Raw genomic sequence first — 104,526 nt, forward strand, 5'->3', positions numbered from 1 at the left:
GTTTTTCCGTGGGTGAAGTGAGAAGGTTTTACGCGCGTACAGGAATGCGCCTGTGCGGGTTTTGTTGTTTCGAAGAACGAAAGAAGAGAGGGAGCACGTTTTTCTCTGAAACTCTGTCAAGGAAGGCCTCCCTCTAAGGCTTTGCTTTGTCTACTATTATCAAAGGACGTCCTTACGCCCTGTCAATCACACACGATCCAGAAAGCTGAAAAAAAAAGTCAGTCAGCTCAGACCTTGAGAGCGCAGCTGGAGATGTCAGCATAGTGACCGGAGCTTCTCGGAGCATCGCTGGTCAGGCGGACCTTTCTTCACAGGCTTAACCCCTGTGTTCAAGTCTAGTGAGTGACTGACATTGAGGCTGAGACAAAATCAGTTTCATCTCATCACCAACTCCTGACTGCGTGTCAGTAAAAGCTGGAATACTGAGAACAAGAACAATGTTTAATGTAAACGTCTTTAGCTCCGCAGCTGTCTGGCTGTGGATATTACTCACAGCTGCTCAAGTGCTGAAACGTGCTGAAGTAGACCACAGTGTCACACTAAACTATTAGAAATGTTGCTACGACACCTACCGGTGACGCCTTTAAATACTAAATACTAGAGCCTCTTTGGCGATTTAGTGAATGTATGACTTGGCCGCAGACTGCTAATGTAGAGTATTTAACCTCGGTTTTGTGCCATATGTGCACAACTAGATTGTGTTTGGGATTAAGTTAAAACGTGTCATTAAAAGTTGTTCAGTTATGGAAATATGTAGGAATGCTGTGCAGTGTGGGAGACAAGCTTCCCTACAAGCCTGCCCTAAAAACTATGTCAGATCATTACTACTGAGCTGCACTAAAGACATGATTAACTGTGAGCAAGAGACTGCAACAGAAATACAAAGAATATTTTTAGTTTAATGAGGTGTAGGCAATACAAGCGATTTTTACTTTTATATGGAAATGAGCTGTCACGTGAAATGTACAATCTTTGTTGTGATAATGACCTTCAAAACAAACAAAGAAACAGAGAGGGAGAGAGTGCTATCTTTTTAAAGGTGATGGTACTTAAAGGTGTTAATAAATCTTTTTTATATCCCTCCTCACCCGGCGACTTGATTGCACATTTTGTTTTCAGTGCATCAGAGAGCAGCTGCACAGAGGTGTGGTTACACACAAACGCACATGTTCTGTGTTGTGGGTCTGTGAACTGGCTTTCTGGCGATAATTAAGAGGGGGAAGCAGTCAGATGAAGACTTACTGGACGCACATGTGTCCCGATCTTGTTTTGAGCTTTGTTTTTTTATTATTATTACTATTATTTCACTTTTTATTGAATCATTTATTCATTCAGGGCCACCAATGGCCCCAAGGGGGAAAAAAACCACACTCATTCGTAAAGCTCACTTTGGTATATCTTTTTCCCCATCTCTCTTCAGCTTTTCTTCATCATCCATCTCTAGTTTTACTAGGCTAATCCTCCCTACTAGGCCTATTTGACCCTAAAAGCATGGATGCTGTGTTTAAAAAAACTTGTCAGCTGCAACATGTTTCAGCTGACAAGTTGAAAAATAGGAAGCTAAAGACCAGGAAAGATGCATAATGCTATAATTAAATAAAGCATTTTTCAACAAAACAAGTGAAAAGAATTTGGAGATTAAAAATTATCTAAATTCTACTGAATGGCTGTTGTGTCTGGCCTATTAATACATGTAATTCTGTAGAGGAAACCATTTCAAGGGCACAGAGACATTTCTGAAAGCCACAGCTACGCAAGGGAGATAACTGGGTTTTGTTTTTTTTTGGTAAAACATCCCCAGTTATCGACTGGGAATGAAGAAATTATTTATATATTCGAGAATGCATATAGAGATGCACCCTATCAAAAACTTATTTCCAAATTATATTGTTCACTGACCAATCTAAGGGGTCATGATACGAGATATGTTAAAGCAAGATGGGAAACAGAGGGTAATCTATCCCTAACAGGAGAGGAATGGGATGGGATCTGTAGGCAGCAGTGGTCGGTAACAAGCTCCGCCTCGTGGAGGGAATTCAGTTGGAAGAATGTAATTCGTTATTTTAATACCCCGGCTCAAAAATCCAATTATTCTCATAACACAACATGCTGGAGGCAGTGTGGACATGCAGCAGCAAATCATTTCCACATTTTATGGGAATGTCCTCGTGTGGTTCCATTTTTGAAGGAAATACATAAAGTCCTGGAAACAATCTTTCAAAAGAAAATACAATTTCATTTTGCAGTATTGTACCCGGGTAACTTAGAGAGTCTTAATCTATGCAAACCGGATAAATATTTGTTCAGTGTGCTGTTGGTAGCTTCCAAAAGGCCATAACCCGCCGTTGGCTTAAGGAGGATACTCCTACTATAAATGAGTGGATTGATGTGATATATACTATTTTGTTATGGAAAGAATAACTTTTAGACTAAAGTTGCAGGCAGACACATTTGAGGATTACTGGTTGAAATGGTTGAAATATGTACAAAATGGGAGGCCCGATTTTGTATAATCTCATTGTATGTTCTGGTTTGTTAGTTTGGTTTTGTTTTGTTTCCCCCCACTGTGATTAATAAAACATAAATTTAAAAAAAAGGGGGGGAGATAACTGTTTGGTGATATGATGAATAAAATGTGAAAATATCTTTTAGGAAATCACAAGAGACGACCATCCAGCTTGCTATCAGTACATAAGTTTAAAAAGCAGCCCACAGTCTAAAAAGCAGCATCTATGGGCATTAATGCACATGGCATGAATAACATGAATAACCATTAATGCCGAATGATATATACAAGTTTTGGAGGGACAAATGCTTTTTTCCAGGGGAAGACCTTGCTTAATTCAGTAAGACAATGCCAAACCGCATTCTGCATGTATAATCAGATCCCTGCAGTCTGGGTGCCAAGCAGGAAAAACTAATATATTTGGTGCATTATGAAATGAAACATACAACAAATGAGGCACTTAACTGTTGAGAAAAACCTTTCACTGTCAATTTTCAAAAAGCTTATAGAGCTGATGCGACTCAGTGAGAGACATGGCCTTACCTCAGCTTTACAGAAACATGTATAGTCATCATATTGCTTCACCAATACATTTTTTATCTATTAGTTTTAGCTGGAATGAGAATCGAGTACACTGAGAAAACCTTTTTAAGTTTGCTGCTTTAAGACTGACATGTCAGTTTTCCTATATAAAGCTTATACAGGGAAAAACATGGTGGGAATGACCATTGCCTTTGTCCATGCTTGGTGGCACATACATCTTTATGCTTGTCCAAAACAAAATGAGGACACGCTCCTCATAGACAAAGAAAAAAAGATCAGGATTTTGTAAAATACACTTCTCAAATCAATTAAATGAACGCTTGAGATCTGAATGGGAAAGAAAATCATGCTGGATAAATGTACTGATATGGACTGAGTAATGTGTTAGGGATGAAATGATGCCACATTGTTTGACGGAAATGAAAATTATCAACCAAATCAAAGGGGGAAAATGATGCAGCAGGCTAGTCCATTACCAGTAGTCCAGTAACTCAAAATGTTAGTTTGTATGGCCCCCACATGCATGTGTGCATACCTGATGGTGCTCCTAATGATACACAGTTGGTGTCTTGGGGGATCTTCTCGCAGATCTTGGGCAGGGGCGGATCTAGAATGGTGGCAAAATGATTTCTTGCCATCCCTATTTCCACCCAAGTGTTACATATGACAGAGTTGTTTATCAAAATAAGATAGCATTAACACTTTGAGCCTAGCTATTATTAACACTGAATATAAATTATAAAACTGAATATATTACATAGTGTTAACCCCTATCCACAATTAACAAATGGTTCAGCCCGTAGTGCCGACCGGATTTATTTCTTGTTTTCTGACTGTGATTGTGCCAGATCACATTTTGAATCAACACCGTGGGCATTTCAGATTTCACACAGGTGGTTGTTTGTCACATGGAATGAAGGTGAGTTTTATAAACCCTCTGAGGTCCACGAACACCTGACTGATTTTAGCTGATATAGCAACAAGCTGCAGCCACGCTGAGTCTCCATTTGAGCTTGTGTTGAAAGTTCGGACTTCAAAGTATACACCAATTGTTTAAGAAGAGAGCAAGGAGAGAGCGAGAGAGCGATGTCAACAGCGAGTTTTGAGATGTGGGAGATTTGTGACGTTAAGCGTGGAGTGTATGGTTAGTGTGTTTTGTATTCGTTGTTTTGTTTTGTGTGTCAGTGAGGGCACTAATGAATGTTACAAATGCAGATTGTCATGTAAACACTGTCTCCAGGTGGAGTGATACACCTGTTGTCAGGCCCGCAGGGTTTATCCCTGTGGTGTCTCCACTGTCTTGAGGCGGACGCACTATTTATTTATTTTATTTTATTTTTACTGTCACAAATAATTTGTGGGTCATCTTATTGTGACACCTGATTGTTCTCTCATTTTAGTTATAGCAGTATTTCTTTTTTTTTTTTATATGGTTGTATAAAAAAACAAACAACAAACCGCCAGATGCATTAGCTGCATTTTTAGATAAATAGTTGCATATAACTTTATTGTTTACAAAATTTGTGCATAAGTTTTCAAAATTTACAATTTATATTTGCATTTCAAGTTATGAAAATAATTTATTAAACATGTCTGTGGTTTTTACAGTAAAAAATATAACTACTACTAGGATTTTATGTTTTTTGTGTGATTCCATATCAGTTATGTTAAAATAGTATGTCAATGAAAAAATAACTAAATTCAGATTTCTAACACTTTGTGTAAATTTAAACATGTAACAATTTGATTATTTCTAACAAAAAATAGTGTAAAACTTAAGTTAGACTTGTTTGTAAATAAACCACCCCATGTTGTGTAGCTTTCTGGATTATATACTTATTGGGCTACATACTTATTTATTATACAGGCTATACAGTACATAAAATCAAAATTCACACGTTTTATGTAACTGAAATGTTTATGTTTATGTGGGCTACAGAAAATAATTACGTTATAGACCATATTTATATGAAATGTGTATAATTACTGCATTTGAATCGTTTTAACCATATGTAACACCTGCATATGTGTGTTTTTGTTTTTGTTTGGTTTGTTTTGGGGTTTTTTAAAGGCTTTGATTTTGCCACCCCATTTGTTTTCCATGTCACCCTAAAAAAAATTCCTCTAGATCCGCCCCTGATCTGGGGGCCATTCAGTAGTATCAGTTCAGTGGTGTTTATGTGTTGATACACAATAACTTGATGTAAAGCCTTATTAGTCCGACAGAAACACAAAATAAGCAGCAATTTAGCAGCATTAAAAAAAAAAAAAAAAAAAGGTTTAAGCAAAATAAATGATTTGTTATTTAGGGTTAATTTTAATTTTACCTGCACATGGTTTGGCAAACAAAACAAGCACTCCTGATAGTTTAGGACACTCTTGGTAAATATATCTTGTTCTCAGCAGTTATATTAGAAACCACAGGTACATAGTTTCAATAAAAGTTTCATTGCCACTCCATGCCCTCATGGCTTACATGACTGAGCCCGTCTATCCTTTCACCTGTTCTTTCGTGTTTCCTGCCTTCTCATCCTCTCATATTTCTACTAACTTACAAAAAATGTTCCCGTCAAAAATATTTTTTCTTTTACTTTGATTACAGGAAAAGCACAGCTAAACAAATTAGATATGTGTTCCAGTAAGCCATATAAGTGAGTCAGCGTGCACACCACAAGGATGCTGGATCTACTCCACCCAAATGGAAAGTAGTTCTTGTCTACATGTAGCAGATGCTGGATGGACATTAGAAAGACCAGACATATTTACTGGTTAGCTTGCAATTGAGATTTGTGCATATGGATAAAGGGGTGGCATGATGCTGAATGGTGAAAAGGGGGCTGGGAGATTAAGTTAATGGCAGCTGGACAACTGACTGGCACAAAGCTATACAAATATATGAGAAGCCAGCTGTCAGTGTGACATGCTGGTGCCAAATGGAATCTGATACTGAAATGAAAAAAATAAAACAAAACGGATTATAGTCATGCTGGTAGCACTTAAAGTGTGTAAAGTGCTTACCTTTGGTTTTATAGAAGAAAATAAAACATTATCATATAACTTGTTGACCAAGTACAACTTTGCACTATCTGTTTCTGGGTGGTTTTAAAACTCAGGCAACCACAATTAGAAACAAGAACTTCAGTCAAATGTGCAGGCAAAGGAAGGAATATTGCACAATAGTTCATTCCTGTGAGCGAAACACACAAACATAGCTGTGGAAGTTAACCCTTTAAGAACAGAGGCTGTACAAGTAACCACTTGCTTGCTACAAGAAGAGTTTTTCAAGATTAAGACACTCAAAGTCGCTTCTCGTGGCTTTTGTAAATAAGTTAATTTAGTGATTGCAGTAAGAGATAATTAAAGACAGTAGTGCTTATATAACTCATGCTCTCAGTCATTTAATGTCATTATTTGCTTTTCAGGGCTGTTAAGAGGTGAGGGTCATAAATAAACAAGTCAAAGGGAGTGTTACTCAGCAGAGCATGGAGCTACTTTCGCATCATTTACAAGGAAATGAAAGCAAACAGAGCAGTTTGTGTACAAAGACAGGAAACAGGTCTGCATACAAGGCGGGGCTCAGCTCCCCTGGTTTATGTAGAAAACTAGGATGAGTATTTTAATACTTTGAATTCTGCTTATAGTTTGTTGTTTTTATAGTACATTTTTACATGCATACTTTTCATGCCATGTGGATGCCAACAATACTTCACCAGTTAAACCTGGAGTTGTTCCCTGTGAGTGTGAGTCAGGGGAGGAGGAGCACATTTCAATCGTTTATAAGGAAATGAAAGTGAGCATTGCAGCGCAGTCGAAAGTCAAACTTTTAAAGGCAGCATAGTTTGTTTTAAAGAGGCAGCAGAACAAATAAGAATTTGTGTCCAGGAAGGTAAGGATCAAGTCCTTTAATAACATCCATTTAATTATGTTTATTCAAAGTAAAGTGAATGATTAAAACTTGTTGATTAGACTTTTACGTGGAAGTTTAGTTGACAGCAGCATCGGGGTCACTCTATGATCATGTTTTTAGCCTTGTTTTGTTATTTTTCTGGTGTGTAATGGCTCATATTAGTAATTCTATGAATTAATAATAGGTATTATTATTGATACTCAATAGATTTCAAACTCATGCTCCAGGAATGGCCGCAGCCAGCAGTTTTCTGACAGAAGATCAGCTCCAGTGCTCCATCTGCCTGGATGTCTTCACTGAGCCTGTTTCTATTCCATGTGGACACAACTTCTGCAAAGCCTGTCTCACCAAACACTGGAAAGACAAAGAGCAACGTCAGTGTCCACTGTGCAATGAGAAGTTCAACAAAGGGCTCAAACTTCGTGTCAACACCGGATTCAGGGAGGTTGTGGAGAATTTTAAGACGCTCCCTGTAACAGCTGAGAATAATTCTCCACTTCCACCTGGACAGGTGCCATGTGATTATTGCTCTGGCAATAAGTTCAGAGCCTCTAAAACCTGTTTAGTCTGTTTGGCTTCTTTCTGCGAGACACATTTAGAGCCTCATAAGAGAGTCGCTGCCTTAAAAAGACACAGACTGACTAATCCTGTGCATGACCTGGAGGACAAAATATGCACAAAACACAACAAAATTTTAGAGCTCTTCTGTAGGACAGAGCAGACTCGTGTTTGTACCCTGTGTACGGAACACAGCGCTCACGATACTGTCCCTTTGGAGGAAGAATATGTAGATAAAAGAGCTCAGATGGGGAAGAAAAAATTAGAAGAGCCAGAAATTAAGCAAGAACAAGCACAGAATTATCAGAGGATAAAACTGAAAACACAGAGAAAGAAGAAAAGCAAAGGTAAAGCAAAAGAAAAAGTGCCTAATCAGATAGTAGGTCCTCCTCCTTTTTCTTTTCTCACTGAGGAGCCACGGCATATCGGTGGCTATTCCTACATCTCTGAAAATAAGGGCTTGTCTGAAGGGAGATTTTACTATGAGGTTCATGTTGGAGGGCAGACCGGCTGGGTTTTAGGAGTTGTCCCGGAGTCGATGCAAAGACAAAAGAAATTCAGACCAAACCCCAGGAATGGAAATTGGATTGTAAGGTCAGGAAGTAACTACTGCAGATGTCAACAATGCCTGCAAATGCCTGTTTTAAGAAGAAGGCCTGAAAGAGTCATGGTGTTTGTAGATTATGAGCAGGGATGCTTGTTCTTCTATGATCCAGACAATGCAATGATAGTGTACTCTGTTACTGGCTGCAACTTCAGCGAGAGGATTTTCCTGTTCTTTCGTCCTTTTGAGGAACTCAGCTGTGTACAGAGGCTGCAACGGAAGTTCCGAGAAATTTTTCAAGATCCAGAATCAAATCGCTTATACTGGATGTTTGTTTTGATATTCGTGTTTCTGATTTCATATTGGACGTCATTGAATGAACGAGAGGACTAATCTAATCCTACCACTGATGTGATTTCCTTTCAGTGCTGGATGCTTGGCAACAATGATGTTGACCTTTGAAAAGTAGTAAATTAAAAAGCAAACTTCCTACTAAAAATGTTTTTCAAGAGTATTTCTTAAAGCATTATATATATATTTTTTCATCGTTACTCTTCACAGAGAGACAGAGATGGATATCTTTTCCTGTATGAGCTGGAAGACTAACAAGCTGTGGTCAGTGTGCTTCCAGCTGCGTAGTGATGAAGGAATCTGCCACTTAACCATGTGCAACAATATGATGGAACTTTATATAGAAAATGTCAGAAAATCACAATAAATGCTTTTACAGCTGTAATATTATCATTTTTGAGTACATTATTATTGCACGACATGAAAAATGATTCACATTAGGTTTTCAAGAGCATGGTAACACCACTTGGGGGAGCAATATGCTCACGCTTTCTAATACCCCCTCATACGTTCACAAATCACTAAAGTCAGATGAAATACTGTATACAGTACAACTAAACAGTACTTAATGTAGCTAAACCACCACATTGGGTTTTATTTTCAATTTTTAAGAAAAATTAAAGCTCCTTGGAGACTTAAGGTAAAAGCAATTTGTTCGCTGCTCAGAAATTAATGTTCAAGATTTTATATTTAGCAGCTCTGCCATATAATTAACTGGAGAGAAATTTCTAAGATAATCATAATGAAAGATAACTTTTCATTTTGCATTATCAGCTCAAAATTTCTATTTGCAAGGCAGCCTCATGGTCAGTCCTGCTGACATTCCCAATAGCCCCAGTTATAGTGTTAATGTCAGTATCATGCCAGCATGCTGAACTAAGAACATTATACAAGCTGAAATAATAATAACTGATACAGTGTTGATACATAAAAGGTTTCTTTATGTCAGTGATACTGTATTGACCTAAGATTTTAAATTGTATTCTGCATGTTTTTCAAGTTGTTACTGTATTGTTCTTTACATGTTACTGGTTTTCTGGTCTATTTCGCTTAAGATGGAATCCATTCACTTTTTCTATGCAAATCCCTCAAAAAATTCGTATTCATATCAATAAAAATTTTTTTTAGAGTAAATACAACTGACTACAACATAACAAGCTTAAAATCCTATAGCCACATGTTAAAACCACACATCTCCACACACCTCTGGACAGCAAAAATAATGCAATCAGAAGCACCGACCACACTGTCAGCCCCCGCTGATTTGAGCTATGAACTAAAGTTTCCACTGAGGTATTTTAGGAAACTGTGGGAGTCCCACAGGGAATATTAGGCTTTTCCATTATGACCGCCCAGGTTGGGTTCATGGAGAGAGGTCAAAGAGCCACCTCCCACTGCCAGCAGAGTTCACAGGGTTTGGTCATTCCCAGGTCCCAACACAGACATCTTAACGTTTCAAAAGGGAATCCTTTGGAAGAGGTATTTCCCAAAACATGTGCCTGAAAAATAAAATATGTCAATTTATTTCTGGGAAAAAGCCTATTTTTGTCATTTGAATTTGTGGGTTCTCAAACTATATTACCAAATTCTAAATTCTTCTTCTTAATGTAGAGCAGCCATTGTCAGTCAAGTAATAGTTTGCAAATCCAGAGTCTGACATAGTCACGTAACAATTTCCCGTAGACATCAAGTACAGCAGATGTGGATCTACCACGCATTCAGCAGCATCAGAGAGCAGCCAGTGAACACAGCCCACAGATCACTGGCTGCTCTCTGCCCAGCCTGGAGGTCACTGCAAACTCTCGGTACCTCAGCAGAGCTGGCAATATCATCAAGGACCACTCTCACCCCAGCAATCAACTGTTTGAACTATTACCGTCAGGCTGACTGTACAGGTCACATAAAACCAGGACAAACAGATTCAGGGATAGCTTCTTTCCCAGAGCTATCAGCGTAGTAAATAAGCACAAAAACAATTGAACCTGCTTAGCTATACCGTACCGTCACTGCCATTATATTATGCTGCTATTCATACTGTCATTATATTAATGCTGCTATCCTGTATATATCGTTTGAGTACTTGCGATTATTTTATTGTACTTTTTATATTTTACATTTATATTTATTATTTATCTTGCACCAAGGGAGTGGCTCTCCAATTTCGTTGTACTCTGTACAATGACAATAAAGGCTATTCTATTCTATCAGTGGCACGCTGTGTCCTGCAAGCTTTATTCGCAAGCTGCAAGTTTTATATTAAAAACTTGCATGTGTTTCACATTTTGCTCAAACCAATTGAAAATGATATTTTATCCTACCTTCATCCCAAGAGTAAGAATGATTCCAAATGCAGATTTTATCATTGCATGGCAATAAAAAGAACAAAGCTTTCATACAAAAAAATACACCTTTATTTCAAATGCTGGGATTTGCAATTTTTGTTCAGAAACGTACAAAAAGAAGCTGAAAAGGATCAAGCAGAAAAAATATATACAATTTGTGTTTAATATTACCAGTTAACTGTGTATTCAATACACACTCGGTCAAACAGGCTACACAGCAAGTATTTACAAAACTTTTGTCATGATCAAAATAGCTGTTACGTGCACTACTTTAAATAAAACTACAGAAACAAGTCCACTAGAAATAAAAAGCGTGCATTTAAAACAGAGGCAAGATTTTAAGACAATGTTAGAAATGGCACTTAGACACCACAGTGAACTCTCTTTCACCGGTTGAGCTTTTGTTTGCAACCATGTCCAAAGTAAACAGTTCAGCTATTTCAAAAACGTGTCTCACGGTGGGAGAAAAGGTTACTGATCGCCTCTGGTTGTAACCTTTGCTCTCACTCTCCTCTTTTCTGTCTGTTTATCAATATGAATTTTAATCCAAGTGTCAAGCTGTACAGTAACATTTATTCTGATACAGGGTATTCTTGCGTTTATTAGCAATAAACACTATGTTGGAGAAAGGCTTCGTACAGTCATGACACAACCCTGTGCTTGTATATCATCATACTACTCTACCTCTTTAATAGAGGGTGTTTAAAAGACTCTTTACAGCCTACACTCATCTGTCCAAATCTATTATGGAAGGATTGCAGTATGCTGTATCTGATCTCCAAAAGTGAAGAGGCATCAGATGGAATCCATTCCAGTCATAAGGTTTAAGTGCTTTCATCGTACTTAATAAAAGTAAAGATTTTTTATCTTCCACAGGATGTGAAACAATTCCTCACCAGGGGAATCAAAAAATGAATACATGTACCACAATGGACAGATGTCAGATGTGTACATGTCCCAAATTATGGCTCTATTGAATATAGTGTGTATAGTTCTTCATTTATACTAAAGATATAGATGGTTTTAAAACAGAGTCATTAGCCACACTCTGGTGATAATTGTGATCTCACTAATAAACTTTTGGGTACTCCCTGATCTATATTCGCATGCCAGTGTAACCCAGCTCTGAGGGCGGCCACGCAGCATTGTCTCGAGGGCAGTGGCGGTGGCAGGCGCACGTCGTGATCACCATGACGGGCCTCCGTGTAGTTTTCCCATTAGCACACTGGAACTCCACCAGCGCGGTTTTGGTTCTGTGAGGGGTGCAGCAGCGTCCGTCTGTGCAGGAGCCACAGAACCGAGGTTTGTAGGCTTGGACGCTGGTGCAGTTCTTATAGAAGAGGTGAATGGCTTTGCTGCTCCTCACCATCTTCTGGCACCTACTGCCTCTCTGCAGGGAGCGGTAGAAACGACAACTCAGTTAATGTGCGCTACATCGCTCTGGAAAATAACTCCATTCTTGTGCTTTGTCGTTGTGAAATTAGCTCATGCAGTCAAGTTACGCAAGCTAAAGAAAAGGAAGAAACCTCTACTCAGATTGTACCTGTTGTGCAAGCTGTGTCAGCTGGACCTGCTGCTCATCGCAGGGTCTAATCATACACAGCCGACTCTGCTTCACCATCTCACACCGGCTGTTCTTATTTGTGACCCTGGTGGACACCCCCATGCCGCACGTTTGAGAGCACGCTCCCCACTCTGTAGTCTGCTCAATGCAGTTCAGGCTCCGGTCCCAAGCGTCAAAACTCACAGTTTCTTCCTGACGGTAGGCTGAATGAAACACAGAAAGGCAGTTTAGACAGAAATCTAAAAGTAAAAGCTTCAAAGCATATTCTGGAAAAGCCAGTGATCACCATGTGCCTTGGCATGTTTAAGAGACCATGCTCAGGTTGCACATTCCAGACTCATGTTGCAACACTGTCTCTTTGTTCTGTGCTTCCTCGTCCTCAAATCTTACTCTAATTTCTTCTTTTACTCCTTCTCCTGGTTCTTACTACCTTAACTCTAAAAATGTCAAAGAAATATGCAAAACCTTTTAGCACTGTGTCTCACAGAGGAGTGACTCCAATTTCAAAAAACAATGTGCAGCTTATGTACACCTCAGTATAAACAGCCCATCTCATTTCATCCTACTTGCAATCTTCTCACCTGCCATGGCAAAGCCGCCCAGTGCACTGGCCCCAGCCTGGGGCTCACACACCCACTTCTCGCAGCACTCTCCAGGCACCTGGATCCTGCGAGGCATGGGGCAGTCTGGTCCAGGCAGCATAACATCCACGTTGCAGCGTGACACACATGCTACCTGCCCGTCGCGGCATATGCACTGGTACTTACAGCTGGGGAAAAAGGTCTGACCGTTCTGGTAGACAGAGCCGTCTATAACACACACAGCTACCTTGGGAGCTGGAGGAAGAAGGCAAAACAACAAGAGAGGACAAAACTATGAAGGGTTAAGCTATGATTTTGAAAAATCTATGTAGTAGCCCTAAGATCATCCCATTCACCTGCACAAATACCAGTCCTCTTGTGGATGTCAGCTGAGTAGTCACATTGGAGCCCTTTACGTGTGTCACAGGGGTTCATGTCAGAGCACGCCTGCCCTTTTTGACGGGCGCACACCAGGCAGCAGATGCAATCATCCAGAACCAGAGGCACCCCAGGGGGACACATGGGAGGCTCTTTAGGGCACTGGCATCGACGTGGACACACCTGGCACCAGACTAGTGTAAAAACCTATGGAAAAAACAAAAAATGTATTTCACAAGTTAGTAAATCTCCATTTTTAAACTGATTGCGAGTAAAACAAAAATATAAAAATATACATCAAATATATATAAAACTATTTAAAATGATTTAACTACCTGGTATTAAATAATAAAACACTTCCATGTTAAAACCTAAAGTCCTACAGGGATATTTCATTACCACTGTGATTCCTACCTGTGCTGTGACGAAGAAAACAAATACCACTCTATCCACCACACTGACCATCTTCCTGCATGGAATCAAAACTATTTGCAGCCTAAAAAACGTGCAGTTGTCTTCAGGGTCCGATTTGAGTCCTTTGGTTCAGGGTTTATTCTTCCCTCCTCTCTGGCTGTGTGATGTAGCAGAAGGTGTCTTTGTCGTTCTGGTCAGAGTTCAGAAGAGGAGGACCTTAAATACAGCCCAGCTGTCCTGCTGGCACCATGACGACAAACAGGAAGGAATGCTGGAAAGATCTCCCAGACTGCTGGACGAAGGCGAGGGCTGCATTTTATGGAGCGACCGGATCAAAGACGTGCCGTGCCACGAACCCAACAGAGGGTCCAGCTGACACAAGATTGGATTCTCCAAGGAAACGTTTTTATTTTATTCAGCTGAATTAATCATCATAAATTATATTTGTGCATTCAGTTGATTGCACAAGAAACAGCTGTTTTTGTTATATACACTTTTATCATAACTATTTATATTATAGGTTCCTTTTGTTGCAGTCCAAGATGTTAATATCATATACAGCAGGCTGGCTCTTACTTTTAACCCTTTGACCTCTTTCCTTGAACCGTGCCTTGGAGGTCACAGTGAAAAACCATGCTATTCCCTGTAGACTCATTTCTATTTCTTTAAATAGCTGCACAGTGGAAACATTTGGTTCATCAGCAGCTTGGAAAAGCAGGGAGATGACAAAAACACATCTATCCTGAGGTGTATTATGGTGTCTTCTCACCAGACATACAGTGGCTTGCAAAAGTATTCGGCCCCCTTGAACTTTTCCACATTTTGTCACATTACAGCCACAAACATGAATCAATTTTATTGGAATTTCACGTGAAAGACCAACACAAAGTGGTGTACACGTGAGAAGTGGAACGGAAATCATACATGACTCCAAACATTTTATACAAATAAATAACTGCAAAGTGGGGTGTGCATAATTATTCAGCCCCCTGAGTCTTTGTAGAACCACCTTTTGCTGCAATTACAGCTGCCAGTCTCTACCAGCTTTGCACATCTACAGACTGAAATCTTTGCCCATTCTTCTTTGCAAAACAGCTCCAGCTCAGTCAGATTAGATGGACAGCATTTGTGAACAGCAGTTTTCAGATCTTGCCACAGATTCTCGATTGGATTTAGATCTGGACTTTGACTGGGCCGTTCTAACACATGGATATGTTTTGTTTTAAACCATTCCATTGTTGCCCTGGCTTTATGTTTAGGATCGTTGTCCTGCTGGAAGGTGAACCTCCGCCCCAGTCTCAAGTCTTTTGCAGACTCCAAGAGGTTTTCTTCCAAGACTACCCTGTATTTGGCTCCATCCATCTTCCCATCAACTCTGACCAGCTTCCCTGTCCCTGCTGAAGAGGAGCACCCACAGAGCATGATGCTGCCGCCACCATATCTGACAGTGGGGATGGTGTGTTCAGAGTGATGTGCAGTGTTAGTTTTCTGCCACACATAGTGTTTTGCATTTTGGCCAAAAAGTTCCATTTTGGTCTCATCTGACCAGAGCAGCTTCTTCCACATGTTTGCTGTGTCCCCCACATGGCTTGTGGCAAACTGCAAATGGGACTTCTTATGGTTTTCTGTTAACGATGGCTTTCTTCTTGCCACTCTTCCATAAAGGCCAACTTTGTGCAGTGCACGACTAATAGTTGTCCTATGGACAGATTCCCCCACCTGAGCTGTAGATCTCTGCAGCTCGTCCAGAGTCCCCATGGGCCTCTTGGCTGCATTTCTGATCAGCGCTCTCCTTGTTCGGCCTGTGAGTTTAGGTGGACGTCCTTGTCTTGGTAGGTTTACAGTTGTGCCATACTCCTTCCATTTCTGAATGATCGCTTGAACAGTGCTCCGTGGGATGTTCAAGGCTTGGGAAATCTTTTTGTAGCCTAAGCCTGCTTTAAGTTTCTCAATAACTTTATCCCTGACCTGTCTGGTGTGTTCTTTGGACTTCATGGTGTTGTTGGTCCCAAGATTCTCTTAGACAACCTCTGAGGCCGTCACAGAGCAGCTGTATCTGTACTGACATTAGATTACACACAGGTGCACTCTATTTAGTCATTAGCACTCATCAGGCAATGTCTATGGGCAGCTGACTGCACTCAGGGGCTGAATAATTACGCACACCCCACTTTTCAGTTAATTATTTGTAAAAAATGTTTGGGATCATGTATGATTTTCGTTCCACTTCTCACGTGTGCACCACTTTGTGTTGGTCTTTCACGTGGAATTCCAGTAAAATGGATTCATGTTTGTGGCTGTAATGTGACAAAATGTGGGAAAGTTCAAGGGGGCCGAATACTTTTGCAATAGAGATGAAGCTAACTGGAATCCAAAATGAAAATCATTTAATGGGGGCGTCTGATTCCAGTCCAATACAGTTTTCATGATCATCATAAAAAAACATGAAATAGGTTCAATCTTTGTAGTTGTTCTTGTAATCCCACATGCATGTTAGGAGACATTTAAACAGATTAAAGCAGATGACATTGAAACTGGGTTCACACAAAGGTATAAGTGGATCCAGTGCCACTCACGTACAAAGTGGGGTTTAATAAAGTGTGTGGCAGATGTTCGTGAAGGATGCTTTTCTTGGCACAACCCCAAAGGGAGTGTGTCTAAAAATCCAGAGCAGTAACAATATAGTGCAGGAGGTTGTTTCTGTTTTGGAAAGTTGGCATACAACACCTGATTTCACTCAGTAATACCAAATTTATCCATGCTGATATCTGTTTTGTTGCCACAACAATATATATTTTTTCACATTTCTAAAATAAGTGAAATAGTTCAAAACTATGATTACATCAGGAAGTGTGTCCAGGTTCCAGCTGTTTTTAAAAGCTTCTCGGTCCTTCGCAGTATACTGCCCCTTTGATAGTGAGTAACATAAAGCAAGCCAAACCCACCCCCAACCAAAACTCAAACTCTCTAAATAACTTGGCCCTGCCAAAAGCTTCAAATTCAGTGCTGTTCAAACAGTTTTACCAGAGGAAGCCAAAGAATGTCAAACTTCACAACTTTGTTTGCTCAGTCTGCGCAGAGATCTACTTTTTAACTTCGTCCATTATCTCCTCTTCAGCTTCTTTGGACTAATAGGAGGAGAGGCTGTGCCAGACATCTCATCATGAGCAGTAGAGCTGTAGGATGTGATACAATGTCACTAAAAAAGAAAAGTTTTTTTTAACATCCATCATCTGCTTTTGTTCTTGTTTCTTTATACTATCAACCATCCAAGATGCCTTTCTTTTGATATTCACTGGCAGAAAAATACATTATTTGAATGCTCTCCTAATATTTTTCTTTTTACCTGATTACAAACTTTACAACTTTTAGATCACTGTAGAGTTTTCACTGGCCGTGACCGTTGGGGAAAATATTTAAATTCTTGGAAATCTTTGAGCAATGTGGTTACAAATCTGTAGATTTAAAGGAATGGGTCAAAAAATGTAGATGGCACCGTAATAGAAGGAATAATGTAGAGGCTGAGATGACATTTATCCACATGTGCCAGTCTTTCTGTGTCTATATTTATTTCTCCAGAGGGGGTCTGTGGCTACAATAGTAGATGAGGTCTCATCCCCCTTTTTGTTATTGTCACTCGTCTTTTGTTTACCTGTTAAATGCATTTTATAATCCAGCGGTAGGACACGTTTTAGTGCCACTTTAAAATGAGATTTGACACACTGAGAGGTTATTACCATAATTTGGCCTGTCATCCTGTTGGTGTTGGTGTTGGACTCTGCTGTAGGGCTGTAAGCTTTTTGCCAAGTGGTCAGGCCACACAGTCACAGCCTCCTCTGAGAGCTTCACGCCCTGATTCTCTGAGCGTTTACAGTCAACAATAGTTTGCAACAAATAATAAGGAAAGCTTTGTGGTGAACACACCGTGTGGTGCAGTGGGTGGAGTATTCAGCATCTTTGACCTGTTATTTATATTGTATACAAATTTGTATGATGGCAATAGCCACTGTGACAACGTACCATCTAATGGTTTGTGGATTACTGTTTTAAAATTCGAAGTTTGGCACTCTGTTTCCCTTTGAAACCGGGGGTGGGGGGCATATTTGGACAAAGTTATTGGCTTATGCTATCTGGCAGGCTAGCCTGGTTAGCAAGATGGAAGCATGGATCCCTGGACAGTTATACTGGATGCTGACTTAAAAACATTCAAAAAAACAAAGGTAACTATTTTTTACATTGTAATAAAATGTAAAACAGGTGAGTTTTGCCAATCCATATATTTTTCCATCCATCCAGTCAGTCAGCCAGCCTGTGTGGAAGCTGTGTGCATAGATTTGGCTTTGCAACCAACCTTCATTAGGACATTTGAACTGTAGTTTTGACTCTTTCACAGCTGTCTTTTGTTTTCCAGTCCTTCTGCTCAGTTTAATTATATGCTCCTGACATGTTATGACACCTTATGAGCCAATATTAAAATGTTCTATTAGGTTTAGCTTTTGGTGAGTGTCACACTTTCTTACTTTGTAGTTTGGAATCCCAAATCAAATGTACATTAAACCTTTTTTCAGCTTTATATTGCATTTAATTACACCGTTATTACAGGGTATTCATATTTCTTTATATGCTTGTCATAACATCCTTTTTCAAAAGTGACTTCATTGTTTGCAGAAAGTTTTCTCCACCTGAAAACCACCTGGGATAAGTCATATGGATCCAAACATTCACAATGCAAATTTGGCTGGTTTCTCTGTTGAAGACAAATATAATTATTTGCACAGACTTCTGTTTGTAATAACTGTAACACACTTAGAACAGAGCTTTTTCCAGTTTTGTGAAAATGATAAAAGTGAACACAAAGTCCAGTCTGGGTTATTGGTCTCTCCTGATATGTTTTTTATGAAGCCCATAAAATATTTAATGTTCTTAGTGTGCATTCTGATGGTGGTATGAAGTAAATGAAAGTAACTGCAGTGTTTGATCAATTCTTTTCCAAAGGAATTACAAAATAAGACCTTGAATAATTCAACATGGTTAAAACTGCCATGCCTTAAGTCCAAATATGGTTCTTTTCAGTAAACAGGCTTTAAATCCTCAAACATATAACTCTCCAGCACATTGTTATTTTCTTACAAACTGAAAGGAATACTAATCATAGTAGTATATGCTAGATACAAAACACTGAAAAAAGTGGCAGCCTAATAAGCTGTTCAACCAATGAGTCAAAGCATAGTAGACATGGCTTCAGGCTCTCTCACCCCGACTAGGGCTTCATCTCTTGCTCTGGCCGGGTTCAGGAAGAGTTGAAACATCCTGATCAAAGCGACTCGTCGCCGTCGCCTAAATTTTAATCATCTGCTCAGGGCAACATATTGAAAGTCTTTTATCATGTCCATATGAATCATACACAAAGTTTAATGCTCATTGCAATTTAAATTCGCTTGCCTAGTGGCAGTCAGTCAGTGGGTTTAGCAGCTTGGGAGGCCACCACAAATCTCTCAGTCAGGGTTTATTTGCAGTATGCCACTGCATATGAGCTGAATCACTGGGACAGAGGCATGTGTCTCTAATGGTGGGTGGTAGTGGATGGACACAATGTGGAGCTTCAACTAATAAAACATGTTGTATGGAAAAACCACAGGCTGCACTTCAACAGGATGTCAAATGGCTTTATACTCTGCTGAAGGAAACAGAGGGACCCGATGGCTTCCTGTGTGCAAGGAGAGGGAAGCTTTAGACTCAACTTTTCAGCTGTTTCGGGTGCAGTAATTGAATCTGGTCATAAAGTACGAGGGACTTTCTTTTGCTCAGTAGCAGATCATAGTTTTCAAGCAGTCAGCCCTTGGAGTCACTTATTGTCTTAAAAGTACTTAAACTGGGAGGTGCCTGCCTGCACACATCAGCGTCATGTATCTAACTTGAAGATGTGCAGTGTTCTCTGAGGGAAAAACCAAAATGTTCATTCTGACAGTCATTTTGAAGCAGCAGAGACCGATAGCAGCAGTGCAACAAAAGCGTGTTTAATGCTATTCACAGTCAGTCTTTGCATTTCCAACAGGACACCCTGTTGAGCTTTCTGTTTGTCACAGTTTGCAGCCGAGGGCAGAGTTCATCTGTTCCATGGTGATGTTTGTTTTAACGTCTTTGTGGCTGAAGAACTGAACACATGGCTGCCACTTGGGGGAGAGCTTATAAAAAATCAGACCACAATAAAAAATTGAATTCACAGCCAAGTTTAACGGCGCACAAAAAACGAACTAACTGAGGGAGGTCTGACTGGAAAAGCTGACAGAAGGGCTTGGACTTAGACTTTGAAGCCTAAAGTATATTTGGTTTATATTAAGATCAACGATCACTGGATTTTTGGGGATTATTTTACAAATTTCCTAGATTTATGAGGGCATTTACAGGAGAAGTATCCCTAAAAACATAATGTTTAAGTACGAGTGCCTGTAATTGCATGTTCTAAATAAGTTCTGTATCTTATAATAAAATATTCGCAGCTGAAAATTTCAAAATGTCAGCATATAAACACGTTTTGGGTGGTTTGAGTCATTGGCTTTATCACTGCTGCCACACACACTTAGTATTATTCTTCCAATACCCTTTAAAAGCATAAAGTGTATACGCAGTCTCAGTGCTGTGTAATGCACTGGAACTTTATGATTGTTACAGAAATAGTCATGTTTACTGCCTGATTACTAAGGACTTTATTTCTTAGTCCTCACTTCATTTCATTCCTTAATTTGTGTTGCAGAATAAACAGTTTGAAATGACTGGCAAGATTTGTTTTATTAAAACATTTTGACTTATGAACATTAACATGGTTAAACGTGAATGTCTGTTTTGTGCTGAGATGTCCTAATAAATAAGTGATCAGCTACAATAAATGAATTCAGTAATAAACAATAGGGAGTGTGAATTCAGATTACAGATTACATATTTTACTTGCTGTCAAATTCTGTGGTTTTATTTTAATTTGTTGTTTGTGGTTGTATTTTGCTGGTTTCTGTATTTTAATTTATTAGAATCTATTTTAATCTACTGTTTTATTGATGTCATTATTATTATTATTATTATTATTAATTCAAACCAGTAGCAAAATAATAAATTTAAAAACGATACATTTAAACAGCTCTGAAATAACAAGTAAACATAAGAGTTGGGTTGTTAGAAGAAATGTTGTGATGGCCCACTTTATTAACGAGCAAGTTGTGTCGATTTCTTTGCGTTTTTGCATCTGAACCTCAAAGAAGTTTGTGACATAATGATAACATTTAATCTGTTTGATTCACTGTTCTGAGTTTGGCTAAACTGCAGCAAAAATTTACGAGATAAATTCAAAGGCCCTTGTTTCACAACATATCTTGTCTTTGAATGACCTTCTATTGCAAAGGTCATGGAGCTGCTCAGTTAAATCCTTGGCAACCAGTGACCTGGCAGATTGTGAAGTATGTTGAGAGTTCAGCTTATAGGTCCTCTGGCTATTTAGCACTGGCAACGTGGGAATGTTATGCTTCACCTAGGAGAGGGATTGAAACGCAACTGCTCAGAGGCAGGCTTTTAAGGGTTACAATTTACAGCACCTTTCTTATTTGGTGTTTACTTACTTAGAATATTCTGGAGAAGTGACATGGAAGAAGGACTGGGGTCAGCCGTCTGCCCAGCACCACTGCCTTCATAAATTTAACTACCTATTGTTCCCAGTTTAGCATCGTCAGACACGCAGCTTCATGCAGCAGGGCATTCCTGCAGATATTTACCCAAGAGCTAGGCTTAGCCATCAAATTGCATGTGGTCTCTGTTTTTAGGGAGTAAAAATGTATCTAAAGAAAGAAAAATTTTTTTTGAGATGTGCAACATGTTCTTGGCTCTTTATTAGCTGGCCTTACCTCCAGTCAGGACACGTGGTCAGCTAAAAGTTTTTTTGTTTTGTCTCTTTAAACTGCCATGAGCTCATCTGCATCTGTGAGTACATTGGGCTTTTGAGAACAATAAAAAAACAGTCATACTGTTAAAAAAGTGGAGTGTTCATGCGTAGCTCTATAGTGGCCTCTTCTGGATATAAAGAGAACATTCGTGCACAAAAGTGATCAACCAGGAAATCAAACATATATGTAACATATACATAACATATATGAGTGTGACACTTTAACACTCTAATGACCTCAGTTTTAATTTGATAGTCCCACTTTGGGTTTCTTTTGTTTTTATATGTCAATGTTTATAGGAGAACAGGAAGCTTTAGGAGTGCGACAAGTGAGAATAAACCTTAAACTGTTTTGCAGACTCAATTTATTATCACTGAAAATCACAAAAATTGTTGGTGGGTTTTTTGTTTGTTTTGTTTTTTTCACTCCCTTGCCTGTCTGCTAGAGGGCAGCATTATCCAATATTAAAATGATGTTCTGTGCAGAAGGGAGTGTCTCCTTCTCTTTCCAGCTCTCCCTCTCACATGCAGGCACACACACATACACACACACAATCCAATATGCGTGCACTTATTGGTTCAGCAGCTGTGTCTTAATTACTCAAAGGGCTTCCAGCTAGCACACCAATATTGTAACAACAGGTGTAGCTTCACATGTCGAGCAAAAATCTCCCAGCGGTTGAAATGTTCCTTTAGTATGCTACATTCAAGACTATTTTGTATTCATCATCAACATGAGATATAACTTCACATACAACTTATTTGCTTTTTTCAGGAAAATTGTCCCACTGATGGAAAACAATGCTCCTATTAGCCATCTTAGTTCTTGGAACTGAACACAAAGACAGAATAATGACTTCAAAGTGAAAACACATTAGACGCCACGTGCCATGTGCCACTCAAAGGAAAAACGCAGTCGTGATTAAATTAGGAATGATTCTTGGCTGTAAAATCTACCTCGTTAAAGCAGTAACCCAGCAGGTGCCCTTCTCGCGTTTAATAAGACAATAGTGCAAATACATTCAAAACAAATCATAAAACAAGTTAGATTTTTTTTGGTGGCCTTCAGAAACAAGCCAAATCTAAACAGTCTCTAAGGCTGTTATAACACCTTCCCTGTTTGGTTTGGTTAAAACAAACTGCCTGTTTGCACTTTAAGTGCAATATGGGCTGGTGTGAATTTTGACAGGTGCAGCCTGGTGCAGACCAGAGGAAGGTTCCTGGTGCAGGATGTTGATTGTGAAAGTGTGACATGAACGCAAGCAGACAAGCCAGAGTATTTTTGGATGATAAATTTGCATTGAATTGGCAAAAAACCAAAATCTGCTTTTATAAATGAAATGTATCAGCACTGTTAAGGTCAAAAACAGAGCAACACCTTCACTTAAGTGACTTGTAATGCATTTTCAGCCTGCAATAATGTACCGACACTATAGATTAAAATCTATTATTAATAATTTGATTTTCCTATTGAGGATGAACTAGAACATTTAAAGAATTGAATGTCATGCAGACTTGTTTTTGAGTTTTAATGTATTCAACTTAATCCAAGCACACAGAAACATCCTGTGCACCTCTACATTGTCTCAGGAGCTTGAAAATAAAGCGCCTGAAGTTTCGTGAAGATGTTTCCCCTCCACAAGTCCCAGGTATTTAAAACCCTGAGGGGATTGTCCCTTAAAAGGGTTGTTGACCAACTGTTAATCATGTGTTTCACCACATGAGCCAAGGTGTGGAAAAAGGTCTGCCTTGTTGCCACCAGAGGTTTTGGGGTGAAACCACTGTAAGATCTTGCTTCGCCCTATTGGGGATGACCCATCGGGGTCACCTGACACATGTGAGTGGATGTTGATCGCAAAACTGCATTGTAGGTGGCAGACAGTTGGTATCACAACGCTCCCTTTATTCAGTGACAGTTGTTCACCGCGGACATAGACGGCCTCCTTTAGGCGCAGTGTACAAAAGGATAAAAGTCACTCGCTTTTCTTCCAAGATTCTTAGAGTGCCACGGCCTGGATGACTGAGAAACTACACAGATAAACCTCTACACCAAGTGATGTGGTATGCTTTCCTGTTTGCTCAGATTAGTTTAACAGATGTTTGCAGAAACAGTTGCATAGATGTGAACATGATCTGCATATCTTAGACTTAACTATAGCTACCCTTTAACCATATATTGTGTCTGGCTTCAATAGACATACTCCAAGAGCTTTAAAGTATCAGGCACAGCTCTTGCAGTGGAACACTACAAAATAAATGCATCCATGGGTCATTACTTAAGAATTAAGCTCTACCTAATAGGTTTATAACCTGTTTAGGGGCTTGGAGCAATGGTGGTTCAGGGATATTTTGCTCCGAGGCCACATATCAAGAGGCATCACGTCTCCACTAAATAAATACAACCAATATTATAAAGTGGAAATTATTTACACAAAAATATGGATCTTTCTCCGTGCAGTCATTTTTATTCATAAATGAAGGAGGTAGCCATCTATATCTAAGCTTATTCCTGGGGAAAGAAAATATTACATTTTCCCGGTAAAGCGGATCTAAAAATCCAAGAGCCTTCTGTTTTGACTCAAGATATATTTGTGATATCGTCAGCCTTTGGCAGGCTGATAGTGGTTCAGATATAGTCCAGGTCAATCTGAAAGCACTGTCATCTAAAATTAAGTTTTATTCAGCTGATAATACAAGAATGATTAAACTAAAAAATGGCCTGAATAATTCTGAATACACCGTGCTCCAGCCTTGATGATAGAAATTGTATTTTATTGAAATTCCCTCCTACTCGCCTACAATAGCTGTTAAACATCCACTGCAAATGATTCATGTGATACGGTGGTTGGCCATAATGGGAAAGTGTTTTGCAGCAATTGGGTAGCAGCTGCTCTACCCACACAAAAACACACAATCAGCCCTTAACTGTACCAGACATGCACGAAAACACTCGCAACTGAACCTATTACCTGTATAAAGCAAACAGTGTAAAGGTAGCAAGGCTTCTTTGGTGAGTGATCTCTCACACACACACATGCGCGCACAGGAGCTTTGTGGAGACTCAAAGGTTAATGAGGCTCCGTAATCCAGAGTAAAGCTTTTAGGTCTTCACCATTAGTCCCTTTCAGTGGCTTGAGGGCTGTTTTTATTTTAACAGCTTTAGTTTACATTGTCCATCTCTGTGAGCTGTTAGCAGAGAAGGATCAGAATGACATGTGTTACAGTGTATGTGGTGGAGTATTTAGACCTGACCTTCTCTAAGCAGATCATTGAGCTTAGCCTGATCAGAAACAGTGTTTTTAGAATACAAATGATCAGCCAGCAAACGGCTATTGGATTAATCTTTATCCCAGGGATGTGAAACTCATTTTACATGTTGGTCACATACAGCAAACTTTACCCAGAAGTGGGCTGGATGAGTGAAACTCTCTTTTCTGTCAGTGTAATAACTAATCTCTGAGATGTCTCAATATAAGGTTAAAAAAAAGAAGAAGAAGAAGAAGAAACTGAATTTCCACAGCATGTCTTGGTCTTCCTTTTTGACAGATGTGTAATATTACAGAAAAGGTGCTGGTAGTTCATTGCCCAGACCGCTCCGTATTTATAAAACAAGGTTTTTGTTCATTTAAAAAAAAATCTATAGACAGCAAAAACAGGAACATTTAATTGTTTTTTGCTTGTTTACTTTGAGATCTTCATCAGCAGGAAAAGTAGTTAAACGTATGAAAACACATTTAAAAGTCACAAAATTGACGCCCTCCTTCACTTTTACCGAAGCATTTCAGCTGGTCAGGTTTGAGTCTTTGCCAGGCCAATTCTGGCCCTGGGCCTTATGTTTGACACACCTTCTGTAGCCCCTTATTTGCTTCTGCACACTCCAAACATTATAATTCTTTCCTTGTGTTTTTGCAGCCATCATCATCAATGTGATAAAACTGATAAAAGAAACTGAAAAGGCGTCTCATCTACAAAGACTGTGCAGCTTTCATGTTATTATTTTCTACAGGAAACACCAGCACCGGCTTTAACATTTTAACCCTCTCAAGGCAGGCGTTGCAGATTTGCGACATTTAAAAGCTAACAACCTGATTACCCCACATACATATTTTATGAGTTTTTTTTACTCAGAAGTACCACTGCAGGTATTCTTTTGTGCATTAGCAACAAAAACTTAATTTGAGCCTGAGAGGGTTAAAGATTTTACATGACACGAGAAATCAATATGCCATTGTTTATTTCCTCTGCAGACCATTACAGTAAAAATATTCTCAACATCCTGTGAGTAAGCCTTCTCTGTAAGCAGAGAAACATGCAAGTGCATAAGGTACTCCAAGAAAACATCAGAATGAAAAAAGGATTTATTTTCACATGAAACAGCACACTGATATACCACAAATCATATGGCACTGAAGTTCATTTCAACGTAACATTCAAACCTCATTGTTTTCATGCACAAATAACCTGTAATTTCAGATCAGAGGTCATTTTATTTCGCCACAGAGCATCTTATTATGCCTAGCATATCAGGATCCAATACACCATGAATGCTGACCTTTAATAACTTAGCAACTTGACTTAGAGCATAACACAGCATTCCACTAGCTATCATTTATTATCGATTAAGCAGCACACGTAGCGTCATTGTTTCATAATCCACTAGTACAGTACAGATCTCTAATTTTTCAGCTTGACTCCCAGACACAGAGCTAACTCGTTCCTTTGGATCTTTCCATCCTTGTTGACATCGCAGTGACGCAGCAGAACGGCTCGCAGCTTGTCCAGCTCAGGACCCGTGATATTAGGCTGGAGAGGAGAAAAGTACAAATTCATCTCTAACTAATGTGGTGACTTTCCCTTCTTTGTATTCAGTATTTATTTATATTATAGATTAATATCTGTGTAACTAAAGAAAACGGGTAGAAAACAGGAGTTTTGTTTTTGTTTACAGCAACGTGTGTGTGTGTGCATGAGCATGATCAGTTTTTGTATTCAGGAAGTAGGGAGTCTGATAAATCTGTTTCATATAGATAACACAACATTACACACTCGCCATAACACGTAATGTAGGTCACACACAAAACAGTGAAGCTGTATAGGAACAACTCTCATTTCTGCTGTTGAAGGGAGAGAGATGGTACAACAGGGAGAGCAATGACTGATGATTAATCTTGTTTACATATGATGATGAATGATTTCGCCACCAGCAATTACTGAGCAGATACATTCTCTGGCCACTTTGTTAGGCACACCTGTTTCATTTGCTTTAATGTGCACAAACTGGCCAAAATGAAACAGGTTGTAAAACACTGCCCTGTCTGGTGACTTGAAAACATGAAGCCATCAGGCAGATGGTTCACACTGTTGGTGGTGGTGTAATAGTGTAATTTTCTTGGCACATTTTGGGCCCCTTAGTACCAATTGAGCATCACTGCTGACCATGCCCATCCTTTTATATCATCTCAAACTGCTTTCTTGAACGTGAAAATGAGTCCACTGCACTCAAATGCCTTCCACAGTCACCAGATCTTGATCCAATAGACCACCGCTGAGATGTGGAAGAACAGAGGGGGGTATAGTCTTCAGTAGGACGATGTTTTGTAAGCTAATGTCAGCATTTTCAGCTAAGTACTACTCTGACTGGCACAACCATTACATTAAGTGGACCAAAGAACAGACTCTTACCCTGACAAGGCCCATCATATCCTTGACAAAGCCATCGACCTCAGGACCCTCAAGTGCTCCTGTCTCACTCTGAACAAGAAAAAGAAAAGAAGTTGTAGGAAAGTAGAGAGGCAAAAACAAAGGCGCTTATTATCCTTTGTAACTTACTTCCCACTCACATTAGTCAGGCAGTCAGCTTTTTCCTTTTTTCTTTCTTTCTTTTGTTTGCTAGTTAGGGGTGAGGGTTGTCCCACAATTGTTATGTACAAAGGAAAAGGAAACTCATCGGAGGATGAATGAAATTAATTGCAGGCGTCGGTGAAACGACTCATAGAAAAAAGTTTAAAAATCAGATCTTAGGGAATCACGTCACTGTCTTTTATTCTGTGCTAAAAACTACTCATATAAATACTTAAATGTTTATAGAATAGAACTGGGTTTTACCAAGAGACCAGCTCTTAGCTCTTTAACCTTCTGCCTATGTTAAAATATTAGCTAACTAACTTGTTCCCATCTTTCTACTCTATTATATGTTAAGTACTTAAACTACTTTATTCTTTAATATCCTGAAAACTGCAGAACAATTGTCAGTAAGCTGATTTGATCATGTATCCAAGTACAGAAAAAAAGGGTTCATTCAGATCATTTCCTCAGGTATAACTTGACAACTGCATGCAGATTACTTTCGGGAATATGTGGGCTTATTGGAGGGTTCTCAGGCTGCAGTAGGTGTTTGATTAATCAGAATGACAGCGTTAACTCATCATCCCAGAGTGTGATTTGACTACATAATGGATTATTTACATCATCATCTAGATTACAGATGTACCGAGCCCACCGCAGCACAGTATGCAAATCTGTGAGTGCTATTAATTGGCACAGGAAGACAATAGTGCTGATGATATCTGTCCTAGGGTCAGTCCTACTGATAAGAGATTCAATAACAAGTTGAAAAGAGACTGCTGAACCCATGTTTTATGTTACAATCTGATCGACACACTACATGGAAATTGGCAACTGCAGGCGCAGAAAATAATATATTATACAGCCGTCCACTGCCGGCAGCTTTATCACCACAGGGTGCTTTGATCATGATTTCTGCTGAAATTATTATTATTTTTTGTATTTGCTACAGCAAAAAATATCTGCTTTGTTTTAACAAAGAAAACCTGAATCCAAACATCCAATATTATTTGACCCCTAGGTTTGCATTTGGCAAGCCAAATAGTGTTTGTCTACATAGATGCAGATTTTATTTTAATATTCAGTCAGTTTAACACTGAGCCAGACAGCAGCCTTTCTCCCTTTAGTCTCTAGCTTGTTGAACAAGCAACCAAAGAAATATTTGTTAGAGATGGACAGTTAATAAACCTGCACATAGCTGCACATTGTGTGGCATGTAAAAATACCTGCAGAGTAATACCTAATTTGGTTTACTCCTACTAAATATCCCCTGTATTTTGTGCCTCCTTGCTTATGTCTTCAGTTACGTGTTGTCTTCCACTGAGATCGATCATGTGATTCATCACAACTATCTGCTACGACTTGCCGTAACAATTAACAGTACACTGAGAAGTTGGAATACAGTGCAGATGCAACATTTTAGAGGCGCAACAAATGTAGTGATGATGTGTCACTTGTTCCACACGATGTCTTACCACAATATTCCCATATTTTCTTTCAGAATGTGCTGATGAATAACGTGGAAAACATGTCTGGAAATGATTGTCTTTCATCCACTCACTGTATTATTGTACTTACAACATCATAGTGGTTAAAAATCTTCTCAAAGTCTCTCTTTCTCTCGTCTTTACTGCAGGCCTTGGATGAACAAGGGACGAGACGGGAGGAGGGAAAAAAGTTAAACAAGAATTTGATTTAATCATAGATTTTAATCTGTTGTTGATCCAGTTACAAAACTTATGAAAGAGCAACATAAAGAAGAAACTTACATCCATTCGGAACTGGAGAAGGAAATTTTCTTCTAAAGCTAAGATCCTTATGGGAAAAACATGGAAAAAACAGGGAAATAGTTTGTATCACCAGCTTTGAAATAATCTTATGAATAGTTTCATTCATTCTTACAGAATAACTAAACAAACGGACATTCTGTGTATCCGGTAAGAGACAGTGGAATTCATTCTGAGACATGTAGCGTCTTGAGCTGTTATCACTGAGCAAGAATCTTTGAGCCGTACCTCGCCAGATCGTTCAGATCCAAACGTCCGTCCTTGTTTTTGTCAAAGATTTTCATCTGCAAGATAACAGGATGTGTTAAGAAGCATGAAAAACATAACCCTCAGTGAACGTCTGTCTTATTTCTTTGTTTTTCTGCCTTTTTTCTTAAAACCACCTGCGACTCTAGAGCCACTCATCAATCTGTATGCCTCTATGGGAGAATCAATCTCTTGTAAAATGAAAACTATAAAGGAGAAGGAATAGGCTGTCTGACACTTGAGGCTGGTAGAAAAGTAACTGGGGAAAAAGAATTTGTATTTGATATTGCTCGATTTTGATCCTTTTGTCATTTGATAGCCGCAAAAGCAAAGAAAATACCAACAAAATGACATCACAAGAATCGCAAAAATCTCTAATAAAAACTAAATAAAAACAAGTAATGTTTTGGGGACAACCAATACAAGTCAACATTACAGGAAACCCACAACTCCTTTACCAGCTTTACACAGCCACACAGGAAATGCAACAGGCGATCCGGCTAACAGTTAAGTCAATGAAGGGGCCGATGAGTCCAGCTTCACACTGAATCAACAGCATAAACTGTCAGCAAGGACTAATCGCACTTAATTCAAGAGTTGGATTTACTACCATTGCATCAGTGTAGTCCTCCAGCTTGTCCGGTGTCACTTCCTTGTGCTGCAGCTCGAACAAGTCTTTCAGGAAAGCCTGTCGGTTTATCAAATAATCAAACAGCAAAACAGTCAGTTCTAGGAGTTCTAGTTTACAAATTCTGCAAAAAAACAAAACAAAACCAAAACAAAAATAGCGCTTTATTTATGCACGGTATGAAAAAAAAGTAAAGACATTCACAGCATTGATATGCATTTAAAGCACCGTATATCTCTAAATCAAACAGCCATTACTAGATCACACCAAAAACAACGAATCTCTATTCTGAAGAAAAAGATTGCATCTTGGTATGTGGAAGAACAGGAAACAGTCAGTGAGGAAAAGACACATTAAATGCTTCTGCTTCACAAGGAGTTTATTTTTGTTACCTTCAGCTCCTGAGCCGATATGTAGCCACTGCAGTCAACATCATACTTCCTCCATATCTAAACAGGCAAATCAGCAAAGTATTACATGTGATGTCCCGCGGTTATTGAGACTATCTGAATACTGTAAAATCACGGTAACTCATATCATCATGTTTTTACAGGATATTAACTAAAGAGAATTGCAGTTTGCTGGTGAAATTCCCTGGAAGTGCAGTGCAGATTTACTTTAGATCGATTATTATGGATTTATTGCCAACAGTACTCACTTGTCTGCCTTCACATGCAAACACATTTGTGTGACATCTCATTCTTTATCCATAGGATTTAATATGATGTCAGACCACCCTTTTCAGCTATAACGGCTTCAAATCTTCTAGGACGGCTTTCCCACAAGGTTTAGGAGTGTGTTTATGGGAATTAGTGAAGATTCTTCCAGAAACACACATGTGAGTTCAGACGCTGATGTTGGACCAGACCGCTCTAAGTAATCCCAAATCGGTTGAGGTCAGGACTCTGTGCAGGCCAGTGAAGTTCTCCCACACCAAACGTGCTCATTCCGTGTCTTTCTGGACCTTACTTTGTGTGCTGGTGCGCAGTCATGTTGGAACAGGAAGGGGCCATCCCCAAACTGTTCCCACAAAGTTGGGAGCATGACATTTTCCAAAATGTCTTGGTATGCTGAAGCACAGAGCGTTCTGGAACTAAGAGACCGAGTCCAACTCCCCAAAAAACAACCCCACACCAACATACTTGGCACAGTCCAGCAGACAAGTACTGTTCTCTGGGCAACCATCAAACCTAGCCATCGGATTGCCAGAGGGAGAAGAGGATGAGAGAACACGTCTCCACTGCAGCTGACACTTTACATGCACTTGGTGATGTAAGGTGTGGATGCAGGTGCTCGGCTATGGAAACCCATGCCATGAAGCTCTTTCTGCTCTTTGTTCTTGTACTAATCTGAAGGTCATATGAAGTCTGGAGGTCAGTAGCAACTGACTCTGCAGAAAGTTGGCAACCTCTGCAGAACATGCACCTCATGCTTTAATTTTACATGGCCTACTACTCCGTGGATGAAATGCTGACACTCCCAATTGCTTCCACCTTTTTTTTTAATACCACTAACAGCTGACAGTGGAAAATTTAAGTGTGAGGAAATTTTACTTGTAGCACAGGTGGCATCCTATCACGGTACCACCCTGGAATTCCCTTTGTGGAAGAGCGACCCATTCTTTGTTTGTTAATTTTACCCCTGTGAGCACAGAAGTGAAGTGGAACACCTGAACTCAGTGATTTCGATGGGTGAGTAATTTGGGTAATATATTCAGGAAAACCTGTTGAAGGTTTGAAGAACCACAATGGGCTATCACCACACTGTAAAGCATTTCAAACAACAATCAGTAGCTGCAAGCGTTCATGCAGAAATCTCACATGCGACTTGTTGAATCTGACCTGCCATGAAGATTTTTTAGTCAACTTAATCAAATGAAAGAACACCTGAGCCCATTCATACTCTTCCAACGTGCAAAAAAAGGACGATGATGTCCAGTGAAATAATGTATCATTTGAGGATATAAAAAACAGTCCACTAATCAGATCTTTAACGGTGTGTTCTCCATATGCAAGCCTCAAAGCCTGGGTCATCAAGATACCACTGGGGTTTGAGAGGTTTTAATACTACTGGCATTACTTTTAATTGTTAAAATTGTTGATGGGCGATGCTTAGGTCATGCCATGCTCTGCTCTCGTGTGTTATTTTTGACCTTACCGTCATGAATTCAACAGTGTTGTCCAGAGGATTTTCTCTGCGGAAAACTAAAAGGAAGTTTTCATCCTCAGGCAGGATCATGTGGGCCAGCTGGAAAATAAAAACAGACACAAAAATCTGAGTAAAGACAATGATGATGCTCCGTGAAGCTTTTCATCTTAATTCTCGACTAAAGTTTCCATATTGGGAGACAACACATGGGGATGATTTAATTTAGGTGTGGTCCTGCACTAGCCCATCCTGGCTCCTCTCCAGTTCATGATGCTTTACTCTTGTCTGTCCTTCTAACCAACATCAGGCCTCCATTAGCAGATTAAACCATCTTCGATCATCATTCCTACTAAAACACGAGATAATACTGGCGCATTCAGGTCACAAATCCTGATGAGACCTATAGTAAAACAAAATTGTTTACTGCACAAAATATGTGGCTTTTAAAGAGCTGATTGCCTAAACAAGTGTTGCTTAATGGTTTTTTCTTAGCTCGCTTTAATGCCGTGAAACAAAAGTCACAGATGCAAAACAGACCTCTGTAAGTTTTCTTTTTGCCAGTGAGGCATGTGGTTGCAACATAACAGTTGCACACACCAAAGAATTCATGCCATGATGTATATCTGGCACACAACAGTTTGTTTGCTAAGTGCACTTAAACAGATCACTCATGTATAGAAACAGCAACTGCAGCAGAGACAGGATATTGTGGCTTTCTGGGTTTTTGACTTCCTACTAATAATGTATGTGAGGATGTCTCAAGCGTGCAGGGTGGGGAGATGGCATCATGACCCAAAAAGTGGTTGATTCAGACACATTTATCTTCAAGTGTGTAGCAATTCCTGGTACAAACCCAGATGAGATGCTACATCTATAAATGATATGACTTAAATAAGTATTTCAACTTATACCACTATGATGCAAATAAAATGCTCAATATATGTCCTAGCACACATTTACATGTAGTGAATTTTTATGTGTTGAGACTGAACATTAGCTACACTTTGTTAAAAATGATAACTGCAGTCTTTATGAATGTGTGTGTGGAGCATCGCAGCTAAAGCTCTGTCACCTTGAATCTTGCACACACATCTGGAGGACTCTCTATGACAAGTATGACAAGAGAAGTGTTTGAACAGAGGTGTTAGTTTACTACATACTCTGTTTAGAGACTGAACTTGTCTCAGAGACTGAACTTGTCTCTGAACTAGTTCAGTTTCTGAGCTAGTACCACAGAGCATTGTACACATTATCCTACTGGAAGCAGCCATTAGAAGGTGGGCACACACTGGTGGAAGTAAAGTCTTCAGGTAGCCTGTAGTGTTCAGTTAGTGCGAACTTGTGCCAACAATGGTGTAATACCGTATATGAATCAGAATAGTTCCATGCTTTCTTTCCATTCACCTCAAATCCTGGCCTACCATGTATATATTGCAGCAGAAATTGAGACTCATCATATCAGGCAGCATCCAGTCTTCTGCTGCTGTAGCCTATCTACTTAAAGATTCACCATCTGTTCGTAATGAGTGGATATTTAATTTACTGTTGCCTTCTTATCAGCTCCAAGAGTTCTGGCCATTCTCTGACCTCTCACATCAGCAAAGCACCATAGCGCACGCAGGCTTTCAATTAAAATCAGTCACACAGCGATAAAAAGAAACACAAAAACGCCAAGAAGCTGTTGTATTATTAACTGCAATAGCCGGTCGCATGACAGCCACGGGAAGCCGACGGGTAAAGAGATCGGTTGTTATCGGATTACGTCATTGAAGAGAAATTGTTCGAGCCATGTTTCCGAAGTAACAAAGAGGCGACTGGATTGCAGCCATTCAAAGACAAAATATAACGTCCCAGAACACCAGCTCACAGGTTAGTCTGCTCCAAGCATTTACACAAAGGTCAGTCTGCTGTTGTAGTTAATGCGTCATTTTTCTTAACATAATTGGTGATATAGGTTACAAGCAAGTCTGGCGCTGAACAGAAATTGTCGCGCTATGCTCCTTTATTTATTGTGCATAAATAGTAAATTATCCTGACACAATATTGCGTTTCGCTTCTGTTATTATGGTACATTGACAAAAACACATACTTTTATTCACAGGATAAAACAGGGTTTTTGTATCACTAATTGTCCAGTGCGATTACAGCATACAATATTATTGTCACTGCTACATTTCTGTGATGAACCAGAAATTATTTCCACTACTAATTAATTACCGTTGAGCTCAAAGGTTATATTTATAAACGGTTAACGAATGTGTATTTATGACGACGATTTGTGAGACTGGTAAACTTATGATACGTACGATGGTCTTTACTTTCTACACAGTGCATTTCAAGGTCCTGCACCCATCCGTCGGTAAACTGTACCTGGGCTTGTTGCAGTGACCGGAAGTTACTAAACTTCATGAGTGTATGCGCTCACTCCAAGAACCGTATGATTATAAATATGCATATAAATATGCTACGATGAGATAGCTGACTTCATCTAACTAGCAAATGTTGTCCAGGCTACGTTGGTGATACAGTTTTTTTTAATGTGTATGATATTTTTGTCATGCGATTTTAAAGCTGGTCCTACAACCGCATCCAAGAATAACATGCAGCTTATAACTGGCACTCTCTGAATATTTTCTCTTATTCAGAACATTCTTTGAAAACTCTAGAGATGGCTGTGTGTGAAAATCCCAGTAGATCAGCCGTTTCTGAAATACTCGGAGCTGCCATTCTGGCACCAAAAAACACACCATGTTCATTTAAATCACCGTTCTTCTCCAGCTCTGAAGGTCAGTTTGACCTTCAGCAGGTCATCTTGACCTTGTTGAATTTGATTGCTACCACAGGTTTGGCTTATTAGATATTTGCTTGATTTAACAGGTGTACTTGTAAGCAGCCAGGGACTGCATGTGACAACTGAAACTACGATTGCCTTTCCATTTGTTTGGACAAGAGCTTGAATCACCTGCTAAATTAGCACAACAATTATAATAGCTTACATAAAAATGATTATAGTGACATCCACACAAACAGAGTTGGCACAAAAGGATGATTGTTACCAGACTGGAAATTTTTATAAGCAATTACTGACATAAAACCTGAGTTATGGTTTTGAAACTGTGTCGGGAAATTCAGATGGGCAGAACATGAAGCTACAAAGAATACTCTGTCCCTGCCTCGGTCACAGTAAATCTTCAACGGGGCACTTAGGGAAGATATGTATTGATTTTTATTTTCAGCTTTCTGAGTAAATGCCTAAGCTTTTGTGTCTGTGGTTGCTGCACACATGGGAATGGTCTAATGAATGGCTGAAAGTTTCTGTGTTAGAAGGAAACATAATTCATTTCATTGCTCTGATGAAGCACTGTGGCTACTGCTTAGCTGGGAGGTGCATCAATTACCCAGAGTGGAGCTGGGGAGAGCAGCGACATATAAATATGTCTGTAAAATTCAGGGGAACAGCTGCTGCATGTTAACTCGTCAGTCACATTTGATTTAAGGAAATAAATGGAATAAATCAGAAAGTCCTGTAAGAATTAACCCTGGTTAAACCCAAAAAAAAATGATGTCGATGTTTGAAGAATTAAAATAAATCAGTGGGCCTTTCACAATGCCAGTATATTGTTTACACTGCATAATGTAAGCATCAAAAGAACAAAAGAGTACAGTTTATACATTGTATATAGAGCAAACTGATATTTATTATATGGACTGTTACTCTTTAAATTAGGATTTTCGTGCTATTCTCCTCTGGCTGTCTTTTCGCTGCAAGGATAACTTTGGATAAGCCCCATTAGTCCGAATAATTTCAGTTCTTCTTAGATAACATACAGACTGAGCTACTGTCATACATAGATGAGGTAAATAAAAGAAGAAAAGGACATGCAGCTAAAGAAGTGATAGGAGGACTTGAATAGACAAAGTGTATAGAAAACAGGAAGTTAGCCCAAGAAACTAAACAAGTTATCAGAGAGTGACTTTGTAGTGTCATGCTGGATGTTTGTGCACACCAAAGTCTAGAATTGTACAGCTTAAATTTTCACATTTTGCTGAAAGCTTTGGTATTAAAGAAAAAAGGAGAATTCATGTGTGTTATGAGACATAACTGGCTGTACCTCCTGAATCTGTAGTTTCCCGTCGGCAGTGACATCATAGGCAGACATAAACCTTTTCTTCAAATTCTGGACATCTTCTTCAGTGACTTTGTCCTGTACAAATTAAAACAAAACATTGATTCTCTATCCAAACTCAACCATTACAAAACCAGTACACGGTTTAACTGAAAGGCAGCTACAGTGTGGAATAAACAACGGTTCTAAATGTACACAGTAATAAAATATAATATATAAGATAAATCCAGTTATGCTATTACATACAGGTTGCTTACTATATATTTGAGAATCTTAAGAATCAAAGATATTGAACATAATACTTCAATGGGTGAGTCACACTTATTTTAAGCAGTGTCACCATGGATACTTATTTAATCTAAGACTTTTTTTTCTCTCAAGGTCTGCTTTCTCTACCCCAGGCTAACTGATCCACAGCTTAACCCACAGTTCACTTACTTGGCCTTCCTTTTCACATTCCCATTCTCACTACTCACTACATTATCACTGCAGGAGATCACCTGCCTACATCTACCCTCTACCATTCTCCTGTCACTCTGCATGTCCCCCTTCACAACATCTATGAACCTCCTCTGTGGTCTTCCTCTTCCCCACCTGCCTAGCAGCTCCACCTCAAACCCCCTCTGTCCAATATATCAGCTATCCCTCCTCTGCACATGTTAAATACAGCTCAAACTTGCTTCTCTAACTTTGTCTCCAAAATGTAGAACCCGAGCTGTCTATCTGATGTTTTCATTTCTAATCCCGTCCTGGTCTTTCCTAGTGAAAATCTCAGCTTCCTCAGCTCTGCCACCTCCAGCTCAGCCTCCTCTCTCTTTGTTAGTGCTAGCATCTCCCAACCATACATCACAGCAGGTTTCACTACTATCTTGTAAACATTCCCTTGATCTCTTGCTGCTCCTTCTGTTGCAAATCATCCCCCACACTCCTCTCCGCTCACTCCACCCTACCTGCACTCGTTTCTTTACTTCTCTCAAGTGTATTTAAACTACTCTACCTTGAATACCTCAACTCCTTGCAGCTTCACTTTTCCACACTTCTCTCTCATTCACATATTCTGTCTTACTTCAAATTTCATTCCTCTATTATCCAGGGCATACCCCCACCTCTGCAGGGCCTTTCTACATGCTCCGTATTCGAACTACAGGTCACAATGTTGTCTGGGAACATCATCGCTTTCTAAGACTACTGCTTTGATCTCCACTGCCAGCCTGTCTATCACCATGCCAACAAAAAGGGGCTCGGAGCCGACTGATCCATCCACTGGAAACCATCCTTGGGACCTGTGCGAGCTCGTTGTAATTACTGCCAGACCAACCTGTTGACTCAAGTCAAAGAGCAGTCCTGAGAGAGCTGACAACTTTTCGGACAAAATGAGATCTTTTTCAGTTCATTTATCAGTCATTCGGTTTATATAGTACCCTAACAACAATCCAGAGGCTTGTGACTGGAGTGACTGGAGCTCATTAGGTGAGTAGGTCTTCTACTCAGTGGAAGGTTGGTGGTTCGATCCCTGGCTGGTCGCCAAAGTATCCTTGGCCAAGATACTCAACCCACAAATTACTCTTCGATGTATTCATTGGAATATCTAATTGTTATCTAATTGAAAGCACTTAGATAGAAAAAAGTACTAGTATGACTAGTCACACAGTACTAGTATGAATGGATGTGAATGAGGCATATTGTGTAAAGTGCTTTGAGTCTTCACCTAGAATAGAACAACACTGATCCATTGAGATTCCCAGTGGACAGACTGTGCTGGGTCTTTTTATTTTCCATTACCATCTCAATTATGTGCTTTTATCTGATGGATTCTTAACTTGCTATTTGATGCACAACACTGTACTAGAGTTGCATTCAAGAATAAAGAAAACACTTTCTAATAGACTGTAAACAAAATTAAATAGACCATAAAAAGAAAGAAAAAGCAGTGCAGAGTTAGTTTGTTGCATGCTTATCTCAGCTTCTTTCATTTCCTCTGCAGACCAGTTTCTTTCTCTGCCAGATGTCAGATAAGTGTGAATCAACTGAAGGCGATAATTTTGAGCCACTGAAGTTCTTTTAAAGTATATTTAGCAGCTCATCTTTCAGTTCTTTTTTAACCATGAACCACTCTGTAACAGTAACTATAGAAACCTGTGGATCTAAGGGGCTGAAGTCTGACTCTCTGCTTCATCCAATGCAGTGTACACAGTCTGCAGACTACAAGGTGACAGCCCTTCTCATTGCAGAAAGAGTATTGCTCTTGAGCATTAGCCTTGTATCACTCACTCTGTTGCTAAGTAAAGATTTTAAAGCAAACAACTTAATTTGAAAAACATGTTTTTCTAGACTAGCACAATACTAACTTGAGCATTGTTTAGATTATACTGCCACATTAGACTTGCAATGTATCACATAAAACCTGAGTATGCAACTTGTGAGCAATTCTTGTACAATATTTTGCACCACATGCATAATTATGTGGCATGATGCACTCCAGGAAACAAAAGAACAAACCAAAGAGCACTGTGTGGCTGATGCTGCCCAATAGTTCAAAAGCAATGAATAGAAAAAAACAGAATGACTGTCAAGTGCTTTTGTAGCACAAAAACAAACACACCAAACACTATATCACCTTGGGGGGGCATTATGGATGGAAAGCAAACATCAGAAAGACAAAAAGGACATGTGGTTGGTGGTCTGTTTGTACTAGTACTACATAATTAGTATCCAAGGGAGTTCCACTGATAAACACACATGCAAACATGAACGTGTGCTAATAGATGTGTGCTCGTCTCAGTGTCCATTAGGAAAGAGCTGGCTCTGTCTTTTTTTCAAGACAATGGTACTATAACGTTCCTCAGTAAACACGATGTGTCATTAGTGCACAAAACACACAGAAATGGCCAGTTTCTAATCACGTCAAGTGCTTTTCCTGACAGTGCCCAGAGCTCTTTAATTGAGTTGTGCCTAACATCCTTAAGTCACCCCACCCATTTTAGATAGCTCCATAATGTTCAGCTGCCCACACGGCAGAAAATGCTGTGAATTCTGTGTCTGAATTAAAATTGGGATTACCCAATTCACGCTTTTCTTTTCATAAACTGCCTCCAGTGAATTCATGAGACCAAAAAGAAGAAAATACCTCCTACTGTGCAGCAATTTGTAAATTTTGTGGCAACAGAAATAGAAAAGCATTAGACTAAACAATCTATAAAATGCAGGCCTTCATGCAAATTTCTACACCACTACTTCTACTGATACTATATAGAGATAAAATCATACTACATGCACACAGAGTGTCAGGATCAGATGTTACGATGCTATAATTTTCAGCATTGTGCTTGATCAGCTGCCCTTGACTGTATTTAACAGCTGTCATCGCAATAATTCATCCAGAGGCGACTTACCTGTGGACGCAGTCTTTTCATCATGTGACGGAAAAAGTCATCAAGCTCTTTGCCCTCAATGTAGCCATTATCTGTCCAATTATAAAAAAGAAAATCCCGATGTCATTAACAATTAAACAAAGTTGGATTTTCTTTTAAATAAATAAATAAATACCTAGTGGAGAAGTAGTTCTACCATAAACAAGCCGAGTTCATATTTTTAGGTGTCTTGTGCAACTTTGCACTACTGCTTAGTATTCAACACCCTCTTTGTTTTATCTAATCTTTTCAGATGTGATTAATACAAAGTTCCTACAGGAAATGAACAACTCACTCATTCTCTTCTTTTTTTATTTTTTTTTAATGTGATTATAATATTTCAACTTCATGAGAGGTCACCTTTCTTAAATGTCTAACAATGACAAAAAAATAATTCTAGGTACTCCACTGTTTTATGTATCTTTATTATAAGAACAATAAGAAGACATGAGTGAATGTCCTTACCATCTGCATCAAAGTGTTGCCATATCTCCAGGAAACCAGCTGCGTCCAGGTCCTCAAAGGCAGAGTCCATGTTTATTAAGGAAAAGCAGGCTGTGAACTTTACACATACAGAAAGAACGACGTCTGAGGTGACAAACTGTTTTTACACTGTAGCCTGCTTGGTTGACATATGCTTTTTGTGACTAAGCGAAAAACCACTCCTCCTTCCTCTGTGTATGTGTGTGTAGGGAGAGAGAGAAACACACAGTTCACATCCAGAAGGAACAGCACTACTGTATTTGCCATCTGGTGGTTGTTTAGCTACACTGCAAAGCAGATCTTCAACTGGAACAGCAGATACACACAACGTGACAAATGTTATAGCCTGTAAAATTATTTTAATCAGTATTAATTGCATGAAGAAATGCCCATCATCAGACTTAGTGGAACATATTTAACCGTGTCCAAACAGAACAAGTGATGTATTAATGACAGAAGGAAACAACCAAACAACAAAAACACATTGAAGTGCATTAACAATCTAAGTAAACCTAAAGAGATTACGTTTAATAAATAATTACGTACAAAGAATTCATTTCTACATTTATAAACAAGTGAGAGGAAAACCAACAAATGATCAAGACATCACCGGCCACTGTTTGCTTTTTTTGAATTTTTTTTTTTTTATTATTCCAAATAAGTTACAAACAAATCCGTAGTATAGAAGTGTACTTAGTACCAAAACAATATAGGATTCGCTGCGGTCACATAGGTGTGTGGCTATATCATATGTAAGTATATTACACGTGCATATGTTACACATACATATATACACACACCTACATGTATGACAGCACATATATACATACAGTACAACTCACAGTCACATCATGCAGTCACACACGTAGACACCGAGGTCTAAACTTAATGCTACGAGTTATTTTCATGTTTCTCCCACCAACAGAAATGATGTGGACACTCAAGTTTGGAAGGAAACTGGAAACTATCTTTCACGCGACACCACAGATGTCCGGATCCTTTCCTTGCAGCATATTGCAAAGTAGTGCTTTTTTTGTTTTTGTTTGTTTTAGATAGGCGTGAACACCTTTGAGACAAAAAGTGAAGTCTGAGTGTTGAAAATCAAAGCAGCTCTTAGGGACAAGACTATATACAGCAGAGACGTTATTTCAAGTCCATGATTAGTGACAAAGAAGCAAAACCTAACCCTAGAAAAAAGACATCAGAAGACACCATAATATATGGAAAAGGTGCACCAGTAAGACCTTTGGCCCTGACTTGAATTAGGCTCTTGCACAGTAACATAAATACAAGCCATGGCCCTTTCACACTGTTCATGAAGACCCAATCTTGAGCGCACATATCAAAATGACAATAGAGCACAGCTCGACCTGCAGAATAAGTAGTTAATGCGATATAAAAGGTTGGAGTTTACATACCGGTGTTTATAGAGTGTGATGCTGACATTATGTCAGACCGAGTGACTGCAGAGCTCGAAATAAAAACAGAGGCATCTGTTTAAGACTGAACTGGCAACACAGTGCAGCATCACACTCAGGAAGAGTGGGCTGACTGAAGCATATCGGCCACTAAAAACCGACGTGGCATGAGTGGGATATCAAACCATTTATGCAACGTCTGTGAAACTGCACGGTCCAGTATCAAAAAAAACAGCATCACGTGCAGATGGAGAGATGAGCTGTCCACAAATCCTTTGCCACTTTCACTGTTTTCTTTACTTTTTTTCAATTCTGAAGATTATTGAGTCCAAAAGCACCATGTATTTGAGAAAGTTTCCAAACTGTATCAGTGTGAAAAGGTCACTGCTTGTTCTTAGAAGAGAGAAATCAGAAGAATTTGGCCTGAGACCCGAGCTAATGTGACTCAGTCAGATCCTGAAAATGGTATGTACAAAATAGCCCGAAGGTCCACGTGGTCAAAATACTGCTACCTTCAGTTCACTTTCACTTTAGGCACTGCTTGCTTTTTGAATTTAAGCATTATGATTGCCACCTAATGGCTTGAGATTTTTCCCCCGTCCTGTGTGGAAAGTAAAAGTGAACTAAATTTGGAAGATGCTGAGGAAGAAGAGTGTCTGAAGGCTGGATTTCCTTCCTGTATCCTGCTTTTACACAGAGGACAAACTGATGAGGTTATTTTCAAAGCCTGGGCTTTTCTTTTGGAGGAATGTCAATATTACTCAATGAATAACATTAGTCTGTTTTTGGAAGGAAGGAGCCCTCTTTATCTTTAAGAGCAATACAGAGTCTCAACATTTCGACTAAAGGCTGCAATTTGTTTTCAGGAACACTTAGTAAGAATTTAATTTTGTTATAAACACAGAAATTTGGCCAAAATGTATACAATCAAACTCTGTATTGCACTTTAGTGGTATCCTCTCCCCTTAAAACAGCAAATAAGATATTTTTCCACAGTGTTTACGTACAGAGAACAGTATTATTTAACAGTGCTGAAGCCATACTGATTATCAATAAAGTTCAGGTTAAACACATCGCACTGTCACTCCAGCTCTTGCAGTGAGTCTAACTTGAGTCCAGGTGGTGTGTTTGCTTTACACTGATTTAGAGTTATCCCTCAGTCCTGCAGTGTAGTCTGGCTAGTCCCCTGTGAGTAAGTCAAAGTACATCAAATATATCTGAGTTCTGTCTTTGCTTAGAGTCTCAGCTGAAACCTGTATATTCCTGTAAAAAAAACACGAATTGCATAATGGATTCAGGCACCGTTGAAGTCCCCAAAAAGTCCTTTGCACATGCTGAAGATTGTATATACCAAAATCTGTAAAAATATATTGAAAAAAACAAACGCCATTGATTCCTGGTCTGGTTGTATGGGTAAAGTACAGTAATCGTGACGTGAGCGGTATTGCGTGTTTGGTCCTTCGGAGACGAGCTATGGCAACAGACAACAGAAAGACTCAAGTTAAAGATTTTACACGTACACACACTTTCACAGTCTCTCTGCTTTTTTGTATAAATGTCATGCATCATTTTTAGTGGTTTGAAAACTTAAGATTTCTATTTAAGTTCCAGACATGAGATTTTTACCTGAAAGCAGAGATCAATAGTGTGATCTAGAGAGGAGAGAGAAGGCTGTCTGTGAGAAGGAAGCTCTTTTGCGACATAGTAAAGTATTTGGGTTAGGTTAGATAACCAAGGAGTTAAAACCCATCATTAAACATGATTAAATTAAGAGGTTTTCTTTTTATAAACTACTACAAACCAAATATGATTGTTGTACTTTGCAGTCAGACAGGACCTACAGGTACAAGCTCTAACACAAAAGAAACAACAGTTAGGTTTGCTGCCCTGTGGGGGCCTTCCTTCGTTCAATGTCAACAGGCGTTTTACGTCAATTTGTTTTACTTATATCAAAATAAAGTCTTTGTCTGCCTCCTCCCCAGAGTCTGAGGACTTCTTGCCTGCTGCTTTGTCCTTGTCTGAGTTTGCACTTTGGTCCTTGTTCTTGGAGGAGCTGTGATCTTCAGAGTTGGTGCTGAGAGGGCTGGATCGCTGAACAGAGTCCAACATAGATCTCACTGGTGGAGATAAAAGGAGAAGAAATAATGAAGCAAGAAAGAGAAGAAAACTTTAACAGTTTTAGCTGTTTATTGTTTAGTGACTAACCCACAAGGACTGATGGCTGCTTATTTTCACCTCGGTTCTCTTTCTATATTATGGTTATTTTTGAACAGTAGGATAATGGAAAAAATAACCATGTTTGCTGCTGTAATAATGATATTATTAAGTTATAAGACTATGAAAGGAAAGCGAAAATAAAATTAAATCAAGAGAACTTGTAACATTTTAGCTATCTATGTTTGGACCTTTTAGCTCAGAGCCTCGAGCAGAAGCATAGTTAGCTTTTTTAACCATATTTCTAAACTGGCAACAGACCATTGTGACTGTGCAATTTGAAGAGTAAGATTCAGTACCATGGCATATGATTGGTTGAGTTGACATGAATGAATTTAAGCTCTGTGGTCCCACGGGAATGAAAGAAGTGGCGTTCCATATGTTCCATTAAGAAATGGAGAGAAAATTGCAATATTTTAAATATTCTCAACGGCAGCCCTACACTCAGTTAATAATACATAAACTCACTTTAGGGATTAAGATTTATGCTGTCCACAGTTTGAATATTGGCTTTGATCCCGTCTTTGTAGTTTCAGCATATTTCAGGAGCTGTACTTTGTATCTACTTTCAAAAAGAATCTCACTCCAAACTCACAACACTTTTTCTGAGTGGTAGCCTGCATGAAGTTGATTTTTCTTGCTTATTGTGATCATTATGTTGAGTCAAAATGGCAACTTTTTGCTTTTGAAATCTTGCAAAATTACATTTTTTTTAAAGTTTACTAGTGGTTTTACTTTGCACTACATTGACCAGCAGATCACGCTGACAACTGCAGTGCCTGGAGCGAGGCCTGGGATCCCAGATGAGATCTGGAGGAAAGTGCAAAGTGCAGAGTTTCAGAGGCGGAGCTGTTGAGTGATCATCATGGGGAACATGAGGTGTTTGGACAGTAATATGGGCAAGTTCAGTGAGATGACTGAGACCAGGGGGAAGACGGTCTGTAGTCTTCGCTTACTGGACCACAGTGGCTTCAGGCTTCTGGTGAACTGGGACTTTAATCTGAACAGAAGTTAACATTGCTGTTTAAATGTAGTTTGAATAAACACACTGTGTGGATTCCTCCATCAGGAACAGATAACAACCAGATAACAACCAGATAACAACAGGGACTACATTTCAGCTCCTTCTTGTGTCATATTTAGATTCAAATCAATGACTTCTTTATGTGGCTACTAAACGGAGCTCCTCCTTTAGGCAACTCTGGAACCTTTCCGAGTTATTTCTTTCTGTGATGTTGCATTTCATTTACTTTTTTCATATAAAGTTGAATTTACAATCATCATAAGGAATATAAAGGCAGTGCTTTACGTTTTAAATGTTGGGATCTACCCAGTATTCATGTTTGAAATGAAAACTTTTGTCAAAGGTCACTTGAAGATTGGCCACTGGACCAGGGTTTCAAATACAAACTCTCACATTAATAATTATGTGTAAGTGTTACATAATAGATAGTAGATCAAAGGCAGTGAGAGCCTTGTGAGAGCTGTGACCCGAATCTGTCAGTGTCACATCTGTCATTTTGTAGAAAATACAGCAGCGGCCTCCACGGCACGATAACAAATACGAGACCGCAGGGGAAGCAAACACTGTGTCAGATCCTGACAGCGAGATCAAACATCCACCAGTCTGTCCAACTTCACGAGGAGACAAAAAAGTAACAGCTGATGTATTTATACGGGGATGACTGACAGTTCACTGCATTTTCAGTGAGGCTCTAAATCTATTTTCTTTAATGTGTTAACATGAACAAAATAGGAGAAACGTACCTTCCTGAGTGGTTTTGTTGGTGGAGACTCCGTCCTTGCCTTTTTCCGATAGCACCCTCTTCAGTGTTGGAGGAAGACCTGTGGCTTTATGAGACACACTGCCACTGCTGGTGGAATCTGAGCTCTCATCTATGTGAAGAAAAAACAAAGCAAGAGAAAACAATCTTTAAGCATTAAGTATGGATACATACCTAACAAAATAAAACATCGCACAGAGTTTGACAGTACCTATGCTCCTGCTGCTATTCGTGGTCCTCGGCTTCTGCGGGATTGTAGGTCGAGCAGCCAGAGCAGGCTTTGCTCCCTGTGGCACCGGTGGTTTGGGACTTACTGGTCCTCCTGGGGAACTCGAGGAAGATGTAGCTCTGAGACGAGGAGCTGGCTCTGGCTTAGTCTCACCGCGTGGTGAGGTCTTCTCTGGAGAAGCAGGGTCGGGCTTACTAACAGAACCACCTGGAGACCTGCTTTCTGGAGTGGTGGGTTGAGGCTTGGCTGTTTTACACGTGTAACAATGAAAAAGAAAAATCTGTTTTTTTATTGTTTTATTGTACTGGAAACATCAAAAAGATTCTTAAACTTTCTCCTCTAAAATTTCAGGTATATGAAGAAGAAAAAAGCTCACCTGTTGTATTGCTGTCAGGTCTGTCAGGGCTGGAAGACTAGAGCAGACGAAAAAAACAAATAAACACTGGATCACTACACAAAACAGCTGAATAGTTTTAGATCAGGCTCAAGTGCACAGATGCAATTGCAGTTTTTCAGTTTCAACCATACACACACCAGGAAGCCAACCAGAAGCGGCGTACAGTACGCAGGAGAAGCTTTAGTGCTACTGATACAAGGTACAAGACCCAGAAACCCCCGAATGATGCAAATACCACAAACCTCTCGGTGCGCAAACTTTTAGTTTAATCCCTGGTGTTGCCACACTAATTCTTCCCCCTTTGAATCAAAATACATTTTTTTCCGTTTTCTCTTTTTTCCTTTTCTATTTTTAATACACACCAGGGGAAATAAATATGTCAGAGTGGAGAAAGCAGACGGACGTGCGGGACGAGTAGTTGTATGGCTGGGAAATCTATGTAGGTAGAATATTCACAGCACTTATGTCATGCTGTGAGTCATGACAGAAAAAAATAAAATCGGCCTTCTTTTTCGTCTTAATTTTGTCATTTTGCTTGATTTCATGTTTCCATCAATTCAACTTTGCACTTGTTTCCATTCCTGCTACTCTCACCTTGCCCTCTGGCAGAGAGGCTTGTTTGTGTTTTTATGTCAACATGTTGTCAGGTGCTGTGAGCAGCCTGAGGTCATCAGGGTCCTTGCATGCCTTTGATTTTCGATGCTTCTTATTTTACACATCCTCCCAGCGGGGACGTCACACTTAGTGACTGTTGAATAAAGGAGCTTTGACAAGTGGAAGCTCATAACCTAGAGTGCTTTGAATCCAAATATGCTCTTTTTAAAAAAGCACCACCAGCAAGGGTGTACTGGGATATCGTTGATTGACTGATCAGGATCCTCTGAACTTATTAAAACTACAGTTTACAGTTTATTTTTCCATTTATCTGCTAAATAAGACTTGTTTTAAATAAACTTAAATAACACAATATTGATTAAAAATTAACTGCAGTATTATTTTCACAAGCTAAGAACAACCCTAATACCAAAACTGATGCCATGTAAGGGCCCCACCCAACTACAGAGCAATAATTAGCCACAAGGACGAATTGCTTTACATTCAAAAACAAAAACAAGTAAAAAGATTATCACTGCTCGAATATGAAAGAAGAAAAAAAAATAGGCTGTGTTTTGACAAGAAATGAGGGTATACCAAGAGGAAGGAGGAAAAAAAAGCTGTGAAAATGGCCCAGGCGAGACAAATAGGAAATCCACTAAATGAAGTGTGACAGGACAGGAAAGTCCCATTTAAAAAAAATATTCATCTTCTTTTATTGCGTCGCTTATTAAGGCAATATCTTTAGCTCAACTTCAGAAACTGGGCTTGAACCCAGGGTGGAGTGAGTCGTGACGAGTGTCAGGGGTGAGGGTGAGAAGGAGGTGAAGGGGGAGGAGGAGGAGGAAGGGCATCTGAACCAAAGGCCTTTTAAATCCAAATACAGACAAAATAAAAAAAAAAATGTGTGTGCATGTGTGTATACATTTATAGACAAACAATTAGCATAGACAATGACTTTAATTCCTGGAATGTGTAAATATATTTTAACGCATTTTAATCCCTGTGTGCTTCTCTACCCATTTAAAAGCCCAAACATATGAATCAACTTTAAACCGCTTCATTATATCCCCAATCAAAGAAATAAGTAGAGCAGTAGCTATTTGGTTCCACTGGCAGGATGTTTGCAGGATTAGTTCGGCATGTTTATGTGTGTGACTGCTCTGTAATACATTCTTAACTCAAAGACTTTTTACTCACTAAATTAAGCTTGTATATGTGCGACAGAACTGCAGAGTTTAAGTCTTTTTGGATTTGCCTCAAGTCTTTGTCTTCATCTTTGAAACAGAGCCATCATACATATTGCTGTGCCCCATTTTCATGTACTTTGTGTGGTTTCTTTATTTTTTGGTTTAATTGGCATCACTTTACCTTGTACGCTCTTCTTTCGTGCTTGGCTTTCATCTCTGCTAGGAGCCCACTGCCCATCATCTGCACACCAGGATACCGCTTGCCTCCCTGAGGACTCCCCCTGCCATCTGAACCCTCCCAGGGTTCGTCCATGGAGTCTGGTGTCCTCAGCTCCTCTGAGCGGTCTGAGCTGCTGCTGTAGTCTGTGGGCTGTGAGCGACTGGAGGCGTCTCTGTGGTGGAGACGGAAATGTTGTCAAAAAAGCTGGGAGTGGTTACAGAGGAATATAAAAAAAAAAATATATATATATATATATAATTCTGCTTTAGTCTTCATCTTCACCTCGACTTCGGCTCAGGTGCTGGGCTCTTAATTGCAACCTTCGGTGAGGAAGGCTCCTCTGGGATGACGGATGGCTGTGCAGAGGGTGATGGACCCGAGGATGTTAAAGTGGCCTGGATTTTCTCAGACTTATCCAGTTTGTCTGATTTATCCGATTTAGAGGATCGTTTGATGAGATTTAGAAATCCTCCTTTCTTTTTCTTCTCGCCATCTTGAGATTCTGAACTCTTCAGGGAACGCCTGAGAAAAGACACGACGGACAAAGGGACACATGAGAGAAAGACTTAATAAGAGAGGAGTATTAGAAATGTCAAGATGAAGCCCATTTCAACTTATGTATTCAGTGGATAAAAACATAAAGAGACAAGAGTACAGTCCTTACTTGGAATCCATCTTGGTGACTTTTTTAGAGAAGAACTCATCTACACCCTCATCCACCCTTCCCATGAGGCCGTTCTGTTCCCCATCTTGAGATGGAGTGCTGCTGATTTGCTGAAAGAAAAAAGATTTTCTGGACCATCTGACAGAAAGCAGATCAACTGCACTGGACTATATCTAAAGAGGTCTTATATGTTATTTTGAGACAAATGTAAGCTCACTAATGCCTTGAAGTAAACTTGAGAAACCCATCTTGACCACTCACTGGTACTTTGCTGGAATGTGTCTTTTTGTTCCTCCGAGGTCGGAGTTTGGTGAAGTGCTGGAGCTTTTTTTCTTCCTCAGATGGAAGCTCCACCATCACACCTGTGGGACATGGCTCCAGTTTGGGCAGCACCATAGATGGAGTGGATGGAGTGTGAGATGAAGTTGAAGTATCCTCCACATGGATGGGGACATCTTCTAGGGCTTTGTCCAGGTCAAACTCCATCTCTGTAGATTTGTAATTTTATAGGATCAAATACAGAGAAATAAAAAATAAAACCCCATCAAGTCAACTTCTTATTAACGTTATTACAGTTAAAACTACAAACTGAAAAACTCAAACTAGATATGAAAAAAAGATTTTAACTATAATAAAAAAAATAAAAACTAGATTTTTATGACACGTTAACAACATGAAATGATTTTGGGAACTTGGAAAATTGTCTTTTAAAAAAGGAAAAAACAAAGAAAGTTAACATGACTTAGCTGATGACGGTTTATTGGACATATTTGAAACTTTGCGTCTATTTTTCTAAATATTTTCCTAAATCTTGCCTCTGGCATGTGTCCTCTATAACTAAACTAAACACTAAAACTAACACAAATTTAAGTAAAACTAAAGATTTCCAACCAATAAAAACTAAACAAGAAATAAAAATCACAAAAGGTAAAAAAAAAAATTAATCCAACTACAAAACTAGAATTATTCTGCTTTGTATAGCCTAAAGCAGCAAGACAGCATGATAATCTCAATTTAAGAGAACGTGGTGTTATAACATGTAAACTCAGAAATATGAAGTACTAACCAAAGGCACGAGACACTGGTCGCAGCATCCTGCTGTGGATGCTCTTCCTTTTGGATTTTGGAGTCATCTGCAGGAGGAAAAGTTACACTTGTAGCAACTGTGAACTAAAATGAAAACTTTATTTTCTATAAGTGACGAGTGGATGAGTGCTGAAGATTTTAAAACCACGTAAGCAACAACTGTGTGCAAGTACAAAAAGAGTGAACAAAAGAACAAACAGCACATCTGTCATAACGCGACACAAGCGAGCCGTTAACATGTTTTCCACATCTTATATTTCTAATTCCTTAACGTTGAAACTCAATAACAGATATTATAGCTTCCTGTGTTTAACCGTCAAGCTTATGAAGAGATAAAAATTAATATTGGGCAGAACTGAGTTCAGCTTATTGCTGCAGCCCTCCACAACAATCCCGGAGTCTTATGTGGCCCTTTAATAAATTTTTTTGTCCACCCCTTCTCCGAAGTCTTGACTGCTGCTTTTATTTACTCGTATCTCAGTGCCACAAGATGATATCGGATCTCCAGAAGCCAAATGTATATTTAACTTAGAACATATTTTAAAGAAAATAACAATATTGTAGGCCAGTTTTCTTCAGACTTGGAGCTCATACTCTTAGTTTACAAACCAAAGTATCAACTGGTTAATCTGACAAATCTCTAGAATTTTAAAGGGGTTTGAAATGTTATCTTTATTATTTATCCTTAAACACAGTGGCAGGATGAGGGAAGCTCTACTGCTTCTTTTTAAGGAAACACTCTTCATACACCAAATTGTAAAAGAACCCAGTGAGGACTGTATAGCAGGCATGCACAGGGGAGAGTGAGGGACAAGGAAAAGAACAGTGAGAGCAAAGAAAAGTGGACAGGAACGAGAATCGAGCGAGGCAGTCCACTATTACTTACACTGGTGCAGCACAGAATCTCCATGGAGCAAAGGAGGAAAAGAGAAGAAGGAAAAGAGGAAAAGATTGAAGAGAAAGGGAGACAACACAGAGTAAGGCCTAACGAAGAACAAGCGAGGAAAATGAAAGGAAGCAGAGGAGGAAGGAGAGGGAGGCAGGGGAAAGATTTAAGAAGAAGAAGAAAAAAACGTGGAGATAACTATGGAACCAGAGGAAGACAGAGGACAGGAGGACTTGCTGCTTTTCCCCACAGCAGACTGCACCAACACTTTTCTGCCAGATGATTACAGTTATCATCTTTGTTTTGCCAACAGAAAAAAAACGGACACTGCTAAATATTTCACCTCTTAACTCGAGGCCTATAAAAGACTGTTTTCACTTGCTTCTGTTCCAGTTTGGCTGGGAGAAATAATATATATTACACTGCTGGTAGTGAACTTAAACATTGTCCTTTAATGAAAATCACTAGAAAGCATCACAGATCAAATAAGCCATGGATCACAAAGGGGATAGAAGATGCATGTAAAAAGAAAAATAATCTATATAAGAGATTCATAAAACAGAGGACAAAAGATGCTGAAATAAAGTACAAGTTATATAAAAATAGATTAGTAAATATTATAAGAACAAGTAAGAAAGAATATTACCACAAATTATTGGAGCAAAGTAGAAGTAACACACAAGAAACATGGAGGATATTAAACAGTCTAATCAAAAAGGGCTCAAAAAATAAGAATTATGCAGAATTTTTTAAAAAAGATAAAGATATTGTGCTTGATAAAACTAAAGACATTGCAAATGAATTTAATGATTTCTTTTAAATGTTGGCTTTAATTTAGCAAAAGAAATTCCAGAGTCAAGAAATAATAACGACCTAAATAAACATATTACTCAGAATGTGTCCTCCATGTTTATTGGTGCTGCAACTCATAGAGAAATAATTAACATTGTGAAGACATTTAAAAATAAAAAGTCCACTGACTGTTTTGGTATTGACATGATATTAGTTAAAAGTATTATAGAATATATAGTGCAACCTTTCGCATACATTTGTAATCTGTCCTTTCAAACTGGTGTGTTTCCCTCACAAATGAAAATAGCAAAAGTTATTCCAATCCATAAAAACGGAGAGAGATGTCAGTTTACCAATTACAGGCCAATATCACTACTCCCACAGTTCTCAAAAATTTTAGAAAAGTTTTTTGTTAATAGACTTGATAAATATATGGAGAAGCATAATCTCCTAAGCGATAACCAATATGGCTTTAGAGTGAAAAGGTCCACTTCAATGGCAGTGATGGAACTTGTTGAAGGGATATCTAATGCAATAGATAATAAGGAATATACTGTTGGTGTATTTATAGACTTTAAAAAGGCGTTTGATACATGTTAAAAGTCCGCTTGTTCATTGTAACTGTTTATACTACGTTACCCATGATGCACCTCGGTATCTGTACTTCCGGTTGGGAACGTGTTCAGCGCAGTTCTGCACAGATGAGAGGTGTGTCGGAGGATAACGTATTTACTTGCATTCCTGTGTGAGTTAATACTGTGTGCGTGCTTACCATGTGAGTATTGTAAGATGAGAGTGATGCTTGTTTGACTTTATCTGTGTAATTTGCTATGTAAGAAGCTAGTCCCGTTGCTATCGCTAAGATGCGTTTTTTTGGCCTACTACAGGCAGCCTTGTGTTCAGCCCATGTTTCATTTCATATACGACTTACTGTCAAGTATTGTGGTTGTAGGCGGATGTAACTATTTACTATGTTTATTCTCTGAATCGTTGTAATCTGCAGAGGTCTGGGTTGCCAATGTATATACGAGCCAGAAATTCATTTATGGTCTTAGGGTGCCATCTAGTGGCCATGAGGTTATGGCAGATTGTATAACATTACGCTGGAAACCCACAGTACTGTAGAAGGGGTACACTGCTATCCATAGTGGTTAATACAAATGTTTGTTTTTCTGTTTACAGATGACCACACACACCCATAGACACACTCACACCCCCTTTACCTGCATGTGAATCCTATAACGCCTCCCTACCAACGCTGTACATCCTGTTGATGTCATCTGCCACCTCCTTAGTAAAGTTATTAGAACTACATCACTGTGGAGTACCATTCCTTCTGACCGAGGACGACTCAGTTGAAGCGTGATCGGCAATCAGTGCAAACATACATTACAAGTGGTCCTTCGAGCCGGAGTTCGCCTTGGCTGAGTTAATGAGATGGCAAACCCTCGGGATAGAGGTGCATCGAATAGCCCCCGTCCAGCGCGGGAGAAGAAACTTCCGGGACATCTGGTGGACTATGAGCACAACCTAACTGAGCCACCCGAGCCATCTAGAGCTCCAAGTAGTTCAAGCAGCTCCGACTATGAAGAGGATGAGAGATGGCAGAAGATGGAATCAGTTTGGAGCAGTGTCCTCCAACTAGAGCTGGACGATATATCGAGTTTTTAAAAAATATCGATATATTTTTATACGAGATATAAGATGTGACAATATCCTTTATATCGATATAGTCTATGTTACGTTATAATTATACTTGTGGAGCCGCAAGTTTGCCTCTCTTTCGTCCACTTTCGTCTTTAAGCAACGTTACTCGGCCTCCCCTCCTCCCCCATCGCTTCACCTGCAGGAAGCGACAAGATGGACACGGCAAATCTCCGTTAACGAGTTATTGCGCATCGCCCCGTGCGTGGGGCTGGACGGCGTCAACGTGTAAGCTAGCTAACCACGCTAACGAGCTAACCACGCTAACGCCATGCAGCCCAGAGGTGCTGCACGGACTAAAATCCTTTCATTTTCTCAAAAGTTGACAGCGCGCCTTATGTATGAATTCTGGTTGTGCTTGATGACTGCGAACCGATTTTATGTGGAACACGGCGCTCAGCAATCTGTGAAAAAATGTTTTAGTACGACTTTGGTAAGCTACGGAGCTGCACCGCTTGATGGATTGTCGGAGCATTACGGCTGAGCCTCGCGGAGTGATACGTACTGTGCTTCAACGTAATATTACCCTACTGTGTATAAGGACCATAAATGGCACCTGTTAAGAGACGTGGTTGCGAAGCGGATTTCAAACTCCAGGCTGTCAGTCACGCAGTACAAGTTGGGAACAGAGCAGCTGTGAAATCTGTCTTTGTTATTGTGCTCAGCGTCTTTTGGTTTACATTTTGACTGCACAATTGTGAGCTTTTTGTTTAGCACAAAAACAACATTGTTTTCTTTTATTTATGGAGCATTATTATTTAATAAATGCTCATAATTTATTTTTGAGTAAATTTTATGTACATCTGTTCTATGTTAACAAAAGTGCCTGTGTGACATCTGGGACACAGCTTTGACTAAGAACTCTCTTTTTGTTCTTACTTTATGGCTTTAAAAAAATATATCGAGATATATATCTTATATCGCCATCCAGCTAAAAAATATCGAGATATGAATTTTGGGTCATATCGCCCAGCCCTACCTCCAACACATGACTCAACTGCAAGTGTCTATGGAGGACACTCGTGGGACATTACTAAAGCGGGTGGAGCGTTTGGAGCAAGCTTCTAAACCTGGCAGTCCTCTTCCCCCAGAAACAGGAGCGTTAGAACAACCCCAACGTATTTCCTCCATAACAGAAGTTGCACCACTACAACCTAGCAATGAGGTGTTACATGATACCACAGAGCCACTAACTGTGCTAGTAAGTCCCTCAGAGCAGGGCACCACAACACCTGCAAACATGCCAACGCAAGCGGAAACATCTGCTCCATCACCTCCCCGTAAAGCGAGCCTTCACATTCAGCCAGTGCTGCACCCTGCCACTTATGTAGCCGCATCGACGCCACTCAGGAGACCTGGACGATGCACTGCTGAACCCTTCTCATATCAGCGATCGGAACATCAGCCCCTGATAAACAGGCCAGGCCAGGTGCAGCTATTACATTCTGCATCCCCAGCTGATCAGCCACTACAACATGCTCATCTTTCAATGCACCAGCTATCACAGGCTGTGGACCCAGCGAGTCTGCAGCAGATGTCACATCCCGCTGCTCCTGTCTTCCAAGTCAGACATCCAGCTAATCCTGTGTACTTGCAGCAACCTTCAGGTCCACCAGCACCTGTGCCCCAGCCATCACAGTGGGCAGAAGCTCATCCCCCTGTGCCCACCATACTGCATCCTGAAGCTTTGCCCGATCCAGCTGGCAAATACTATGTTCCTTATCCCTCAGGATGTAACTATTCATCATCTTCCTCTGCTGAACACCATAATCCACAGGTTGCCACAATTTACCCAGCAGGAACGCCTCTACCAAACCTGATGGAGATGATGGTGGCATCTTCATATGGCATTCCAAAGCCTAAGCTGGTGATCTTCCGGTCGGGGAGAGAGAGTGACTTCGCCTTATTAAAGAAAGGGCTGGACAGCACCTTAGGGCCATATTCTCATCTGGGAGAAGATTACAAGTATCAGGTCCTACTAGATCATCTAGAGCATCCCAGCGCCCTACAGGTAGCCAAGCGCTACATTCACGACCGCACTCCCTACACTAGTGCAATGAGGGCGCTAGAGCAGAGGTATGGACAGCCAAGGCAGTTAGTCCAAAGTGAGCTTAGCACTATATTAAACTGCCCCCCTATTAGAGCCGGAGACTCTCAAGCTATTGAAGACCTCTCCCTGTCGGTGTCCAGCCTGGTTGGGCTTCTCAGTACCATGGATGAAGTAGCAGCCAGTGAGCTTCATTGTGGTTCACATGTGGATAGACTGCTTACCAAGCTCCCTCTGAACTACAGGGACAACTTCATCGAGTACTGTATCACCCGGGGGATCATCCGCAGTGGCAGCAGCCGAACATACAATATGTACGACTTCTCAGAATGGCTCGAACGGAAATCCCAAGTCCTTCAGCTATCCAGACAAGCCTCTCAAATGCCCCCGGACAAGCCACGTCCAGAGAAGAACCTACTCAAAGCCTCAGCAGGGCTCAAGCCACACAACAGATCTGCTTCCATCTACTACGGCCCAAATCCAGCCCAAGCCAAGCTAAAACAGGAGGGAGAATCTACAGCTCCAGATCCGACAGTCCAACCTAAGAAGAAACAGAAGTTCAAACCTTATTGTCCATACTGCGAAGGGACAGAGCATTATCTGAATGGCTGTGATGGATTCAAAAGGCTAGACCTCAAAGCTATGGCTACCTGGATTACCGAGAAGGCCAAATGCTGGCGCTGTGGCCGTAAACATTCTCCAGAGCAGTGTACTCTGAAGAAGCCGTGCAGCACCTGTGGTGACCAGCATTTGTCGGTGCTCCATGACCTGGTTGAGGCCAAGAAGCGGGACCCTAACATACTAACTGTGAGTACTAGTATGGTCTACCTAGACTATTCAAGTCACTCAGGTCGTGTTATGCTTAAGGTAGTACCAATCCAACTACATCATGGGGGCAAATCACTGGATACATTTGCTGTGCTCGATGACGGCTCAGAGAAGACTGTTGTGCTTCCAGCGGCAGTTAAATCTCTAGGTTTGGAACAGGAGGAAGCAACACTCTCACTGAGAACTATCCGTCGAGATGTAATCCAGATGAAGGGAGGCTTTGTCTCATTTCAGGTGTCACCAAGGGCTAAGCCCAAAGTGAGGTACAAAGTAACACATGCCTTCACAGCCCAACAACTGAGCCTAGCTACTCAGTCATGTCCAGCTGAACAGCTAAAGAAGAAGTATCTTCACTTACAGAAAGTCCAGATTGAGGGATTTAACCAGATCCAACCTTTGGTGCTGATTGGCTCAGATAACGCTCATCTCATCACCCCTGTCCGCCCCGTCCTTCGGGGGTCGTCCAAAGGGCCAGTAGCTATCTGCACCAAGCTCGGATGGGCCATCCAGGGGCCGGCCAGTAGTATGCCTACATCTGAGGGGGACCTGCAGTGCCTGAACATGTGCCTTTCTCCTGCAGAGGCCCTGCATCAAGATGTGAAGCGTTTGTGGCAACTAGATGCTCCCCCCTACAGGACAGAGAAGGAGGTCACACGGTCAAAGGAGGACAGAGAGGCGGTAGCTATGTTGGAGACAAAGACCATCAGAGTCCCAGTAGACGGTGTCGAGAGATACGCCACTCCGCTGCTGAGAAGAAGGGACTTTCCACGGATGTGTGTCTCTCCTGAAGCAGTAAAAGGCCTCCTCAGATCCACCGAACGTAAGCTGGCCAAGAATCCTGATCTGACCCTCACATACAGCAAGGAGATCCACAGGTTAGTAGATTCTGGTTATGTTGTTAAGCTGAGCCCAGATGAGACACATAGCTCTTCCGAGTCATGGTATGTACCCCATCACATGGTACATCACAATAATAAGGCTAGGGTGGTCTTCAACTGTTCGTTTGAGTTTCAGGGGGCCGTCCTGAACCACTACCTCTTACCAGGACCTCCCTTGGGGCCTACTCTGCTGGGGGTATTACTCCGCTTCCGCCAACACCCTGTAGCTGTGAGTGGAGATATCAAAGCCATGTTTCACCAGATTTGGCTGCTCCCAGAGGATTGTCCTCTGCTACGGTTTCTGTGGAGGGATTGTGAAACTGACCGGCCCCCAGACGTATATGAGTGGAGAGTTTTGCCCTTCGGAACGACATGTAGCCCCTGTTGTGCTATTTTCGCCCTACAGAGACATGCAAGGGAGCACAAAGACACCCACAAGGACATCTGTGACTCTGTCCACACAGCCTTCTATGTGGATAACTGTTTACAGTCCCTGTCCAACCCAGAAGAAGCAAAGCAGCTCATCGACCGAATGAGAGATTTACTCATTCAAGGAGGATTCGAGATACGTCAGTGGGCGAGCAACGTGCCCGAAGTAGTTGCTCACCTGCCCGCTTCAGCTAGATCAGAGAGCTGCGAGCTTTGGCTGAACTTCAAAAGTCTCGACCCACAAGAGTCAACATTAGGACTCAGCTGGCACTGCCCGACAGATGTCCTGGGATATAAGCACCGCCCTATAACCTACTCCACGGTCACGCTGCGCAACGTGTACAAGGTACTAGCTACCCAGTATGACCCCCTAGGTTATATTTGTCCCTACACTACAAGGGCCAAGCTGATTGTACAGGCCCTGTGGAGCACAGAGAGAGGATGGGATGAGCCCATCGAAGGGAATCTACTTAAGTCCTGGCTTGAGTGGGAAGGCGAACTGTCACACCTTCAGCATGTCACCATTCCCCGCTGCTACGCTCCTTCTCACAACTCCAGCAATGTGACATACGAGGCTCACATATTCTGTGACGCATCAGAAAAGGCGTATGGGGCTGTGGATTATCTCCGAGTAATCGAGCAACAACTGCCCATCGCCACATCATTCCTGATGGCTCGCTCCAGAGTGGCCCCACGCAAACAGGTGTCAATGCCCCGGCTGGAGCTTTGCGCAGCACTCACAGGAGCCCAATTGGCCAAATTACTCCAGACAGAGCTCACCATTCTCCTGCAATCGATCTACCTGTGGACAGACTCTACAACGGTGCTGCAGTGGATCCAGTCTTGTTCCTGTCGCTATAAGGTATTCGTGGGGACTAGAATCTGTGAAATACAGGAGCTGACATCTCCTGAACAGTGGCGGTATGTGACCTCTGACCTCAATCCCGCTGATGACATCACCAGAGGGAAACATCTCGCTGACCTAACTGTCTGCAATCGTTGGTCACATGGTCCACCCTTTCTGTCACAAACTGCTGACACTTGGCCTAAGTTTCCAACAGAGTTCCCGGCATGCAGTGAGGCAGAGCTCAGGAAGACTGCATTCTGTGGGCACGCTTCTGCATCCCCGACCTTACCGGATCCAACACAGTATGCCACGCTAGATGAGCTGATTGCTGCTACATACCAGACCCAACACGGGGCGGCTGACGCTCCTATTACAGCAGTGGAGCAACTAGAAACCAAGACCATGCTGCTTCACTCGGCTCAGACTGACAGCTTCCCAGAGGAGGCCCGAGCCCTCCAGATCGGGCACCCAGTCCGCTCAGACAGCCGTCTTAGCGTGCTGTCCCCTGAATATGACAGTCTTACCGGTCTCCTCAGAGTCGGAGGCCGCCTCCGTCGAGCTGCAGACTTAGATCCAGACAGTATTCATCCCATCGTATTAGCAGCTGAACATCCCCTGACCAAACTCATCATAAAAACTTATGATGACCAGCTCCTTCATCCAGGTGCAGAGAGGCTGTTTGCGGAAATACGGCGCACCTATTGGATTCTCAGAGGACGTCAAGCCATTAAGAAGCATCAGCACCAGTGTGTGGACTGTAGGAGATGGCGCGCCTCGCCTTCTACACCCAAAATGGCTGACTTACCTTCATCACGGCTGAGACTCTATAAGCCGCCGTTCTGGTCGACGGGCGTAGACTGTTTTGGGTCATACACGATAAAGATAGGTCGTAGAAGAGAGAAACGCTGGGGAATTATCTACAAGTGTCTTACAACCAGATGCGTGCACCTTGATCTCCTCCCTAGTCTTGACACCGATTCCTTCCTTATGTCATTACGCAGATTTATTGCACGCCGAGGAAAGCCATACGAGATGTGGTCTGATCGAGGGACCAATTTCAGAGGTGGACACAGAGAACTCCAAACGGCGTTTGAAAACATGGAGCCGGACCTCAAGCAGCAACTGGCCAAGCAGACTATCAACTTCTGCTTCAATCCCCCACACTCTCCTCATTTCGGAGGAGCATGGGAAAGGGAAATCAGAGCAGTGAAGTCAGCTCTGCAAGTAGTCCTGAAGGACCAAGTTGTGGCGGAAGAAGTCCTACTCACTGCTCTCATAGAGGTTGAGGGCATTTTGAACTCAAAGCCGCTCGGCTATGCATCGGCTGACATAGCTGACCCAGATCCCATCACACCAAATCTTCTTTTGATGGGGCGGCATGATTCGGCACTACCCCAGGCAGTTTACGGCCCCTCAGGCACTCTTTCGAACAGAAGATGGAGGCACAGTCAGGTCATCAGCGACCACTTCTGGAAGCGGTTCATACAGAACTACCTCCCAGGACTGCAACTCCGACAGAAATGGAGGAAGTCCACTGACAACATGGCTGTGGGACAAGCTGTTATGATTGTGGACTATAACTTGCCTAGAGGCCTTTGGCCTGTGGGTACCATTGTCAAAGTTTTCCCAGGGATTGATGGCGTTGTTCGAGCCGCCGAGGTCAAAGTTAAAGACAGTACCTATGTTCGCCCGGTAACTAAGCTGGTAGAACTTCCCGAAGTTCCTGAGGACTCACATGACACTGTTTCAAAATAGAAGGACTCTAGCGGGAGTGTATTTGCCTACAAATACAGGGGCGGCTGTTAAAAGTCCGCTTGTTCATTGTAACTGTTTATACTACGTTACCCATGATGCACCTCGGTATCTGTACTTCCGGTTGGGAACGTGTTCAGCGCAGTTCTGCACAGATGAGAGGTGTGTCGGAGGAAAACGTATTTACTTGCATTCCTGTGTGAGTTAATACTGTGTGCGTGCTTACCATGTGAGTATTGTAAGATGAGAGTGATGCTTGTTTGACTTTATCTGTGTAATTTGCTATGTAAGAAGCTAGTCCCGTTGCTATCGCTAAGATGCGTTTTTTTGGCCTACTACAGGCAGCCTTGTGTTCAGCCCATGTTTCATTTCATATACGACTTACTGTCAAGCATTGTGGTTGTAGGCGGATGTAACTATTTACTATGTTTATTCTCTGAATCGTTGTAATCTGCAGAGGTCTGGGTTGCCAATGTATATACGAGCCAGAAATTCATTTATGGTCTTAGGGTGCCATCTAGTGGCCATGAGGTTATGGCAGATTGTATAACATTACGCTGGAAACCCACAGTACTGTAGAAGGGGTACACTGCTATCCATAGTGGTTAATACAAATGTTTGTTTTTCTGTTTACAGATGACCACACACACCCATAGACACACTCACACCCCCTTTACCTGCATGTGAATCCTATAATGCCTCCCTACCAACGCTGTACATCCTGTTGATGTCATCTGCCACCTCCTTAGTAAAGTTATTTGAACTACATCACTGTGGAGTACCATTCCTTCTGACCGAGGACGACTCAGTTGAAGCGTGATCGGCAATCAGTGCAAACATACATTACAATACAATTGATCATTCTATATTAATGAATAAACTAGAGAGATATGGCATAAGAGGGATAGCATACAAGTGGATGAAAATAGGGCTGGGTATCGTCACTGATTTCTAGAATCGATTCAATTCCGATTCACAAGGTCCCGAATCGATTCGATCCACGATTCGATTTAATTCGATTTAATTCGATTCGATTCGATTTAAATCTGGGATATTTTGACAGTCAGAAATATTATAATTCAGATCAGTACATTTACATATTTTTGTATCAATAAAAAGGAAGCTGACACACGCAAGACTTTATCAAAGGTGTGAGCGTCACAGCAGATACCTTTGTGTCAAAGTAGCTGAAGATAAAACACAGAAAAACATGAAGGTGATTTTCCTGGCCTGGGATTTTATAAAAATATTCTGCAGTACATCAAAAACGAAAGAAAACCATTAATCAACATATGAACATTACCTCTGAAGTTACAGCGGTTTTATTAGAGACATGGTTAAGCGTTTTGCATTTTGAATAATTTTAAAAAGTTTAAATTTGTTCAGTATTGAACAGCAGAAATGAGGTTTTCTTTTCGGAAGAATGTAAAAGGGAAAAAAACAGCGGCTGACAGCGCTGTAAACAACAGTAGACTTGTGCGTAACAAGCAAGCGAATAATGAAGAAAGGGAAACTGTTCTTGAAGTACAGAGATAGAGAGAGAGAGAGAGAGAGAGAGAGAGAGAGAGAGAGGGAGGGAGAGAGAGAGAGAGAGAGCTGTGCATCGCGGTGGAAGCAAAACAGTAAAAGTCAGAGTGAATACATGACGATGTTTATGTGAATCTTCTTTTGCTGCTGGTTCGGTCAATATTGTTTGGAGAGAGATCAAACTAACAGCTTTAGAATCGGCGCATAAAGGGCGTGAACACAAAGCTTGGACCCGCCGACACATCAGAATCAGCAAGCTGTCGGCTTTCAGCCCCGACCGTGTCCTTGCCGTCGGGTGAGAAAGGCGACATCTCACTGATTCTGATCCGCGGGTCGCGCTGTGTGTTTAAGTCTATGTGCAGAATCCGTGTTCCTGCTCTCATTTACTGTCTTAACTGTTTGGTGGTTCTTGAAATTTTGTGAGATGTCACCAGAGATTCTGGCATTTCGGGCAAAATAAATTTATATTAAAAAAATCGATTCAGGATTTTAATGAATCGATTCAGGATTTTAATGAATCGATTTTACGTTATCCAAGCCGGAATCGATTTTAATCGATGAATCGATTATAAAAACCCACCCCTAGATGAAAAGTTACCTGGATGAACGATATCAATATGTCGAATTCAATAATGTAAAATCTAAGCAGTTGAAGGTAACTTGTGGTGTTCCTCAGGGCTCTGTGCTGGGCCCTAAATTATTTATATTATATATAAATGACATATGTAGTGTTTCCAAACTGTTAAAATGTGTATTGTTTGCTGATGATACCACTCTGTACTGCTCAGGTAAAAACTTAGAACAGCTTCTGACTACAGCGGAAAAGGAGTTAAATATATTTAAAAACTGGTTTGATAAGTTATCATTAAATATAAAGAAAACAAAATTGATTATTTTTGGCATTAGACAAGTGAAAAATGTGTCTAAAATAAGGGTTAATGGAATTGAAATTGAAAGAGTGTACGAAAATAAATTTCTTGGAGTGATAATTGATGATAAGCTGAGATGGAAGTCTCATATAAACCATGTGAAAACAAAAATGTCAAAAACCATTGCTATTCTCTATAAAACAAAGCATGTCCTGAACAAAAAATCATTATACACACTTTATTGTACTCTGTTGCTTCTATATATGACTTATTGTCTGGAGATATGGGGTAATGCATATAAAACGAACACTCTTCATATTTTCAAGTTACAAAAAAGAGCTATAAGAATTATAAACCAATCAAACTATATAGAACCAACTAACATTTTGTTTATTAATCTGAATACCCTGATATTTTATGATTTAGTTGAATATAAAATGGCACAGATAATGTATAAAGCACAAAATAACTTGCTTTGCCCCAGTACTCAGAAACTGTTCAAAGTCAGGGAGAGTCAATATGACTTAAGGGGAACAGATTTCTTTAAAAAAAAACAAGATAAGGACAAATATAAAGCAGAGATGTGTTTCTGTTAGAGGAGTTAAACTGTGGAATAGTTATGACAGTGATTTAAAAAGGTGTAGTTCATTTTCCTTGTTTAAAAACATGTTTAAAAATAGAGTATTAGAAAAATATATAAATCAAGAATGAAAAGTGCAAAAAGGAGAAAAAAAAACCAACCTCTTGATTCTTTTGCTTTGATGTAGTTACTTATCTAAGGTGGAAAGTTTTTTTTTTCTTTGTTTTTTTTTTTTGTTTGTTTGTTTGTTTGGTTTGGTTTTTGCTTTGTTTTATTATTTTCTTCAAGCCCTATGTACAGGAGCTGCATACAAAAAGATATTTTGTGAAAAGGGTTGGCGTAATAAGCAAATGCTTCAGCCAATACCTTTTGATTAGCCTTGTCTCATGCTTTCTTTCTTTATGGTAGATTTTTGTTCTGTTTTCACTGTTTTTTTTTCTCACTGTTTTCACTGAGATTTGAATTTGAATGCTAATCAATAAAATCAAATCAAAATCAAATCAAACTCCAGCCTAGTTTTGTAGCCTTTCTACACTATTTACTCACCTGCATTAAAAATGAGCCAATAACAGCCAAGAGTGCTGTTAGCATTTTGGCAAAAGTTTTTCAGTCTGTGCTAGAATTAATGATGGTCAATGTAAAGATGACGAGAACTAATTTTTTAGGTAGAGGTTAAATTTAAGGCAGGAGTATTTGTGAGCTACAGCTAACTGTGAGCAAGAACCACTGCCTCCCTTTGCTTAGGTAGGTCAGCCGTTAATTCTAATTAAACACTCACACCCTCACCTGTTGCCCACCATAACCTACCATACATGTTTCCAAATCCTCAAGCCTCTCAGCCTCCAGTATCTCGGCCGATGCCCTTTTTGGAATCTTTTCCTCCGGCACATCCAGGTCCACCGACTCCTGCTGCACCAAGGGGCGACCTCGGCGTACCAGATGATCCGCCTGAGACGACCGGTGACAAGAAAAACAATGAGATAGCGCGCAAGAGAGACAAAAGATGTAAAGAGAAGAAGGAAAGTTGTTGAAAGGCAAGCAAACAGAAGGGGTGAAGAGTCAGGATGAGACAAGATCAATAGGGGAGAAAATACTAAATAATTTTAAATCAACATTTACTTTTCCCCCTCTAGCCATTGTTAATTAATGAATACAAAACAGTCGATTCTAATCTTACCAGCACGTGCTGTGACGTGGAAAGAGCCTCCAAAATCTCATCGACGATGCGATCGGACAGAAAGGACGCTAGACTCAGCTTCACCTCACTGCCACAGAGAGAGAAGGTGAGGGGAGCTGTAAGGTCACAACAGACTTAAATGCTTAAACTATGAAGCCTCCAAACACACCTGATCTTGTTGATGATATCTACCCCAGACTGCTCCAGGAGGGTTTTGCTAACAAAGCTTTTAGGTACAACCATCCTAGCTGAGCTGGCCTTCATCAGCTCTACTCGAAGATTACTCTTCTTCATCACATGAGGACACAGAGACTCTGCTGCATCCATCATGGTCTCCAATAGCGTCTAAAGAGACAGCAGGGAGGAAAATGTAATGATGGATCTGATTAAATTACTAGATGACAGCTGTCATACTGATCTCATGAGCCTACATTTAAAATGCAATTTCACAGACTTTACTAATCTATGACCGTTAAGGCCCAACCTGCAGCTGTTGGTCCATGACAGCAGTCACCTCCCCGGCCATAGACTCCAGTTTCTCCTGAATTGGACCTACTGAAGTACTGTTCACCTCCTCTCTGGAAGCTGATCCGAGGTGGTAGAGGTTGGGAAGCAGCTAAAAACATGACAGGAAGGCACACAAGGACAGGATAAACATGGGCTTTCAATATGGCTGATTGAATTTTTGCTCTAAATTTTGAAAAAGAAACATCTCGATATCACTGGAACAATATAAACTATCCACACTGTATTACTAAATTCATTATAAAAGTCTAAATTCAAATGGAACATATAGAATATAATAAAACACTGACAGTAAAGTAAGATAGAGTTTGCGTACGTGTGTCAATATATTAGTACAGGGCAGCCATGTTTCCTAATGCATGTGCACCGATCGGGCATAACCGCTGATGACGTGAAGTGGATAACACTCATTATCACTTTATCATGGCACCTGTTGATGGGTGGGCTATATTAGTGTGAAGGTGGACGTTTTGTCCCTTTACCCATATGGAAAAGAAATAGTAAAAACTTATATGTGATTAACTCATGAAAGTGGCCACTTTCTCATTACTTTCATATATTGTTTTAGGAAGTATCCAAAACATACAAGTTTCATTATATAATTTTTCAAGGGATCTTATATCTGTTTTCACTCTTATATGCTTTTCATACAAGTTTCACACAAGACAGATACAAACTTTATAAGATTTATATATATCTTTTCCATATGGGTAAAGTTGATGTATTAGGAACAGGAAAAAATGGGCAAGCTTAAAGATTTGAGCAAGTTGGATGAGGGCCAAACTGTGATGGCTAGACGACTGCGTCAGAGCTCCTGTGGGCTATTCTCAGGCTGCAGTGGTCACTTATTATCAAAAGTGGTCCAAGGAGGGAACAGCAGTGGGCATCCAAGGCTCACTCATGCACAAACGTGCTCTTCACAGAAAAGGACGGATTGCGTGGTTTAAACCAACAGACTGTAGCTCAGATTGGGGCCCCATTGAATGCAAAAAGGGGGACCAGCACAATACTTAGCAGGTGGTCATAATGTTATGCCTGGTATGTGTCTATAGCTGACAAATACACCTTAAAATCTTTTATGACGCAGGATACTTGGTGAATTTGAAAATGTTGGTTTGTTTTGAATACTTCTTTTGTACATTATTTAAGACAAACATACCCTACATAATTTTTTGTTTTCCAGTAAGAAAAAAAACTAACAAAAAAGTAGAATTAATACAATGATTTAGAACAAATGTAGGTAGAAAATTTAAATCTATTGCATAAAATAATATATATGATTCTGACAGGCTGTGGTCTGGACTTCTGCACACTGAAAGTAAGCATGGGCATTGCACATTTACTGGTACAAACCATGACTCGTATATCCATTGATAATCCAGTGTTTACAGTACAAATAATGCTTCTCCTCTTGATGCTTTTGTGCTTTTTGAAACAGAAACACTTTTGGAAGCATCTTTGGCAGCCCACCTTTTGTCCGCCTTTTCATTTTTTTAACTGAATGGTCACAGCATGTAAAGATTAACTGAATGTTTTATTAATATTTTATCTCAAGCTTTTTGGTTTTAATGTCGAAAACACTTTTATTAGAATATTGTTTTTATCAAATCTGTTCTTAGAGACTTCAGTGTACAGTTACAGTGTGCAGCAAAAGTGCAGGTGTGACTAGGTGTCTGTGAAGGTTCTCAGTCATCCAGGTCATCGTAGTCAAAGGAGCTTGGACAAAACACAAACTTAACAATGTGGTGTATGCTGCACAGTGCAGCGAGGAATGCCCAGACCTCTACATTGGAGAGACCAAACAGCCACTTCACAAGCGCATGGCACAACACAGAAGAGCCACCTCCACAGGACAAGACTCAGCAGTCCATCTGCATCTTAAGGATAAAGGTCACTCTTTCGAGGATGCCAATGTTCACATTTTGGACAGAGAGGACAGATGGTTTGAAAGAGGAGTGAAAGAAGCCATCTATGTCCACTGTGAGCGACCATCTTTGAACAGAGGCGGGGGTTTACGACACCAACTCTCTGCCATCTATAATCCAGTTTTGAGATCCCGTCCCAGACGCCTTAACGCCCACTCACATCCTGGGCCATCTGATCTCAGGAATTCGCATGATAAGGTGGGGCCAGGTTTCACAATGAACACACCCGAAACTCTGGCTGATTGGGACCCACACCCAGTTTCACACCTTGGCTCATGCGATTAGAGGATCATCAGGGGGTCCTTTTGTCCCTCTGTGGGGGGTCACTCCCACTAGGTTTATATCTGGGACTCTCCACCATTTGACCTTAGAACTGAAGAAGCTTCTCGGATGAGAGGTGAAACGTCTTCAAGCAACTTAAAGAAGTCCAGACGCTTTTCTTTGCAAGCTCCTTTGACCAGGTGTGACTAGGCACAAGTTTAGGATATTGAAGAAGGCCCAGTCTATCCTGGCTGATCTTAGCCTTCTCTTATCAAAGGACGTCCAGTTGCTTCCGTCTGGTTTCAGAAACTGTATGTGAAGGACAAATAGACTCAAGAACTCCTTTGTCCCAGCTGCCGTTGAGCTTTTGAATATCTTCTTAATTGTAATTTTACATAATGTAGCGATTTTGTGTATCTACTGACTATTTACTGATTGATGTTAGTGTGTTTTCTGCTGACTGTACAACAAATTGCCCCTTTGGTGATAATAAAGAATCCTTGACCCCTTCAGCTGTCTCCTCACCGTTTTTGAATTTCTGGCATCTTTGATGAGGCTCTCCGCTGACCTGACATCCTCCAAGATGGCGTCCGTCTCCGAGTTCCTCAGAGAGTTCAGGTGGTCCTGGACTTTAACACAAATCCTGTCAATCATCTGGAAAACAAAAACAACAAGCGATGACTGTTTTTGTGTGCCATACAACATGTAAAATGCTCAAAAGAGGAGTTTCCAGATGCAATTTAGTATAACTTGGGGCAAAGACACTCAGTGCTATATCACTACACCAACATATTTAATATTAACTCAAGTTCAGAGCAGAAGAGTTTAAGTTTCTTGGGGTCGCAATAATCGCCTCACTCACCTGCTGTGTGGTTGTGGTTACGATGCCCTGCTGAAGCCGATAAGCCTGTTCCTGAAGATATTTTCTTGTTTCGTGGTTCCTGTACAAATACGTTTCAATCTATGGAGCGAAAACAAAGCTGATGTCATGACAGCAAACTTAAAATAAAAGATTAAAATTAAAATCAGTGTCAGTTTATTCAGAATGTTTTTCTTCACTGATGCCATTGCATTCAGCATGTTTTAAAGACTAAAAGTCTCTAAAAGACAGGAACCAGAGGGAGTTCTTCATGTACCTTTAGTAAGGCATCCTCAGTTTTCTCAGGGCTTGCCTTTAGAGCCTGGGAGGCATCGATGATGGGGAGGGGCATGAAACGAATGGTGAAGTTCCTAATGGATATTTTTTTTAAAAACAGACGAAAAACAAAATGAAGAAGAAGCAAAGTGATGTATTTAGAGACGCATTGTGCATTATAGCAGTGAAACATTATTGGATTAAACTGGTACTCCTGCGGAGGTCACTGATCTCTAAGTGAGAATCACACACATTATTTACATCCACATTAAGATTGGAGAGATGAAGGGACAGACATGTAAGGCAGAAAAACAAAGACAAAAAAGCATATATACAGTACTACAATTCTACATTGTAGATACAAACTGAAGAAAAGAAATATATAAAGCAAGATATATGGAATTATGTAGCAAAGAAAAAATTATTAAATAACTCTAAATATGTCTTATATTTTAGATTCCTCAAAGTAGCCACCCTTTGCTTTGTTGACAGTGCTGCAAACCCTCGGCCTTCTCTAAGTGGTGTCAGGGTTCATGGCCTGGCCTCCACAGTCACCTGATTTAATCCCAATCGAGATGGTTTGGGGTGAGATGGACTGCAGTAAAGGCAAAAGGGTCAACAAGTGCTCAACATCTCTGGGAACTGCTTCTGGACCATTTCAGATGACGACCTCATGAAGCTCATTGAGAAAATGCCAAGTAGGGCTGTTCCATATATAACGATATATATCGGATGACGATATAAAAACATCTTTCGTTTCATTTTACGCTATGTTTGTTTCGTGGTGTCCCAAAATAAACTGTTTACGGCAATATTTTTTCATCGTTTTGATGGTCATTGTAGTGGCTATATTAATTTCTTAAAGTTCTCTCTTTCTCTTATATTTAATATAACCACACTACAGACTACTGTTTTTATGGGTTGTTGTTAGCAACAACGACGGTAAAACCATCGCATGTCCGCTTGTTTATTTTCCACATAAACTTTTCACAATAAAGCTCAAGATCCTGTTGAGACTTTTCAAAATAAACAGAATCACGTGAAAAAGTATTATTGATGGATGAGAAGCAAAAAAAAGAGCCATCAGGTGCTAAAAAATAAACCTTAGACTCAAACATTAGAACAGGCTTTTCCCCGCCGTCTAATAAATACTCAAAGAAAACGGCGGCCGTTACAACCTATGTCTAAAAAAGTATAGTTTCATGCATCGGTTAAAACACTCGACTCCAGATACATGACGCCCAGCTGGAAACACTTCACCTATCCGAGATTCACAGAATTTACAGAAAATATAAAATTTTTTGTGATTTATATCGTTATCAGACGATAGATGTTTTATATCAGCATATGAGATTTTGGTCATATCGCACAGCCCTAATGCCAAGCGTGTACAAAGCAGTAAACAAAGCAAAGGGTGGATATTTTGAAGAATCTAAAATATAACACGTTTTGAGTTATTTCTCACTTTTTTGTTTACTACATAATTCTATATGTGTTAATTCATTGTTTTCATGCCTTCAGTGAGAATCTACAATGTAAACAGTCATGAAAATAAAGGAAAACCATTAAATGAGAAGGTGTGGCCAAACTTTTGACTGGTAGTGTATAAACCTGTTGCGATATGAAGGTAAAGCAAAGGGATTAGAATAATTTTTTAACCTCAAAGGCTGAATAAATGATTGTTATTCATTCAGATTGTTATGTGTGCTCTCCTTCCTCACGCCTTGACCAGACAGATCTACTCTGAACAATTTCTATAAATCACTGAGACCCGTGGATAGCTTTTATATGCTGGGGATTGTGGGAGACTTTGAATACTCCAACTGTCTGTTATATTGCAGTATTGAATATCTGGAGAGAAAAAAACTTTAAAGAATGCAAGGTACACAGGAGGAAAATGGCGAATTGAGCAAAGGAAACAAAGACACGCGATGCTGCACTGCTGAACCGAACGGAGATCAGAAACAAGAAATTGTTTTTTCAATAATACAGCACAGAGACTCGGAGGGGAAATGAAGATATGTGCTGCTGGGAGAATATGACAAAGAGAGAGGAGATGAAAAAGAGGAAAGAGGTGGATGAACCTACACATCCCAGAAGCAAATTTATTCACACGCACAAACATCCAGATACACAATCTGAAGGCACGGTAAACAAAATCTGATTTGTCTGGCTTTGACTTCTACTTTTTTATGTCTTAATGTATCACGCTTTCTTTCCCTCAGCACACTTTCATGTCATTGTGTCTCTGTAGTATTCCCTGCATGTGTCACTCTCTCCTCTCTGCGCCTTCCTTCCTCTTATCTTTTCCTCCTGTCTAAACAAACCTCAGACTTTCCTTCTGCTCTGCACAAAGAAAAACCCCCATCTGGGCTGCAAAAGCTACAGTAACTACACATCCGTTCCTTCAGCAGTTTTAATGTTATACACAAAAGCATGCACGGTGTAAAAAAAGAAAGAAAAAAAGGCATTATAGAAGCACTATACATTTAAAGATTTAATTTTGAATAGACAACACATTTACAAGCATGGACGGCATTACTTACTTTTCCAGAGCGGCTGCTACATCCTGCAGACCCTGAGGGCTGGTGTTGTTCTTATCCCAGATCACAGTCCTGCTCAAAACAAGCACACAGTATGACCCGAACAGAGGAAGCCATTAATTCTCAAAGATGATTTACAAGATTTTACTTGCTATCTTCTGATTACCCATAGGCATTAAAGAACATTTATAGGGATTTTATACAGAAAAAAGGGGGTAAAAAAAGAAAAGGGCTATAAAATAGTGGTTTGAATATTTAACTGCACAGTGGCAAAAGGCAAAATCTGTGTCAAAACAATATACGTAAGTATAAGATATGGACTGTTGAATACAAATAACTGTGCAATAATTCGTATATAGGGCATTGTAAATATTGTAGCCTATTTTAGTTACTGCATTATTAATACAGCAGTAATTACACAGGTTTATTAATCCTAGAACACCAATGTCAGGTGATTTTCACCCACATGATGAATAAATACCACTTTGTGGTTATTTCCAGGGGAATTCATGTAGTCAAATAAATAAATAAATAAATAAATAAATGAATAAATAAATAAATAATAGTCATTTGGTCATTTTTTCTCCATCAAAAAATGTCATTGATGCAGGGAGATCGTGCCTCCAAGTTTTACATGTGCCAGGAATGGGTGGCCCTAGAAGTGAGGACATTCCCAGTTCCATTGTCCTTTTCAGTTTTTTAAGGAATTTTGTTGTTAATAATTCCCTAATTTTCCACTAAATTTAGAGCCTTTTTATAGGGTACCCCCATGATACCTTTATTTATTTTATGAGATGCTGAATAAGGAGGAATAGGAGAAAAGTACATATGTTTCATCGGGTATATCGTGTTACTGATGGTGTTACAAACCTGCACATTAGTCTTCTAGGGTTAATGTGGATCTATGTCCAGCTTCATATCTTTATTATTAGATGCTACTAGACAAGTTGCTTTTAAACTGGAACTCTTAGAAGCCCCTCAGCTTATGAAACAAGCAGTTTTAAAAAGTTACAACCATGTGGCGCAGCTTTGACCCCTGCACAGCTACCTGAGTTTGGAGTTGATCTGTAACGCCTTAGCCAGCATTTTGGCCCCCATGTCACCCATTGCATTCCCACTGATGTCAAGCCTTGTGAGCGTGGAGTTGCTGCCCAAAGCATTGAGAATGATGGTGAGATCACTCTTGAGCCTGGAGTCTGCTAGAGACAGAGAGTTGAGGGGCTGGGAAGGGCAAGATTTAACAGGGACAAAAGGTGTGTGTGGGGACAAGAGAGGGTAAAGGTGATTAGAGTGGGTACATATTATGAATATAAAGGGAGAAATGCATTCAAAATTACTAATACAGGACAGTAAACATGTCAACATGCGTGGCCGTCAAGTAGTATTTGATATGTTTTGGCATTGCTGGAAAGCATTCAATAGGAACTCCTTTGATTTTGGCGATTTTGACCTGTTTTCCAGTCAAAGCATTCAAGAGCTTAGTCACTGTTACAATAAATAATTCGCATCACTTTATTACAGTTTAATAATGTTTCCATCGGCCCACCCTATGATCTTTACCACAAAGAAAATGTGATAATGAAGCTGGACATGACAGAAACTTTATAAAACTCTCAGGTTTTTCATAAACAAAAAAAACTAAAAAAGAAAACAGATTTGAATACTGCAAACTTCATTTAATCCCTACAGTTTCAGCTTATCTCAACTTTCAAAATAATAAATGTAGAGCGCATAACCTGTAAAAATAGTAACTAAGAAGTGTACTTGATACCCTTTCTTTGAATTCAATTTTATTGAGCTTATAAATAAATATCCAGCTGTAGTCACGTCAAGGCCTGCACGCATGCTCATTCCATGAGCTGCAACAGAAATACAAGAGACCTATTGTTGGATGAGAAAGGTTTCATTATTTCTTTTAATAACTGATCTTGGCAATGAAATTAACATCTCATGGTTTCCTGTGTTGGGAACGAGCTCTAAATATAGAGAGCTTTAAACAGAGCAAACTAACAGTTAATGCGCTCACAAAGCGAATGGGGCGACAGAGCAAAGGCTGTTTGTTCTGACATGAAGGATTTCCTTTTAATGAAACTCAGAAGGCATATTCATGGGATAAATTTAGAGATAATGACTATAAATTGCAGTGTGTGTGGTGATGACCGTGTGAAAGGCCAGTGTCAACATGGTTATTCAAGCAGAGGATTACTTGATTAGAGCTTCTCTGGGGAAGCACAGAATTAATTACAGCCTTCATCCGCTCGTGTTTCACTAAAAACATTTAACACAAACAAAAAATATAAATAGAGAAGTTTACACTGGAATAGTCACGGAAGAAAATTCTTGCTTAACTTCTGTAAATACGAAACAAGATTGAAATCTCTGCGTTTCCGCAAATAAAAACTGGCTTAAACATGTTCTCTGATCACAAAAGAAAGCAGGGCACAATTAAGATGCAAGTACACCAATAAGTGCAGGCAAAGGAAGGTATATAATGATAGTATCAGTATGCTGTGCTTACAAAAGTAATTACTAGTGGCATCCCTTTCTACGCTTGAAAAACAAAAAGGGAAAAAAGGACTGGGAGACTGAAGCCTGAGAGATGCAAATAGTGGCTTCATAGCAATAGTTCATCAATAAATTGGTGAACTAAGTTGATTAAAACAACAGGGATTTCCCCAATTTTGTACCCATAATGCCAAGTTAAGCTAGGCAGATGTTGGATATTTACCATATAAATTCTTTTAATGACATATTTATACTGGGCTTGCACCACCAGTTGAAAATCTGCAGTGTGCAATGACAAGGGTTAAAATTTTGAGACCAACTTGCATAATTTCCATGCTGAACTGTGTCTTGATTGATCAGTGTAGCAAAACATGCAACATAACCGTCCACTGGTGAGGTCAGTGGTCAGCTGGAGCGCAGCTGGTGGAGATTCAGGGACTTGCTCTAGCCCCTGGCTGCCTTTCTGTGATATCTGTATTTAAGATGTTCTCTGTTGTCACATGGTTGCTGGCCACACAGAGAGAGAAATGGAAAAACTCACCGACTCCTCCTCCTGAATCAGGTGAACCAAGCTGTCCAACACTGGAGCGAGATTTCTAAGCAGACAGAAGAAAAAGTATATAAACACTATAAAATGATTTTTTTCAGCCTAGTGACATTTTGTAAATCCTCTTAGGCTACGTTCACACTGCAGGCGAAAGCGCATCAAATCCGATTTTTTTGACCCTATGCGACCCATATCCGATCATGCTATGACAGTATGAACGGCACAAATCCGATATTTTCAAATCCGATCTGGGTCACTTTCGTATGTGGTACTGAATCCGATACATATCCGATGTTTTAGAAAGCGACTGCTGTTTGAACGGTCATGTCGCATTAAATCCGTCTTTTACGTCACTGACACAAGACAGACACCAATTATCAGCGCCGGAGAAGCGCCCGAGAAGACATCGTGAACGCTTCCTGGCCTTCCAGTGTAGATGTCAGTGAAACTGTTGGGAAGACAACGTGAACATTTTATTTGTACTGGCGACCTGTCCAGGGTGTACCCCGCCTTTCGCCCTATGACAGCTGGGATAGGCTCCAGCGCCCCCCGCGACCCTGAAAAGGATAAGCGGAAGCGAATGGATGGATGGATGGATGTATAATCGGCAGATTCTGACAGAAATCTGCAACTATCCTTTGAAGCACCGCTCCTCTAAAACAGCAATAAGGATAATTATTAGGTTATTTACATTATTATGTAAATAACAAAATAACTTAAAGCAAAAATTGGGAAACGTAAAGTCCGAAGTCTTTATATTAAGGGCCATCAGTCAAACAATATTGTTTGCTCTGGGTCCAAACAGAGCGCTTTTGTGTGACGTCTTCTTTTGCGCATGCGGGCCGCTTTGAGCGTTCACACTAGAGCGTGTTTGCTGTCGCATTTTATTTGTAGTGTGAACGAGCAGACAAAAAAATCGGATTTGATCAAAAAATCGGAATTGAGCATTAAGACCTGCAGTGTGAACGTAGCCTTACATATCTGGTTGTTCACCTTCACAGAATACTAATAAATAGTAAACAAGCAGTTGCTAAGAGGAAAAGCCAGACTTCAATGATTTGTACTGGAGCTTTTAAACTCAACCCTTGCCTAATTTCTTGATTGTTTGTAATGTTTTATTCCCAGAATCAAGTCAGGATATAGAGCAAAACTCAATCCCGGCCTTCCCTTTGACTTCAGCGGAAGCTCCAAGCTGTGCACAACAGCTCAACACCACCTCCTCCTTTGCTGCATCCTTACTTGGATTTGATGTTGTTGAAGTTCTTGCCCAGAGAGAGGTGTCTGATAGACCGGTTCTTGGCCAACCAAACAAGCAGAGTGGACAACTCTGAGTCTAATCCTGAAAATGAAAGGTATATGTTGTACTGTAATACACCTCTGCTTTGAGATTAGTAAATACAGATTACAATAAGCATGATCACCAGCATCTCACCGTTGTCAGAGATATCCAGGCTGGAGATGTTTGGGATCTCAGCAATACAACCTTCAAGGATCTGAGATCCTCCAGACCGCAGCTGAAAGCACAGGAAAACAAACTGTGGTAATATGTTCATTTTACCGCCAAGCATCTGAAGCAAACAAATCCTGCACTTTGACTGGAAAATATGAACACAAAAGGTCACAGTACTTCCACAAAGGATTGAATGCTTCATAAAAAATTCAACTATATATTCAAGTACACAACAAAAATGTAAGCTTCTGTGCACCTCCTAAAATTTCCTTTATTACAAAATGCAAAACATCTGCATAGGATTATTTCAAGTAACACACATCCAATTTACTATGACTTAATGCACATTCTTTAAAATAGCTGCACAGATCATTCAGAGCAACTGTAGCTTTTAATTAATGCAAAATGTTGAGGGGAAAAAAGCTCCACTAAGCATAAGATCAGCAGGAAAAAAAAAAAAGCCAAACGTGCACATGAAAAAAGGAAGAATGACGTGTTAATTATTAAGAGTGAGCACATTAGTACTTACACAATGGCCAAGCTTACAGAAGCATTAGAGGGAGAGAACAGCATGTCAAAAGCAAGCCAGCAATTACCAACAACAAAACACACAGATGCTTAATGAGCATTCTTCTGGCCACACACTCACTTATCAAAGACACGCATTTGCACATGCAACACACTCAGCGGGGAGTCCTTATTTTGCATGCTGCGATCGCACTCAGACAACCAAACGGTTCATTAAGGCATTGAAAAGGGACGCTTGCGTCATTTCCCCCCAAAAAAGCTTTGGTTTGGGAAGGTTTCTGTGGGGATCTGGATTCGGATTTCCTGGGTAATCTGTTATGAGCTATCTTTAGCGATCAAGATAAATCTGCAGAGAGCTGTCTTTTCTCTTTTTGGAGCAGGGGAAGGTGAAGGCTGATGTGTGTGTTTGAGAGTTACGGCAGAACAACTACAGCTGGAAACTGACCCCACATCCCAAATCCCCAACTCAAACTTCACCCTTCCCTCTCACTGTTCCTCTCTCCGCCTTTTATCCCTCCCTGTTGTCTGCCGAGTACTCCATTATGCAGCCTCTTTGCAGCATCATTAGCCTGTCAAATGGTTTTTGAGTGGATCCTAAAAAGCAGATTGCATTGGACGAGTATCATCTTTTTGCGCTTTTTTTTTTTAGTAGTATTAAAAAAAGCGCTCTTAAATGATAGCTTGGAAGCACACTTACAGAAACAAAACTACAGCTAAATATCACTTGTCTCATTGGTTAGTAAATAAATGGTTATTTAAATATTAAATATATTATTTTTGCAAATGTGCCATGAAAGTTCCCAGTTCCCTACTTGCCCTGCACGCACTGCACTCTCTGCGTCTTACCTCACAGCAGCTGAGGTCTAGAGAGACATCCTTCACACTTGGGTTACTGGCCAGACCAAGTAGGAGCGCTCTACAGTAATGACATTATTTCCAGTTAAAAATACATATTTATAATTCAAAACATGAAAAATGAGATAATTTTAAAAGTAAGGAGAAAGTAAGACCAGATGGCCTTCATTCAAATTCTATATTTTTTATATAATTCATGTAATACTACTTTCAGTGAAAACAATAAACTCAGAGTTAGTCATTGTAGGGCTGACGAGACAAGCGGCATTTAAATGGTATCTATGCTTCAAAATGGGCTCTGAGAATTTGGAAGGAGGCCCTCAGACACATTAAAAGTGAATGAATCGCTGTCTCACTTCACAGCCTCTGGTGGCAGCTTGGTTCCTGACACGTTGATGGAGGTGAGAGATGCGGCACTACTGAAGAAATGCTTGAAGGACGGGGGCACGTCTTTGCCTTTCCTACAGAAACAAAAAGAGAATAAGGATGAAATAATGACACTACATAGAGTCAACATCGGATAGAATTTCACTAAGTCTACAAGCTTGCTTCCTCGCTTTTTTGTGGTACCAGCAAAAGGATCAGTAATGCAGAAGACATTCATGACAACATTAAGATTGTACTACTCTAAAATCTCATGACCAACTTTATCTGATGTTTCAGATAAGGAGTTGTAGCTCTACCAATCAAGCAGCACAGATGGGTCCCACATATACTGCAACTCTTAGTTGGAAGTGCTTAGTTGCTCAGCTCTTCCTTACACTTCACTAGCCTCCATCTTCTTCCACATGCTATAGTCAGGTCCTCTTTACCTTACTCTGCTTACCCAATCCTCACTCCCCTCCATCCTCCACCTCTTCTTTTGATAAAGTCCTCGACTCCTTTGAGACACACTGGGGGAAAAAGCTCCACCACTCACCCATCTGCCAGTCACAAAATCTCAACAATCAAGTGCAAATTCACAGAATTTGAACTCACATAGATGTGATGACACTTGACTACCAGCAGGTGTCACACATCAACATACAGACCCTTATAAATAAAAGACTGATTCAGCCAGTACTCCTATACATAAAGACAGAAAGGAGAATCAAACATTAGCCTCAGTGGGTGCTGTATTAACAGCAATGAGAGACTCTTCCAGGTCAAAGCCCATCTTCCACTATCACATCATGGAAAACAAAAATTACTACCCTACTGTATATTTTCTATCCAAGCAAGTTAATCATGATTACCTCATTATTATTTCACAAAAAGATGCAGCTGTTAAAAAACTACACACATGCCACCAGTTTCAACTGGAACAAAACATAATTTAGTCCACCCATCCACTGCACATCCACGCACAGACAGTCATAGGGGGTTTATATTGAATAAGAAGCAGTTCCAGGGCTAACAAACACTGAAAGCAGGAAGAGGCAGAAACGTGGATCCAGAGGAAGAACAACAACACACAGAAGCAGCTACATCCAACCAGAAAGCTTCTTGTATGAGGAAACAGAGCTAACCATCACACACAAAGTTAACCCCAAATTCAATACAATCAGTAATACTGATTGTTAGTAATAACAAAAAACAAACAAACAACTGAGTGTTATCCTCAGCCTCCTGGTAGTTGCACCAATTTCATCAATCTGAAAACCCTAGTTTACCTCCTTCTGGAGTTATCACATTCACAAGCTCTTCAGAGGAAACTTGACCTAAACTTTTCCAAGAGTTTTAATAGATACACCTCTAAGTTATGAATTTCAAAATCCTACGTTGCCTTGTTCTCGAGTTCTTCCATTCACAAACTTGGCTGTCCATGTTGCCTGCCCACCCGGCAGGGTTACAGCAATGTCCCATCAGCCTTTTACAGGTTAGGGATAACAATGGTGCTGATGCTGTAAAGCTGTGATTGAAAACCATCATTAAAGATGAAACTAAAGAACATTGAAGTTTTGGTCTATTGGGCATTTGTTTATACACCTTCAGTTGTAGCATGTGCAGTACTTTCATAAAATCATACACATTTGCTCTTCAACGACAGAGCATCTAATACAGAATACAGTGCATTAGAAATGACTTCCTCCTCATCAGGTCTGAGTTAGTAAAACCCAGATTTGTATTTTTTTTTTTTTTTTTTACCTGTGAGGGAAGATGCTCTTTGACACGTTGAGAACAGAGAGGTGTTCAACTGAGCCCCGCAGCAGTGCTGAGCAAACCTGGAACACACATAATAAAAAGATCAATCAGTTGCAATAGTTTTCATTGCAGCTGTTTTTGAGATGCATGAATGTATTTAGATTTATTGGTACACAGGAGAGAGAAAAATATGACTTGCAAGAGAATCAATAATTTCTTTGGATGACAGCTGGCTACACCTCAAACTAATCAATAAACTGTGTTTGGCTCTTAGACCCACATCAATACTTCACATACAGTATTACACCACTTTACATATACTCAACAGCAACACAGATTGAGTGGGTTACACTGCCTGAAACACAGACATTAATAGCGAGTATTTCACTCTAATTAAACGTTGCTCGTTTGCAGAAAGTAACTCTGCAGGTTTGTGTGGTCTGTTTACCAAAAATGCGAATCACTACGGTATAATAATGAAGCAGACATCTCTTTAACTATTTATCTATTTAGCTCCTTTGTCCAGTTTCATTTTGACTCACTCACCTGGTCCAATAAGCAATCAGTGTTGGAGAGGTCAAGGGTTGCCAGGCTGTTTGGCTGGCCGAGGAAGTGGTAGAAGTGCTAAAAAATAAAGCATAAGAACAACCTAGTGTGGGAACAGAGTGTCACCATATTTATGTGTCTGCTGGTGGATGCAGAGCATTCATAAATCTGATTTCAACCCATTTTTGTTGGATTTGAAGGAATGTGGCAGAGTTTCACTTGTCCTCTCGATCACTAAGTGATGAGCTGCAGTGCACTGCAGCCAACAGGGTGGGACGGAAAATTCGCATCACTGGCCCGCTCAGCTTGCTTTAGTGCCAGGTTTTCCAGATGCCAGAAGTTCTGCTCTATAGCTCTTTCGAGAATCTGGATCTCGCTCTATCCAATTTTCAGGCTAAGCATCAATCCCACTTCTGACCCTATTATTGCAAACCCATGTGGAAGAAAGAGTTGCGAGACAGAAAACTAATTTTCTATTCGCAATGCCTTTGCTCTGTACACCGCTCGACCCCAGCTTTAGCACTGACACCCACGAGCACACAGGAACATTGACCAGAGGCAATAACTGTTACAACACTGCAACTTAACACATTAACACTGACATGAACAGCCAGGAATTGTGAATTTTATTAGCACCAGGTATTAAATCACTGATTTTTAAACTACGTTTGTAATCAAATCCAAGCAAGAATGCAAGAAATACCAAACTATTCCTTTCTCATCTGTCAGTGGTGCAACACATTTAAATAATGTGTATGTGTTTGTCTTCACTTTTTACTAAGAACTCAGTCAGTGACCCCTTGAAAACCACCGTTGTTATGGAAAAGTGTTCCTGATCGGTTAGCATGTGTTTGCTTAAGGTGGCTGGCAGTCGCAAACTGAACTCAGTCGAGAACCTCACTGTGATTGCATTTCACACATTTCAAAAGTGCACTGCTTTTACTTTGAAGGTAAATGGTTTCCTTTCTGGTTGTAGAGGAGTTTGCAGGTGTTTGCAGACAAGTTGGGTTAGCGATACAAATTGATGAAGACTGCTCTACTCTGGCTAATTAAGCAAATGAATGCCCCTTCAGACACTAATGAAATTTACTTTAAATTTCTAATATACTATTAATATTCAAAGATAATCAAAGATAAATGATTTACACAAAACTGACATTTTTTTTCCCCCCATACGGCCACAGTTTATGTTCAGTACCTGCATGTCGTCTCCTCGGAGCATGTTCCCTGAGAGGTCCAGATGGACTAGGCTGCTGGGGATGGACGGGTTGGCACTCAGTGACTGGCAAAGGCTATTCACCCCTATAACACAAACACACACAAAACAAGCACTGTCAGCGTTATCATAGCCCTCAAATCTCCACTTGATGTTTTGACAGTATATTGAAGGAAATGGCAGGAAATGAGCAGTGGGAGAAGACCGGAAAAAACGGGCTCAGAACGTCGAGTGAGCGCATGGAAAATGAAACGAGTAGGCCTCCACACAGTTCTGTAAATGCAATCCACAATTCCAATAAAAACCTATCAAAATAAACACAGTAAAGGCGATATTACCGACTTAATAAATATATTGAAAAAGATATCTTGCAATAAATATACTGAAAAAGCCCCACAAAAACTAATCTTTATGCAACCAGTGTGTGTTTGCCAGAGTTAAAATGCATGTGGAATGCATGTCTATGCACGCCTGCATTTCCACAGCTTATTATTGACACACTGTGCACGCAACCACTGACCTGTGTCACATCACATCGCATGGCTGACATGGTACTCTGACACTTTAATACTATGAAGTCCTAACTGACTGTGTCAGCCTGTAAATCAAGGCGTGACTGTCAAATAAATGCTTTGATGAAGAGATGAAAAAGAATGAGATTAAAGACAAATGAGAGTAAGAAAAAGGACATTCAAAACATCAAATGAGCAAATTGCTGAATTATGTGCTGCAGCAAAGCTGTTTTAAAAAACCCAAACAAAAAAAAAGAAAAAAAAAAAAAAGAGTAAATGTCCCCAATCTGCAGCTTTTGCTCTTGGCATGGAGTCACAAATTATGGATTGAACCTTCAGCAAGGCAGAGCTCAGTTTAAGCAGCCTTACTAACTCAGCATGTGGAATATGATAGCTTTTTATTGATTGCCTGAAAAAAAGCAGGTTTACAATGAATTCCTATAGACCAGCACGGTGCTGAATAGTTTATTTTGGATGATAACCAAGAAAAAAATAGGCTGCAAGTAACTGCTGACAGAGAAATTTCAATCTAGAATAGCCTTAAATACAATCAGCCTCTTGGCACTATTTATTAAAGGAAGGACTTTGGGCTACAGACTGAAGGAAAGTGATTTAGAGAATAGCATTTATGCAAATGAAAACATGAACACTGTTTACAATTTCTTCCCTTTCCATGCATCTCTCTATAAGAGTGTTAATAGTGTGATAATTAAGTCTCATTAGCATCCCAACAGTGGGTGTGATCACATTAGTGGAGGAAATTAAGTGCATCTTTCTGTAGGGGTGCATGTAAATGCATACAAAAACGGAAAAAAAACCAAGTGATTACAGCACGATATTTGTATCATATGTCCTTTTAACCAACCTGTTACTTTTGCTACAATCTTGCAAGTGGATCCACGGATCGCTTTAACATTTAACAACTCTACAGACGCAAACACCAAGGGAAAACAGCACATACCTTTGGGTGAGAGTGAGGTTTTGGAAAAGTTTAAATGCTTGAGCCCCAAACGGAGTTTGGCAAACTGAGCACCCAGGGAGGAAACACCTGCAACGAGAGAAGAATTTATTCAACACAGGTCTATCTTAACTGTCCATGAATGCTTGGGTATTTGTTACCTGAAAAAGAAAGCATTACACCACATGGCAATAAAAAGAAAAAAAAAACTGCTTAGTTTATATGACAATATAGTTACAGTTATCAGAATGAGCCACCTTTTATTTTTAATATTATTATTTATTTTAAGGTATAGTATGGCAAAAATGAAATGATAGATTTCTATACATATATATGCCTATGAAGGGCATATTCACCAAATATTTGTAATAAATTTTACATGATGACAAATAAACTAGAGACTGGTGAGCCCCAGACATCTGTTGCATGTTTACAAGCATCTGTATGAATATTTGGTGGAATGCATCTTTAATTCATGTGTCCTGGATAGACTGAGAGGCCTTAGGACAGAGCTGATGAAATATTAAAATGCTGCACTAACTGCACAATCACAATGGAACATAAACCGTCTGTATCATCACTAACTCTGGCTGTGTCAGGCTGTGGTGTTTGTACTATAGAGCTGTCCTTTCACTCTACCTGCATGTCGCTTTATTTGTTTTCTATCTGTTTGGATTTGTTTGCCATTCCTAGTCATTCTAACTGTACAGCTTCCCCGCCTCCTGATTCCAGTGCCAGAGCCAATGCAATTACGTGATATATTACTATATTTAAAAGAATGCTGTAACCATTTGTAACCTGTGAAAATTGTATTTTAATATTACAGAGCAGAGGTGAAACACAGCTTTTAGAGAGGAGAAAGAAGAAGATCACAGAGAAATACATTAAACTAGATCTGAGCATTTTTACCTCTGTCCTCCAGTGGGTTGTTGGCAAGATTAATAGTGGTGAGTCCTGAGCTGGGGTTGTGGGCCAGAGCAGCAGCTAGCTTCTGGGCAAAATCGCTGTAGATTGTGAAAGGATGTATTCATTACAGGTCTATAAACAATGTAAGCACCAAACAAAGACCTTCAGAATGCTTCAGCACCTTTGATGTTGCTTTTACAGTAGCAGGAAAGAAAAGCTTACAGAAAGTGAACTGAAATATTAGATTGGGACTGCTAAAAAAGCTATCCAATATTTTTAAAGAAGTGAATACACTGGAACAGCCTGGCAAAGCTCCCATTTCAACACTAAATAGATTAACAAAACTGGATCCAGTAATGTGATGCACAGCCATTTCCTTCACAGATCTGACGGAAGCTAAATCAAATTAACATCCCGGTACCCTCTGCAATGTTGCTGCAGTTTTCCGTATGTAGGTCTCGGTCTTCCCATAGCTTGAACCTGAGTCTGTGTATGACAATGCTTCAAACACATTAACAGTTTTCTCTTGCTGTGACACTCATTAAAAATGGGCTTTATTACTATTATATCAAGCAGGTATAAAACTAAATTACACGAAATCATAAATCTGACCCAAGTAATGTCCGACCTGTCAATATAAAAGGTCACTCCAGAGATTTAATATTGCACTTCCATATAGCACAGACACTTTTGACTAAGAGATTAAAAGGGTAGATTGAAAAGGGTAAATCACCTCCCATAATGTGAGGTAGCATTTTTAGCTGTATTCATTCTGGATGCAAACCTTGGATTTTCAAAATAAATAGTTTTCGTCAAAATTTTTTCATTCAATAGCAAAAAAAAGAAAAAGCTTTCAAAATCAGAGAGTCACATCATAATTCTCCCTATATTTTCAATTCATTAAACTCATTTTAATCTGTTATTAAGCGACCTTGGAGTTCTGAGATTTGAAAGTGTGCTAATGATTACATATGTGTACTGTCCTAGCTACCTTTTAATTGTCTTTGACATTAACATTTCGTATTTTCTTACGTTTTGAGTCCTGCATTGTCCAGGACCAACTCCTCCAGTCGACTGGATCGAGACACCACCCGAAGGATCTGCTCACACACATCTGCAGACTGAAGACGAACATATGTCAAAGCATTTTGGTAACAGCTGTGCAAAAGTCATTATATTTTTATGTGTTAGTACAATTTTGGTTCAAATCATCATCTCTACAGACTGTATGGAGGATCATCTTGGCAGAGAACAGAACAAAAGGCAGCAAACATCCAAGAAGAAGAAGAGCTTTGAATGTCCCTCAAGAAGCCTAAAGAACCATTTCTGAAGATGACTTAAAGAAATTACAGGACAGCTTCTCTATAAGAGTTCAGGTTGTGTTGAAGATTAAAGGTGATCTGGAAACATTGATTTTCAAGCTCAAAGCACTGCCCGTTTCTGATTTTTCTAGCAAAATACTAAGAATAATATATTCTTTCCTAAAGATTCGTGAATGATGCACACGAAAAGTGTGAACGGACAGAAAATGATGGGTCACACTCAAAGCTGTTCACAGCATAAAAATATGCAAATGAACTGAACAAGCTCCAAGGCTTAGAACATGATTTATCTGGAACAGCAAAACTTCGATACTGAAGGTCACAGGAACAATAAAGAAATGTACTTTTGCAAGTGTTCGTTCTCAACTGCTCTCTCCAGAAAGCAGTCTATTTATGCTAATTAAAACCCAACAGTATACAAGTGAATTCTTCTACTTAAAGACCATTTAGGCATGACAAGGGAGAGACTGGGGAGTTCAGACTCTGGACACCTTAAGAGGGAGAAAAATAGTTCTCGCTTCTGTGGTTTGAACACCACAGGAGACACAACAGAGGGACGAAAAGCACTCGTATTTAGACAAAATTAAAGATTCAACAGCTGAATGTCCATGCCCTACCTAGATGCTCACTGACCCACTTCACTGTGTGCTGCGTCATACATACACAGAAATCATGCACCAGACATATTCAGTTAGCATTGCTACAGATATATCTTCCAATAATCTGTACCGAAAAACTCAAAAACTTTCGTTATGATAGAAGGGCCAGTATGTTGTTATTAATCACAGTAGCTGACATTTCTTCAGTGAGGGGCTGTTTCTGTTAGCCAGCAACCTCAGTGTGGCCAAAACAGTGCCTGTATTGTCCAACGCGGGCCTCTAGAGTGTGGAGGAGAGAAAGGAGAGAGTGATGATGGAAAGAGAAGGAGACAGTATCAGGAAAACTCGGAAGAAAGGGACTGTTGTTCACATGTTTACTCATCGAAACTATGAGTGTTAAAGAAAAGAATAAGAAGGATGGAGGCCACCGTGGATGACACATGCTATATTTTTTTAAAAAGAGCGATACCAGGGTAGTGATGGATGAAATGGAGAAAAACAGGGGAGCGAGCAGAGAGGCAGAGGGCACACAAAGAAGTCTTGTCTTTTCCACAGCAGCCACAATAACACTGTTGGGGACAGCAGGGCGACACTGTCAGCATGTGTATTGTACCATTAACCACTCATTAAATAACAACCTTGTCACGCTGTGGTGTTCTGACCCTGCATTCTGCTAAATTGTCCCACGCTTTCACACATGTGCGTGCATGCATGCACACCGCGCTATCATGGCTTCATTAAAGGGTTATCCCTCTGCCATCCTCTCCTCTACTCCTCTCTCATTGCTGGGCTCAGCATCTTGATTAGACCACTAGACAAACAGCCTGAATGAACTGAGGATGAGCAGCGAAATCCCTCACTGTGATAGCCTGCTGCCTGTGAGTGTTTGTGTCTGTATTTGTTTTATTACTCAGTCTGCTGCACTGATATTGCTTATCCTTATCTATACGATAGAGATGCAAGACTGAAGTTTAAGGCTTGAGGCGCGTGGATTTAATGTTTTACATCTCCTTATCAACTGTTTTTGTTCTCGGTGATCCACAGGGTATTTCTTAAAGTAACGCTACGGCTGAACGTTAAACACAAAGCAGACCAGCTTGAGTGTCAACCTCTCGTTGAACTTTTTGTGCATCAACTGGCCTCATTCTGTCTACTTTCACAAGCTAAAATGTTTAGTTCCCCTCTTCTGGTGTAATTGTTAAACACGATTACTCCTTGTGATGCTTTCTGCCACGTTTCCTTACTCATCTGGCATTTCTCACTTTCATTTTGTCCACTGACCTTTCCCCCCGACCTTCATGTTTCTGTCCCACTGCTCTGCTGGCTGTCATCGCCTTCTCTCACACTCTCTTCCTCTCTTATTGTTCTGTCAGACTTCCTATTATTTCCATTGGAACGGGAATCAGAAATAATCACGCTCCAGATCACATCCTCGCAGCTCTTGTTTCTCCAGCTTCCCCAGTATCTCTATACAAATATGCACACATTGGGAAAAGAGGATTTTTTCCCCCTTAAAGCACTCAAAGAGGACTGGGTTGTAAAGCCACAGAATACAATTCAAACACTGCCAAAAAAACAACAACACTCAAGCAGCACACACAATTGAATAGCACTAAGACAAAAGCCTTACGTATCATCATAACCACACACTAATCTCAAATAGAAGGGAAAACATTAGCACATGTACCTGCGTGAACATTTGTGCCCAAGTTTAAACACGGCATCACAAGGGACAGGATTTTAAAATTCAGCACGAAAGAAATTGTCCATGACGGAAGCGTGAGATAATTGCTCGGACTGAGGAAGCTGCGTGTGGTAATTGGTGAGACTGAGCGAAGCCTCGAGACGCAGAGTTGGTAATGGAGTGCTGCAGGGGGGCAACAGCCCAAGACATTGAGCCCCTTTGTCTAGTACGGATTAGGAGTCTTATCACACGAAAACATTGGACTGATCGTCAGTCAACAGAGTGGTGGGGGAGATGGAGGAAACAAAGGGGAAAGTATTCTGTGCATACACCCCTATATACCATAAGCAAAAGGTAGAGGAAAAGCTGCTTACATTAGAGGGAATTTACAAAGAGAAGGAAAAATCGAAATATGCAATATAGAAAGAAACAGACATTACACAACTGAAATCTATGTGATGCAACAACAGTGTTAGGTGCCCCTTTTTTAACTTTCACAAAATAGTAAGGAAAATCAGCTCTGCTCTTTAGCATAATTTAAAATATGCCAAACGTGACATGATAACACTCTCAACACAGTTTTAGACCCACAATAAAACAGAATAAATCTCCATCTTTTGCTCTAATTAACCGCTTTCTGTTATCACTTGAGACATAAATCACAAATGGAGGCAAACTCTAAGCCCTTACCGACAAATACCGACTCATACAAAGCAGAAACTAACGTACCGCAGTTGTAGCAATGAGGCGAGGCGGTGAGCAGCAGGTTTACCCAACCAAAGAAATACAGCAGGGCGGCTTTCTTACCTACTTACACCTGGGATAGGATTAAATCTGGTTCTGTGGGAAAACACTAACAGCGCATACCTTTTATCCAGCACAATGAAGATATAAGCTACATTCATATACAAACTAAAGGAATGAGAATGGAAGAGACTAGCGCTGCTATAAGATCTACCTTTGTTAATATGCTTGGTGATGAGCAGCACTCTCTCAGCAAACTACATCTTCTGACATGACCACAGAGCTCTTAACACAGTGTTAACAAAGAACTGAATATTAAATCTTCTTTGGAGTGCTCAGACTTTAGCTTGCATAGTGTTAGCCAGATTTTCAAATATGAGAAGTACTAACCAGCTTGTAATCCTTAGTAGAGACCTTGGTGAACCACTGGTTAAACTCCAGGACTGCTATTATAGCTACCAGATCCCTGAGGAGGAGGAGGACAAATGCAGAAGAGAAAAAGTCAGAGCAGCCATAAAATCTTTTTTTATCTCTCTCATCAATACCATCTCAGACTCAGTGATGACTTTGATGGTAGTTTTTAAATTGCACTGGTGGTAATATTTAAAGATCTTTGCCGGCACTCACCTGTTCTCCAGATGACTGAAGTCCTGCAAATTAAGTTCTCTGGTGTCTTGCGTTAAATATATAGTGTCTACATCCTGGAAAGAAAACGATTAATTAATCTTGACTCTAGAAACAAAGCAATTGCACTGGGAGAGTAAAAGATTTGTTTCATGTAGGAGAAAAAGAGCAAGAGCACGAAGGCGTCAAGAAATAAGGCTCTATATATGTGTCAGTGCTGTTGGGCCTTATCAAAAGTTGTTGCATGTTTATGGATCCAGCCTACAGCGGTGAGGCTTAGATGAAGAAGAATCTGTCAATGTGATCTGTGCAACTGCACAAAAGAATATAAACAATGCTTACCCACTGCACCTCTTCTCTGTAAGGCATCCCCAACCAGTCACAAACACATCGGTACATCTGAGAAAACCCACCTACACAGAGACGGAGACCATCAAATACGAAAAGAGAAAACAGAACAAAGTAGACATGTGAAAGGAGGATTTTGGAAACGTGATTATTTGCAACACTGCACAGACCATGTAAACTTACTACAGCAGCAACACATCATTTAGAATATATAGAGAGAGCTGTTTGGAAAAGTCTTTAGCCATTCTTCATGTCCTGCTTTTGTTAAGAAAATGTAATGTAGATATATTGATATTGATTTATTGAAATCTGTGAAAACATTCATGGAAATACAGTATATAAGGCATTTAGATGCTTACCAGATAGCATTACATGATGGATAGAAATCGGATGACACATTTCTGTGTTCATGATTCCAACAATTTTTGACCAGATTTCCAACACCATTGGTTGAAATGCATCCCCAAAACATTCAAACATAACGTGTTTTACAGATTCCTGTAGACACACTCTCTTGTACCTCTCTCCTGACCTACTGTGTACACACTGAGGATGATTTAACCCTAAATCACTCAAACAGACCCGTTGCCACTGATTTTTAGTCCAGTTCTTGTGCAATTTGGCATATCTCAGCTTTTTCTCACAGTTTTCCTTCCTTAAGAATGGCTTCTTGATATCCAACCTTCCACTAAGAGATGATGAGGCTTCAGTGAACAGTAGATAGATCATCTAAAGAGCCAGATAAATCTGTCAAATCCTGTGTTAAGTTTTTTTGGGGGATATCTTCCTTTTTTCTTAAGGAAATTACATTGCTACTTCTTTTGTCCTCCACTTTTCAAGTTTACTCAGTTTTTAAGGACACACTGCACACTGTTAGATCTCACATTACTGACATACACCAAGTTAGCTCTTTAAGAATCACCTTGTTGGTCAAGAAATGCTGTTTTATGACTGTAAAACTGTTATCTTTGGCATTTTTCATAGATTTAATAACTGGAGAGACATGTGGGTTTCTGTGACAGGCTGCAAGTCTGGCTCCGTGGAAGTAAAATATAAAGAAATAACGGGTGGCTGAAGAGTTTTGCACAGTACTGTGTGCAGATGCACGCAGTAGTCACAGGTTCATACCACAGGGTCCAGGTTCAGCAGGTTTATTGTTCTCCCACAGAATCTGCAGAGAAGAGAGCCTGTCTGGAGGCTCCATGCAAAGCTTCTTCATCACTTTACTGAGAAAAGAAGTCAAATGAAAATATATTATGAAAACTGCAGCTGGTGAGAGTTTCAAACTAAGAGTTTCATTCTTTTTGAAACAAGCAATACTGAACTGCTTTTGCAAAGCCTTACTTTTCTACAGACATCTTGTAAGCAAGCGATGAGGCAGCTGTTATGCACTACATGGTACAGCAGGAATTTAAAAATAAACTACGTGATCTTAAATTAAAAAAAACAACAACTAACATCTAACTGCTTAAAATATAACAAAAGGCAGTATTAACCCTTTAATGCCTGTTGTATCTTATTTGATACACACACACACCCAGTTGTAGCAGAATTGATACAAATTAAAACTCATATGCAAATGTACATTTTTTTCTATTTGTCACAAAGTTTAATAAATACTCAATTTTCTATAAAATAGAATTTTCTGCCAGTAGCTCGGGCTTTAAAGGGTTAAATAAAATACAATCACATTTAATGATGGTCAGCCTCACGATGAGCTCAAACACTGTACTGTTCAAAGGTTATAGAAGTTTATGGTTTACGTCCATATTCATTTCTGCATTTCCATTTTTGCTTCCTGTTCAACAAATCTATGAAAGACACTCACATCTGCACTGCAATACACAGCCATACTGACGAGACAGGTGAATACTGTACATTTTACACACACACACACGCACACACACACACACACACACACACACACACACACACACACGCACACACTGAACTCACCTAGGGGGCAGACCTGGACATATCCTCTGCATACAGTTTCCTATGTGAGCCACCACCTCATTTACCTCGTCTGTGGAGGGCAACTTCAACGAAAATGAGCCGCGCTCATATTCTATGGACAGCTTAACGGACATAATCTTAATTAGTTATCACAACAATTAATGATTCCACCTTCACTGCAAGTCAATCACAAGTGCACCCATTTAGTTAAGGGACCGACGCATTTTTACTTTCTCCTTCGGTCTGGTTTAATCAGATATAACTGACTGATAATCAGTTAATGTTAGGATTCAAGATTGATGTATTGTGTGTTTTTGCATGCATGTGTCTTATTCTGTTCATTTTAATCCATATTTGACTTTTTTTTTTTTTTAAACACCTCCCTGGAATCTACTGAAAATAATTAAAGTGAAAAAAATGTAAAAACCCATCTATCTACGTAACAACAGTTCTATCCCACATCTCTGCATGTAATGATTTAATAGTATTAACCAAGACTGGCTGACCATTTCAGCATTCACTACAATTATGCAAATGCAGATCAGAGCCTCTTCTACCGGCCAAAATTTACATAATCTTTGCTGATACATGGGAGACCATCGGTCAAGATATTAAGAGGACTGACATCTCTCAGACGAGTGGGACAGAGGTTCAGCTCCAGGAACAGGGTGGTTAGTGCTGGATTATCATATTTTATGGATAAATCCTGCTGACTGGCAGCTTGGCACAGATGTTCCGTTCTGGTTAGCCGTGAATTAATGAGTTTCTACAGATCATACCAGCATTTAAGACGTTTTCCTGCCATAGTTTTAGATTTGTCTATTTTATTTTTTCATCCTGCTGAAGTGTCCCTAAATAGGATAAAAAGTCTTTTCACCAGATTTAGTGTATTAGTACAATATATGCTGATGATTAAAACATCATGAGCACACACAGAAACAAAACAATATTAAAACCTGACATATAAAAGTTTAGGCATGTGTGTTTATGTGCCTATTGTCTCACTGACTATTCAATGCTTCATTTTTTTAATCGTAATGCTTTAAACAGCATCTGGACAGGTTACAGATATAACACAGATGATGCACTTTAACAACAACACAAAATGGAAACACAATTTAAAGGAATAGCTGGACAGCTTCAACTTTGTTCTTACTCTTAACATGAGAATGACTGTAGTGTGAAGCTTTTTTCTTTCATATTTTTCTGTACCTGCGTTGGCTTGTTGCAAGCAATTCCCTGGATCTCCAGATAATTAAAGGAGTGTTCCACCTAAAAGAAGAGAACAGATGTCCCATTAAAATTTTAATATCATCCAATGGCATGACCTTGTACTAATGAGAAGTGACAGCGACACAGATACCGCAGATACAAGATTTTTAAATATCTGTATCGTCATCGTTCGTAAACAATACAGATTTTTTTTTTTTTTTTTAAATAGAGAATAATCCTATATATCAGCCAATATATTTTTTCTTCCAGACACACAAGCATAAACATTTTTATCTAAACTTCACTAAGATAGTTGTTTTTTTAAACCCACACCCTGTCTGACGCTGCTCGGATCAGCTGGGTGTTGGGCTTGTGGATTTCCAAATATGTGTGCTGCCAAAAAGGGATTTGCAAGACACCCTTCTCTGGATAAACTATGCAACTTTAACACTCAAACATCGTCAAGCTTGTTTTGCCATTCCCTATTTCACTTTATACATTTTTAATTATCATCGTTATAAATACAAACACCAATGGATTACCATATACCTGATATCGGGCAATATCGGGCTCTGAAATCCATTGGTTTAGCTTTAGTGCAGATCGTGCTGAACTACAAGTTATTACAGTCTAGTGTTACCATACTGTTGAAGAATATGCTGGTTGGTATTAAGAAGAACAATTATAACAACCAAAAAAGAAAAGAGAGAAGAAGAATATTAGGAATAAATTGGTGTAATGCGCTAACTCTAATCTAATGAGTCCTGCTTAAAAGTGTCTGTGTCACAGTTAATAAGTCAGGTTGCAGTAATTTAATCTTCCAACACCGACTCACACAGACGAACTTGTTTTAAAGTCATATTTGGTGTTACATGTTTTTCATCACAAATACTTGCATCTCAGTTTTCAGTCAAGTCCACTGGAAGTAAAATAAAACAACTACATATGACACATACTGTTCAACTTCTTGTGGCTTTTCCCTGCTTTGCACAATTTCAAATGTACTTTTTAAACTGTTTGAAATGAGTATGGCTCTCTTGCAGCTTAAACAGAACACAAAATATACTGAATCATCATTCAAAAGACAGTCTATCAAAACATTAGGGCTAGAGAAACCTAGAGCAGTCTTGCATCTGAATGTTTTATTTCTGCTTCAAGAGAGCAACTCAGAGCGACTTGCCTTCACAGGCCTTAAAAGGACAGAAACAGATTCTTTTAAATGAGATTGAAAACCTGTGCATACAAATGCCTTCTGCTTCATACCGAGTGCAGTTTTCCTCTGCTGCTTGCTTTCACACAAACACATACAGTGCCTGAGGGTAGGCCAGAGAGCAGGGCCAGACTATTCCAGGTGGGCGCTGTGTTCCTGAGGCTTGGCTCAGAGATGAGAGGAGGGAGAGGATAAGCAGACTGTCTGTCTACTGTCTGACTACAGTATGCAGTGTGTGTGTGTGCGCGCGCGCATTTGGTTTCGTAGTGCTTGTGGTTACTAAATCCACAATAAACACACAATAGCAACTCTCTCACTCAAGGTGCTGTGTAAAAACACCCCGCCCCCCAATTTATATTCAGCGCTTACTTTGATGTGAACTGACTTTTAAAGAAGAAATTAGCATAACTGACATAAATACAGCAGAAGAAATCAGCTCAGCTAATGACATGTTTCTCAAATAAAACAAAGCAACAGACTCCAGTAGCTGTTATTGTTATATAGGGAGGTTTGGTAAGTTTTAACAGGGTAGAAGGCTACCAACTGTAAGACACTAAATTAATCTTACACTAATTTTGATGCTCATTTGTTACTGCAAAGTGTTGTTTGCTACAATATGTATCCATAATGTAAAATAGGTCAATCAGTTTATTTATTTCAGCCTGTAAAAAGGTGTGGCTGTAATCTGAAAGGACTTAAATCAGTGTGGTGATGAAATCTGGGCTTCAGCCATTGGCGACGGCCAGCTCCATGCTGGGAGGTGTATGGAACCAAATGCCTGAGTAATTGCATCATTCACTCATTCGTTCACTGCCCGTCTGTCAGTCTAACGGGTCACACTGTACCTAAGTTTATCTGAAAGGTATTTATTATAACTGTTAATATTGAGGATGCTGCTGACCATTTGTATTTCAGGTTTTAATGAGATAATGGACACTGACTATGTTTTGTATATCAAAGGTATGCTCAGTGTGACCTTTTATTACATAAACTCCATTAGTTCTGACATCAAACAAAAGACAACCGAGCTGAAGAGCATACAGGTGAGGCTACAAAAATAAACAGAGACAAAAGGCAAGAAGGAAGATCTGAATGAATGTGTGTGTGAGCATGTGTGCATGCTTTTAGGAAGACACTGGCAGACAGCGAGGCCCTGGAGCTTCTCAAGAGGAGCCAAAGCATCAATCGAAGCAGCGTGCACACACACAGAAAACCACTGACAAGCACATGAGAGAGCTAGAGGGGGATTTCAGCTATAACTAAGAGGAGAAATATACAGTCTAATGTTTAACTGAGGTTTTACTTTTATACACTAAAAACACTTCAACATTAAGGCCTCGGGCTGCTTTCAGGAAAACAATACGCATGAAATCCCCATCGTACAGTTTGTGCTCCTATAGGGTTTTAAAGCATTACCACTTTTTATGCATAACTATACAAGAATCCATGCATTTACCTTTTACCATAAAATAATACAAAATCATCTGTTGTATTATTAAAAAAAAAAAAAAACAGCTTTCAACAGAAGGTGAGTACTGAGGATCCAGAGTGAGGAGAAGCTAAACTTTATTTAGGATTGATTGATCTTGGCTGTGAAACAGACTTTACATTAGAAAAGTACATTTAGGAGAAATATGGTAACAATCTTTTACTTTTTCTCTTTTTCTAGTTTTAATAACAGGCGCCAAGAAACCACCCATAACATTAGTGCATTAGTTGGCACTAGTGAATGAATAATACTAATACTACTACTATTAACAATAATAATAATAGAAATAAAGAATTTTTGATGCAAAAATTAGTCAATCACAAAATTAATCACAAAACTGTAATTTTTCCTTAAAAAAATAAATTAAAAAAAAATCTTCTGCCTGTCAGCTTAATGTAATATAAATTCATTTAAAATAAAGTCAATCCACTGAAGACAAGATACTAGTTATCCCATTGACCTTTGGCATTGTAGTGAGTGGGGGACGGAAACAGAGGTGTCAGCGTAAGAGAAACGGATGAACTAATGGATTATTGAAAAAGATTGGCAGGATAAGAGTGAGAAAAGAAATAGGGGAGGAAAGGTGATCTGTGGCTGTGATCTGGCTAACCAAAGAAAGATTGGTTTCACTACAAGAGAGAGAACTGTCTCCCAACAGAAGAAGTGTTTAAGCCAAAACAAGAAAAAAAAGGTGGAAAAAGATCCGAATGCAGGATGAGATATGGGGGCGGCTCTTTATAAAGCAGGTGTCTAATCCCTCTGGTCAAAAGACAGCAGACAGATAAAAAACAGATGCAGAACCAGCTAAATAAACAGACTTTAAACTTGTGGCTCATAACACTAGAAACTTTTCCAAAGTGGAAAATGATGTTATGTGAAAGAGTAAACTATGATGTTTTCTGTGTTCAGTCAATCAACCAACTGCACTGTCTCCAGGGCACCTTATTCACTGGAGAGCAGGCAGCTTTTTATTTTAAAATAAGATGGTATGCAATATTGCGACTTGAGAGAAATACTGTTAAAGCTTTCCTGTCCTGTCAGGCGAGTCCAGATTTTGTAGGTGTTTTCTATATACAGTCACATCCCTGTTTGGGTTTATGACTCCAAGCTTTGGTTATGCATGTGGTCAGGCTAGAGGCTATTTTTGACAATGAGTCACTACTACTGCTGAAAACTGCTGACACTGAAAACGTGCTTAATCACTTTTTTTGTTTCATTAGCATTAGCAGCCGCAACAGCATGGATGGTACTGTATCCACCTTGTGGGTCTGTGTGTGTCATGTGTACTTGATGGCCAGAAAAGCCAGTAAACCCTTGGCCACTGGCTCACCCACTTCACACTCCTGTAATACATTCTGCTTATTTTTTTTCTTTATCAGAATATTACAGATGCAGGATTGGACAAAACTATTTTAAACAACTTTTATTGTGCAAAAACAGCAGCACAAGTCTGCTGTTAACCTTGATAATACATGTAGTGATGGTAACAGCAGTTTTGCATGAACATCTGTGTTGTGTTATTGCACTGCTGGTTTTTATGTGGTAGTGGTGACTGTGCTTGTAAAGATGATGAGGGATATTTCAGTGCTGGTGACAGTTACCATCTGCACTGCATTATCGCACCACTGTATAAAAGGATTTGCCAGCAAGCTTTAGAACTGCTTCAGGTACACAAACTTAAAAGTATCTATTTAAATCCAAAACTGCTCCCTGTATCACCAGTGAGAGCAAATGATGGCTGAAACAGAATTGCTAACTCTGCTGTAAGGAAATATCACACACTGCTGCCTGCAACAAGCATTACAACATTAATAATGAAGAGAAAACAGTGCTACTGTGTGTAATAAAAGAGTTGCAACACACTGATCATTATTCAGACAATGAGCAGCTTGTTGTTTTGGTTTTATGGTCATGAACCTTTTGGTTCAGTCTTCATATTCTGAAATTAACCAGAAAAATGTTAATATACATTTTTTTAAGTTTGTGTTTTTCTCTCGCAACAAACACGTAGTGAAAGAGGAGAATGAAGCCAGTTAGCAAGGAAAATCCCAGAAACCGTTTCCAGAAAACTTTCCAAGAAGTTCCAAAACTTCTGAAGTGATTTCAACAGTTTAATATGATTTATTTAAATGGAAAAAATGAACCCTAAAAGTACTTTTCTAACACAATCCTACACTCTTCATTTAGTAAAGAATACTATTCTCAACTGCTCTTACCTTGGCAGGAATGCGTGCCGTCAAGAGGTAGGCTCGGTAAGATGCGAGAGCCTAGGGGAGAACAGAGACAATAATGAGTATGTTGCTGTAAATATACACTGTGAACAACAAGAACCAGGAAATGGCAAAGAACACAAAGAGCTGCTCTGGTGACTCATCAGGATGAAAAGACTTGTGACTGTGAAGCATCTCTGTGAAAAGAGTGTAACAGAAAGATTCACTGACACTTGAAACGTAGAACTAATAACATTGAAACATTTGTTAAAGTCTCTTTATCAGCTCAGCTCACTAAAGATACACATGCACTGCTGCACTAACATTCTTTAGACATTACCCGGCAGAGCTTACGCACACATTAAATGGTCTTTAATCTGCCAGCTCTCTAATACAAAGTCCTTTTGAGGCCTGAATGCACCCATGTAAGAACAGTGGTGGTAATGGTCCAGTTAATCTGCAAGGAGCAAGTGGTATTCATGTATACAGTCTCCTGCAAGCTCTACTGAGGTAGCTCCCTTATTTAAACCAAAGCAGTAAGAAGATGTCTGTATATAAGAAAAGGCAACTTTCGCGTGATGTCCCACCTCGAGTCGCCCAACAATGCCCAGAATTCATGTTTAAAAGATGGTTTAGGCAGGCAAACTTTGTGTTTGTGTTGCTTCTCCCTGCTGAATAAACTGTCTTGATCATGTGTGTTTATGATGGAACACAGCGAGGGCAGAGCTTACTTATGTTGCTGGTCTGTGAAAGGCTCAACCAGGCACATCTCTAATGCCTGGTTGAGCAACACTTTCAAGCAGACAAGCAGCTTTGAAGGGTCATTTGGCTGAATTGTTTTGATGCCTCACAAGGAGTATAATGTGGTTTTGGAGATCTTCCTCGTAATATTAACAGTGGAAAGGATGCAATTTCAGTCAGGATTACTACAGTCAAAAAAAGCTACTTATCTGCAGTCATGTTGTGGGACCACCCCCACCTTAATTTGTATATATGTACAGATGTCAAAAGTATAACACCCAAAGAACAGACAAGCCCTAAAACAGGGTTGATGTGGGTTGCAAAGCGGCTTGCAGACATATTGCACCTGAAGGCAGGCTATCCGTCCATATCCATCTTCCACTAAACCAATTCAGGGAGGAAGTTGGATGTGTAAAGTGAACAAATTTTATCATACGGGCACCACAAACAGGAGAACAAAGGTTTCAACCTTTAAGAAGTAAAAAAAGATTAACATCAAAAAGACATAATGTAACATTTTAAAGACAAAGGCATGGATCATAACACTGCTTTTTCTCCTGCCAAAAAGTATCACAGCACAGCAAAGGTTGACCTTTAAAACTTCAGAGGGACACTGCCAGCCTTTTCAAAGAAAACACCCTGCTTGGTCAGCAAAGATACACACCAGGAAGAGATATTTGTTTTACACTAATCATTTATCGGCATATTACGTTCTTGATGAACTGTTAAATTGGCTAGCCTCTAAATTTTCATGATTTCTGCAGTTAGGCTCACACCGCATGGACTAAAATGCCTTAATAGCCAAAACCCCAAATCAACCTCTGGCCCCAGACCTTTGCTGAATGTCATTCCTGTGCTCTATTTACCCAAAATATGAAATCTAACATGCAGAGGGCCAAAAAAAATACACAACAACAAAAAACATGTTCTCCATTAAATGTGTCTGACCAAGAGCCTGAAGTCCTAATATGCTCAGTTTACTTGAAAGAAAAAAGAAAAGAAAAAAAAAGTATATTTGTTGTTGGTTACTCAACTTCCTTCTGTCAGAGCTGAAATAGCCCAAACTGTTTATCTGTGTCATACTTACAGTTTAAATAATTTTGGTAAAGCCAATCAGATTTTTAGGGAAAAACTGCCACAAATGCCACAAGTATTGAATTAACTCAAAAACATTCACAATCTTAACATGCAGGCTACAGAGAAAGACAGCTTAGATCAGCTAAGCTTGACACACTACAAACAAAAAGAAAATGGAGGTAGCAGAAAAAAAGAGAACAGAAGTTAGAGAAAACTGATCAGAAGGTTTAGAAGCAGAAAAGCAAAGTGAAAGAATACAAACAAAACAGGAGGAGAGATAACAGGTTTCGTGAAACAATGACTGATTTGAAGGTCAGGACAGGAAGAGAGAAAACACTGAAGCAAGTCTAGAGACTGTCAAAATCTTTTTTTATAGACGTGAAAAGAGAAACAGAGGGATGAAAGGCACGGTTTAAAGGAATGACAGTGGTTCCCAGGCCTCTGTGGCTCAGCTTCACTGGCAAGGCTTTCATGGTTTGATGTGATGGAGACAGACAGGCCAGCCTGTATGGCCAAAGATAACCTCTTCTAAAGAGCACCAGTCACTGCTGCTACTCTCAAATCTCCTGTCATTGTCTCAGTATCATTTCTGCACTGTAGCACTCATTTAGATACAATGTGTCTGCAGGTGTACTAGTGATGGAATACATTTCATTTCTCCTTAAGGGGTAAATAAAGATACAAATTTTATTTAAAGATCACTTTAGTTTAATATCAACTGAGGAAAGTGTAGAGACTGTAACTGATGCAACTGAGATGGATATACATAATCCATAATTTGGGCAATAACTTTACAGTTTATATTGCAACGAGTTTGTCTAACCTTGGGAACTGTTAAAGGGGCTCTCCAGCTGCTTTACACAGTTGAGATTAGTCATCACCAGGGGCAGTATTCAACTAGTGGAAACTGCTCTAAAATGTCTTCTGTGGCTCTGGAGGGAGTTTCCAAAGTTAACAAAAATATATTCTTGTTGATGTCATTATAATTATTTTTTAGACCCAAATTAATGTCTAAAGCAGTTTCTCTCTGGGAGATTAGTATCCTGATTCTGATTAAAGGTCAACATATCTATATTTGATCATTATTTACTTTATCAATTTCTTGATTGAGTTACTGGAATAAAAGCTGTATTTTTTTTTATCTCAATTCCTTATACAGTTATATTATTATGAGCAGCGTCTTCTTGCAAATGGTCATTACAAAGAACTCACTGACTGTGAGTAGAGTAGAGTAACCATGTGACTGAGGTTTCGTCTTACATGTCCGGTCTTTGTAAATTGTAAATTTAAAGAACTGTAAATAATCCAGTACTTAAATTAAATCAATTAAAGTAATGCAGGTCAGTCACATACTTTGAAAAGGATAAATTCAGCACCCCTTATAACAAATTCAAAGTGTTTCACAAAATTTAAGCTGCCACAGCCTCTTCAATTTTTCCTTTAGCTTTCCTTCCTGCCATCCTCCTCCTGTCAACGCATGATCGCCCCTCGGCACTCTCTCAGCGCACCACTCTCTCCATCTGCACTTTAAAGTGGACAAAGGCACAACGACCCATGACCCCCCCCTCTGCAATGTCCCCTCTACCTCTCTCTGTCTTTGCTATCTGTCTTAAGTGGATTTAAGCCTTGAGCCTTCCCATCAGCCAGTGATTTCACAGCGACCACCATCGTGCGTTCAGCTCTACTCAGCCAACCAGATGGCAGCAGCATTGAAGCATGTCTGCAAGACCAGAGAGAGCATCTGCTATTGCACACACCCTCTCTCTCTCTCACTGTAATACACATAGAGACACACTAGCATTCACACACATCCTGGTGGCTCACATGCAAGATAACTGCCACAAGCTCTAAAGCACCATTTGTCTTCTTGGCCTGAAATACATATCACCGGCAGACAGACACACATACGCACACATATACACAAACATCTGACACAGAGCTATAGATACAAATCATTTTTGCTTCGTGCACATGTAAAAAAAAAAACAAAAAACAAACAAAAAAAAATTTGCAGTTAAAGCACAAAGAAGTACAGGCCAAGAAGACCTCGAACCACTTTTAAAAGATTAGCAATAAATCAAGATCGGAAAAGTGTAAAACTGTGCGTGTGTGTGTGTGCGTGTGTGTGTGCGTGTGCGCGTGTGTGTTGTGTAGTCCATTCATACTTTTATCATTTGTAGATTATTTTTTGGCTGTCAAATTGTCAACACCCCCCTCCCGTCTCCCGCCCGCCAACCCATTTATCCACTCAAACACACTTTGCGTTGCTACGGCAACTGCTGCCCCATACTGCAAACACACATTTGTGAATACACTAATAGACGCACGCACATGAAAGCCGTACACTGCGGTGCCAAGTCTTGCCTGAGAATGTCAATGAGTTTTCTCACCCTTAAAACAACTCTCAGTCTGGCCTACAGTTAGCCTGAATCTCTGTAGGAACCGGAGCCACACAGAGCAGCGTTTCATCTGCGGCCATTCAGCTGTGGCAGCACTCAACCACAGGAAATCTTCCCCCCACCAAAAAATGCTTTATTCATCCATCATGTCTTGGGGTGCATTCACACTCAGTTGTAGCCATCAATCACACAGTGTCAAATGTATTCCTTTGGTTTGTTCTGGGTGAGAGAAATGTCCAGAATTAAAACTAAAAACAAAATAAAAAAAGCAACAACATTTGTGGCACTGTCAAAGATACTTATGTGTCCCAGAGCAGAGAAATCAACCCAGAGTGGCAGTGCCAAGAACTGAAGTGGTGACTTGCTCCAAGAGAGAGTCAATACACCTAAGAATAAGACCCCTAAGCTAAAAACAGAATGAGTCACTTCAGCTAATTCACCTCTTAAAATGTATTCACCCTTTTACACTTCAAAAGGGCCTAAAGATAAGAGCATGGCCACTTTGACTCACAGGTTGATCCACTGGTGGCGTATCTGATGTCTTGGTGTTGGTGTTGTTCCTGCATCATCATAATAATCTATCTATAGATATATAAAATGCTTTTGTTTATATAAACCTCTCTTCCGGAACAAATAGTAGGCATTTTAAAATGTTTTCCTTATCCAACAAATATACCACCAAGCTAGGTTTGTCCGTTAGCCACATTTTGGTTACTTGTGTTTAGCTTACTTCTTAGCTAATGCTAACTGAATACTCAGACAGTAGTCAACTGCAATGCTGATCCTGGATGAACATCATTATTATGAGGTTGTAGGAACAACACCAGTGTGGGGATAAGAGGTCATGTGAGTTCCTGTAGCCAGCAGTTGTCTGTTAGGGTTCACTTGTGCTAAATGGAGTCATGAAGTTAGACATTGTGTGCTGCCTCCTCTAGCATTTTCAGTGCAGCTATCTGCCAGATAATATGGCTTGCTGTATGGCTGGTTGTACTAACAGACCATCCAAGAAGTCTGCTCTCAGGCCTTAGTACTAATTAGCAGGTATTTATGTCCACGTAATAGACCCATAGAGCCTGTGGGTACAGCTTCTGATCAAGCATGCTGGTATTAGCTTGAAACTCTACCCTCCAAAGCCAAAATTAAGCCTATCATTTTTTCTCTTGGACAAATTATGACTCACCAGAAATTTTGGCAGCAGGGAGGTAAAGTGTTTAACTAATTGTTTCATTCATTTCATGCTGAAGCCAAAATATGTTCAGTCAGTGGATAGCGCACAGCCAGCACAACATCCCCTCAGTCCACTGCTGACACAGACTCTTTATTGCATAACTAATGCCAGACATGTCCTTCACTATGTCTAACATTAACGAGTCATAATGTTGGCTGCAAACTGTCAACACAGCACAATAAAAGAGTATTTTTTTAAGTCTATGCACCACAAAAAGTAAAGAGGGGAGAGAGACAGAGAGAAAGAGCAGCATTGAGACAGAGAGGGAGACTGTGGATGAAGGCGAGCGAGGGCGGTGGTAGACCAAACCCAGTGAAATAACTTAATAGAGCTTAAGTGCTATTTTGCTGATAAGAAGCCATGATGTAAATACAATCACAGGAGAAGACATTTAATGAAGGGAAGTGTTGCAAAGCTGTTTTATCTCTGTCAAAACAAATGCTGCTGTGATGACCCTCTCAGCTGTTAGTACACTGAAATCCATCAGCTCTCCGTGGAGCCAATGCAGTGAATTTCTCTCATTCCCTCTCTTTTATTCCATAATCTCTTAATGTGCCCATACTTCTGTGGCCTCATTGTGCCTCACTGTATTTTAAATACTATGCACAAATGTGAGACTTGTATGCTCGTCTTTATGCCGTGGAATGTATGAATATTAAAAAAGAAAAAAATAATCGTGGCACAGAAAAACCCAAGAAGGAGAATGCTCAGGTTATTTTTCCTTCTTGTTCAGCCTTTATCTCAAACTGAATGCCATCATAAAGCAATATACAGAGGAAAAACTGTTGCAACCTGAAATTCATTGTTTTGGTACCTCCTCTCTTGTATGTACAGCACATATAATTGCTCATGCTACTGTCTGTGTGCACATATATATGTGGCGAGTATGTAAAGAGAAGGCATACCAATAGACTCAAACCACTGTCTGCTCATATCTTGGAGCGATCAGGGATGGTGTAATTCAGTGTAAGAGATGGGCTGATGATCACTGGCCCGGAGCAGCTATTATAAAAAGGAAAATACTACAATATAATCAGTAAGGCAGATACCTTCATGTGTGCCACGTCTACTTCATACATAATCCGAGCGGGTCGGGTCGCCAGGGTTTTTGGATTCATTGCGTCAATAGTATAGAAGTGGATTTAAATAGATCAGTGAATACTCAATAGCATGGTGCGCCACCCTTTTTATTTTTAATGAAAAAGACAATTATAATAATAATATAGTCATTTATTATTATAGTCGCTTATCCAACGCTCCTTGAATTCAATTTGTTTTTATTTACTGCCTTAAAAAAATTAACGCAATACTGTGGCTCATGGATCCAATATTATTACACTTGTGAGCCATAACAGAAGAGCCACCTGCCTAATATTATGTAGGTAAACATGGGCAAAGGACATCTGCCCTTTGGAATCTGGGACAGTGATGGTGGCAGAGGACCAAGTTTGGTCCTGTAATTTGAGGAATCGGGACTTGATGTATCAGACTTGTTCCTGTGCATCATTTGGATGTTCAATTAGATAAAAATCTGGAAAATTTGAAGCCTAAGCCTTTCGCTCTATAGTGCTTCCTTCAACCATGACAATTTCTTGATTGATTCTTTCTCTATTATGGTTTGTTCAGTCTGTCTGCATTTTTGTAACGTGACTTTAATGTAAGGTCATTACAGCACTAAAATACTAAAACTGTGCTGCGATAGCAGCTGGTTGGTTGTCAGCTGGCTTATAAAATTAAAATTAAATTTAACAAAGAAAAAAAATTCTCATTTTACACTTATTTGCAAAGTTTTTGTTTCAGAGACTGTCCTGAAATGTAATCCCACATGGATCAAATTTTTTAGGTCTGAAAGACAAAACCGGGATAACACTAATTACAGATCACTGTCAAGGAGCCATTCTTAAGGAAGGGAAACAAGGAGAAGAGGTGCAGGTATACCAAATTACAAAAAAACTGGACTGAAAGATAAGTGGCAACAAGACTGATGGAGTGATGAACCCAAAATTTAAATTTTTGGTTAAAATTAGCTGTTAGTATGTACAAGAGGAGGTCAGGAGAGAGGTATAACAACTAGTGTCTACAGCCATTGTGGAAATTCTGTCATGGCTTGGGGCTGCACTTCAGCCTGCAGTGTTGGGGAACTTGTCAAAAATTTGATGGCATTAGGAACTCATTAGAGTACCTTTAGACTTTGATCAAGAATGCAATACCATTTGGAAAGTGTCTGATTGGCATGGTTTCATTCGTCAGCATGACAATGATCTCAAACACACTGCCACTCAGTGGAACACCATAAGCATTAACATAACCATTGACCTCCCTAAAGCTTGGAACTTAACATTATGGAAGCAGAATGGAAGAAAAGGCAGCCAATACTCAATGAAGAACTTTGAATGTCCCTATAAAAGCCTGGAGAACTATTCCTGAAGACGAGTTACAGAAAGGTTGTCTAAGAGAGCTCATGTCATGTTAAAGTATAAAAGTTGCCAAACTAAATGTTGACTTTCAACCTGCTTTTGCCTTAAACACTGTATTTATATGTTTGTTTGCACATTTTGATAAATCCCTTCACTTATATATTTTAAAGCATCCACAAAGCAAACAGATAATTTTCGTCAGCAGAGGAAACGCGCTCTTCTGTGTTCCTGCCATATGCCTGCAGTGGGAAAAGCCTCTGGTGCCAAAGATAACCCCTTATCTCCACTGATAGAGTAGGAAGACTCAGTCGGACTAACACAGAAGTAATC

At 39.9% G+C, this 104,526-nt stretch overlaps 5 protein-coding genes across 9 annotated transcripts; 2 read left to right on the forward strand and 3 right to left on the reverse strand.

The window, feature by feature from the left end:
- Positions 1-3,853: 3,853 nt before the first annotated feature.
- LOC113032060 (E3 ubiquitin/ISG15 ligase TRIM25-like) lies at positions 3,854-8,557 on the forward strand. Of its 5 annotated transcripts, XM_026184716.1 has the most exons (3): positions 3,854-3,968; positions 5,652-5,750; positions 7,164-8,557. In XM_026184716.1, exon 3 carries the CDS (start codon positions 7,186-7,188, stop codon positions 8,449-8,451), a length of 1,266 nt encoding a protein of 421 aa, XP_026040501.1. In that variant the 5' UTR covers positions 3,854-3,968; positions 5,652-5,750; positions 7,164-7,185; the 3' UTR covers positions 8,452-8,557. The 5 variants fall into 5 exon arrangements, with proteins under 5 accessions (XP_026040501.1, XP_026040499.1, XP_026040498.1 ...); XM_026184714.1 differs by lacking the exon at positions 5,652-5,750; XM_026184713.1 differs by lacking the exon at positions 5,652-5,750 and having other exon boundaries at positions 7,184-8,557.
- A 2,265-nt stretch (positions 8,558-10,822) lies between these two features.
- Positions 10,823-13,865, reverse strand: ccn3 (cellular communication network factor 3). Its single transcript, XM_026184691.1, has 5 exons — positions 13,689-13,865; positions 13,253-13,481; positions 12,897-13,151; positions 12,295-12,518; positions 10,823-12,141 (listed from the first exon to the last, which is right to left on the reverse strand). Exons 1-5 carry the CDS (start codon positions 13,737-13,739, stop codon positions 11,848-11,850), a joined length of 1,053 nt encoding a protein of 350 aa, XP_026040476.1. The 5' UTR covers positions 13,740-13,865; the 3' UTR covers positions 10,823-11,847.
- An 11,981-nt stretch (positions 13,866-25,846) lies between these two features.
- On the reverse strand, positions 25,847-41,087 carry LOC113031487 (secretagogin-like). Its single transcript, XM_026183606.1, has 11 exons — positions 40,271-41,087; positions 39,788-39,858; positions 36,381-36,473; positions 32,278-32,367; positions 30,513-30,569; positions 30,103-30,180; positions 29,475-29,530; positions 29,229-29,274; positions 29,038-29,097; positions 27,298-27,366; positions 25,847-26,418 (listed from the first exon to the last, which is right to left on the reverse strand). The coding sequence occupies exons 1-11, from the start codon at positions 40,338-40,340 to the stop codon at positions 26,290-26,292; spliced, it is 819 nt and encodes a 272-aa protein (XP_026039391.1). The 5' UTR covers positions 40,341-41,087; the 3' UTR covers positions 25,847-26,289.
- Positions 41,082-102,897, reverse strand: LOC113032052 (F-actin-uncapping protein LRRC16A-like). Its single transcript, XM_026184698.1, has 39 exons — positions 102,829-102,897; positions 96,341-96,391; positions 91,426-91,485; positions 90,214-90,335; positions 89,386-89,483; positions 88,252-88,322; positions 87,913-87,986; positions 87,676-87,751; positions 83,969-84,057; positions 82,940-83,034; positions 82,034-82,120; positions 80,543-80,646; positions 79,345-79,422; positions 78,802-78,878; positions 77,031-77,135; positions 76,666-76,735; positions 75,821-75,832; positions 75,274-75,355; positions 75,081-75,180; positions 73,836-73,890; positions 71,838-72,010; positions 70,793-70,861; positions 68,248-68,341; positions 67,974-68,072; positions 67,637-67,765; positions 64,885-65,016; positions 64,570-64,745; positions 64,401-64,488; positions 64,031-64,171; positions 50,971-50,988; positions 50,065-50,131; positions 49,260-49,486; positions 48,999-49,108; positions 48,617-48,856; positions 48,296-48,506; positions 46,310-46,346; positions 45,916-46,179; positions 45,688-45,816; positions 41,082-43,823 (listed from the first exon to the last, which is right to left on the reverse strand). The coding sequence occupies exons 1-39, from the start codon at positions 102,895-102,897 to the stop codon at positions 43,651-43,653; spliced, it is 4,152 nt and encodes a 1,383-aa protein (XP_026040483.1). The 3' UTR covers positions 41,082-43,650.
- Positions 54,400-61,015, forward strand: LOC113031486 (uncharacterized). Its single transcript, XM_026183605.1, has 2 exons — positions 54,400-60,409; positions 60,884-61,015. Exon 1 carries the CDS (start codon positions 54,455-54,457, stop codon positions 60,248-60,250), a length of 5,796 nt encoding a protein of 1,931 aa, XP_026039390.1. The 5' UTR covers positions 54,400-54,454; the 3' UTR covers positions 60,251-60,409; positions 60,884-61,015.
- Positions 102,898-104,526: the final 1,629 nt, after the last annotated feature.

Source organism: Astatotilapia calliptera, chromosome 11 (genome assembly GCF_900246225.1).
Source record: "Astatotilapia calliptera chromosome 11, fAstCal1.2, whole genome shotgun sequence".
In the NCBI taxonomy this organism is placed as follows: Eukaryota; Metazoa; Chordata; class Actinopteri; order Cichliformes; family Cichlidae; genus Astatotilapia; species Astatotilapia calliptera.

Bases quoted from the DNA above. Each gene is read 5' to 3' on its own strand.
- LOC113032060 (XM_026184716.1), top strand. From the start codon at position 7,186: ATGGCCGCAGCCAGCAGTTTTCTGACAGAAGATCAGCTCCAGTGCTCC.
- ccn3 (XM_026184691.1), bottom strand. From the start codon at position 13,739: ATGGTCAGTGTGGTGGATAGAGTGGTATTTGTTTTCTTCGTCACAGCA. The intron at 13,482-13,688 runs GTAGGAATCACA...TTTTTTCCATAG, and splicing joins TTTTCTTCGTCACAGCACAG to GTTTTTACACTAGTCTGGTG. The intron at 12,519-12,896 runs GTGAGAAGATTG...TGTTTCATTCAG, and splicing joins GGGCGGCTTTGCCATGGCAG to CCTACCGTCAGGAAGAAACT.
- LOC113031487 (XM_026183606.1), bottom strand. From the start codon at position 40,340: ATGGACTCTGCCTTTGAGGACCTGGACGCAGCTGGTTTCCTGGAGATA. The intron at 29,275-29,474 runs GTACGGCTCAAA...TTTTCCCATAAG, and splicing joins GATCTGAACGATCTGGCGAG to GATCTTAGCTTTAGAAGAAA. The intron at 29,098-29,228 runs GTAAGTTTCTTC...TGTTCATCCAAG, and splicing joins TTCTCCAGTTCCGAATGGAT to GCCTGCAGTAAAGACGAGAG.
- LOC113031486 (XM_026183605.1), top strand. From the start codon at position 54,455: ATGACTCAACTGCAAGTGTCTATGGAGGACACTCGTGGGACATTACTA.
- LOC113032052 (XM_026184698.1), bottom strand. From the start codon at position 102,897: ATGAATCCAAAAACCCTGGCGACCCGACCCGCTCGGATTATGTATGAA. The intron at 89,484-90,213 runs GTGAGTTCAGTG...TTCTTTTCTCAG, and splicing joins TGTCCAGGTCTGCCCCCTAG to TAAAGTGATGAAGAAGCTTT. The intron at 76,736-77,030 runs GTGAGACAGCGA...TCATTACTGTAG, and splicing joins CTGCCACCAGAGGCTGTGAA to AGCGCTCCTACTTGGTCTGG.